The sequence below is a fragment of the Molothrus aeneus genome, chromosome 1 (genome assembly GCF_037042795.1).
Source record: "Molothrus aeneus isolate 106 chromosome 1, BPBGC_Maene_1.0, whole genome shotgun sequence".
Classification (NCBI taxonomy): domain Eukaryota; kingdom Metazoa; phylum Chordata; class Aves; order Passeriformes; family Icteridae; genus Molothrus; species Molothrus aeneus.
In genome coordinates this window covers 8,962,125-9,106,303 of record NC_089646.1, presented here as the reverse complement: position 1 = coordinate 9,106,303, position 144,179 = coordinate 8,962,125, and the positions used below count along the sequence as shown (strand labels likewise).

Here is a 144,179-nt window from a genome sequence, read left to right as displayed (position 1 = left end):
TCAAATGGGGTGGAAGCAAAATCAACACCCCTGGAGGTGGAGACAAGCAAGCAGTGGAGGATTAGTGTCTGCAGGTACCTGCAAATCACACATCAGTCCTTGGGAACTAAGAGTTCCTGGTGCACTCACAGTCATTTCACTTGAGGATTTGCCTTTAATGGCACAAGGCAGTTCTGGCATTGCTGTGTGTTATTTGTATTCCCCTGCAACAGCCTGGCAGAGTCCTTTTTGACAGTGGCACTCTGGCTGGTGTGTGCAGGCAGGAAAATGCAGTGAGAGCTTCTCTGCAGGAGGACAGAGCTTTCCAGCAAGGTCAGCATTTCAACCAGTGCCCCCATCTCCAGAGCCTGGAGGAAGGAGACCCTCTTTGGAACACAGTCCATATCAATGTTCCTGCTTCACTTCCAGGAAATACTTGCATCCTTCAAACAGCAGAGAAAAGAAGACAAGTCTGAACGTCCCAGAAACAAATCAATGGCACTACAAGTGCTGCAGCTCTGTTAGAGAAAAACATCATCCTGAGCTTTCATTTCCTGCCTACTGCCAGTGGTTTAGCCCAGGGTGGCTTTCAGTGTTGTTTTTCCATTTTCCCATCCACCCAGCACAATGTCCTGCGATGCTGGTAGGTGCCCAGCATTCCTGCTGTGCATGGGCTGTGCCCAGCTCCTCCCTGCCTGCCTGGAGCCCAGGCTGACACAGCTGGAGCCTTCCTGCCCCACCAAAATGCCCCTGTCCAGCCCCGAGGGTGGCAGGGAATAACACAATTCCAAGTGACAGGAATGCTTCTTCAGGTGCTGCAGCTGCTCACCCAGACCAGCCCAAGGCTGAGCCAATACCTGCTGGTCACCACTGAGATTGAACCAAATTTGCTGGTTAATGGAAGGCCTGGAAAGCCAGTTATGAAACTTAACTAGATAACAAAACAGAGACTTAACTGGACCCCACAAAACCTTGTGAACCTCACATTTGCAAGAGACCATGCCAGGAGGAGACTCTGTGTTTCCCTCCTCGAGCATTTCCCTCGATCATTGCTGTCACTGAGTTCCGCTCCATCTCCCTCTGCTTTGTCAAGACAGCTCTGAGCAGCAGCCACTAATGTCTGGTTTATTCCCAAATCTGACTTTTCTTGCTCAGCACCCTCTGTTCCCCTTTACCATCCAACACCCTTGTGGGATCAGGCCCTGAAGCTACAGAGCCATGAATGCCAGCAGTGACTGTAGCAGGAGTGGAAACAAGAGCTGCACCAGAGCTTGCTGCCAGAAATGTCACTGAAATTACTACTACTCTTCTCTCTTTTAATCTTATCTCTTTTACAGGCTCTCTCATCAGCTTCTCAATGAGCTATAAGCATTGTAATAACATTAATTAGGTGTCCATTAGTATCACAGATATGACTTTTCATGCAGCACTACGGAGATACAGATTTATAAAATGTCAATATTTTCTTTCCCTGCATTATGTTAATCATGCTGTGAGTTGCCACATGAACAGGCCTCATGGAGGCTGGGATATTTATGCTGATTTAACATTTACAAGCCGCCAGTCTGCCTGGGCACTGTGCTCTGCACAAACACATGTGAAAGGCTAATGGGCTGCACTGAAATATGTGCCTGACTTAAGTAATTTTATAAACACTTTAAGCACATTAGGACACTTACACTGCTCTGCAGACACAGGGCCTGGTCCTATTCCCTGTCAAACTGGTGGCAAAATTCCCACTGAATTCCCTGAGACCCAGTTCACTGGGCCTCAGCTAAGCAAATGTGCAGTAAATGTGCAATAAATGTACAGTAAAGGTGCACTAAATGTAGAAAATGCAGACTCACTTCCACAGAGCAGAGAACACCTGGAGTCCAAGATACACAGGGAATGTGCTGGGAGATGGGACCATGCAGGGGCTGGGCTGAGCCTGCCATGTTGAGGAGGTGTTTACACAAGTGCAATGTTTGAGCAGGGTTTATTCCTGCCCAAATTCCTTCCCAGGGTAGGTGCCTGCAGTACCTGTGCTGGGGGAAATCTGCCTCACAAACATTTATGAGTTCTGCCATCCAGTTCCACATTTTGTGTGGAATGCCCTTCTGGCTTAAGGCTGGACTGAGTGGACATGGACAGAGCTCCTCAGCTGGGCTGCAGCGTTGGATGGACAGGTGGATCAGGACACAGCCAAGAATAGTCCCCAAATGTCACGCTGCAAGGAGGTAAGATGATGGGACATATCAAGTCACCTCCCCTAAACATACTGATTACCTTCTTAAACACACACCTAGTTAGAAAAGGTCTTGGGTGACTCCAACATCAGCTTTTCCTTCCTGTCAGCATCAGCTTGCCAACTCCCACTCCAGTCTCCAGCCCCCTCCCCTTATTCCCTGTGACCCCATGAGTTTCCACAGCATCACCTTCCTCATCCTTCACCTCTCCCCTTTGCACACAGAAAATTCAGCAAAGCAGAGGCTGCTGCCCCCACGTTGCCCATGTATCACAATGATATTTTCTGAAAAATCCCTTTGCCAGGATTTTTCTCCAGAGAAACTGAGAAGCTTCAGAAAATAAATATAAACAATAATTATCTGATTACTTGGAATGCAATTTGAAAGTTGCTTACCAACTTGTATCTTTGAATAATTCCGTGTGAGTTATTTTTATTTTATGACCAATCTCAGTCCAGCTGTGTCAGACTCTCTGGTCAGTCATGAGTTTTTATTATTCATTCTTGTCTAACCTTCTGATGTATCCTTTCTCATTCTTTAGTATAGTTTCAGTATATAATTTCATATAGTATAATATAGTAGAATAGAATAGAATAGAATAGAATAGAATAGAATAGAATAGAATAGAATTATAATGTAATATCATATCATATAATATCACAAAATAATAAATCAGCCTTATGAGAACTTGGAGTCAGATTCTCATCTCTCACCTTGTCCTGGGGACCCTCACAACACCACAACACCCATGTTGTCCTTTGGACTGTCCTTGCCGTGTCCCCCTTACAGATATCTGCTGTCCCCCTCTGTGGCAGCTTTCTGAGCCAGGAGGGGTTGTGCAGGTCGGGGTTTGCTCAGCATCAAATGCTGCAGGGATTGATCCACCCCAGGAGCTCCCAGGCCTGATGGAGCCCAGCAGCTGCTCCTGCTGCTGTCAGAGTTTGTGCTGGAGGAGCCTTGTTTGTTTCTTTTCACGAGAGCAGTTTCTGTTGGCATCGGTTGGTCTGAATGTCAGCATCACAGTATCCTCATCCTGCAGCACTTATTTCATGTAGTCCTGACATGATAACTATATCCACTTAATCTTGCATGGAAATTTCTTTTCAGTGTCCATTGGCCTGCACTGATTTATGCAGACACTGCTTTCTTGTGTCACTGTGAACTGTTCTCCATAGATTTTCTGTGTCATTGATTTGCCATCATCTCCACAATCCAATACAATTTTCCTCCACTTGCATTTGATATTCTTATGTTGACACCAAAGACCTGCATCACTAATATTGTATTAACATCATTTTGACATGGGAAGAAACCCTCACTCTAATAACATTTACTGATATTAACTCACCATAATGCAGTTACCAGTAATTTGCTTCCAGAGGATTGAGTCTTTGGACTTGATGTTCACCCATCCTCTTCAAAGTGCTCCTGATGATTGTACCCTGCAATGCACTTTCCTCTCTAAATTAGTATTAATAATGCAATAGCAATAATCTGATCCGATTTTCAAAGACACTGCAAGCATTTAATTCACACAACAACCTAGGCAAGAAATACTCATCCTGTTGCATACAGCAACAAGCTGGAGAGGTTTTTAAGTTTGCTTTGTGAAAAACTAGTAGAGGATTCTTGGAGTAAGGAATAGCCCAAGGGCTTTGTCAGTTGTGTGAGAGACTCACAGCCCTTCAGCTCCTCTACCTGACCCAGACAGGCTCCAGATGGCTGCCCTGACCTGCTGGCCATTCCCCATTCAAAGATTTCATTTTTTGTTACAGTCAGAGATTCTGGCTCAGGCCCTAGCAATCTCTCTCAACAAAATTTAATCAGTGCTGATATGTTCCCATGAAAAGTTTCAGTTTTAATAAATCAGCATTTTCCAAGAGAAAAACATCTGGTTGGAAAACTCCCAGCCCACTCACATCTCTGCTATCAGCTACAGAAAGTCAATATTATTCTCCATCATCAGGACCACCTCTACACTCCAATTTTTAAAGAAAGTTAAACTAAGGTCCTGATAAAGAATATGATTTTTTTAGAGGTGCCCAAATGATGGAAGACCCCAGCAATTTCATAGGACTCCTGTTCCAAAGTCACTTGTAAGCTTTTGAAAATCCCAGTTTAAATCTATCATTTTGAAGTGCAGCTTGATTTTAACAGTCTGGGGTTCAAAGACATGGCAAAAGCTAAACAAAGCTTTTTTGAGACCCACAGAGCAAGATGACACTGTGCACAGAGTGGTGAGAAGAGGAAATTTTGAGCACTCTTCTCTCTCACATGTGGAGAGGGCAGCAAACCTGGACTCTTTGCAGGGGGAGACAGCTCTTTTTTCTTTTTAATAGCCATGTTTGTCACCTGGCCCCAGTTCCACTCATTCACCAATATCATTTGAACTGTCAAAAAAACCAGCCAGAGCAGGGCCCCTGGCAAAAGGAGATGTTGGAGCCATGACCCACAGGTACCTTTTTGAAAACCACACTCCTCTGTGTCTTATCCATTGTCAGAGTCATGGAATCACAGAATCACTCAATGATTTGGGTTGCAAGGGACCTTTAAGATCATCCAATTCCAACACCTCAGCCACTGGCAGGGATTCCACCCCCTAGATCAGGTTGCCCAGGGCCCCATCCACCCCAGACTTGAGGACACCAAGCAGCCCAGTACTAACTCCCAGTAGCAATCCTGAGGTACTCACAGCCCACTGAGAAACTCTGGGGGAAACAAAAGGATTTTCCAAGTTGCCCACAGCCCCTCTTCTACTCACTGAAACAATCTATTCAGTAGAGAGCTTTAGGAGAGCTCAGTATTAAATTGTCATTTTGTCAATAAAATGTCATTCCATCAATAGTATGTCCAGGTGGCCAAATGTTTCTGCATAATTAATTCAACTGATGCATTAAGGAATGTTATACACAATATTAATCAAAAACTACTGTCAATATAAGGACCACATATAAACCCAGCTAAGAAAACTACAAACCTGTTTGAAAGCTGAGCTTTTTTCCCAAGGTGATCCTTCAATCTACAGAGATGGGGATTCTGCCATTGAAAATACCTTTAAGAAAATAGCATGATAGTCCATGGAATTATGTTATTTAATTTCTCAACTGTTTTGTCATCAGAAGGGCATTACTAGGATCTGAACTTAAATTGTACCATCAGATACCCAGGGATCACAGAGACCAGAGCCCTCAAGGAAGTAGCATTTGTGGTTCCTGGGAAACTCTATAATTTTGGCATTTGTGTTTGTCTGGAATAAAAATAAACTGCAAATGTTGTACAACTTTCTGAGAAAACAGAGCTTTGAGAATACTCTGTCAAGCCAAGTAAAATCATTTTCTTGCAGTGTGGATTGAAATGGTTTGCCACGTCAAATTTTTTTGCAAAGTCAGTTCTGCAGTGAAAATGAGGTTATTTAATCCCAGGACCTTCAGGGATTCACTCCTCTGTGAGCAGCTGCTGAGCACAGGGGTGGCTGATTGCAGAGAGCACTGACCACTGCTGACCATCACTGACCACTGCTGACCATTACTGACCATTACTGACCACTACTGACCATTACTGACCACTACTGACCACTGCCAACCATCACTGACCACCACTGACCACCATTGACCATCACTGACCATCACTGACCACCACTGACCACCATTGACCATCACTGACCGTTACTGACCACTGCTGACCATTACTGATCATCACTGACCACCACTGACCACCATTCACCATCACTGACCATCACTGACCACCGCTGACCATTACTGATCATCACTGACCACCACTGACCATCACTGACCACTGCTGACCATTACTGACCATTACTGACCACTACTGACCATTACTGATCATCACTAACCACTACTGAACATCAATGACCACTGCTGATGACTACTGACCATTGCCGACCATCACTGACCATCACTGACCATCACTGACCATTACTGACCACCACTGACCATCGCTGACCACCACTGACCATCGCTGACCATCGCTGACCATCACTGACCACGTCTGACCTCTCCCTCTTTGCCTGGAGCTCCGCAGGCGCTGCCTCTCCCTGCCCAGCCACCCCTGCTGTCCCTCCTCACCTGCCACCACCCTGTCCCTCCATTCCCCCAGCCCCAGCAGCTCTGTCTCTGGTGTCCCCCAGCTCTGTCTCTGGTGTTCCCCAGCCCCAGCACCGCTGTCTCTGGTGTCCCCCAGCTCTGTCTCTGGTGTCCCCCAGCCCCAGCAGCTCTGTCTCTGGTGTCCCCCAGCTCTGTCTCTGGTGTCCCCCAGCTCTGTCTCTGGTGTCCCCCAGCCCCAGCAGCTCTGTCTCTGGTGTCCCCCAGCTCTGTCTCTGGTGTCCCCCAGCCCCAGCAGCTCTGTCTCTGGTGTCCCCCAGCTCTGTCTCTGGTGTCCCCCAGCCCTGAATTCCCTGCCAGCCCCGCAGGTGCGGTACCGCAGCGCTCCGGAGCATCCCGGACCCGGCTCCGCTGTCCCCGCTGTCCCCGCTGTCCCCGCTGTCCCTCAGTCCCACGGGAGGCACAAAACCCAGCGGCAGGGAGGGAAATCCTGCTCAGAGGCGGAGCGGGAGCGAGGGCAGCCCCTGGAGGTGCAGCCGAGCGGGATGCGCCGCTCACGGAGGAGGAGGCACTTTGGGAAGTTTTATGGTTTGGCCAGAGCTGGGTTTGTGGGATCGGTGACCGGGGGTGTGCCCAGTGCCAGGGCTGACCCCGGCCAGCCGCGCTGTAAATCAGGGCTCAGCGCAAACATCCTCACCGGGAGACCTTAACCCGGCTGAAAAAACGAGATTATTTCTTTACCTGGGTCTTTGAAGTGGCTGAGGCATTTTTGTTTAAAAAAAAAAAATGCAGGCAGATATTTCAGATATTCGGGGATTTCAGTCCACTCTGATCAAATGTGTGAAAACGGGAGCAAGTAAAAACAGGTCTTAGAAAGGGTATTTTAGGCATATTTATTTACAGACAAAGTCAGCAGCTCTGCTAAGGTCAATAATAATTCAGACAGGGAAAATACAGCATCGTTCTCACTCCTGAGAGAGTCACCAGTATGAGGCTCAATGAACAATGCAGCAGCATCTACATGAGCTCTGTTGGATTTTATATTGACAATAAATTTGAATATTTTCAGAAAATTTTCAATCATTTTGTTTGCATCAGTCATTCTACCACAAAAATAGCTCCACTGTAATCAGCTGCAGAAGCAAAGCAATTTAATTCTGCTCTTATAATTAAGCATTTTATTCTGAAGTTAATAGTATGAACTTCAAACGATTTTCTTGCCTTCTATAAACAAGATCATGTTCTAGAAAATTTCATCAGAGATGTTTTTAATTTCATTACCTCCTTGTGATTATTTTCTATCCTTAACATGGGAAAATTTATTCTATGTTGTTATCTGTCCCCAGAAAATTTTAGGTGTCACAAGTTGACAGGTTCTGCACAAATAAGCCACTTAAGCAAAGAAACCACTTAGATTTATCTATTTTATTTGTGTCTGATATTCTCAGTGTGTCTGCATTTTAAATGTATTTTAATGTAAAGGTTAATGGAGTTTTAATAAAGGGCAGATGGCTACTCTAATTGCAGAACACACAGCATACTCTCTTAAAAACCTCTTTAGCTGGCTAGACAGATATTAATAATTCTGAATGCCATTAGAAAAGCAGAGGTTTGAATCAAATCATTCTTCAAAATTACATTTATTATTAAACCAAAACTGCAATCATTGCATACATTTTGCAAAGAAAAAATTGTATTATCAATATATTTCCCGTCAAGTAATCCTTTGAATACTCTATTATCTATTAAAATTATTTCTATTAAAACACCAAGTGTTCAACTTGCTATTATATATTGTTTTTCAGCCAGATGTCAACTTTCAGCCTTTTTTTCCTTTAACTCTCTAAACATTTTACTAGTCACTCATTCTGCTCCCCACTCCACTAATTTGATTTTTTTTTTTGCAAGAGCATGATTCCTGGCTCACATACCATTATGCATGCACATCACAATCCCTGGTATGTGTCTTAAAAAAGGGAAGAGAAAAGGAAATAAAAAGCATGAATAAAAAGCATGAATAAAAATCCCCTGCTATTTTGTACTAGGCCCTGTGCCAAGGAGAGCCTCCTACCTCCAGAAAAAACAGTGAAAGCAAACTGGATCTATGAATATCTTCAGAGCAGCCAGTTCACCCTGGGAGAGGAAGGTGGCCAAATGCTATGCAGAAATCAAGAAGCCACAGGTAAAAATACTGTGGGGTTTATCACCAAAATAATTCGATTTTTTTGAGCATTTAGAGGCAGGCATTTCAAAGGGCTGATTAAATCCTCAGGAGCTCTGATGTGAATCTGAAGGCACAGCAGAATGGCCATGTAACACCTAAAATAATTTAAACCGGACAGCAATTTTCTGCTTTGGAAATAATTCCTCTAACCTCTTCCTGCCCCTACTGCAGACCCCTCAGCACAAGCCCATGTACACCATAACCATCCCCATCACCCTCTGAAATTAGCAGTTACATTAACAAGGTTTTGAATTATTGGCTGGGATGCAGTTTGGGGCTCTCCAATGGAAGAGAAGTAAGTTTTATATCATTTTATGAACAGACATTAATCAATGCTAAATCACAATGAGAGTCTTATGGAATCACATATTACAATCTCCTGAATCACAGGAGGAGCTCACTGTGATTGATGTGACTACAGTGGCATTTGGTGCCATCAATAGTGAGAGCAGCTCCCGTTTAGGTTTTCCCATATTAGGTGCTTTTTTGAGCCCACCGTGGATGGGAGGGACCTTTGGAGCCCTGGCCAGAAACAATAGTATTTGCCACATTATTAATCTACCCTGATGATTCATCTTTTATCCTTCCTGGCATTTATGTTGTTCCTGTGACATGCACACTGGATGCCCAAAGAGTCCCAGAGCTGAACAGCCTGAAGGTGAAGAGAGGCTTTTGTGTGTATCCTGGAGAGGTGGCAGGTGTCCCACTCTGCATCCACATGGAGCTCTTATTTCTCCAAATAATTCCTCTAAAATAATTACAAAAGGCTTTTTCTGGTTAGAGAGAGGGTCCCATGGAGGCAGGGCTGGAGATGGAGATGGGAACCACCTAAATATGGAAGCTCAAGGCAGCCTCCAAGATCTATGGACCCTGTCACATTCCCATTTGGAGAGTGCAGTGACACCAGTGACAGCAAAGCACAGCTCTGCCTGCTGCAGGAGGGACTCTGTGCACAGCTTTTCTTTGTCCAAGCTATCATGGAGAGCTCCAGAGTCGCCCCAGACGTGGGTGGGAGGCAACTTCTCCGTGATGGTGTTTAAGCACAGGTCAGTGAAGGACCATGCAGGATGTCCCAGTCGCTGTGTGCAGGTGCCTGACACACTCAGCCCCACTGTGGCCCTCAGGTGCTGGAGGATGGGATGGGATGGACCAGGGAGGAGGCATCAGCTGAGGGTTGTAGCAGTAGGAGCCCCATGGGGACAGGGGAGCAGGAAGCAAAGTGTGTCCTCCACGTTGTCACAGCCCAGCCATGCTCACCTGCCCGTGCAGTGTTCCTGGCAGACCATTCCCTGCACCCATTCCCTGCTCCTGGGGGCTGCTCCCTTGGCCTTGGGTATATTCAGGTGCCCCTATGGGCTCATGGGGTCCCCTCAAGTGTCACAGCATGGGGACAGAGCTAGCCCAGCTCATGGAGAAGGTGAGACTGCAGAGAGCCTGTGACTGCACCAGGGGTAGGATGACCCTGGGAAGGAATTAAACAAGATCACCCATGTTGCCCAGCCTGTGTTTTAGGGCAGCTCTTCAGGGTTTTTCCTACACAGGAGAGGGGAGCAGAGAAGGTGAAAGAGCACCAGCCCCCCTCCAGCTGCTTCTGCCACGGGAGGGACACACATCCCCCTCCATCCCCATCCCCAACCTTGGGCAGTGCTTTGGGGAGGGCCCTGCAGGTCACCCCAGCCAGGAGAGGGCTGGTTATTTAATACCCCATTACACATATTCGATACATATTTCATTCCCTCTGTAGCACCCAGCCCAGGCTCCTGCACGGGACAGCAGCAGGGGAAGGAGTTGTCCCTGCACATCTTTTCAGCTGCCAGAGGAGGGGGGACGGGGGGAGCCCCAAACGCGTTCTGCAGCCCCCGGAACTGCGCTGCAAAACAAAGCAAAACAAAGCAAAACAGAGCAAACCCTCAGCTTTCCCCCCGAACAGCCCGGGTTGCCCGGCGGAAGGAGCAGCGCAAGCGATTTTCAGAGCGCCGCGCTGCGCGCAGCCCCCGCGGCCACGAGCGGAGCGCGGAAGGGGCCGCGGGGCGGCCGCTCCCCGGCGCGGAAAATACGCGCGGTGTTTCCCAGGGATGCACTTAGCCAGATGTTTAAGACGTATGAGAGAAGAGTAGTTAAAACCCACATTATATAGTTCTGCCTAGTCTAAAATTGCACGCGCTGACCCATATATTTTAAACTGTAAACGGACTCCAGTCACTTAAAATATTGCAACGTCGATAGGACTAATTAATTGGAAATAAGAAACGAAAGAATACAATTAAACGAGGAGAGAATCATTTTCTAATTTAATAGCGGGACATTTATAAAGATCACAAGCTAAAAGGCATCGAATGATCCTATCGACGGAGTGTTAAATCAGCGCAGCTGGAGGCGGGGAGCGGCCCCGGCCCCGCTCCCATCGCCGCCCCCGCGCAGAGCCGCGCCCCGGCCCGCGGAAGCCCCGCGCGGTGCCCTCAAATGCGGTGATGTTTTATTAGCCCCCATTTCCTAACAATAATTTATTGCGATAAAACAGACACCCGAGGTCCTCTTAAATTGTCTTTTTATAATGAATAAATTTAAACTGGCTAATTAATATATAAACTAACCCGATTTGTCAGGTTGATTTGTATTTTAGTTAATTGTGAAAGTAATTACCACACGGGCAAATTAACAGCTTTCTGGAAATGACCAAGGCTGGGTTTTTATTTCCTTCCTGGGTGAAGAAAATTCATTTTTCCCAGCTCTTGATGTGATGAATAAAAGTCATAAATCTGGGTGATTGGTGCAGGCAGAGTCTAAATGGCTTCATATTTCATTTTAGGTTTAATAGAAATATTCATGCTCTGTTTTAATGAAATTAAATTGAAGGGGGTGGACTGAGAAGCTGTCGGTCGGACTTAAAGGGGCAGCTCACTCTGGGTGGGCTTTTTGTTGTTTTCCTGTGGATGAACAAAAACTGTCCAGCGTTCGTTATTCCAGACAAACCACGAATGATGGGGGAATTGCGGCGGCAGCGGGAATAAATTTTAAATTTTTGTTTCACATTATCTGAAGAGCAAATCTAAAGCAACCCAGGCAAAACTTTGGAAAATGGCTTGCAGGGAATTAAAAAAAAAAAAAGAAAACAACCAAAAAACATCTAGGAAAAGTATCCCGGCCTCCTAAGGCATGGCCAGCTTTTTGTCCAGATGTGGGGTCTAAGGCGTAGGCAGGGTTTTGCAGACCGGCCCCTCTCTGCAGCTCGGAGATTTTGGAGTGCATGAAATGCCCTTTCCCCGGGAGGGACGGGCGGAGGCGGTCGCTCCCCGAGACCCCAGGAGGGGAAAGGTGCTGGTGGAGACCCAGCCGCCTTCGGGACCTGCCCGGAGCCCTCCCGGCAACCCCAACTTCTTTGCCGGACGAAAGGAACAAGTTTGATAAGGCAGAGGCATTTCCCAAGTGCCTGATGGTGCTGTCCCAGCCCGTTTCCCCCATCAGAACGGCCCGGGGCAGCCCCCGGCCCAGCAGCGGCCCCGGCGCGGGAGCCGCCGGCAGCCGGGGCCGCTCCGTAATGGATCTGATCTGTGACTTGTTGATTTCCCCTGAGCAAATAAGGCTTTGATGCAGTCCCGGCGAGAGTGGTTAGCTGATGAATTGACAAAAACTAATCAGCTTTATTGGGAAACAGGTTAAGGGCAGCAGAGTGTCAATAATTCTCCGCCTGACCCCCTCATCCATTAGGAGAGGCAGCTGATTAGACCGAGAAGACCCTGTGCTTTTTGCACCGAAATTGCTTTCATAAACTCACCATTATTAGCAGTCAATGCAAGCGGCTAATTTAGAGGAGACATCCCGAGGATGTCACATTTATCAGGGAGGTTTATGTATCATTATCTCATTTACAGAATGTCGCAGTGTAATATGTGTTTTTGGCAATAACGCTGGCCCGCGCCTGCGGTTTGTAGCGGATCTGGGGATATCGGGGGAGTTAATTCGGAAAAATGAGAGACACCCCCATCGCAGGGCTCCGCTGTTCCCACCGGGATTTACCCCAGAGCCCCACGCCGCCCCCTGCGTGCACCGCCCCGGCTTTTCAAAAGGCGAGATAGGGATCTGTTTGCCCACGGCCGGGCAGCGGGGGATCTGCTGAAAGGGACCACCCGGAGGTGTCGGGGAGCGCGCTCCTTGCGCTATCTCCGAGATAACCGCGCATTGTTGGCTCCCGGGCAATACACTGGATCAACACAGGTGCGGGAGCCGCGGGGAGTTCAGCAGGCCCGGATGCCCTGCGGCACCTGTGGGGACAAGCACACGGAACGGAACGGTGCGGGGGAAGGAAAAAAAAAGGCTTTAAAAATTGCGAAAGGAAAGGAAAGGAAAGGAAAGGAAAGGAAAGGAAATTTTAAAAAATCGTACTCTTAAAAAAAAAAAGTCTGGAAATCGAAATCCCTCTCCCAGAACTAAATATCCATCAGCCAAAAGATGCCACACCCGGGCCGAAAGAGCGGGGTGTCCAGACGGGGCGGCCGGCCCGAGCCCGCCCCCGGGGCGGTGATGGACCGGGGTCAGGGGACCATGCGACCCCGGTGCTCCTTCCCCACCAGCCGGCCTCGCCTTCTGCCCCATCGCCGCCGGGAGAAGCGCTCACGGCACCGCCCACCCTCCAGCGCCAGCCGCGCATCCCTCCGGCCGCGGGAGCCCCGAGGGCAGCCCTGCGCCCATGGCTCCCCGCTGGCACCGGATGGCTTCTCCTGCAGCTCGGTCCCTCGTCCCCAAAACTGCCCCGAGAAGGGGCCGCACGCTGTACCCAGAGCAGCGTCCCTGCGTGCGGGACAATCCTCAGCCTCCACGGGCCCGCACAGCCTCGGGCATCGGGAACCGGCACCGGCTCTGCCCGGGGCGCCCGCCGGTGACAGCCGCGTCCCCGTGTCCAGCGGGGACATTGGAGGGGGGTGGCCCTCACCCCTGCCGGGGCCGGGACGCAGGGAAGGAGGCGGGTGCGGGTCCACCACCCTCCTCCTCCTCCGGAATCTGTCACAGGGACAAGGTCCGGCCACTCGCTGCTCTGGGACTGCCGTGCGTGGGGCCAAAGTGACGCTCAGTGGGAAACGTGGGGCCGGTGGGGATGCCAGAGGCCACCGTTTCCTGGGGCCTTCTCAGCCCCTCGGCGCCCGGACAAAACCGAGGCGGCTCATTAAATCCATCCTGCGAGTCCGTGTTCCCTTCTCCATCCCAGGGAGCGGGGGGCATTGGGGTCTTGTGCGGCCGCGAGGCTCGGCCCCAGCCCCCGCGGCGTGTGCGGGCTGTGCTCGGTGCGTGTTTGGCTTTCCCGGCGGCAGCGGCTCTTTGGGAGCATCCCCGGGGCCCGTGTGCTGTGTGCGTGCGTGTGGCTCTGCTGTGCCACGCGTGTGCATCTTGCCAGGCCTGTGCACAGGTGTGCCCGTGTGCCTGCTGCAATTGTGTCCGCATGCCTGTCCTGCTTGTGTCTGTGTGTCTGTCGTGCGAGTGTGTCCGGAGGCTCTAGTGAGGTCAAGGTGGGGGGAAAAGTGCAGGGGAAAGGGGAACACGAGGGCACTGAGCAAAGGGTTCGTTGTCTGTATGAATGCACACCCCTCAGATGTGCTCCGGGCCTCCCTCCCAGGAGCAGTGTCAAGGAGACAGGGCCGAAGTTGTCAGATATTTTGTTGGTTGCGTCGGACTCCGTTTCTCTTCTCCATTTTTTTCCCTTTCTCCCTTACTTTTCCCCTTTTCTTCTCTTCTTTTCGTTGCTTTTACTTTTCCCACCTCAGGGGCAGGGGCCGGGAGGGACGGGGCACCCTTGTTGTGGTGGTTGTGTGTTGCCCCTGGGTGCGGGGAGCCGCGATTTGGGCATTTCCCGCAGCAGAGACCGTTCTCCGCGGGGGAGAACTTTTGGAAGGAGAACGCGTTTGTCTTGGCAGCGCTTCGTGCCGTGGCCTGACCTTTCGCTCACACGGCCGGGGCCCCCCGGGGAAGCGGGACCCTGGTAAGGAGAGACCCCTCGCCCCGCTCTTTCCCTTTTCTGTCCGAGGCTGTTTGCCTTAGATAAGCAGGTGTAATAAGGTTGTTGACAGACCCGGGATTTGGTGGCAGGGTGACTCCCTGACCCGCAGGTGTTTATTCTTTCCGACTCGTTAAAAAGCAGCCGGCGGCGCGTTTACGGCAAATATTTACCGGGTGCGGGAACGGTGGAAAACTCTCATTGGACACACGGCGGAGCCAGCGGAGAGCCGCACACTGCCGGGGCTGGGAGGGTTCTCTCCGCGGGGAGCAGCCGGGTTCCCATGGGTGTTCCGGGCTGTCCCCCTCGGCTGTCCCAGGTTAACACCCTCGGCCGTCCCGGGCTGTTCTCCATGGGTATCCCGGGTTATCGCCCCGGGTGTCCCGGACTGTTCCCCACGGGTGTCCCGGGCTGTCGCCCATGGGTATCCCGGGTTATCCCTCTTGGCTGTCCCGGGCTGTTCCCCATGAGTATCCCGGGTTATCCCCTCGGCTGTCCCGGGCTGTGCCCCTCGGGTATCCCGGGTTATCCCTCTCGGCTGTCCCGGGCTGTGCCCCTCGGGTATCCCGGGTTATCCCTCTCGGCTGTCCCGGGCTGTGCCCCTCGGGTATCCCGGGTTGTCCCCTCGGGTATCCCGGGCTGTTCCCTGGTGCCGCCGCACCAGGCGGGGGGGCGGGCGCTCGGCGGTGACGGGTGTGCGGCGCAGCCAATGGCGAGCGAGGCCGCAGCGGCGCGGGACCAATGGGAGCCGCCTGCGGCCCTTGAAGGGGCGCGCCGCGGAGCGCGGCCGCACTGCCGCCCGCCGCCGCCGGGAGACGCGGCCGGCCCGGGGCAGCCGCACGCTCCCAGCCGCCTCCCGCCGGCGCTCCCATGGAAAAATCCAAAAATTTCCGCATCGACGCGCTGCTGGCTGTCGACCCCCCCAAGGCGGCGGCGGGGCAGAGCGCGCCGCTGGCCCTGGTCACCTCGCTGGGCGGCAGCGGTAGTAGCAGCAGCGGGAGCGGCAGCCCTCCGTCCTCGTCCTCCTCTTCCTCGTCCTCTTCATCCTCCTCCGAGCACCCCTCCGGCGGCCCCGCCGACTGCCTGCGCACCGACAGCCCCTCTCCGCCTCGCCTCCTGGCCGCGCACTGCGCCCTGGTCCCCAAGCCCGGCTTCCTGCCCGGGGCGGGCTCGGGCTCGCACCCGCACCACCACGCCTCGGCGGCCGGCATGGCCCTGGGACTGCACCCCGCGGCGCCCGGCGGGCCGGGCATGCCGGCGCAGGCGGCCCTCTACGGGCACCCGGTGTACGGGTACTCGGCGCTGGGCGGGCAGCACCCGGCGCTCTCCTACCCCTACTCGCAGGTGCAGGGAGCGCACCCCTCCCACCCCGCCGCCGACCCCATCAAGCTCAGCGCCGGCACCTTCCAGCTGGACCAGTGGCTGCGGGCCTCCACCGCGGGCATGATCCTGCCCAAGATGCCCGACTTCAACTGTGAGTATCTGCATCCCTCCGCACCGCATCCCTCCGGCCCCTCCATCCCCTGTGCCGCTGCACGGCCCTGCCGGCAGCTGCCTCCTTCCGAGGGGGTAGAAGCCCTCTCCTGCCCCCGCCTAAACACGCTGCACATTTAAACTGGAAGAGACGCTTTTATTTTTTGGCAAAATTTATATTGGAAGAAAGAAATAGCGCTCCGCGATGGGAAACGGGGGTGTGCGGTCACATCGCCATTCCCTGCCCTTGAGGAGCCCCGGTCAGCCTGGGCAGGTTAAATGGGAAGGTGACAAATTGCTCCCTGCCTTTGCAAATGCCCTTTCCCGCCGTTCCCGGAGGGTAGAAGCCGCCGGGGAGGGGGAGGTGGGAGTTGGTCAGGGGCCAGGGCAGGGGCCGGAGTCCTTGTGGTGTCCCTAAAACCCCAATCTCAGTGCAACCCCCCAAAAGCGAGGTGACAAGTCGCATCACTCACTCACAGTTCTTAATTTTATTTCTCCTTTATCAGAAATGGGCGTATAATAATGATGCCAGGCCTCCTAGGCAAAGGGATGTTGGGAGGATCTGGGATCGGCCAAAAACTTGGGGTTCTGCGTTCCCTGGAGACAACGAATAGGAAAGAAGTACAGTCGGAAGGGTTTAGGTCTGGGCCCAGGAAAGGCTGGGAGTGCTGGACGGAACCCGGCAGCCCCGGAGTCCCAGCAAAGCGCCGTGCCGAGCTCTAGGCCTCGCGGCGATGGGGAACTTGCATCTGGTTTAAGCAAAGATCATTTTCGGAGGTGTGAGCTCTCGGTGGGAATGGCCGGTTTAACAATACCGGAGGTGTAGTTCTACGAAAATCATGCCAGGAAAAGAATTGCGATTTTTTTTTCCCCCCCTTCTCCTGCTCGGCACACACATTCGCAGACAAAAAAGTCCATTGTTTTCTCTCGGATTGGGATTGTTTAGACTGGAACATTCAAGAAGAAAAAATAATTAGGAAAGCTGTTAGAGTCCTGCCTCTCAAACAAGGGGCAGAGGGGAATAAATAACCAAGCAAAACGAGTCTCGGAAAATCGCACCGCGGTGAGAAAATCTCCCGGGCGCTGCGGTCGGGAGCGGACACTGTCCTATTCTTTCTGCCGCTTTAGCGAGCTGTCTCCAACCGTGGCCGGGGAGCAGAAGCCGCCCTTTCCCAGATTTTTTATTTTTCTAAACCTAATAAGCCAAAGTATCTAAATAATTTGAGAAATGGGCAGTAGTGCTGCCGGGTCTTATGCCTAGGGGTGTCGGGGCCTTCGAAGAGGCTCAGTTCCCTCTTTCTCCTGGCTGAATTTTTTTAATTGTTTTGGTATTTTTTCCCCCCTCTCTAATAAATCCTTAGTTTTAGTTATTTTTTAATGCAGAAAACACGCCTTTTTTTTTCTTTTTCTTTTTTTTTTTTTTTCCTCTCTCCCGCTCCCGTTTCCAATACAGTTTTCTAGTCCTCGTTGATGATTTACACTCCGAGGGGCAGCCGGTGCAGGGCGCGGAGCGGGCCCCGGTCTCGGTCCCGGTCCCGGCCTGCAATCCCGCTAATTAAACGGATATGGGCGGGCAGGGAGTGCGGCAGGTTTAACTAAAACATTAAATGGAGCAAATTGCCGCTCCCCGGAGAGCCCCGTGCCCCTTCGCCGCGATCCCTGCCTTCGGTTTATTGTCTCGCATTTGTTAGGCTCTTGGGAAATCAAGAGACATATTTTCCTTTATTTAAAAGATTTCATTTAATTCCTTTTTTTTTTGGTCCCTGTGGGCGATCCCCTGACACGGCGGAAGCCGAGAAACCCCGGAGTCAGGGGGGCTGGAGGCGATCCCCGCTGGATGATGGTCCAGCCTTGCTCCAGCCTTTCCTGCTTCCCAGCGCCCTCCCGGGGGATGCTCGGCAGGGCGGCTCCGCGCTCACCTCCGGCTCCCCCTTCTCCTTTCCCAGCCCAGGCGCAGTCCAACCTCCTGGGAAAGTGCCGCCGACCCCGCACGGCCTTCACCAGCCAGCAGCTGCTGGAGCTGGAGCACCAGTTCAAGCTGAACAAGTACCTCTCCCGGCCCAAGCGCTTCGAGGTGGCCACGTCGCTCATGCTGACCGAGACGCAGGTGAGTGTCCCCGGCCCCGTGGGCTGGCCGGGCGGGGCAGCCCCGGCGGGCGGTGGATGAGGGGATGTGCTTGTGTCCCGTCTCCCCCAGGTGAAGATCTGGTTCCAGAACCGGCGCATGAAGTGGAAGCGCAGCAAGAAGGCGAAGGAGCAGGCGGCACAGGAGGCCGAGAAGCCGAAGGGGGGAGGCGGCGAGGACAAGGGGGATGAGGACCTGCTGCTGCCCGCCCCCGAGAAGAGCGCCGGCAGGAGGATGCGGGAGCTGCCCGACAGTGAACCTGAGGATGAGGAAGACGAAGAAGAGGAAGACGAGGCGGCGGCGGCCGGGAGATGCTGCCCGTACCACTCCTCCGACTGTTCCGAGGCGGACGAGGAGGACACGCAGCCCCGGGGCCGGCACGGAGCCCCGGCGCAGCCCCAGTGAGCCCCCCGCGGGTCCAGCTCCTCCAGCCGTCCCGCCGCTCCCGGATGGCACCGGTCCCGCTCCCCCCTTGTTCTGATTTCTCCCTGCTTGGAGAGGGATGGAGAAGAGGATCCTCCGCATGCCGGGCGGGGAAGAGGATTTATCGTGAATACAGTGTTATTATTGACTGAAAACCAGACAAAACTTGAGCTCCCACACCCCCCACCCCTGCCCCCTGGAATCGCGTTCCTTTCGCTGAGTATTGGAAATGTTTTGTTCTTACTATATATCGGGAAATCTGTTTATGTCATGAACGTTAAAACTGCTGGAAATCTCAATACTGTCTTTATTTTTGTATATCATATTTATAAAAAAAAATTGCCTCTACTTATGCATGCTAAATTATTCCCCAGGTCCTCCCACCCGTGCGATGGGGGGGAGAAAATAAACGGCGTTTTTTACTGGAGGTGTCCGAGCGCTGTGTGAGGGGAGGATGCTCCCGGGCCAGGGCATCCCGGTGCTTTGGGGGATGCCGAAGCGCTCGGGAGGGAGCCGGGAACCACTTCATAATCCTAATTTAGCCCGGCGCTACAGCTGTAATGTCTGATATGGAGAGGATAGTCCCGAGAGGAGGGCCTCGGTACCGGAGGGAGCAGCGCTCGGGGTCCCGGGGAGGCGGCAGCGCTCCTGGCCCTGCGATGCTTTTGGGAGCTCGGAGAGTGGCGGAGGCATCCCCTCCCAAGGGAATGGGGCCTAGGAAAGGAGGGAGCAGCGCTGCTTTCCTGGGGCGGCTCCACGCCCAAAGGAGCGAGGCGCTCCCGTGCCCTCCCCGGTCCCGAGGACGGGACCCCCGGCTCCCCGCCCCGCCGGCGCTGGAGCGCGGGGTTTCCGATAACTGCGCCATTTATCTCGCCAATAAATTTGCGGATCAATTAATCCCTGTCACCGAGGCTCTTCCCCAAATCAATTATAGCGAATTTAAATATAATCACTGGCTCGTCCCCACCAGCTCAGGGCCACGTCTGGCAATTCATCGCCGTGAATGAATTACAGGGAGGCTCCGCTCCGCTCCCGCGTAGGGCCGCGCAATGGGGCGGAAGGACGCGGATCCCGCATCCCGCCGCTCGTGGGGCACCGCTCCCCTTCCTAGCCCCAGAGGATGAGAATGAGGAGCTCTGAAACACAGAGCTTTCTCACTCCCGTGCATTTTAAAAACAAAACAATAATAATTAAAATAAAGATATTTTCTACAAAATCGCTTTAACCTGTCCTGTAAGGCCACAGTGTCGCCCCTCTTAACGGCTTCTGTAAAAATCGGCCCAGTGAAACACAGGCCGGCGGATGCATGAGATTTTGGGATGAGATTCAGGAAGGAAAAGTGTTATCCCTGACGGAGCGCTTCAGGTGGCTCGGCTGGAGGTGGCATCCCCACATAACCAGCTCACGGGCCCCGCACACCCCGTGCCCCGGGGCGATACGCCAAAAATCACGATATATCAAAAATGTGAACAGATCCCACGTGTCAAAAGACTTGATCGGGTTAATCTCGATTTGGGCTTTACCGATACCTAACGCCTTGAAACGATCCCGTCGGATCTGATTTAAAGGCTCTGAGGCTCTGATTTAAATTTCTAAACGATTTTCTTTTGGTCGCAGGCTGTGGAGACTTCAAGGCGATAGAAAAACAAAGGCGTTGGTATCTCTGTGGTTTTTCACGCCGCTGGCTGAGGCTGCGTCTTCGTGGGTGAGCGGCCGGGTAGGAGCGCGCAAAAACCGCGTAGGGCCGCGGTGGCTCCTCCGCCCTAATCCCGGCGACACATCAGCAGGATTGACCTCTTGCTTGTACCTTAAAACGTCTGAACCGTATCAGTCTGGATGACACCTTATTAACTCAAAAAAAAAAATTAAATATAATGTATAGTTTTTATAACAACACTACTACTACTACTACTACTACTACTACTACTACTACTACTAATAATAATAATAATTGTGATGATGATGATGATGTTACCTGAGATCACACCCCCACCAAACAACAAAGATCCTCCCTCAGTCATTAATTTCCAATTAAACACCCACTAATTAAGCTGGCAGACGTGCCCCACCGGGCCAGAAATATCCTGTATGCTCAAGAGGTGTGTGTCCAAACTCGCCTCAGCCCCACGGAAACCAGCCTTGCGGGTACAGGCAGCTATTCACGGACCCGGTATCAAAGTCCTACCGGTGTATTGTGTCTGTCTCAATAAAATTAATCTCTTTAAAGCCCAGCGTCTCACAAGAATACCTTCAGTGTTCCAGACTAAAAGGGCAAATATGTTTTTCAGATTCTGTTTTTATGGACGGATTAAAGTTTATTTTCCATAATAGGGCACCTAATAAAACTCATAAAGCTCTGTCAGTCTTACAGCTGGTGGCCTCATTTAACACTTTCACTTCGTAAATCATTTTACAACTTACCAGGTGTTTCCAAAACTGAAAGGAGAGAAGGGGGAGAGAGAGAAAGAGGGGGGAAGAGAAATTAAAGTCACTTAAAATATAGATACGCTCCTTTGGCGCTGGGTGCGTTTGCATTGTCGCTTGGAAGGGCTTCAAAGAAGGTGTCGGTCCCAACGGGGGAGAAAAGCCTTTTAATCAGGATTTCCCACGCTCTTTTGAAGTGCGGAGGCTCGTCCCCACGTGCAGGGCAATCAAAGGCTCGGGGTGATTAGCGGGGCCGGTACCGGGCGCGACACGCTCCGGGCTCCGAGCTCCGAGCAGGGGGCGCCCGGCCCGGGGAGGCTCCGGGCTCCGAGAAGGGGGCGCCCGGCCCGGGGAGGCTCCGAGCTTCGAGCTCCGTGGAGGGGGCGCCCGGCCCGGGGAGGCTCCGAGCTTCGAGCTCCGAGCAGGGGGCGCCCGGCCCGGAGAGGCTCCGCGCCCGCTCCCGGAGCGTCCCGGGCGGGGAGGGCTCTGCCGGGGGGCCCCGCCGGGAGGCACCGAAGGGGCCCCGTTATCAGGCACAAGGCAGCCCAGGCAGCGGCTGGGGCGGAGCGGGGCTCCCGGGCTGAGCCCGCAGCAGGGTCCCCCCGAACAGCTCCGGGGTGTCCCCGCATCCCCCGGCCCCATCCCCGGCACCCGCGCCCTGCCCCAGGAGCCGCCCGCTCCCCGCCCACCTCCCCGACCTTCCCGCAGCCAGCCCGGGGTGCCCCGCTGGTGCTGCTGGGGTTGCGCTGCCTCAAGACCCAGCACAGGCAGGGCTTTAATCTAAACTGCTGTTTGTATTTTCATTATTCTGTCGGTTCCCTCCCCAGACGCAGTAGGTAACAAACCTCTTAAATTTTTCATTGCTGTACTTGAGAAGTGGTAAGTATGAACACGGACCTTTGGTAGACATTTTACTTTTAAAAGCAACGTGGTTTAGGCATGGATGTCATTAACTGGCAATTTCACAAGCATTAAGTGCTAAAACAAAAGAACCAAAACAGGATCCATATGTTCGAGGTAAACCTGCTAAAAGTCTTTCAAATGGGAAGCCATAAATATATAATCTCCCTCAAGCTCTCCGTGAAACTGCTGCGAATTAAATACTCCGCTAGCAGAAAGACTATTGATTATTTCGGGAGTCCAAACTGTTACGTCCATCCGAAGCGAAGACATTAATGTTCGATTTCTCAGTGATTTCTCTGGCTCTCCAGCGGTTCTGTCTCCTCCTCTCACACTCCGTCCCTTGGTGCCTGCGGGGCTGGACACGCTGGGAAGGCTGGCACTGGGTGGCTGCTGCTCCCGTGGATCCTTCCAGCCTGGTTCCTGTCCCAGCTCCGATTCCTCCTCCGGGGAGCCACACCAAGGCTTGCCAGGTGACAACAGAGATGCCCCAGGACAGTGACTCTTATGGTAGATGCCCTTCTTCCTTTCCCAAATTTCCCCTTGAACGCTGTGGGTGCTGAGATTACCACCCCGTGCTTCAGCTGTGAAAGCAGGAACAGAATTTGTTAAAATTCCCGAGCCATGCATCGTTCCTCTGGTGCAGGGAGCTCCTTGGTCGGCTGTTTGAATCCCAGCAACAACACACAGGACAAATAGTGGAAGGGATGAAACTCCCAAGCTCCTTAGTCTCCCTCGGGTGTTGTGTAGTGACAAAATTACAATCTTTTCTGCTCCCCAAAAATGGTCAGGTCTGGTCTGGCCAGAGTTAAATACCAACTGCACAATCCTCTGAGAATTACTCAGCAACTGTGACACAGATTTATTTTTCACCAATACTCATGCAACCAGAATGATAGGAACAGTGGATTGAGGTTGTTCCACGTTAAGAAGAGGTGGTTTTGTCTTTTCTGGGACTTTTTGCTTCATTTTTCTTGCCTTGAGGGTTGTGTACTGTCTCTCCCAAACAGTTCTCTTCAAGGGCAGTAGATCCAGGAGGTATTTACTGTCTTCTCCCTACTCTGAGGACAGAAGAATTTAACTAAGTCCTAGGTGGAAATGGAAGTGCCTGTATGGAAATGGGATCACCTGCAACATGTAGGAAATCAGAGTGGTTTTTCTCTCATCACAAGCTACTATAAAATTTGATTTTCCACTTCCTTTTGGAAAAAACCCTGCATTTTGCTGAATTAGTCTAACTGAGACTGGTCTCTAAAATGAGTAAAGAACAATGATGTTTTCCTCTAGTAAAACTCAGCAGAAGCAGTGGCTTGCAATGAATTTTGTAGCTGAAAGGCTTAGCTCCATTTTACCACCTGCAGGATATTTGCAAGCAGATCACAATTTCCTCTAATTAATCCACTATTTTAAATTATTATTCATTGGACTTCGGTGAATGTTCTTGGCCAATGGCACCCTTTGGCAGGTGGGACTCCTGTCTGAAGAGGCAGTATGGATGCACAATGCAGAAGTTCCTGATTCAGCTCCCTCCTCTCTTCCCGCACAGAGGAGATGGGGACAGAGAATTCCTGTCCCCATCCAGCCCTGCTTGGCTGTGGGTACCATTTCCATAAATAATAATAAAAAAAAAGAGCAGCCAGTGTGGATTTTGATATAAGGCTGGGGCAAGGGAGTGATCTCAATTTAGAACACCTCAAGGGATGGGGCAGATTGTCCATTGCTTGGTATCCCTGGATGGCCTTTCTGGAAAGGACGTGGAAGCCAAGCAGAAGCTGCTGAGCTGCCTCCAGGGCTGATTTCTGCAGTGTAATAGCGGCTGGCAGAGTGCTGGGGCCTGCCTAGACCATCTAATGATTCTTTCTGGACTTCAAAATGATAGATCTATAAAGCATGTATTGCTGTAGCAGCTAGGTGCAATTTTAGAAATGTTAATGAGTAATTACATAAAGGTTGTCCACAGCCATCGATGTTAATCACTGTTCTTTTGCCAGGGGTAATTAAGATGACACTTCAGCAGCATCAGCCAGTGGTTCCTGCTGTCTGTGCTGTCTCTTTCTCCCCTCCCAGCTCCTGCTGCAGCTCTCACCCTCCTTCAGGGATCTCTTCTCTCCCTTCATTCCTGCCTGGCTTTTCTGAAGGGCCTAGTTCACCACAGCCTGAGGATTTTAAAGATGTTTAATAGCATTTCACATGGTATTGTGAGGGTGAGCTGGGGGTGCTGGGAGAAGCAGACCTGGGTGATGTGAGGCAGTGATCTGCTGCCCCTACACTCCTGCTCAGAGCATCAGGGCACTCACTCAATAAATGACTTGCTCAGACAATGTGTGCAAGCTACTTCACCTTTCTTGAGCCTCCACCTCAGGAAATGGCTGGTCTTCACACCTGGTTGTGCTTATTTGTGTGTCTTGGAAACCTCAATAAATGGCAGTGGAGGAGATGGAATAACAGCTATCTAAGTGTGTGGTTTGCTGTAATAAACCCTGTGAATTTTATCCACATTTTCACTCTTCAGGCTGTGCTCAGATTCCACTCAGTGTAACACAGGTTCCAGGTGATGGAAAGCCCACGGTGGAGGTTTGAGCAGAGGTGTGATGGTGGAGGTTTGAGCAGAGGTGTGATGCCCTGTCTGTGCTTCTGAAATGTGCCACTCCTGCAGCAACCCAAAACCTCATGGGTTACTCTGGCTTTGGGGTGGGAGGAAGAAATCTCTTTCTTCAGCTATGGATGGCAAGGTACCTGAACCTCCCACTCCTTTATTCCTCCAGATCTTCATATCTAGGATTGATAATTACATCTACAGGTTAGATTAGAGGGTAGGTTTTGATAGCAGATGAAAAAGGGATAATGTTGAAAAGTCATAGATGTGTTCTTCTGCAAAACCTGTAACTCCTGTGCCTCTGACAGCTCCACATCAGCCCTGGGCAGCCCTGGCTCGTCCCTGGAGGAGGCCACTTCAGGGAAAGTGTCACTCAGCTTCCATGATGGTCCCAAAAACCCGGCCAGGAGTAAAGGTTTGCTTCTCCAGCTCCTAGCAGCCTGAAGGCTCCTTAAACTCACAACCCCAGTGTGAGGCTTCCCAAGAGCCAGCCAGCCCAGAAGCATGGATGGGTCTAGGCTCTCTCACACAGGTTTCAGACCAGAGATAAGAGATTTGAACTGATTGAAAACTCACAGAAGCTTTTGAGTTGGTCTATTGCCTTCTGCTCAAGCTCTGAAGTGCTGGTGAAGAGCTCCCAGGAGCCTCCCTCCACAGCTTTTATCATCACAGGAACCATCCAGCATTCTCAGGTGCTGTCCCTGCCTTTCTGCACTGCTTCCTCATCCCTGACACACAGTACCTGCATAATCCCTGGCATAATAAATATCCCCAAGGGACCTACACAGTTTCAAACCATTTAGGTAGGGAAATTTAGAAAGTAAATACCACTAGCCAATATTTTAAGGGTGATTTGAACTACAGAGTAAGGGGAAAAAATCCATTAAGAATCTAAGGCTTTGGCTGAGGAGGAAAGATAATTTTTTGAAGATGCAAGCCTAGGAAAAGCAATCAAGGTGACTTATTTTTCCTCAAGGTGACACCAAGCATATCTTGGGTTGTTGTCTCTATATTAGAAAAATGTATTGTTCAGTCCTCTGACTGTAACCAATGGCTGCTCTGCAGTGAACTTCAGTGCCTCCAACAATATTCCCTGCTATTCCACACCAGAGCCACGAGGGCTTGTGCACCCAGGAGAGATTTGAGGGTACTCTTATCATCAGAACCGTAAAAGGTCCATAATGGAGTTTTTAATGAAAAATGTGTAATGCTTGGAAATCTTTCACTTATGAAAATGAAACAACCATTTCCCTGTAACTGATAAAAGACTATTAAGGAACAATTCAAAAATGGTCTCTGCTTTAATTTTGCTCTGTACCTCTCATTCTAGTTCCATTACTCAGTCATTTTTAATTCACTTTGAAATGAATTCCACTCAATTCACACAAGGTGAGCTGGTTTTGGTGTGTTAACAGTTTTGTCCTAGGACACAAGTTTTAAGGATTTTTTGGTGCCAGCTGGCTCTTCCTAAGCTTATCCTTGATAGATGCTCATTCATTTCCTTAAAGTGTTATTAGGGAAACCACGTGGTATCCAGTTTGGAATTGTGCATGCATCTAAATTAGGGGAAGGCTACTGTAATTAGCTTTAAAGCAAGGCTGCAGGTCACATCAGAATCTGAGGATGGATAGCACAGCTGTTTCATACAGGCAGCTTTGTTGTCCATGCCTGCAAGCCTCATGCTAAACTGTGCTTTACTGGAGGGTGAAGGAAAGTTCCTCCAGGAGATGAAATCACAAAAAGTGTCATATAGTAAAAGAGTCACAATCCCTGAAATCAATCCAACCCAAAAAGTCTTGGGTAAAACGTTCACTCAGCCTTTTAAAAGTGACCCTTCAGGATCAAATTGTCTCCTGAAAACAAAATTGCTTTATCAACTGCAGGAGAAAAAAAATCAGAAATTGACTCACACACACGGGATGTAGCTGGGCACTAAGCTGCAATTACGAGCAGTGCAACAAAAATTGGAGCATTAGAGTTGCCACTCGCACATTTATTAAGCTGAAATCACTGTCGTGCACCGGCTGCTGCCGCCGGGCTGTGGCTTTTCATGTGCAAAGTTCAGCCGCAGAACAATGGGAATTGAGCGATCCCAGATGTGCTCTGAGCACAGTATTGGGTTGCACACCTTCGACAGCAGCAGGCAGGGCAGCCCCGCTGCGTCTGCACCTTGGGAGCACGACTGACATCAGCCCCTCATCCCCGGCGTGCAGGACAATGGAAAAATGTCAAGTGAAAAAAAGCCCTGCAGATACTTGGCTCGTTCAGGTGTGGTGTTAAAACCCTGCCAAAAGGACTTGTGTGTGATTTATCAGCGTAACACCCCGGCCAAAGCTAAAAACCAGACTTCACTGCCCTGTTAATTTTGATACAGAAAACAGAGAAAGTTTCAAACATTGCTGTCCAGCTTGAAAGAAAACAAAAATCGAAGCTGCCAGAATAGCTGTGAGTGGATCGTGCTGTTTAAAGGGGGAATTGAAATTTTCTGCTACACAGCTAAAAAATCAAACATCCGGCTTTTTGTTAAATGCATCTAAAGCAAATCACACTGGGTTTTCCACTGGTCTGCTGGGAGTAAGGATTAGTGCTGCAATTGTAGCTGCTTGGCTTTCCAGCATATTGTATTTTTACCAATCCAAACCCCTTTTCTTCTCATTAAGCAGCAACTCTCCCAAACCTACTGTATGGAAGAATTTGGGACATTTTAAGTGGCATCTCCATTATTGGAACGATCAGGGACCATTTCTCACAGGGGTTTGACAGGGTCTGCCAGACTAATACTCAACAGGAAGAAACCTCAATGGGCTGCATTTGTGTATGTTATTGAACACTTACTCTGTGCAGACAAAGCAAAATGTGTCCCAGCCAGGTGTAACTTCCCCAGCAGCCTCTGTGGGAAGGCAACTGCCAGCATTTGGTCTTGCTGCTCTTACAGAGACCTTACAGCCCTGCTAGAAGGAGGAGAGACTCTGGCAGGGCCACCTCTGCTGGGACAAGTTTTTTCTCCAGGGTTAGAAGTATGATACCTGCAAAAAACTATTGTGTATAATTTTGTATATACATTGTGTATAATATATGTTTGGACATGGAAGCATACATGTAGAATACCTATAAAATACATTATGCATATATATTTTAATATAAATACATATATAAATAAGTACAAAATCCTCTCTGCTTTCCTTTCCACACGTGCTTTATATCCTTGGAATTTAATGACCACTGAAGAAACAGCTTGCAGATGCTTCTGTACATCAACAGCAGAGTCTGCCAGGCCTGTACAGCTGTGGCAGTCTGGACAGTAGGATCATGGAAAAGGTTGTTAAATATGACAAGATCCAAGACTCAGGAATTCACATACACCTTGGAATTGTCAGATTTCTGTCAGACTCACTGAATCACAGTGAGAGGATGGGACTTGTGCAGAATCATCTACAAAACCCATTGCTGATTTGACTACAGCACTGTTGGCTGGCAGTGTATTTCTGCTGCTTTCCTTGAAAAGGGTTTTGTGTGGTTTTTTTTTTTTAAATGATGTTTATACATAAATCTGCTGAATGCAAAATCCCAGGCAGGCAAGATCTGTTTTCTTCAGAAACAAAACAATGGCTCTGATAACACTAACTTTGAACAAAACATATGAGCTCTTTGGGAGAAATAATAATTCATGCAAGTCTCAGTGTGGGGAAAAAAAAAAAAAGCAATTGTAATTCTTGACTGTAAGGTTTAAACCATCTCCTCTAATTGCACAGCAACACCTGCATTGCACCACCTCAGGCAGCTGCAGCAAGTGAATGCTCACACCCATTAAACACTTGGCAGTGCTGCCACAGCAGCAAAGCTGGTCAGCTCCCATCACCAAGCACAGCCCTCACACCAGGCAGGGACAGGCAGCCTGGCATCTTTGGGCTAAGGAAGATGATCCAGAATTTATCTCCAGCAGAACAGTTGCCTCAATCTGCCTGCTAGAGCAATGTGCTTCCATTTGTGTGTTACTAAACCACCAACATGCTGACATGCTGGGTCTACCTAAACTCCTGCAAAAAGGCAATTAAGTGGCTAAACATAGCAATTTTTACTCAGAGTCCCATGTGTTCCACAGCAGCTATTTTGAGGGGCTTGCACAGATTTTCTCCTGAATCCATACTCCAAATTTAAGGTTTGGCATGGCTTTTTGTAAGGGGAGATGTTTACACACACCTCCTAAAGTTGTAAATTTTGTTAACACCAGAAAAGCATCAATTCTGCTGCTTCCCAAACTTTGTTAATTGGTATGAATTCTAGAAAACATTGTAATTGATTTTATCACAATGAATTTGTAAGTTTTGTACACTTAAAAGCTGCCAGTGGTATGAAACAGGCTGAAAAAAACAGGCCAAAAAAAAGCATCTTGCTTTGTTATATTGGTAAAAAACCTCTTCTGTTGTTACTTTGCTAGTGTAACCCAGGATTTTGAAAGCAGGTAGGTCTCTCTGCTCCCAGGACATCTTTTTCTCTAACACTTGCCCTATCCTCTCAGAGGAAAGGTGAGAATAAACCAAACAGTTCCCAGGCTGCTGGGGGCAGCACTTCTGCACCTGGAAACAGTACACCTGAATAAGCAGAATATACTACATTTAACAACTTGATTAAAAAATAAATTTTGCCAACAGGGAAAGATCAGTTGGTATCACAGGCAAATTGGGAGGCACCAAAAGTAAATGGCCCAATGGACATCAGAGACAAGTTCGGCTACAGAAACAGGGCTGACAACTCCAACACAGGTAGATCACAGAAGCACATTCCAGACAAGAAAATACTTCCCTTCTCCACCCAATTTAAGGTCATTCCCTTCCTAGCAGGCCAGCCAGAGTAAAGCTAACACAAACACCAATGCATTTAGAAAAATGGCAGTTTAATGTGTAGTGGTAAGGTGACAAAAGAAACAAACCATTTATAGAGTGTTACAGAAAGAAATGTCCCTATTTTTTTTAAGCATCCAAATGAAAAATGTGAGCAAACTCTTAAAGGGAGGTATTATCTTCTTAAGACTCATATTGATGATACTGTTTATGTCTAGAAAAATCTGATTAACACAAGTGATTTGGCAACTCCAATTCTAAAGCTGTGAAAAACAGGCTAAAAAAGCCATAAAGTTATGCTGTGATCTCTAAACCCAATATAATTGGGCAAAGACAGATCTTCAAGTTGCTTTGCTACAGCTTTGAATCCAACTGAAGATCTTTTCCTGAACCACAGTCAGGGAATCAATTCACAGAATTAGAAAATAACTTCCAACACTTTAGGAAAAAAGTCGATTTCTTCCCCAACAGACTCACCAGTGCTTGTGCCATCTAGTGGCCCCATTCTTCAGGTGAGTACCAGGGCTCCTTATCAAAAGCCTTTAGTTAGGCTGCTTCTTCTATTACTTTAAATGAAAGGCTAGAATATGCAATGCAGAACACCACTGCTGACAAAGTATCACAGAAGAGAAATTCACCCTCTCCAGATACCAGCCACCAATACGAAGCACTTGTCCCAAAAAGGGACATGACAAAACTACATTTTCTCTTTCTTCAAAAAGGTCTTGTATCCCCTTCAATGAAACCTCTAACAAGCACATAGAGTGAAGCAACTGTTTACACATAGAAAATTGATCCTTTAGAGTAAAACAGCTCTCCTCATTCTCAATTATTTAGGTCTGAAAGACCCCAGCTTGGTTTTTCTGTATGTTTTATTAGAAAAAATATAACTATAGCTTTAATTTGGGTTCTTTTGCCTCTAAAGCCTTGGTTGCTAGTTCCACTCTCTTTTTTAACAAGCTAGCTTCTTCAGCACTCTTTTGGGCTTGGGCATGTTTCAGTAAGAAGTGGGTGAGGAAGAGTTTCAAGCCTTCCCGCAGCATTTGCAGTTTGGGGTTGTCAGATATCCTGTAAAGATACAGATCAAAAACATCATTTAGTCTTCTCCCATTTCAGAAGTTTATCATCTTCTTCAAATAGAGCTGCGGAAAAAAATCCAACCTAGTAAAGAAGTTTTATTGAAGAAGCTTTCAAATTACCAAGTCTACCTTGGTTTGGCAAGCAGCCTAAACACTAGACATACAACTGGCCTCAACAATAAAATGGAATATTGCAGCCCAAGGCTTGCTTTATGTAAACAATTACATTACAGCAAAGAACAAGGTAAACTCCATGTTCAAGCTTCCTTGTGTTGCTGCACGACAGCTGAAACATCACCACCTGATTTTTTCAAACTTTATGTGATATTGCAAATCTTATCCACTCAAGTCCTAAGCATCCCTAAGGATGGAAATTTCCCAGCCTCTCCAGGCTACCCTGTCTCATATCAGAAATCAGATTTTTCAGAGAACACTGATAACAAACCCATTAAAAATACCCCAAACATTTGCCTCTTTAGTATCACCTTCTTTTTCCTTTTTAAGATACATCCTAGCAATGACAGCTGGCAGTGAATCCCACTGCACACAGGTGGTACAGCAATAAGGGAAACAGGGAATTACAGAGCTCTGCTCATGAAAATCCAATGACCAAGATGATACATTGAATATCTGGAAGCCTTATTTTGCATGACACAGTTGCATCTCTATCAGAGCCTGTACCAACACACACATATGACACACTGGCCCCACTCAGCCAGGAAGAGCTCACATTTTAAGGGATGGAGGACAGATGTCCTGTGGAAGAGCCACAGTGCAATTCCAGACAAAATAGGCAAACTTCTTATCTTCTTAATTACTACTCAACAAGGTTTCTCTGGAAATGCCAGTGATCACTTACCTCATAAAAATGTCAGTAATTTCTTCCTCATCTGCTTTGGTTAACAGTGTGCTTAATACCTGTCGCAAGAAACGGACTTTGGGTTTGTCCAGTTCACTGAATTCAATGACCTGGCAGACAGAGAGGGACAATTAGATTAACTAAAGTATTTCAAACAGCTGGTCTTCTCTCCTAAATGAAGAACTTTAAGCACACCAACTGGCCTCTGCATATACTGAGCCTTGAGTTTAGCACAGAATAATTACCTGAGAAGGCTGCCTCCAAAAGCAAATCAATAATGAAAGAAAAGAACCTTCTAAGGAATAGAAGGCTCCTGGTACCAGAATACCAGATGTCCTTTCTCAATTAGATAAATACTTTGTAAGTACCTGGCACAATCCATTTAATTGCCTGTTTAATACATTCCAGTTACTCTTCTAATGGAATTCTGTGGACTACCCATTCTGAAATCCAAGAAATCTACTCAGCACTTTCTTGTCTAATAAAAACAACATCAGCTAAAAACCATAGCACAAAAACCACTGGCAAAGCCTGCTAATGAAGGGGCCTCAGCTCCAACTCTGGATATGCTAAAGGAAATAATCTCACAACTGCTCTAAATAAAGAAATGTAGACTTTCTCTATGCCTGGGTCACCAGAGGTTCCCTTCCCCGAATGACAGCATTACCATAATCAATTGGAACAATTTGGTAATTTTAAAACAAGTTTGTCCTAGCATAATCAGCTAAAGTACCAGATAAGTAACAGAGAAAATATGCCTTCCATAGAACTAGCAAATGCAAGGGAAAACACAGAAGGATTTGAAAAGAAAACATACCAACCTTGAGAACTGAAAGTGGCAGTGATTTTGATCTTATTAAGTGAGCCAGCAGTGAAACCAAGTTGGAGATGGCAGCAGCTGACAGATTTTCTAAGTCTCTGATTTTGTCCCAAATACTAAACTGAAATGTCACCTAGGGGTCAAAGGTAAAAAAAATAATCCTACAAATCAAGTGGCTGTTTAATTGAGTAACAACATAACAAACCTTTTGACCTTGTATTCTTTATAAGCCCTTCTTTAATTAACAGAAATGCTTGATCAGACTCTTCCAATTATTTTAAAATGCATAAAACAGAAGAAATAAAACATTCAGCATTTCATTTCCTATTCAGATCTGACCATGAGTATGCCTTACTGAATGCTTAGCCATACCAGCAGAATTTTTCCTTGGGATCAAGATCCTAACAGGCATGCACCCATTCTCAGCTATTCAGTAAATCTCTTCCTAACCACAGTCATGACACAAAACCAATGAAGCAACAGATTTGTCTTTACCTGAAATCGTCTTTCATGTCCACAAAACTTGTTAGCCAAAAATGCATAGAAGGGGTTGAATGTCTTCTCCTGTAAGCAGCAGTAAAGGATGACATGAACTATTTCTCTCTCCTGCTGATCTTTCAGTCCAAGCCTAAAATTTAGCAAGAAATTGAGAATCATTTTGTAAGGAAAAACTTGTTGACACAAAGTAAGAGCTACAGTCAACATCTGAGAGTAATACTTTAAAACCTTTCCAAACATCACATTAAATTTTACTTGTTACAAAGTACCTATCAAGTCTTTAAAACTCCTAATGGACTCCAACTTGTTGGCTAAACAAGTATCCTGGTATGGCTCTGTGGAAATGCTGAAGCATTATGGGTGTTAAAGGAGGAGATGCAAAAGTAAGACCTCAAGAAACAGAAGTGGAATGATAAAAGTATTATCATTGCCCAGGGAAGGAAAGGTATCCCACTCCATGTTTGCAGCACTCCACGAACAGAAGAGAGGTTCCAGCAGTAGCACTGCACCCACAGGTACCACTACAAGGGTTAAACTGTGAAAGAAAGGCTAAAGAGTGAAACAAGAACTGTAGGGTCCCATTGTGATCATCTCATGCTTGTACTTATGGTCATGGGATGAAAACCAGCCTTTGGATCAGTGCAAGCCTATTTGGAGAAACATTTCCAGGGCCCTTGACTTCTGTGGTACTTAGTAGGGATAAGAAAATATTCTTAGATTTCTTAGATGTTTTTCTTTGGTGATATGAATATTTTAATCTCTGGGTATCACTCAGGATACATTAATTACAAAGCACCTTAAAAAAAAAAAGCCTGGAGAAAAGAATATCTATCTATCTGTACCTATCTTATCTTGGCTTCTTCAGCATGAAGGCCAAGGACTGAGCAGCCTTCCCACTCCAACAGCTGACCAGTATAAAAGAGGGCTGAGACACTCTGGCATGGAATGGTGACTAACTCACAATGCACCTGGTCTGTGATTTAACTTCCTTAATGCTGCCAAATGCTTGGCAGCATTAAAACCAATTCAAATGAAAAATGCATCGTACTAGAATCTGAAAAATATCAAACAAAATTCTTCTCATTGCTTCAAGTTCAAGTTTCACAGGGCCTTTTTACAACTCAAGAGTACTTGCTAACCAAGTTTGACTCCACTGGAAGTTGCCTCAGTGTCTGTAGGGTAGTTGGTCATTACTTGATGCCAATATCCCTCCTTTGTACACACCTCCACATATCTGCATTGCTTGTGACCACAGATACCTCAGATTAACAGAGAAAACACTGCTGCTGAGCCCAAACTCCCTAGAGTTTAAATTTTACAGTAGGAAAATCTGGGATGATTTCTAGGCTAATGAGCAGTAAAAATTGAGAAGTCTGCTCTTCCAAAAGGGGTCAGTACTGGGAGTGCTGTGTCTGTGTCATAACCTACCTGCTCTCCCATCAGCCAACTTCCATCTGATTTCAGAGCAACAAAAGGGTTTTTTTGTAAATATACAGGTTTTCAGCCATCAGATTTGTATTTAATAGATGACTTGGGAAGTTACACTGCAATCACTAGTTTGGCACACTCTCCTTTTACTTGTTCCTCATCACTCCTATCATGACTTGCTTATTTATGTTGCCAGAGCTGTAACCAAGTGACAACACTTGGATATTCAATCTTCTTCCTACCTTCACTTCTTCACAGAGCTAGAACTCCTAAACATCTAAAATTTAAGAGTCTGGACTGTCTTTCACTGCTGAGCTTCACCATAAACCTGAGTAGATTTCATAAGCCTGATATTCTTTGATAAAGAATGTGAAACCACCTCAATGATTCAATTATTCTTGAGTTACATGGACTTGTGTATCTTGATCCTGCTGTAAATGGGATAACTGCCTTTGAAGCAGTTTGTCACCAGCAGAAGCCTGCCTCCAAGTAGGTTAGTTATCATCAGCTGAAGCCCAAGACTGTCATTGTCTTCAGATCAAAAATAGCAACACTTGAATCCCCTTTTAAGTCAGTTCAAATTATATTAGCAGATACACTCAATTTGGTAGTATTTAGCAAGAAATGGAGAATAATTTTGTAAGGAAAAACTTGCTGACACAAAGTTATCTTGAATTACACATCTCACTCCAATAGGATAGCTAAGCCTTTCATGAGTGGCTCAGTATTTTCTGAGATGTGAAGTTTCTCAAATTCTTTATTCTTCTACAAAATAACTTCAAAAATTGCCTCTCCATCAAACTTAAGCAGCATTCATTCTCTCTCCTGAGTGAAACTGTGGTTTGTGAAGAAGGTATGGCCTTTCAGCTGATGAACAGCATCCAGTCTCACTCTCTCCTCTTTGTCACCAGTGATGTTCCCAGCCCTCTTCACTGACACCTCTGCAATCACTGAGCCACTTCAGGGAGCTGTTCTGGCTCCAAACTAATACTTTCATCTGCAGAAAGGAGGAAAGGGACTAGAAAAACTATAGCCTGAATTTCAAGTAGTTTAAATTGTCCTTTAACCACACCTCAACTCTGCCACAGAACTAGCAGCAGATGAATCAACAAGAGCAGTTAAAATATTTATTTTTATGCTCTTCCTCATGAGACATCAAACATACAAATACAAATTCCCATACACTCTGGAACACATGTTCACACTGAAGCTAATTCCTTCACTGACAATTATGTGTACTTTCCATTATACTCTGCCAGATGAGGGCAGATTTAAGAATTCCTCTCTTTGAGTTTGCTGTATAAACATCAGCACCAACACACACCAGGCAGCCTGCAGAGAGATTTTCTGCCAAGCCTGTATGTATTCAGATTTGTGTACTAGCCTAAATAGCAGAGATGAGAGTCAAGTCCAATTTGCAAATTGAGCTGCCAGGTCTTGGCAAGTGCTGCAGCAGCAGCTAATTTCTTTTAATTGAACAGGCCATATTAAGATATTGGAATGACTCCATCACAGTCTCAAGTCCAAGCTGTGTTTTGCAAAAGTGGCATTTAATCAAATATTAGTTGACTTTATTACAAAGTCTGTTTTGGTTTGGTAAGCAAATTCAATAATTGCATGCCATCCTGGTAAGACAATACCCTTGAGTTACAAGGCTGAGACAGAAAAGTTCAGACCTGATCTCTCCCCTCCCAGTTCCTACAGACTTACAAATAATATTCTGACAAACACAAGGAATAGCTTAGCTTGAGCTCTTCCCTGATCACATCTTCTTCTGAAGAGCTGCTTGTCAAGGGGTAAGGGAACTGGTTTTCATGTGAAGCAAACCCAAAGCTAATAAATTCTGCAAGAGGGTAGTGAAAGTGATAGAACACTATCAGGTCAGGCAAGCATGGGCAGAGATGGCTTAACAAGGTGGCAAGAAGTCAAAGAAGTGGCAGTAGCACAGAAATTACAGCAATCCAGCAAAAAACCCAAAATATGATCTGCAAGGGCTTCTGGTCTGCCTCTGTGAGGAAACAAGCCTGCAGCAGCCTTCCATCCACTCTGCTGGGATACACAGCTCCAATGCAAAAAGACACAGGCTCCTCACATCAGAAGATGCTGCAAATCACAGTTACAGCCAGGAGCAACAACAACAGTGGATATTCCATTCCTCTGACTGCCAGTCAGTTCTGCCTGCCCCCATAAATCCTGACACCAGGGCTCTGGTTCCTTCTCCTGCCCTTTTACCCTATGTGGATACCTAGCTATGCACTTCTTTTAATTGCATTATCATCTGAATGCTCTTAAGCCCAGACCAGAAATGCTGCATTTACAACCTGTTCTTAGTTCTGAGCTGATTTCTGTACTTACCTCAGAAGTTTTTCAAAGGCATCCATGAAGTCTTCACTCGTCATCAAGACACAAAAAATACTTCTCCTGATATCAGTGTTCATTCTCAGCTTACGAGCAAGCTCCATTATTTTTGAACTCACCTGAAAATAAAGTTATATGCTATTTTATTTCTGTTTGCCTTAAAAAAGCTATTTCTGTACAGCCTTAAATAACACCACCAGTGAAGCTCTCCAGTAAATCATGAATCACCAGTCCAAAGGTCCCGAGCTTTTGTCCAGAGGCACAGATATCATCAGAAGCTTTTTCAACTATGGAAATACATTTTAATCTACTTTAATTGTGCCAATTAATTTTAAGACATGCTTCTTTAACATAAGTAATTCACCATGACCATCTCATCACATTACTTTTGGAATCAGCTTGGATATATGCCACAGATAGACACCACAACCTGTCAGAATTCCTACTAGCAAATCCACTGCTGAATCAAGTGAATCAAGTCTTTTCTTTCACCTCAGCAATTCCACAGGATAAGAAAAAACAAGCTATACCATATTTGTAGTAACAGCTCTTATGAAGCACATGAGTACAATGTTTTAAAAAAAACAGAGAGTAGAATTTACAGTCCAAAAGCTTGATCTTACAAGAGCATGTGAAGGTTTTTTGGTGGGCTCTGAAATGAACTTCCTGACAAATCTTCAAGAGATCACAAACACTTAGACTTTTAATTTGGATTTACCTTTCCTATGTGCAGCTTTTGCTGAGCCTGGCTTTTGGTATCACTGATCATTGGTGCTCCACTCCAGGATGAGCCCACGATCCACCAGCGACCGACCTGGTCAGCGCTGAGGAGAGACTCCAGGGACACGCGGAGCTGGGTGTCTTTACCTGAACCACTGCTGTGAACCTTGAATAACAAAACAAAATAAAAACCAACACAGGAGCTTTTATTTGAAACATTTTTTCTCTCTTCTTACAGACCACAACAAATACTTTGATTACTTAAAATTGTTTTTAAACAAAAACTTTAAACATATAAATTCATATCTTCATAAAGGTCTTCCCATGGTTCCTCCCTAACCTTTGTTTCAATCAGCAACCTGAACAGAATTTACAGGTTTCCCATATGATATATTTTATTAAATGCATAAAGTTACATAAATCTACATGTAGAAGCTCTTGGGTTTTTTATTTGAAAAAAGATATACTAATCTAAAAAGTAGAAATCTTTCAATCACAAAGTTTGATTAGAATTAAGAGGATGCTGACATTGCAGCATCCTACAATCTGGTCACAATTTCCCTTTTGAACATTTGTGACTACATAAAATGACACAACAAACTGCCTTATGTGTTGTACAGCTCTAATGGCAAAAATTTTAAACTCTGAACAAAATAAGAATTTTCAACAACAGAGTCTAGAAGTGCATCAGAAGGACTGTAAAAATTTAAGAGAGGAAATCCTACAGAACTAGGTTACCTAGCTTGTTTTTGCCTGGCCTCTTAACCTGATATGCACATCCTCCACTGATAAATTACTTTCATCCCTTTTATACTGGGTTGTTCTAAACAAAGTGCCCATTCTGTCAAAAAAAACTCCAAAAAACACACCAACAAAAAATCCCCAAGAAAGCTGAAATCCAATACAAATAATTACTCTTGCATTAAGAATAACAAGGCTACACCAGCCAAGCAAGTTCTCACCAGAGCTCTCTGCAATTTGCGGAGTCTTTCAACTGGCTCAGGATCGTAGCCAGGGATCTTCCTCATGTCATTGTTCCTAAGTGCCAGCATGGTCTCCAGCATGAACCGAACCTGTGGGGAAAAGAATTGGTTCTGTCAATTCTAAGCTGTGGGTTTATTAAATAAAGTACAAGAGTGTACTTTGAAATTACTATTCTGGGAGAATAAGCAGCTCAGCTGCCAATATACACCAAAATTTAAATAGAACATGTTTGCTTTTATCCCTGTTACAGTAATTTGTGTACAAGCTTCATCTGCTAAACACCTATTTTTTGAAGTGTATAAAGTATCATGAAACAGAAAAACTGTCCATTGCATAAGAGACAAACCAGTCCTGTCCCATCCATCATGAGCATTTTGGAACCTGTGTCCTAAGAACTAATGCAGAAAGACAAACAAGAAGAATGTCAGGCTAATGGTAATTTAGAATCAGAATAGAATGTAGCAGAAAACGTTTCTGTAAATTAAACTATGTATCCAAGTACTTATTACAGGCTGCTGAGAATATGAAATCTTTAGAACAAACACATACCCTTGTTTGATCCTGGAATTTCTTCTCTGCTGTGCTTGCTTTCCTCTGGGCTTCAGTGATCAGTTCTTTCAAAGCCAATGCATCATCTTTTCTTAAGGAAAAGCCCACATTTTTCAGAAGAAACAAAATCAGCTCAATCTCTTTTTCAGTGAAAGTGCTAACAAGCTTTTTCAGAATATCAAAGATCAGCAGGCAATGAACCACATGGAAGTTATACAGATGAGCAATCAAGGCAAGCAGATTTTCACATTCCTTCCCTTCAGCATCACTTTTACAGAGTTCATCAAATTTCTTCACCACAGCTTCCAAAAAGTGAGCACCGACCTGGCAACAATTCCATTAAGGGGAAAAAAAAAGATCCAGCAGTTAACTCTAAGTAGATTTTACAGACATCTGTAAAACTCATTTTTGGGTCACTGCCACTATTAATTTTAAAGAAATACTGTTGCTCCTTTCAACCAATAGGGATATTCTACATTTACATACACAAATATTTAAGTGGTGAGACATTTTTGTAGAAGTCTATGTTATTTACACCTCACATTTGACATCCAGTTGCCTTTTAAAGCCTGTGCAAGAAAAACAAATATTATGAACCTACTGTACACATACACCAGTGTCGCAGACATCTTTCATGAAAAATCCTTTCTTAGGATTTTTCCTTGTGACAAGCTGCAGTTCAGCAACCAAAGTAAACAATGGTTATCTGCTGCTGTGGAATGCAACAGGTGATTGGTCTCCTGTGGGTGTTTGGATTTCTTGACCACTCATGGCAGAGCTGGCTCTTGCTCTGTCTGAGACACAGATCTTTGTTATTCATTCTTTTCTATTCTTAGCTTAGCTAGCTGCTGAAGAAACTTTTCCTTTCGATTGCTTTTTAGTATAGTCTTAATGTAACATATATCATAAAATAATAAATCAAGCCTTCTGATCATGGACTCAACATTCTCGTCTCTTCTTCATCCTGAAAACCCTTGTGACCACAGTCACACACCAGCATTTATTTACATAATATTCATGGACACATATTAGCATCTTTCCAGCTGTCAGATTAGCATGCTGTTACTGCTAGCCATTCATCCAGGAAAAGCTGCATGTCAAAAAGCAAACACATTCCTGAGTGTGGCATTCCAGAACAAACTCCTTAAGAGAAGGATAAAAACTAATATTGTGAAAAAAACCCCAAAATACCAAGTTTTCACAGTTGCTGAGCATAAGGTGCAGCTGCTTTTGAAGTGGGGATAATTTTTAGATGTTTGTCCGTGGTACAGCTGGGAAAAGAAATTTTGGAATATATTTATTTCTGAAGAGAGAACTGATGCTAAAGGCTGGGATTAGAAAGCCTACAGGCTCTAAAACACAGGGAGGTAATGAATACATTGCTACTAAGTAAGACCTTCACCCATTATTGTTGTGCTAAAATCTGCTGATCTTAAGAAAACCAGGAGTCCCAGCAGCAGTACTGACCTGCATTACAAGCCCTGACCCAGCTGGGGTGTTAACTATGCAATGGCTGCACAAATTTATAAACACAGGGCAACTTCTGCATTGCTCAACCTAATCTTCAGTGCAGCTGTACTGTCACACTTTCATGTAATGCATATTGTACATTTATTTTACAGAAACATTGTATTTTCAGTCAGAACTGCCTTTCAAGCAGCAAAGAGGGACAAAATAAAAGTTTAATGCCAAGGCTACATAGAGAAAGTTGCTTTAATTGCATCCATCTGATATTTAATATGGTATCAAAGCCAGCATTCAGGCCACAGTATGACAAATTAAAAAATTTGCATTAATATACCTTTTGCATTGAGATGTGGGGGGAAGAAAAAAGAGTACTCTAATAGGAATACCCTGCTGAAACAACTTTTTTTCCTGACAGACATCTCACTAAAATTAGCTAAAATATTCTCTTTGACATCAGGAGCTTCAGCATCACCTTGGGCAAGAGGGATTTTACCTCATTCATCAGGTTTAAAAACACAAAACAAAATCCCCTCCAAAAATTGCCACGCTTTTTGAAGTTTTTAATATTCCATGTTATAACTACTTAATTCCACTGATGATTTGCATGATTTGCTTAGGAAAGAAGTTTATCCACCATTGTAAAAGAATTCCTGCATTTGCAACACTTATCTGGATATACACAGCTCAAAAACAATACCCTCATGTATCCATGAGAACAGAAACAGATCAGTGTAACTAAAGGGAAGAGAAACTGAAGGTTAGAAACTTTGAAAGTTAGAAACTTTTCTACTGGTTGCAGAAAGATTGTGATGAAAAAAATGATGGGTTTATAACTGACTAGTGGTAACTCATGGAGGAGATAAAATCAGATAAAGCAATGGACTAAGACCCTTTCCTTGTGGAAGCCTTGCAAATAAACCACAAAATACTGATGAAACTCAAATAAAGATGCTTGTCAGTGCCACACAGTCAAAAATTACAAGGCAATTTAAACAAAATGTCAAGGAGAACACTCTACAATATGCATTACTACACAAAATTTGTCCCCAGCAGAAGAATTACCTCAATTCCTACATTATGATGAAGGATGCTGACCAGAAGGACGTGCTCCATCAGGAGTCTTGCAGGCATGGCAACTGCAGTAACACAGGCACTCATGAGAATGTCTGTCAGAGTGTCATTCATGTCCTTTCTGCTGTTGGCCATGTAGAGCTCTTCCATCTGTCCACTGATGGAGGACAAATTTGGTTCACTCAGCCTGTGGAGAAACAAAATCCAATGTTCACTCTTTCTGCTCCTTACATGATTCCACAATTTTGAGTTCACCCAACAAACAGCTATTCTTTTTACAGAAACTGGTTTGACTTCAGAAGAAAAGATTGAAGATTGGTAAGATGAGTGGAAGGAAATGTTTGTATTTTTCTGTGTTTACTAAACTAAAAAAGTATAGTACATTTAATTCTAGTGTAGTTTAAAAAAATACATGTAAAAACGTGTTAGCAACAGTATTTACAAACCACTGTCAATCTGCTGACTGTCACACTGAACAGATTTATTACAAAAAGAGACTGGTTTTAGCAGTTTTAACTGTGGCACATCAGGTCTTTGAAGAAATTAAGTATGAAAATAATTAATACTTTAATGTATATGGTATATCAAATTTCAAATGACTGAACAAATTCTAGTCTATGTTTTACAGGTAACAGATGATAACTGCCAATATATTTCTGATTTAAAAAAACTCTAAAACTGAAATTAATGTTAATTACTTTTTCTATTCTGCAGTACTTTAACCTAGGAAGGGTTGCTCCTCTTCAGATGTAGTGTTAGAGAAATTTAATTTATTAAAATAAACCCAAAACAAACTAAAACCTGTTTTCTTCTGAGTTTTTTTAAATAAGCATACTCCAACTGACACTTAGTGAATTACAGCTAGCACTTGCAGGGAACTGCTGTGTGGAATCCAGCCCAATCTTAAATTTATTTTCTAGATGTTTCAACATCTATAATGACTAACTTTGAAGAATTTATACCAATAAAGATAATTATTCTTAACAATAGCAGACATGATTGCCAACTTAAAATCAGTTTGTGAAGAGAAAAGTCACATCCCTGCCACCAGGGCTTGAATGATGAGCATTGTCACATTGATCCAGAAAGATTAATGACTTTCCTCATTACACTACCTATTAATGAGGCCATTCACCATTTTCTTCAGTCTTCCCAATTCTTCTCTTTTCTTGTCATCAAGTGTCTCCTGTGCTTTCCTTATTTGAGGAGGAACATACTTTGTAGCACCGTGATTATCACTCTTAGGGGGAAAACAAAACAAGGTATCAATGAGACCACTATCTTAAACACTTGAACACAAATATACATTTCTATTTAAGATTAAAGTGCCAAACTTTTAGTTAAGGATATATCTTACCATCTAATAATCAACACCAAAGGAACAACATGAAGAAAAGAAGCAGGTGAAAAATAACCCTTTATGACAAACTTGACAACAGCAAAGCCCCTTTTCTCTAAATTTCTTTAAGTTATGGTCATTAAAACCTGGCATCTTAAATCTTGGTTTTACTCAAGTTTTATTTAGGCCCATGAAAGCTAAATGCCCTGTGTGACCTCCTCTCCTCCACCCATTCAACAAGACCTAATACTGGCAGAACCTCTAAGATCGTTCAGAAAGTAACATTTCAGTGTGTAACCACCGCTGATTTCAACACAAGGTCTCTCTGCAGAAGGCCTTGATCATATTCCTACACTCTAATGCCAGGGCAGCTCCTTTTATTTGCAGATTTCTCACACAGCTCCCACATCCCTTGTGCTGTAGGGTATTATCTGCCACCAGCCTGACTCAGTGTGGAAACCCAGGGCACTGGGAATATTTCTCTGTCTGCTCTGGGGTGCCCTGACCCCCAGGGAAGCACTGACTTTGACCCTCACTCATGGAGAAAGTTTCCCGGACTTCAAGATAGACCGGAATCCACAAAAGTGTGAAATAGATTATAGGGAGTAGAGTAGGTGCATCACTTGGTGAGAAATTGAGGTTTTGGGATTTTTAGTATGTTGTGGATGGAAGCAAGATGGAGGGCACAGGGTGTTGTCCTGGGTTTCTTCTCCATGCTGCTTCTTCCTTCTTTTTCTTGGGTTTGGGTGGCATTTTGTAATTGGGCAGAAAAGTCCCCATTGCAGCTCTGTGGGATCAGTTATTGGGTTAAAAGGGAAAATAATCCAGGTGTCAGTTCTGAATTGGATAGTTTAGTCTTAAAAGACCTTGGAACAAGAGGTTGTTAGCCATTTTGTGCCTTCTAATGAAAAGCTGCCCAACTCACAGTAATAAGACTGCTTTACTGATAAGAAATAATAAACACTTGAGTCTGAACATGAACTACTGTCTCAAGTGCTTCAATCCAGACCCAGAGAAACCCACGACTGGTACCCCGGCAACTGGGACCCCCACAACTCGGGAACTCTCCCTCCACGTCTAACAAGTGTCTCCAGGACCTGGCAGACCCCTCGAGTCAACAGTGTCGCTGGATCCGACTGTTTAGAACCAGGACAACGCTCCACGTGGCCCGAGCGGACAGCGAACACCTGGGCTTAACAGCGGCGATGCAACCCTGCTCTCTGTTCAGGTTGCAGGATGTGCTTTGGGAAGCAGGTCTGTGCTCTCTGAGGCGAACATCCTACCTCTGCCTCCTCCTCCTCCTCCTCCTCCTCGCTCGAGGGCTCGCTGGCCTCTGGGACCCCGCCGTCCTCGGGAGATGAGCTCTCGCTCTCGCAATGTCCTTCCACATCATCCGCCTCGGAGGGCTCTGAGGCGTCCTCACCATCCTCCTCGCCCTCACCATCTTCCTCGTCGACGCCATCCTCCTCGTCCTCACCATCCTCCTCCTTCCCCGGCGGGCGCTGCCGCGGCCCGGGCTCGGTGTCCTGCTGCTCGGTCTCGTCGTCGCTGCTCTCGCAGAGCTGGCTGAGCCCGGCCCGTGTGCCCAGCGCCCCCAGCACGTATCCCAGCCCGTCCCGCAGGAAGCTCTGCGGCAGCCGCTCGTTCGCGGGCCCCTCCTGCTTCTTGCGACGCTTCCCGAGCCCCAGCTGCCGCTCCAGCCGCCGGATCTCCTTCTCCTCCTCCTCGTTGGCTTCCAGCAGGGCCCGTTTTCGTGCCGAGGTGGCTGCGGCGGCGGAGGGGGCCTCAAGGGCTGTCGGTGCCGGTGCCGACACCGGCCTGGGCCGCTGCTTCCCAGCGGCGGGCGAAGCCAGGGCTCCGGGACGGGCGGCAGGAGCCGGCTTGGCCGGAGTGGGCTTGGCCGAAGCGGGCTTGGCCGGGGCCGGCTTGACTGGAGCGGGCTTGGCTGCGGGGGACTTGGCCGGGGCGGTGGGAGCCTCCACCAGCTCCCCGCGTTGGAGTCGGCGGCGGCGGCTCCGCTTTAGTCTGCGCTTCTCCTTCCTGGCTTCCCGGCGGCTCCTGCGGTTGTACTTCTCCGAATCTTTGAGCAGAGCCAGCGGCGGCTGGCCGCCGGCCGCCTGCACGTAGTCCTGCACCGCCTGCCGCAGCCGGTCCAGTTTCCCGCCGCGGCGGGCGCGGGCGGCCGCCCCCCGCTTCATCCTTCCCGCAGCCACACCGCGCCTGGGCGCCGCCATCTTGGAGAGGGGCCGGGCTGCCGCTTCCGGCGCGCGGCCGCCATGCCGGGCACAGCGCCCCCTGCTGGGCGCGGGCGGCCGCGGCTCTGAGGGGACGGGACCCTGGAGTGCCGCTTCAGAGGCGCTCGGTCGGTAGGGATCCCCTCGTTTGTGTGTATGTATTTAAGAATCACAGAATCACAGAATAAATTAGGTCGGAAAAGACCAGTGAGATCATCGAGTCCAACCTATGACCGAACATCATCACGGCAACTAGACCGTGGCATTAAGTATAGTGCTTAAGAACCTCCAGACACCGGGACTCCACCACGTCCCTGGGCAGTCCATTCCAGTCACCCTTTCTGTGAAGAAATTTCTCCTAATATCCAACCTAAACATCCTCTGGTGCAGTTTGAGGCTGTGTCCCCTCGTCCTATCACATGTTACCTGGGAGAAGGTCCCGACCCCCACCTGGCTACAGCCTCCTTTCAGGTGGTGTAGAGAGTGGTAAGGTCGCTCCTAAACCTCCTTTTCTCCAGGCTAAACAACCCCAGCTCCTTTCAGCCACTGCTTGTAGGATTTATGTTACAGACCCTTCACCAGCTTTGTTGCCCGTTTATAGACATGCTCCAGAAAGAAAGTGCAAGGCTTGTCCCTCTTATACCAGGGACTGGAGCAATTTGTCCATCACAGCCCTGGCTGTGATCACAAGGCTCCTGTCACTATAGGACACAAAACAACACAAGTGCACACACCACTGCTCTCAAGGTGAAGAAAAAGGAAGTTTATTTCCTGACTCCAACATTTATAGTTTTCCACAAGTGACAGTGGATTGGAGGGTGAAAGTGCCACCTCTCCAATGACTGGACAAACCAACAGTCCATCAAATTTCTCCTCCTCCATAAAAGAATGCAAAACAATAAGTTATTTACAGAAAGTGTGTGAGAAAGTTTGCTACAAGAATGTAAACATCAGAAGGCTTAGAAAATCTTAAAAAATCAGGGTGACAGGCTCCCATGGGGCACGAGGCTCTCGCTGATGCCTCTTGAGGAGCTGAGGGACACCAGCCCCTGGCCACCCCTCCACCTGCCAAGACCCACATTTTAAGCCCCTTCCAGCACTGCCAAGCTCAGGTGTATCTTCCTGAGTGTGCCAGAGCCAATATCCATGTCCATGGTCTTCCGTAGAGGAACTTGGGGTGCTGATGGATGACAAGCTGTTCTTGAGTCACCAGTGTTTCCTTATGGCCAAGAAAGCCATGGGATCCTCAAGTGCATTTGGAAGGGCATTGTCAGGAGGTCAGGGAGGTGATGCTGCCTCTCTGCTCCTCTCTTGTGAGGCACATCTGGAATGCTGTATGCAGTTCTGGTCTCCTCAGGACAAGAGACATGGAGCTCCTGGAGCAAGTCCAGTGGAGGGTACAAAGAGGGTTAAGGGACTGGAGCATCTCTCTTATGAGAAAAGGCTGAGGGAGCAGGGTCAGTTCAGCCTCTAAAAGAGATGACTGAGAGGGGACCTCATTAATGTATATAAATGTCTATGGGAGGGTGCCAAGAGGATGGACCAGGCTCTTCACAGTGGTACCAAGAAATAGCACAAGAGGCAATGGGCAGGAACTGATGCACATAAGTTCCACCTAAACATGATGAAGAACTGTTGTGTGGGTGACCATGCACTGGAACAGATGGCCCAGAGAGGATGTGGAGTCTCCCTTACTGCAGGAATTCCAGAAGCATCTGGATGCATTCCTGTGCCGTGTGCTCTGGGATGACCCTGCTTGAGCAGGGACATCGGCCCAGATGACCCATTGACCCTTCCAGCCTGACCCATTCTGGCATTCTGTGACTGGTGCCAACTTCTCTTGGGGCATTTCCACCCTCACCAGTGTTCAGGACAAGGTGATGCCACTGCTGGGGCCCGTGCCGCTGCAACAGGCATGCATCCTCCTGGCTCTGCACAGCTGGTGACAGCTTGTCTGTCATCCATGTGATCAGAGGAAATTAAATGTCCCATGGCAGTTTGCTGCTGTCAGCAGGAAAACCAACTGGTCAAGCTTATTTTTAGTCTGTGCTGTGCTCCAGGCTTATGGAGCCTGCTGCATGTGTGCCAGTCATGTCTGGCAGATGATTGGAGTTTCCCAAAACACAGATTTTTTTCCCAATTTTCATTGAAAACTGGGCAGAGGAAAGAATTTCTTGGCTGTACAAAGAGCCTCAAGATGAGCCTAGACATTAGCAAACATGAGAAAAACACAAATGAAAGCCAGCACACATGAGCCAGTTTCAGAAAAAGAGTTGGTCTTGAGCCTGCTGTGGGGGCCAAATCCAGAGGAAGTCAGGTTTCATTTTGTTTGTAGTGGTACTCCTGACCTCTTTTGGACAATGAACTACTGCACAGGACTTACATTTTGCCTTACAATTTAATATGGCTTTATTACTCAGAAGATTATTTTTGTCTTTCTATGCATGTTTCCATATTCTCTGATTACATCATATGTCCTAGGTGACCCATGCCTCAGAAATTCAGCTTTCTCAAGGCTGATGCATAATGAATCTTTCATCCTCACTGACAAAATATGTTGCATTGATTTGTCAAGGCATTCCTTTTGCTACATTTTGAACTATATATTATGTTGTAATTTATTGCCAGGCCACTCTTTATTCATGCACAGACAGCTCACATGCATTTTGCATCCTATTTTATAGATTTATTGATAACAGTAATCCAGCAGCATGCCAGAATGCAAGATAAATACAGCTGAATATAATTTGGGAAAATATTAGGTGCTTTTAGAACCCTAAGATTTGCATCTTCCTTGTGTCTAATAATGTAATTTGTTACTCAGGGAAAGAGAGCTTTCCAATAATGGGAAATTTCATGTATCTTCAAAGAGAGAAAATGCCATTATTTGCCTTCTTCAATAATTCATGTCACAAAGCAAAATGTGAAGAGCATGTATTTTGCTAAACCCCATAATCCCAAATTTGGCTTAAAATAGGCATGTTACTTTTGCATTATGTATGAATAGAATTATTATTACCTGTTTTCGAAGTAAAAATACTTTCAAAGAACTAAAACAGTATTTCAGACAAAGTATAAATATCATAGTAAAAAAAATATAATATTTAAAGAAATAGCAATCTGCTTAATAGACTAAGCCAGCATTCAAATCTAGTGATGCCTTATCAAAAGAAATACATTACAACAAATATTTCAGATCCTATCTGAGAATATTGTGGTTTATTATTTTACATTTACCAATTTGGCTTTGAGTAACTGGTAAATACAGTCTTCTTAAGGTCTAAAATGTGAATAAATTAGAAACTCCTGCCAAGGACTCTTCCAACATTCCTGTGTTGTCTAAATACCAGAAAAGGCAGGAAATCCAGTTTCCATTTCACAAATTTCACTTTTAGATCTCTGCATCATGTGAGCATCACTTAGCAAACACTGGAGTTTGGAGCTGAGGGAACATTTTGTAATTGTTCTTTGTTTTGACAGTGATCCCACATCAGAGAACAAGCCACGAGGGCAGGCTTCACATTTGCAATGAAATTGAGCATAATGGCATGATTCACTGGAAATGAAAGTTCATATGGAATTGTTGCTTCCTGCTGAGATAATCTTTGTTAGCAGGTTTCCTTTCCTATCGCTTCTTATTAATGGATTATTATTTCCCAGCCCTCAGCAGAATGAGCAGAATACAGTTCCTTTAGCTGCCTGTCTGCTATTGTCTCCTGATCCCCTCCCACATGCCATGAAAATGTGCCTTAGTGACTACATAATGCACATAGGTAGATTCTGGCTCTTTTGTAATTTGCAGCTATTGAGAATATTTATCACCACAGGAAATATCAAAGCAGCACCAGAAAGACTTTTAGACTGAGCTCATAAGGGTGGCTCTTTGTTCTCATCAATGGAGAAAACAACCTGATTAAGGTAAGAACATGGCTTTAAATACAAAGCCTTTTTTGACTCTACAGAATAAAAACTTCTGGCCAGAATGAATTTATTCTGAGGAGAGAGAGCCTCTGAAGAGTGCAAGTGACTCTGCCATGAGTGTCCACCACAGCATCCATCTACAGCCTCTCCCCATGCCATACTGTCACCACTGGGATCAGCAGAACTGAAATTTGGCCTGTGGAAGGACACTTTTCATCTGGAAAGCATTCTGCAGAGTCTCAAGGCAGTACAAAGTTGCTGGTTGTTCACATGTGTTTCAGTCCTATCTATTGCAGAAGGTACTGGTAGGTGAAGAAAGTGGTTTCTGTAGTGTTTTAAAGATACATCCCTGTCACTCAGAATCAGAAACAACCAATCTTTTTTTTGGTTGTTGGTTTGTTGGGGGTTTGTTTGTTTGTTTGTTTGTTTGTTGGGTTTTTGAGTTTTTTTTTTTTTTTTTGGTTTATTATTTTTTTCACAGGGTGTATATGCTAAGTAATTCCTGCAGTCTTGATCTGTAGACAGCTTAGCCAGGCATGCTGAAGACTGACTACACAAAGTCTAGAAAAATATCTGTTCTGGCACTTTCTCCCACATTTCCATCATCTTTGTACCCGACCCTGGGCTGGTCATTTATCTTCCCTCTGCTGCCTTTGTGCAAAATGAACTTCCTTCCATCATTGTGAGACTAAAGCCACACAAGTGGATCCTTGTGGATCTCCAGGTTTGTTGGCTGAGGAAGTTCCACCCACAGCACCTCCCCTTGAGGTGTAATTCCTGCCTCTTCTCTGCAGGGGCTGCCCCAACAGATTTGCTGACTGAAAGATTTGCTGAGTTTTTAATGTAATTTCTCTCTTTTAGTCCCTGAAATCAATGTCACTTGAGTCAGTGCTCGCTGGTGATACTCTTTAGAAGAGATCTGCCATTTGTTTGAGCTCATTTAGGCTGTTTGATTGAGACAAATTAGAAAGTAACCATGAGTATTTCACATGAGGATGTCTGGAGCTTTCCCCCTCCCCTCCAAAAAAGCAGAGGATGAAAGTGGAAACCTCAGCTGGCAAAACTCAAGTAGGGAGAAAATACATATTCACTGATTTTAATCATTAATATATTTTAGTTAATTGGAAGGAAGGAGTGGGTACTAAAGGTTATTATTTAGATAAATGATCCAAAAGACAAGCATAAAAAAGACAGATATGCTGAGTGAAAGCAGAAACCCATTTCCCCAATCCATTAGCATTTTTAGTTTTAAACTATAAGGAGATTATCTAATATGTTGCTCAAGGATGACTGAAAAAATGCAATCAGATTACTTTCTTGCTATTGAAAGGAAGAGGTAAATTTCAACTAAAACGAGCTTATAAATTAGTGTTTTGTGCCCATCAGAGTTTAAAAATAAACAATTGTAAATCAGACTAGCACCATTGATCAAAGTCCCACATTATGGCACTTTGCATTTCTCACACAAAATTTATATAATCAAAGCTTCTATGCCAAGAATTGTCTCTGTGGGAGACTTAGTGCTAAACACCAACCTTATCTAATGAACACTTGTATTGTCATTTAGAAGGCAGTTTTCATCAAAAACCTGTACATGCATACCAAGGGATCCTTTTCCCTCTGTTCTTTCTCCTTTGTTGTTAATTACTTAGCTTTAACATCCCAGTTGGAATTCTGTTCCCTGAAGATCAGTCTTTATTAGCTATTTCTTTAGTTCTGACAAGGCAACTTCAGAAAAAGAACACTTAGAGTGACACTCCAGAAAAAATACCTGGGAAAGCTTGAATTCAACAAACGAATTCCCTAAACTTAACAGGTACTGTCACTTTGTTAAAGTCACCTTTTACCTGTTTGTTTGTTTGTTTATTTACTTATAAGAGTGACAAGAGTATGTGCTGTGCCACTGACACAGCAGCAGTGGCAGCAGTAGCAGTGTGCAGTGCTACTGCTCATCCCCTGTCTCTGGTACATGGTGTAAGGTGATCATTTCCACACAATCTGCAGCAGCTTTTTCAGCTCAGTGATGTGCTCCTAGCTATTAACAAAAGTCTTACTGCATTTTTCCTGAGGCTTTGCTAAACATGCAAAATATCATGTGTGTCTGAGCCAAATACAACAAAGCATTTGGAGGTCTCTCCAGGGTGTACTGAAACAATGATATCAATTTATACATTTTGGCTGCCATTCTATATTTTAATCCCAGTTGTTATCAAGCATGATGTTATTATGTATAATACAGTATTGATTTAAGGTACAGCTCCTGATCAGGAGTTCTACTTACATGACCATAAGCAGAGCGTAGCAGTGGACTGTGCCTGCCACATCTCTAGTTACAGACCCTTCTCTCAAAGTACTTTGAAATAGCCACACTGATCTAAGCCTGACAGACAACAGAGATCTTCTCCCTCAGTTTAGACAGACACCTACAGCTGAGCCAGTCTCCTTGCTCTCTGTTTATAGTCAAACAGAGAGAAATAATGACTTTTGGAGAAAAAAACCTCATCTGATTCATCTTAGGCTTCTGCATCAGGACAAGAGGATCAGTGCCTTGGACTCCCTTAGCCCAGGGTGAAAAGGCTGCCTTCCATGACTGGCTTAGCTGCAGGCAATGGCCTTGCAGATACCTCATGAGGTGACTCATGCAAAGGTCAGGGCAGCAAAACAAAACCGTACTCGCAGGACCTTAGGTAACCTCGTGTTTACACAGTTTGTGTCTGGCAGTATGTAAAACTAGATACCACCCTGATCTACTCCTTCACTTGATGACTTCCCTTTTAAGTGATTGCCATCTTTCAAACCTGCAGTTTTGCAGCTACTTTAGGTCAACCTCAATCTGCCACGAATTTGTCCAGGTAATGCTTTTCCCCATGTTAACACCAGGAGTCACAGCATAATGCACCAAATTCAAGATTTGATCAGAATGAAATGAAAAAGTTTTTAAATTGGACTGGCTTAATTTTGTTATTCAGCTACACAGAGAGGTAGCTAGTTGTGGGAAAGGCAAGAGAGCTTCTTCCAGTAGCAGCACAGAGCAAGATCCCTCATAATCAGTTATGAAACTACACTACTAGCAGATTACAGAAATTACTGTGTCAGAGTTATTTCCCATGCTGCTTTAAGGGAGAATTCATTATTCAACAGCTACAGCTGGCCCTTCTGTTGGCCAGTCTGAAACAGGTTTTGAAACAGAGGTAAAAACAGGAACAATTACAAAACCCTTTTTTGTGTAATTACATTGTCATGAAAGGGTTTGTCTTCTTTGCTTTTCTTAATAATTTTCTAAAAAGCAAAGGACACTAACAAGTAAGTTAATGTTAAGAATGAAGCCTACACAACAGTATGTGTGTGCCTAGGGAGATGGCTGAGTCTGTGCAGCTTGAATTTTTGTTTCCTCAGTGGAAATTCCCTCCTTGTTTACTGGTGGCAAAGGTAAGAAATCTATTTTAGGACAACCCACATTTGTCTAGATGCACTTTCAGAATGGCAGTGTTAAACTTACTGCATCCTATTCCTCTAAGTAATCATGGGGGGAAACACACTTAAATTAAGGCACATGTTAGTATAATTTAGAATTTTATGATTACAGAAATCAACTGAAGAGACAGTTTTATTCTTCATCTTATAATTGCAGTTGTAAATTCTTAACTGCAGGTGTGATATTTTCATTAAGTGTTTAAATAAATCCTCACAATGTGGGGCCCTCATCCCTGATGTGGGACTCCTGCAGCCCCATAATGAAGAGGAAACAACAAAAGCAAGAATAAATAACTGTGCTCCTGCTTTTAAGACATGTCAAGGCGTTGGTTTGAATTCTGAGCTCTTTAATTAGTCCTGAATCCTGCACTTGAGTGGTTCCAGTTCTAAGATCTGTTATCTGTGTGGTGACATTTCTGCCTGGTTTTGAGCTCTGCAGATGAAAGAGGAAGCTTGAAAGGAAGAGAAGCATATTAGCAATTTGGCCATATATATTCTTTTTCTTTTCCTAGAAGAGGAGATAGTTAATGCATATTAATGCATGGCACTAGTAGTGATGACGATATCTGTCTAGGGATGAGCTGCCCATATGCAGGACTTGTTTTCTTCTCTGGCATTTACAGAAGGAGACAACACCAGTTATGTGATCTTAATGTTCCTTTTCTTGGTAAATTGATCATGGCTTCTTTCTGTTTCAATTTGGGTATTGAAAGAAACTTGATCTACACACGACCAAAGACCAGATGTAACTGAGTCTCAGTCCTGATGTAGTAACATCCTCTTTGTAACCTTGGGCAGGTCACTTATCTTTGAATTTTACAGCTTCATATTTTGTTATGCAAATTAATGATAAAGATGTTGTGGTGTTAACCTGAGCTGCATTAGTGGTGGGAGAACTGTTCAGATGTTCTTCATATAGGATGGTGAAGAGGAAGTTGTGCTAGGCAAGAAGTGCTATGAGAGATACATCTGAGTAGCAGAACTCAGATACTGAACCCAAAGGTGAGAAAGCACCGGGAGTTGAGGTTCAATATGACATTGACTATTTTTTAACTCACAGGATCAAGCAGTTGACCTGTTTTGTTAAAGACTGGAATTTTGTATTTTCCATACCTTTCACATGCCTAATTTCAATTGCTTTTTCCCATCAGCAGGAAAGGTCATTCTCATTAGAAGACAAATAAGGCAAATTGGATGGATTCAATTTGCATGTTTGAATATGCGAATGAACACACTTCCCATTTTTCTTCCCAAGGACTGACCTCTCAGACAAACAGAATTTATTCTACTCTTAGCTGAAAGTGAACTTCCATACAATAAAGATGGCTGGGAGTCACAGGGCATCTGACATATTTTAGCTAATTATGATTCCAGATATTTGATGGCAGACAGAAAACCTGTGGCTGGATTTCACAAGAATGAAAAATTAGAAGTCAGCCTAGATTCCAGTTTTTGTGTAGAAACAGAGGTGATTAAGTGAAATTATTAGACTTGTTCAAGGCCAACATCAAAAATAGTTTTAGAGACTCGTGTATAAGATTGATGTTATCAGCAGCCTCTTGATGCAGACTGGGAACACAGCCATGGAACAATCCCAACCTCCAGCAATAAGGAAGCAGATTCAAGGTCACTTGCAAGCTGAGATGCTTTAAATAGCACATCTTAATGCTTGCTTACATTCTGCACTGACCAGGGGTCCTTGCAGTACCAAGGATTGTCCTTTTATTAGGTAATCACTATGAGTGATTATCAGATGAGAAAAACCTTGCCATCATTATCTGTGATGGACAATACACCATTATTCTGCAATAGAATTTCAAAGTATCACCACACTTTATTCTTTAGTAACTAGATTGAATAAGGGTGTGATCCAGTATTACTCTCCAGTTCCTTCAAAAATAATTACGCACTAAAAATTGTAATACATCAAAAATTTAATTACACTAAAAGTGCTTACTAATGTTTTGTTATTACTCTGTTTAATCTTGGCATCTGCATGCCATCCATTAATTTATTTCAGTAAAAACTATAGGTCACATTGTGGAATTATTATTATATTTCTATATAGTCAAAACTCCCATTTTTTTCCAGAGCATAGTTTAAGTGAAGACATTGATTTGAGCTACATGACTTTGTGCATGCAGTGATGCATCTAACAGGGGAAGATTACAAAGATAATGCTTTAGTTTGTGTATATTTCAGATTTATCTATAATATTTTTTTCAGTTTATAATACTTTAGCTTGTTAGTTCTTGTATTATATTAGGCAGCCATTTAAATATTTTGCCCATTTTAAAATAAAGAATTTATTTGGGGCACAAACTCCAATGCTCCTCTTAAGGAAATAAAATACATACTGCAGAATAAAATCATAAGGTGAAGAGGCACTGCATAACAAAATGATATGCTAAAGAGGCCCTGCATAAGACAATGATAAGCTAAAGAGGTCCTCCAACAGTAATTAACCTATATTTTTCTTTTGTATACATACTCATACAAACTCACATGAAAGAATAATATGAGCTTCTGCTTCATTGTAAAGGCAAAAATACCATTTTCAGAAAAGTCACTAGACCATGATTTTGTAAAGACACCAAAAAGCTCATACCCATACCTTTTTTGATGTTAACTCAGCATAAAAATTATATAATTTGGCTCTTGTAAAGAAATTCTCTAGAGGACTCTACCCAACGATCTCTTCTGTACAAGCTTATTTTAGTGCTATAGCAGAGTAACTATATTTTGGAGAATTTTAAATAAAAATAAGCACACACACCACACATAGAGACATAAACACACAGACCCACACTATGTGTAAGTATGCATACAATATATAAATTCATTCAATTATGTGAAAATGTACACTTTAAAACCCACTGCATGAGTGAATCTTTGAAAAAACTCTTAAAAATACAATAAACTTGTCCTGCTGGCATTCTGCATACGTATTTCTTATTCCATAGCCCAGGGCAGGAAGAACTGTCTGAAAATTGTTGGTCTGTAGTTATATCTGGGCTCATAAATCCTTTATGAGGATTGTGATTACAGAGCAAAAGAACAATATAGTTTCTCACATTTTCTATTACTCTCAGTACTACAAATGGCATTGGCCAAACAGAAAAACATGTACACTGAATCTCACAAGCATTTCTACAACAGTGATGGCTGGAGTAGCTCTCTGTGCTCAGTTTATGTCACTCCTTCTGCTGTGTGAATGCAGAATGAACTGGCTCAGAGAATTCATTCTGATTACATTTTTTATTTTTGCTCAGTTATTTTCCCCAGGTCTGATCAGCCACGTATGGCTGTGCCAGTGCTGCTGAGGGGTAGTGGGAATAAACTGAACAGGAACAGAGCTGGACAGGATCAGCACTACAGCCCAACAAGTACTTGCTTGAGTACTTTTACAAAGTGCTCAAATGAAATCCTCACTTGGGTTTTTCAGAGGCTCTGTGGAGATTATTAGTCTGCAGTAATATAAAAATCAATGAGATGTAGGGAACTTGGAGTTGTACAGTGTCTGCTGCAGGATTCATTCACAAGTGCCAAATTATGTGAAAATTTTAGAACTTGAATAGACAAAATAGTTTTTGATTCAGAATTTCTAGAAGGTGCTCTAAGCCACAGAGAAGGAATCTGAGACTTCCTGCAGAGCTGTTGACAGGAAAGCTAATGTTCCCTCAAGCCTGGCTAGACCCAAGGTCCATTGAGAAAATACGAAGGCTGCATCTGCAGATCCTGCTGTGTGGTGATGGTGTTAAATATGGCAGTCATGTGGGGTTGCAAGACAGAGGAAGGCAAGGAGCAGGGCTGGAATTTCATCTCACCAGGGTGCTGCTGATGTTTTACTGTGGCCTGTGGGGTGAACCTGGAAGGATGATGAGCTCACTGGGGTGCTATCTCTGTCACTACAACAAAAAATCCAAATGTATGAAATAGCCCATAGTTTTATTTAGGACAAAAGCAATGCTCAATAATTAATTCCCTAACAGGTTTGCTAGCAGCCTGAATGCATTCCAGACTATCACTTAGAGTCCAGTTGTTTTCTTATTTTGTTGATGATTTTCAGGTGTTAATACACAATGAGACAGCAAATGGGTCTGAAAGTATACTCTAATTATGCTAATTTTGGGGCATGTGTCTATAAATGGACCAAAGGGTACTGCAGGCCAGGATTTAAAGGTGGGGATGATGTCAGGCTGGCATATGCCCAGGGTACTGGCACTTGGATAACCCCAGTGAAGACAGGACAGAGTGTGGGGTAGGGAGATGGGCTGTCAGGCTACAGAAACAGGCATGACTGCATAAATAGCAAAGCTATCATATGCTATGCAGCACTAATGGTACTGCAATGAAAACTACTTCCTCTGCAATGCTTCACCAGTGACTACAAACTGCAGAGTTATTTCCTATGGTTTGTTGGTTTTAATATTCAGGATGATGTGACACTTTTGTATTCAGGTTTTTCCATGTGCCTTATAGTGACTTCTAATGTAGTCTTTTAATTTATGTTGAGCTATTGGCAAATTAAAAATCATGCAAAAAATATTGTTTCTGTACAAGCAAGTAAGTTTTGAGGCATCAATACACATGATGTAAAACAGCATGGATACATCCTATGAAAGTTTGTTGACTTTGTACTACTTCTGCAATTTAAGTAAGGTAATTACAGTGTAAGATGAAGTATGTGGGCAGTAGTCTTTAGACAAAGCTTGGATTCAGAGATTTTGTAGGACAGCCACATGCTTTTCTGTATGTTGTGTAGATTGACCTTTCCTCTTGCCCAGGCCAAGGGCTACAACTCAATAAAATCAGAAAAAAATCAAGGGGCACAGAGTGGTAGTGACTTCCAAAGAGGTGCCTTATGGAATGGAATGAGGCTGTGTCAGGGGAAGTTCAGACTGGACTTCAGTTAGGAAAAGGTTCTGCACTGACAGGGTGGTTGGTCATTGGAACAGGCTTCCTGAAGTGGTCATGGCACTAAGCTTGTCAGAGTTCAGGGAATATCTGGACATTGCTCTTAGTCTCATAGTTTAGTTCCAGGTGGTCCTGCAAGGAGCAGGGAGTTGACAATCCTTATGGGTGCCTTTCAACTCAAAAGATTCTGCGATTCTGGGTGACACACCACATGTAAAATGTGGTCAAATATCACATAAGGGCCTTGTAGCACAGGCAGAGATGGAGTATCAGCATGCAGCATCTCTGCAGTTGCAATCACTGGCAGGATGGGTATCATTTGAGTTCAATGTATGGTGTACAGGACCTAAAATTAGAAAGATGAAAATATTTCAAAGAGTTGGATGAATCACAACCTATTTCTTGTTCTGTCCTCCTACTGTCAAGTGAAATGAAATCTCTGGAGTCCTCCATTCAAATACTTAGATATACCCAAGTGACTAGAGATGGATTTTGCTTTTATATGAGGGCCAGAGGACTATCTATCATCCCAGGGACTGAGGAGCCTGCCATTTTTTTTTCTTACTTGCAGGTGTAATTACTGTAATGTAATATCTACTTGAGAAAGGAAATTAAACTCTCAAGAACAAATTAGCTAATTTCACATTAATGGCATGATTTTTGTTAAAAGGCCTGCTACAGCTGAGTCCAGTTTCTGAAAATAAGTATTGTCCTATGTTATAAAATAACTTGCTCTCTTGATGTCAGCATTTTCTGATAGACCACTGTGGAATGGATGGGTGCCATGTCTTCTGGGGATCAATTACTGGACACTGGAGCTCTATGAGGAGTGTAGTTTTTGATGGGATAACTGCATAAAATTCTCCTAGTCAGGACACCATACCTGACAGACCTTTTTGGTTTTCCAGCCTTTGGTGGCTTTTACAATGGCAATGATCTTATACAGCAATGAGCAACTGGCAGATGCTGTAAAAGTGCATTTTATATATGACTGTTGCAGGAAGGAATACCTGCTGAAATTTATTTGCTGTGTCCTTGAACAACATTGAATTCTCCAGATTAGGTGGTGCCTGTGGAGCAAACCTATTCATTTTGCTAATGAGACAGAGGAGGAAGATAAAGATTTAAAAAATGCCTGGCATCATATTTTATTAGTCACCCAATATAATTATTGACAGGGATCGAGGATGTTAAGTTCCAGAAAAGGACTACTTATTATCTTAACACTCCTGAGATGCATTAAACATATTTGAATTTAATTAGAAAGGAGTATCCATGATTTAAGGATAAATCTTGCACCTATTAATTTAAGAAATTAAGATGATTAATTTCCTTTAAAATTTCTAGCATTTTGGATAAAAGTCCTTCATAAAAGGTGCATGGCTTACTTTCAAAGGCTAAATTTATACGATGTGATTTTTGTCACCCAGACTGAAAAACGGTTGTAGTTAATACTGGATAGATTTTTGAAATGCCTTCCATGTGGTATTTAACAGTACAAGCATCTTAGTCATGATGAGTCAGATGCTGAATTTAGAGGAAAAAAAATTAACTAATACCAAATGTTTTTTTTATTATTGTTTAGGGACTTCACAGTGCAACCTCTCTTCTCCAAAAATGGCAAAATTCCATTTCTCAAAACTATGTTACTAACAAAAAATTACCTTGAGGATAGTTCAGAGTAAGCACAGATGGCCCAGCAGATTAATGATTTAATTTTTTTTTAAAGGACGATGATTACAGCCATGTTAAGTAGTCAGGAACTGATCATACGGGTGGATATTTGCAATTTCGTCATTTATAATACAGCTAATGCATGATCACATCTTTTAGAATCAATTGCAGATTGGCAGACTCAGATATCTAATGCAAGCTGTTGACTGGCCCACAAATCAAAGGGGAATACTCTGAAAGGACAGAGAAATGCTGTACGTAACAAGGTGAGTGATCAGCAAAGCTGGTGCCGAAAGCCCAGGGCAGAGTCTGCAGCTCTGTGTAGATGGAATGTGGTGCCATGTACACAACAAACCAAAGGGCAGCAGGGCCTGGGGTCATCTAAAATGGGACCACGTGGGCAGTTCAAGAGTGGAAATTAAATTGAAAAGAAAGCACAGAGTGAAGAGAGCATCTCCTCTGGAAGAACAGAAGAATTGTTTGTGACACTTGGGTTTCAGAGCACATTTGGTGCTGCAATTCAGCCAGTGGTAAAACAGCATTAAAGCTTCTAATGATTATTTTCTAACACAAATAATATTGACTTCACTCTCAGATAATTCTTTTAATCCCCTTATGGTGTTGCCATGGAACCGACCCATGATCTTGGCAAACTCCTATTACATATGGGCAAATATAACACTTGCAACCAGTAAAATAATTATTTTATGTACTTAGTACATCAGGAACTTTCCAAAGATGAGGAAAAAAAGTAAGAAAAACTTTAAAAAGCCCACAGAGACAGTAATGACTTTTTTTGAGGATGTATTTATTCTGGTTGACAAATCACTAATGCTACTGGCAGATAACACAAAAATGCTGACAAATACTGGAAATAGGAGTGGAAAATTACAAAGATGAGATAATCATACAGAGTAATTGGAAATATTTGGGAAGCAGAAAACAAAAGAGGCTTGAATTCAGTCAAAAGCCCATGAATGCACCAGGAACAAGGGGCTGAGGTCCTTTCTACAGAACCAGGGCTGTATCTGCAGGGCAGTGATTCAGAATAGAAATTACAGATTGCTGCTGGTTGGTATGAGTGAAGTTCAGAGGTAACCACTATTTTCTATGTAAAGGGAATGATTGTTACAGCATTTGGATTAAAACGTCCCTAAAATTGGCTTTATTCTCTGTAAGGAAGTAAGTGGACATGGCAATCAAAACAACAAGGCAGCCTTTTACCTACAGCCAGGCCTCTGACAGCAGGAAGACAGGAGTAGATACAAGTGTCTTCAAATGCACATTCCATTTACTTCTGGGAAGCAATCATGGTATTCACCTCTGAATCTGTGTGCTGTTTTCCTCTGTAATGATTAAATGGTCTGTAACAAAAGCATAAAATAAGGTGATTTTACATCTCTTCATAGAATTGCTGAAACTGAGCCTAGAATACTGCCTTCAGTTCTCATGTCTGCATTTTAATAAGAAGGTTAAAAGTTTGGAGACAATTCAGGGATGAAAGGAAAAAAAAGATTTCATGGTTAAGAAAAATCTTCAAAGGATAAATTTACTTAGAGTAAATCTTTTTAACTGACTGAAAAGGAGATTTTGAGGAGAATTGTGATTAGCAGGAATTAAATATTGAGCACACCATAAGGAGAAGTAATGAATTTTCACTCTTTTCATCCATCTGCTCCAGCTGAATGCCTTTCAGAGGCTGATTGAGTCTAACACTAATTTCTGAGCTAAAACCAGACATAGACTGGTGAAAGGGACACTTATTTTTTCTTAAAGTTGATTTAATTCTTTGGTTCTTCTGTAACAACATTGACCCAGACAGCAGTTCCAGAATTTCACCAAGAAACACCTATTTGAAGAATCAGCCCAAACAGCCATGGGCACACAGCATGGGACACGTGACCCTGGCCTTGTTCATTTCTACACAGCAGGGGAACTGTGACTTGCAGATGCAGCTGCATATCCTTAAATATTACCTTTCATTTTATTCCTAATCGAGTTGAAGCTGCAATGTGGGGTGAGTTTTGCTTTGTTTTGATTTGAGGACATGAAAAACCCATTAAGGGTGAATGGAGGCAAAATGAGCTTTCAGTCCCTTCATGCTGCCTAGATATGGAAGAGAAACTGTTCTAGCTTCATGATGTGACTTATGCTTCCTTTACCTGCCAGCACTGAACTCCTGCAGAGTTTATACCTCTGACCATAATAAACTCTGCAGGTTTTCTGACTCTAGGCTCCTATCAGTGAAGGAAACTTAAGGATTCAAAGGGGATTTATTAATTTCTAAATCCAGTTCCTTGTTATTGAAAGCAATCTCACTTAATTTTTACCAGTGGACCAAGCTTTAAGTTAGAAATAGTGCAGATTTTTACTAAAATGTTAATTTTAAATGCTTGTTCAAAATGACAAGAATTTGATTGTGCTTTTTTCTTCTTTTTTGGGGGGGGAGTATATATTCATCAATACATTTATGACTATATATATATAAAATCCAGCACATAGCTATGTGAGTCTATACTAAACTAGTTTATATCCTCTTTTTTCATGCCGACATTGTAATTTTTAATTTAAATTTCTTTCCCTTGGCTGTTTCAAAAAGTTAAATATATTGTGCTATAATACAGCACTTTAGCTGGGGAGTTATTGTTACTGGGCACTCAATGAAAATATGGGCTGGAAGTATTTGGAACCAAAAAAAGGCCTTCTTTTCGTTGTAAAAAAAAAGCAAAGAAGTAAAAAGTATAAGTTATGAATAGAAATGAAATGTCAGTCAGCAACATTTTAAGCTGAATTCAGATCCAAGACTGATTGAGTTAGATTTCTAAAGTTGTAATGCAATTCATGCTATGCTTTATCTTACCACATATGACACTGAAAAAATCACCTAATAAATAAAATGTGGATAATTAGGTTTCTTTTATACCATGATGAAGATATTTTAACTTTTGAATCTTTCTTTTTGTCTTCCATAATTGGCTTTTTAGTATAAAGTGCTGGATCTAAACCATGCATGTGTGTACCCAAAGTTCTTCTAAAAGTCAGAGGTCATTCTTGGAACCATATTAAAGTGGGCTTTGGGCTTCAATCCGACCAATTCTTTGGTAATATCTTGAATATAAGTATGTAAGTAGTTATGCTAACTGGAAGAATAACTTCCTATTTTCTGTTTAGTCCAAGCTTCATTTGGCTGAAGGATGATTTGAAAAGAAGGTATCACCTACTCAAATGCTGTGAGATAAATTTAGATTTAAAGGCATGCTGCAAATTTTGCATTTACAGTTAAAGAATGCTTTAAATTCCCTTGGCAAATTCTGAGGGAACCTTCCTAGAGAAATAGTTCCAACTTTAGAAACTTCCATCTTTGACAATTTTAATGAATTTTATTAGCTTGAATATCCCAACATTTTTTTTCTGGAAAATCTCAGAGGTAACCCTGTGCACATAAAGCCCTCCTTGGGCATTCAGGGTTCCAGTTATTTACTGGGTCATCCTGGAGCTGAAAAATGGCGTTAGAACTATGCTGAAAAGCAATAAACTGAGCAAAATCTCATAAATCTTCTCAACTTTTATGCTGAAGGATTAGGGATCACCAAATGAAGGTTTAAAAGGAGTCTGAGTTTTATTACTGCTTTTGTGTGTATCTGTACATTACCAGTGTGAGAAAGTTTTCTATTTACACCTAAATCATGTATAGCTTACACCAGATCCCTTAGGGTTACCAAGGAGGTCCTAAGAATGGCTGAGGACAATCTCTCCAGCACTGTCTCCTTTTGTCTGGGATATGGATGAGAAACACCTAGAGATCTTTTAACCTCTCTCTGGTGTAAAGTACCACAGACTTGCTTTGGTACTTTTACATCTAGTATGCTTCAAATCACTACTTTTGTACTCCCATCAGATCAATACTTGCATCAGTTTGCAAGAGCTGCCCACTTTAGACTGAATTTCCTGTGGTATAAATAGATTTTGCTGTGGTGGCTATTCTGATCTTCCTTTGTGATGTAGATACCTCAGAACTGAGCAGTAACTTCTGCCCAAGAAAGGATCGAAGCTATTTCCACCGCTCCCCTGCCTTTTCAGTAAATATAAATGTGTATGTTGTTTCTGATGATTCATCTGCTCAACTGGAAGAAAGAACTTGACAGTCCACAGTATGAGACCAATTATGTACTATATCTCCTCCTTAGGTTTACTTCAAATTCAGTAAATTAAAAAGAACACATATTGTCCATGTGGGAGTGGAAGCTTCAGGTCTTCTAAATCTCAATTTCTATAAGCTACAAAAACACAGATAATTTTCCTTACAATCTTCCAGTGTTTGATATGTCTGCAGATAAAGTTAGAAATGCTTGAATTGCTGATTCTTGACAGTGGGTGAGTCATTTCCCAGGTAGCTCAGGAACTAACCCTCACCTCAGGCTTGGACTGCTGGCTTGAATCTCTGGTTGCTCCTGTTCTTCCTCTTTGATTGGGCCATCTGGTCTCCCAAGTTCTTAGAGCGGCTTTGCTCTCGTGTCAGCATTTCTCTCTCCATCACAAATCCATTGAATCCATCCTGTTACTAACAGCCTGGCTCCAATACCATTGCCATTTATTGTGTGGGTTTTTATATAAGATGATGAAAGTTGGGATCCTGTCTGTTCTATTCCAATACTTCTATAGGCAGCTCTAAGAGAATTTGATTTCCTTGGGGTCAGGTTTGTACATGCCAGACAGTTGTCTGTTCTTGCCAGCTGTGTTTGTTATAATAAAAGAGATTTTGTTTGTCTGTAACCTTGCCCTTGTTCAGTCTGGACTAACTCCTGAGCAGAGAACAGCCCTAGCCTAATTCTAGTCAAAATTAGAACTAGGCTTCAACTAAAAGCCTAATTCTTTGTCAAATTCATCTTGGAAACTAGGGATGTTTTCATCACTTTCAGTATGTGAAGAATAAAAGGAGATTGAAGATAAATGGGAATAGACAAAGAAAAAAAACCCAGACAAGTAATAATACCAGACAGAATCAAGTGCTGTGCAGAAAACAGCTGTAAAGTAGGACAGCTTTTCCCAAGAAGCAGCTCAGAGACTGTGCTCCCTGCTCCTTCAACTCTGTTTTTAATGGTATCCTGTTCCTACAGCCTCAGTGAACACCTAAAGTCTCCCTCCTTGAGCAATGGGCTTCAAGAGGAGAGAGCACAGGAACATTTCTGGCCTGTCACATCCCTGGTATGATTGTGCCTGCAAATACCTTGTCTGTGACTTCACAAGTATCAAAAGAACGAGGGTGGGACTGTGGCCATACTGAAGCTGCAGGACCTTCTGCATCCATTCAGCACTACAAGGAAAACATCAGTCAAAGATTAATTTTTCTAACTCCAATATTTCATAAATATCGTCTGCTTTTAACCAAGAAAATGGGCCAGAGACAGGGGAATTAATATAATTGGAATTATAATTGGCATTGACAACATGTATAATGTATCAAGAGTTGTAAATGAGCAAAAAATGATGATCCTTGTTTTTGAAACTTCTTTAGACTAATGATACATACTTGGATTGAAATAAAAGTTCGATTTGCTAAACCACAATCTATAATTTATAGTGTGTCCTAGATTAATAGTCTTGTCTGTATATTTAGACAATTGATCTACTTGCAAACTCAGACGAAAAGAAGATTGCCCGTGCATGTAGAGGGAACAGGGAATAATGAGATTACACATTGGAATGGGCTGCCCAGGGAGCTGGGGGAGTCACCGTTCCTGGGAGTGTTTAAGGACAGACGCCGTGGTCTTTAGTGCTACGGTCTAGTTGACACGGTGGTGTTGGGACATAGCCCGGACTCGATGGTCTCGGGCTCTTTCCTGCTTGAACAATTCCGTGATTTTGCGTCCCCGTCCCGCCCGTGGAACCAGCCCCGCCCCCAGCCCCGCCCCTTTCGCGTCCCGGCCCATCACGGCCCCGCCCCACCGCTCCTTTTAGCCCCGCCCCTGGGCGTGACTTCACACGCCTTTCATTTAATCCTAAGCCACGCCCCCCGATCTGACCCCGCCCTCCCCTTGCCCGGCCCCGCCGGGGTCGCTGCGCGGTGACGCAGCAGGAGGAGCTGAGGCGGCGCTTCCCTCCCTTCCTCCTCCTCCTCCTCCTCCTCCGCGCCCGCCGGACGGGGACAGAGCGGCGGAGCCGGGGCTCCTCAGCCGCTGCCGGGGCCCGGGGGAGCAGCCGGGCTGCCTCCGGCCATGGTGGCCCGCTCGTCGCCGGCGGGGCAGGAGCAGGCGCGGCGGCGGCGGCCGCCATTGCTCGCGGGGGCCGCGGTACTATGAAGGATGGAAGCGGACGAGGTGACGATCCGGGAGCAGAACTTCCACAGCCAAGTGCGGGAGTACACGGTAGGTGCCGCCGCGGACCGTCCCTGAGCTGTCACTGCTCTCTGCCCCAGCCGTGTCCCCGGGCGCGGGCGGGCTGTCCCGCTCTCCCCCGCTGTCCTTGCCTGCCCCTCGCCCAGTGTCCGGCGGGACTCGGGGGCCTGTCTCGGGTGGGCAGAGCGGTGAATGCACCTTCGCTGAGCTGCCCTGGGAGCTGGAGGATCCCAGCGCTCACCCCCTGGAGGGTTCTCCTCTCCGTGTGCCCTCAGCGAAAGATGGAGATGCGGTGTATGAGGCAGGGCACCGTGTGTTCCATAGAAGGGCTCTCGGAACAGGTACCGGTGCCGCAACCTCCCGAGCAGTGCTCAGCTTCGCTAAGGGGTGACTTCGAGCGGACATCATTCATGTGCACAAAGATCTAAAGGTGAGGCGCCCAGAGGATGGACCAGGCTCTGCTCGGTGGTGCCAGCCACCAGGAGATGAGGCAATGGGCAGAAACTGATGCACAGGAAGCTCCACCTGAACACGAGGAGGAACTTCTTTACCGGGCAGGTGACCGTGCAATGGAACTGATTGCCCAGAGGAGCTGTGGAGTCTCCCTTCCTGGAGGTTTTCAAGAACACATTCTCTGGATGCAATCCTGTGCCCTGTGCTTTGGGATGACTCTGGTTGATCAGGGAGGTTGGGTCATATGACCCACTGTGGTCCCTTCCAACTGTGACCCATTCTGGGATTCTGTGAACGCCTCAGTCCTCAGGTGCAGCCTTGTTCCCATCAGGTGTGCATGGGATTTCATGGTATCGCTTGTCAGCCTGGGATTCTCCTGCCTTGCTGGGCTGTTTGCAGTGCTGAGTGTAACTTTGGTGCACTCCCAGTGGAGCACATGGCAGTCAGTGCCTGTGCTGTCCCATCTCAGCCCTCCACAGGCAGGTTCAGCACTACACCCTGCGTGCAGACAGAGCAGTTCCAGTTTCCTCTCTGACGGCCTCGTAATTGTTCTCAGGACTATTCAATCTGATAGAGGTGTTTTGATGGGGCTCATGTCTCTCCTGCTTCAATTCCAGGAAGGAAACACAGGCTGTGCAAGGGAGGTGTGCAGCACAGAGTCCTGTGAATGTGCTGTCCTGGCTCAGCAAGGGAATCATGTTTTCTTTGCCATCCCTGTTGTCTGGGGGGAAAAAACAGATTTCTTGAATTAAAATAAAATGTCACAATTTAGCTTTAAGTGTTTTTCAGCCTTGTTGGGAGACTCTAAAAATACCATGGTTAACTGGTTTTAACTATGGCTAGGTCACTTGATAGCAGACTTGCTTGGAATGTATTGATTACTCTTCTGTAGTATACAAATCCATGTAAAGATGTTTCTTGTAAAGTATTCTATTTCTAGGACCTTTTTTTTGAAGAGTGCAAAACAAGCCTGTATGAGGACAACAGCTACTTTATGGGATTTTTTGGAATTCTCTTCTTTGGGCATGGACGTAGTGTATGTCCTAGAAGTCCTGACTAGTGGAGTGGCACTAAAAATAAAATACTTCATTGTAAAGAAGGCTCTAAGTATTATCTTAATCACCTTTGTGGTATGAAAACATGAATGTATGTACAAATCTTCTTTCTTTTCCCTCATGTCTGTTTTTCCATTTGTATTCCATTGTGTGCTAATTATCTCCTACTTATTTTCACCAGAGTCTTGTTCTGATAAATTGGATGCTACATATTGTGGTTTCATTCAGTGGGAAACAGATTTTTGAGTCTGAAGGAATGGCTGTGTGCAGCCTCTCTGGGTATCTTTACAAATAGTGAAGTCTATTAAATTCTGAAAGAACTAGTTCATCTGTACTGCGAGTACTCCTCCAAAGTTAGAGGGACTTTTTCAGCCCCTCCAGAGCAATTGGTAAACCTTCCTCCAGCTGTAGTCATGTGAGAAATCACACAGGACATCTGTAACTCATATTGTAGAGGTGTTGTTTTGTTTGGACAGTGGACTCAGAATATTCTTGCTCTTGAAACTTCACTTTGATGTTAATATTGATCACAGGCCAGCTTGTTTATTGTTTAATCAGTAGGAATAATAATACCAATGTTGCCTTCTAAATCATACCTTGGTGTAGTTGTGACCTTTAATTAATGTTGGAACACCACAGGGTTTTATGAGTGCATGGAGTGCTGCCACCCCCACCTGAGTGTGCAGCCTCCTGTGGTTCCCACGTGCCTGCAGGAGAATATTGCAGATATGGGTGCATTTGGGGTTGGTCTGAGCATGCTGGAGCACACAGAGGATGTTGCTTACATGTGCAATTATGTTAACATCCTCTCCTTACCAGTCCTGCCCTTGCTGCTCATGAAGTTATATGGTGAATAGAATTTCTTAAAATATGCAAATACATGGTTGTTGTGTGGGCAGTGGGTGTAATCATCAGCCCCTCAGCTGGAGCAGGGAACATGTTCCACTCTGACACATGAATTAAACCTTGATTCCAGCTGCAGGTGGGCTGGGGGCAGCAGAGCAGTTCAAAGAAACATTTGATATTAAAAGATGTAGTGGTTCTAAACTGGGATAGGGTAGGTTTAGATTAGATAGTAGGAAGAAATTCTCTGATGGGAGGATGGTGAGGCACTGCCACAGGCTGTCCAGATAAGTTGTGGGTGCCCCATTCCCTGGCAGTGTTCCAGGCCAGTTTGAATGGGGCTTTGAGCTACCTGCTCTAGGGGAAGGTGTCCCTGCCCATGGCTGGGGTTAGAAACAGATGTTATTTAAGGTCCCTTCTGACTCAAACCATTCCATTCCAGTTGTGGAATATTACAGCAGAGGAGACCTCTCTATGCCTGTTAGAAGCAAGAGAAATTTATGTTGTCTGTTAGAAGTACCTTTGAAGAGCTAGTTGTGTGGCACAGCCTTTACTGGAAGCTAAAATGATACACTCATGAGAGAACAGAAATCAAAGTAAGCTGATGTACTTGAAAAGAAAATCCTTTTCACTTGTCTCTTACAAATTTTCTTTGAATACATACAGAATTTCTATATTGTGCTCTCTGATGGAATCAGAGTCCTAAGGGCACACTGAGTTTAGCTGCAGTGTAATGCTTTATTTCTGTTTCGTGTATTCTCTGAACTGGCAAGCTACAAAGTTTTCCATAAAGTTGTGTAACATAAAAAAAATTCAAGACTTGTTATGCTTTTGGTGGTGGTGCCTGTCTCTTTCTGCAGGTGCCAAGTTCTGCTAATTCCACATTCAAAAACCAAATACTTCTGACATATGTTTATAGATTGAACAAGGATAGTAAAGGATTATTTTTTAAAAAATACATCCTTTGTCTGCTTTTGAAGTGACTCAGTGGTTTAATGCTTAATTTAACTCGGGCCTGTTTGCTCTTGACCTCATTTGGAGTGTCTCTATGGCACCTGTTTTTCAAGAGGGTGCCTGTTTGCAACAAAATCATCTGCTTTGGATTTTGTTGCTTCATGAGGATGATCTGTGCTACTAGAAGGTGGTTAACTCCCCAGTCAGGCGTGGCTCTTCAAACGTGAATCTGCTCTAGAGAGGATCTTTTGTTTTGAACAGTTGTTGTTGAAAACACCGACACTCACACATGGTCTGAGCCTGAACTTTAAAATTCAGATGCAGTGAGGTAAATGTGGACACTGTGAACTGGTGACCCAATGTAAGAGATGGCACAGCCAGGAGTTTTCTTCGAGTCATTAAGATCCTTGACTTCAACAAAGCCAGAGCCATCCTCAGTTCTGGCTAGAGGGAGCATCTTTCTGAAGAACAGCTTTAGTTGATGGCAAAGTACAGAAAAGGGTTTGTGTTCTGCACTTGGTCAGTATTTGTATGAAAGAGTTGAAAAGGCCAGACAATATTCTGTTAGTTTAACCTTCTTGGTCCTTTAGATTCATTTATAATTGCTGAGATCTTGCACATCCATGGAAAATATTTGAACTTCTAGGGAACTGCTTTTCCCTTGGGTCCTGTTATTATGCCTGTTTATAAAGTGTTCCATGTTCAGCTGGTATTGTTGTGAACTGTTTATTTCAAATGGAAATAGAGCAAGTGCAATGCTTGAACCTCTCTGTGGTCCCCTGGGTTTACTTTTTAGAATATTAACTTCCTTTTTTTCCAGTTTGAGTCTTCTATTCTGCAGTATTAGCTTGTATTTTTAAAAATAAAAGCTATTTTTTTTGTTCTTTTTCAGCTTAAAAAATGTAGGATTTTGAGTGAAAATAATACACATACACCTGGTGATGAAGGTTCTTTGGCAAAATAAATACAGTGTGCTTGCATTTGTAGTGTGGGGAAAACTGTGGAAGAACAAAACAGAACCATTAGGTTCTATTATTAGCACCATAGAACTATTAGTTAGGAACAAACATAGTATATTTGGAAATAAATTTATTATATTAAATATGTAATGAAAAAAAAATCAGTCCTGGTAGAATAAGTTCAAATACAAAAGTGCTATTATAACTTTTATTTTTCCATGTGAGTTCAGGCAGATACTGAAACTGGTGTAATATGGAGTTTTATGTTAAGTGTGATATGCTTCCATTTGAAGGACTAAATGTTTTCAGGGGTGCAGGCTTCAGATGCTAAATATTCTGAGAGACTTGGTTTCTTTCTTTTTTCTCTTAGTTCAGTGTGGCTGCTGCTGGCATGTGTCCTCTGTAAGGCTGTAAAATGAGGGAGCTGGTTTGAGCACTTCTGTTGGTAGTGGGCTCTTGTCTGTGACCAGTTGTGCATCCTTCACAAACTGAGATTTTTCAGTCCCTTTTTTCTGCTAGCAGTGATGATATTCTGATTAGAAGTGGGGGTGATTTGTAAGAATAAACTTATTAAATACTGAAATGTTTTTGTTTGAATGCTTCTGCAAGTTTATCTTTTGTTAAAAAAATACTTTCAATTTTTTTTTCACCTGTACACTGAAAACTTGAGGACTACTTTATATCTTAAAGGGCTTCTTGTATTTCAGAAAATAACTTTGTTTAGATTTCTCAGTATTGCTTCTTTTTTCCCCCCCTTAAATATTTTGGGAAAGATTTGTGACTAAATAAAGAAGTATTTGTAGCAGTGATGTGAGACATAAAGCTGAAAGATTGGTGCACATTTAACATAATTAAATATATAAAATATTGGCATAATTCTGTCATTTTAAAAGTTTACCTTTACTTGTAAACAAGGGTGCTGTACTGAACTTTAAGAAGTGATGAATCATCTTCTGGCTGTTGGTCCTGGGGATCAGCACTGTGGATCCATCTGGAATCAATAGGCATCTCAAAATACTTGGCATGGACGAGTGCAGAGAGATACTTATTCCCAAAACAGAAACAGATTTGGAGAGTTCCACTATTTCTGTTTACACAAAACAGGCATGAAAGGCTGAAGTGTAAAAATTTGCAAATAGTTCCTTTTGAGTTACTGGTGTGTTTCTCTGGAGGAGCAGTTGACCAAAAGGGCAACAAACTTCATGGGGGGTACAGGCATATGTTTAAGAAAATTTTATATTAAGGTGTAACTAGACTCGAGAAAATCTAATGAAAAGAGGAAGAACTGAGAGCAAACAAAACCAGCTTTTCATAATGTGACCTAAACCAAGCATATCTGTCTTGGGTTTTGAGTGGCTGGGTATGGAGTAGAGGGACTGGGTAAGATGTGAGGGCTGTAACAACAGCTCAGTCTTTGCTGTGAGGAGGTTGCTGAGTGTTCCTGAGTTTATTAGCACAAGACCCTCTGGAAATAGGTGTTTTCAGAGAGGTTAAACACAGTTGAGGGATGGCTGAGCAGGTGACCAGATTAGCAGAGGAGATGGTGGTAAAGTCAGAGTGGAGGGAGAATCTGAAGCACCTTGCCAGTGACATTATGATAAATTCAGGGCTCAGTTCTGTAGACATAGATGGAATATTGGGTTGAGGAGCACTAAAGAAAACATTCCAGTCAGTATAGATTTACTGGTTGTATTTGAAGATTATACAAGTGGTTTTTTTCTTTCTTTTCTTTCTTCTAAACTGAAGTGCTTTCTCCTTTCCTGTCTTTCAGCCTTTCCTATTTAATTTGGTATTTATCCTAATTTAGGAGGGCAGTGATAACTTTTGTTGAGAAAGTCTTAACTTCTGCATCACTCTCTACACCCACACTCTCCCCTTTCCCTTGAAAACCACTGACTCTTTCATGTGTGCTGTCAAATGACTTGGGGCCCTGCCTTCTTAAGAACAATCTTGCTCAAGAATTTAAACAACTTCTAACACAGGAAGAGGAGAGACTTTGAAAGTCATGACTGGAATTTGTTATTATGCCTCCAGTGACAAACAGCTTGGTTGTTGTGTCACTCTGGAGGGTGACAGCCAGGTAGAGGTGACCTGGAAGGAGCTGCTGCTCTAACCCCCTGATTAGGTGTGACAGGTGAGATTGCTTCATGCTTTCAGCAGCTTTGACCTGTGCTCTTTGGGACTCTCAGAAAGATGTTTCAAAACTCATGTTGCTGTTTTATCAGCTGGGTGTTGAATATTCATGTTTAAAAGTGTTGCTCCCCATACAGAGGTTTCTAGTTTTTTGGTTAGCTGGATATGTTAAAAGTTGTTTCTAACTACCATCAACATGATTTCAAGAGAGAGCCCTGGGCTTTGTACTGTTCTAATATTTGAACACTTGAATAACTTTTTAGAATTTTGATTAACTGGAAAATACAGAACTATGTTTCAGTTTCTCCATTTCCAAATCGTGTGTGCCCTGCAGCAGGTAGTGTGTACTGTACTGATGGCATTGAGGTTTGCACATGGCTGGGTTAATCTATAGAGGATAGAAGCAGTGTATTGTGTATTATTTTTTCTCCCTTTACCTTCTTGTGTGGTTTCCAGCATAGGCTTCACAATTGTCATCAGAACATGGTGCTTCAGTTCTACTGTTGATTTTAAGTGCCTGTTTAGGCCTTGATTATCCAATTTTTCCATTATCTAACTGTAATTTCTCTTTTTAATGTGTTTATGGGAAAAATTGGTGCTGATGAGTTTTAGTTGAATTTGACAATAGGAACATGTCTCAAATATTTGCTGAGTTTCAGACTGTGGTAACTTGTGTCCAGTAGAGAGTCTGCATAATTGGTGAGAATTAGGAAAACACACAGCTACTGCTGTTGAAGTATGTTTGTGTTTTGGGAGTTGGGGGGGCACTTGAAAATGCTCCAGGATATATGTGTGAGAGGACAAGGAAGAGTATTTTTATGTGGTATGATGAGAAACTTTATTAGTGCTGTCTTCTAAGATCTTCTGCATCTTGCTCTGAAAAGAATATTATCAAAGAAGCTGTCTTAAATAAATTGTTTACCAAGGAAGCTTTAGGGGTTATTTTTTCAGAAATGAGTTTTTAATGGTATGACTCTGGAGTTTTAATATAACTGATTATTACAGCCTGACTTTCCAGTGTTGAATAATGCCTCATTCAGGGGCAGAATGTTAGAATGATCTAGGTGGGTGCTATTGTGTCAATTCTAGAGAGTGTTTTTAAATCTTGCACTTGTGCTGAAAAACATTTTTGACTGAAGGGCTGTAGAAGCTGGTTTTTATCTTCAGCAGAATTTCTAGTACACAGAAATATATTTATAATATATTTTTATATATTTGTAATTTATATTTATAGTTGTAATATATTTATATATATTTATAAAATATAATATATTTTTGCGTATTTCTTTATTTCTATTGGATTTGGAGTGTTTATTTTGGATGAAGTCTAGGCACCTGCCTCTGAACCATTTATAATTTCTTCATGACTTAGGAATCAAAACAAGTGGGTCAACCTCTTGCAAATGTTTTAAGCCAGGGAGGAGTCCTGAGAAGAGGCCATACATGGAGGGGAATCATAGGTATGGAGGGCAGTGTTAATGAGCAAAATTGATCTGTGGTCATAGACAATCATAGAGCATATTTGATATTTTCTCATAAGATTACATTTAGTGTGTCATGCCAAGTGTATAAGGCTGGCTGGTTTAGAGCAAACTTAATCTAACCACAGCAGAGTTAATGTCTCATTTGAGAAAAATGAGATTTCCAGAGCAGATGATACAATGAATGCCAAGGTCAAACTGAGACCATAGACAAAGATTTCAGTTTTCTTTAGTGTGCTTTGTTGGTTTGTTACTTACTGCTGACACATCCAAAACAGGTGGAATGCCTTGTTTGCTTTTTAGATGTCAGTGGGATAACTGAGTTATTAGAAATAGACCAAGCAGAGCTGCTTGTCTCCACCTGTATTTTCTTGCTGTTTATTCCTGCCATCTTTTCTATGAGTAAATAAAAGCAGTTGCCAAGTAGGACAGTAGGAGGAAGCTTTTTAGTTGCCTTGTGGTATTGTAATGCACATTAAAATACTTCAACAGCATTAAGAGATGGATGTATAATGGTATGTTTGTTGTTCTCTATTACAGAAATTAAAACCTAGAAGGGCAACACTATTATTTTATTTAGATAGTAATCACAGGCAAAGTACTGTTTCATTTTCAACACTTAAACATGTAAATAGACATATTCTACATAGTGATATTACCCAGAGTGATCTCTGCTTTCTCTTTTCTCTGTGCTGTTTTTTCTGCTTAGACAAAAAGCCACATTCTGTAAAGTAGCAGCTAGAAGTGGAGATGTTGTCTGTGGCCTTGTTTTGTGTATCATTTGCATAGAAATGCTTGTGGATGTACTAGCAGTGACTTTATTTTAATACTGACACAGCCACTTCATTTTAAAGTTATTTCCTTTCTTCCCTTACATTTTGGAACTACTTTTTGGAGCTTCTTGATCTTTCATTTCATACATGGCATAGTAAAATGTTGTTTGCTGCTTGTCCCTTGCTCCTCCAGATTTTCCCCGTTCTACATGCTAGTATGCAATCAAGTTGGAGGAAGCAATCCCTTATTTGCTTTGATGCTTTTCAAGTGGAAATGAACCTGTGTTGAATCTGTGTTTCGTGCTTGGAAGTGTTGTTAGGTTAAAGAACATTACTAAGTGTGGGACATCTCTCTGTGAAGGAGTTCTGTGGTGGTTCCTTGCTGCTAAAAGTTGTTCTGCAGGATGTCTGGCTCTTTCACAGTGGGAGGACATCCCTGACACAGCCCTACAGGGGCCTGTGCTTACACTTAATAACAGTTTCATAAATGACCTGGAGAAGGGTATAAATTATGAAGTGACTAAGTTTGTAATAATACTTGTTGAGTCAGGAAAGTGGAAAACAAGGCTGAGTGGACTCCAGGCTCCTGCTCAGGGGAGGGTCTGCTATGGTATCAGACTACTTGGGGCTTAAAATCCTCCAGGAATGGAACTTTGTAGCCTTGCTGGGCAGCTGGTTCCACTGCTTGGCTCTCCCCATGGAAGGAATTTCTTCTTAACTCAGTCTCATCACCACGGTCAAGAGCTCAGCTCTGTGTTTGTACTGACCTCCTCCTAGGTACTGGCAAGCTGCTGCCAGGTCCTCCTGAAGCCTTCTTGTCCTCAGGCTGAACATGCTGAGATCCTTCAGCCTGTCTGCACCAGGCCAGTGTTCCAGCCTCCACTGATCATTGGTGACCATCCTTTCTGTAATTGCCAACTCCTGTACTGGGGGCTCAAAACTAACAGGGTGAATGCTGCTTGGAGAGAGACAATTACTTTGCTTCAAGTAATACAGCCAGGGATGCTCTTTAAGGTGTGTGCTGCCAGGGCACTCTGACTGAGAAGTGATGAACAATTACTGGACAAGGCACCTATATGCTTTTATTTTAGTGTAAAATACAGCTCCCTCACAACAGTTGGGAATAATTCAATGCTCTATAATGGATATTATATATCCATTTTATATAATGGAATCTTGTACATAGAAATGCAGCTTTTAATGTGCACACACACAAATTGCAGTTTTAAAAGATGGTTGAATGGTGTTTGTAAGAGCGGGAAAAAAAGAACCTTAGGCATTTTGAGCACATTCTTTCTTAGCATGAAAGTGTAGCTCTTAGACTTGCAACAGAAGAAGATGCTTTCCCAATCTGAGGTGTGAATTTCAGTGCCAGAGTTTTAAAGATCATCCACACGGACAAATTAATGTCAGCTGATCTTCAGTAATTGCCACTGGGATAGCTACAACGTGATTTGACCTGGTTCAGACTGTTACTGCTCGTGAAACCTTCAGTGCTGGCCCCTTAGAGGCACATGGTGTGCAGTTAATTCTCACAGGGGCTGGGAGATGTGTGGTACAGATCCAAAGTATGGTGTGGATCATACTTGGATGCCTTTGGATGAGAGATCCAAGGGTCTGACACTGTGCAAGAGTCTTGTGTCTCTACACAAGAGACACAAGAATGTAGTGCAGTGTGTCTCCAGAAGCAGCCTCTCCTGGCATGCCTGGTGTGTAATCTAAGCAGGAGCAGAAGGCACTTCCTTTCCTGAATAAAGATTAAGGGCTTCAGGGGAAGACAGGTTTCTTTTTGCTTGTCCTACCAGAAGTTGTGTTTAGTCTGTGGGAAGAGATGTAAATGAATTATTTGCTTGAGGTTTGAAGATTTCTTAACCTGCCATCTGTTAGAAAGGAGCCCTGGGATGTGGCACAGAGTCCATGTGTCTTGTTTGCAATTACTGAGTGCTGTGGAGGGGACATGCACACAAAGACATTACAAATTATTAAGAATTGCTTTGGATGACTGTTTGGCTATAACCATAGACAAGTCTTGGGCTCCTCATAATTTCCTTTATATTTTGATCCACCTGGTCAAACATGGACAGTGTATCTCTCCCCTGTAAGGTCAGAATGTACCCTAGTTGTGTTTAAAGTGGCTTCCCAGTCTAATTATGGCAATAGATCCACAACTACTTTGTCTCTCAAATGTGGAATGAATTTAAGGAAATAAACTTTAAGATTGAAAGGACATCTTGTCAAGTGAGGGATGTCAGAAATCCTTCACAGTTGGGTACATTCTCTGCACAGTGTCTTGACTGTCTGCCCAAGTAAAACCTGGAAAAGCTTCATTTGAGCTCCAGTGAAAAACTTGCAGAGATCTTGGGGATCTGGGGAATACAGTTAATCCTAGATTTGCTGTATGTGCAGCATCCTTTTGTCAGCTGTTATTGTAGAGATGGGTGATGGCATTAATCACTGTTTTTTGGTTGGAAACAACTTGCAATGTAATTTGGATTTAACACTGAATTCCAATGTTGCCTCCAATACTGACACACACAATAGTTTCTGAAGGAAAGATGGAATTAACAGAATAAAGGCTCTTTTAAATTTTTCTTTTTACTGAAGGTATCAATGTAGTTTTGTGTATGGTGTTCTTTTGTGACTAGTGCCCTCCTTCAGTATGACTACCTGTGCTTTTTAGTAGGAGATTAGAAATGGAATTGATAGATGATTGTATGCAGTGTGACATTAAGGTGTGGTTTTAAAAAAAAAGAAAAGACATGGTGATGAACTTGAAGTCTAAAACCGAGTTTCTACTGAAACTTGAGAGCTACTCTGCTGTAAGCAGCTGGGGAGGACAGAGCTGATGGATGCATTGGCAGGAGGTTAGTGCTGAGTTACCAGTGTGGCTCTCAGGCTGATGCCTTAAGCAGCTGGAACAGAGGCCAGACAGAGTTAAGGGGAATAAAGAGGATATTTACTGAAGAGCCTTCAAAGGCCACACCCTGGCAGTACCAGAGCCACAGCTGTGGCTCTGCCTGCATGGCTCCAAGGGGGAAGCAAAAGAGGGCTTGGTGACAAGATCTCACATTTTAATAAGTTTTGGTCCATTTGCATATTGGACTAATTGTCCAGTTAGAGCCCCAGCCTGTGAAGTCCCATCCTTCTTGTTTTTCTCTCCTCAGTCCACATTGTTTATACTCTTGGCCTTGAGATCCAGATTGCCTGTCCTTGGGTCCCCAGCTGGAGAAGGAATTGTTGTGTCTGCCTGCTCTGTGAGGAGAGCTTACCATCCCCTAATATGAAACCCAGACCTGAATCTTGCCATCTCCTAATATGAAACCCAGACCCCCACCTTACTGTCCCCTAATATGAAACCCAGACCCACACACCAAAGCAGCCCAAAATTAGAAAAAAATAAAAAACTAAAAAGCTAAAACCTGAGGTATCGATGTGAGTGTGGAGAAGCGTTTTCAGTGCAGCAAGAAGGACTTAGTGCTGTTACCTGCAGCTGTAAAATCTTGCCTGGAGTGCTGCATACAAGCCCAGCCACTCATCATTGAGAAACATGAACTGAAACTACAGCAAATACAAACAAGGCTGGATGGTTTCTTTTCCTAATATAAAAATATCCTGAAACAAACAGCAGTATGAGGAATAGGAGCCCAGGATTGCAGTGCTGACAGGACAGTGGAGCCTATTCTTCAGCTATCATAGGCAACACATTCCTTTTCCCCAGCTTAACTGAGTTCTACTCTAAAAATAGTTGGGATGCTGACTTGAGCTGTTTCCTTTAGAAAGCTATTCAGAATGCATGGTTAGAAACAGTTCAGGATCAGAGGTTTCACTGAGTGTAAATTGAGACTGCAGTAATGTTTCTGAGTTTGCTGTTTAACTTGTTTTGGTCAGTATGAAGGACTTTTGATCTGAGTTCTTTTTTAAGATCATAAAGCTTTAACTCAATAGAATTTATTTATTTTCTTGCCAACAATTTTAAAATTTTGTGATTTTCAATAGTAAACGGAATCAAACATTTACAAAGTTGTTCTCGAATCTGACAGAAGTAAAGGGAGAATTACACCAGAATTACCAGACTGTAGAGTTACCCCTTATTGCTTGAGTAGAGTAGAGGGTTGCAGAGTAGCTGTTATCTAAAGCCAGAAATCCAGCATTCGACAGTTTGTGTTACTGGACAGCTTTTGTCTGCTCTGCCCTCAAAATAACCTCAGTTATCTCAGTGGTGCCTTGTAAGTACAGACCCACATTTTCATTGGAACCTTGCTATCACACATAGAATAAAGGTCAGCTGCTCTATTTGAAGATGTAAACAAGACCACAGTAATTTTTATTCTTGTTTTAAATAAAACTAACAAAAATGAACTTAACTTTTTAACTATTTTTTTTACACAGGTTACACCGTGTTATTTGCATCTGACAGATTTTTAAAGAATTCACTTACCCTGTATATGTGATACCTGATTTTCAAAAGTGGGTGCCTAAAATTAGATGTCTCTAGCTGTAGCCTTGGTCTAGTTTTCAGAGGAACTGGAAGCTTAGAGAAGGATTCTCTTTCAGCACTGGCAATGCATTTTCCAATACTGACAGGACAAGCTGTGTCAGAGGACCCTGAAAAACCAAGGCTGTTCTCAGCTTGTTTTCTTCTTCCTGTTTCAAAAATACACCAACTTTTTCTATTAAATCTTAATAACATTCTTTAGAATGACTTATTTAAAGAACTGGATTCTCTATCAAAACCATTTCTCCTTAAAAAAAGTTGGAGTGGTAAGCTCTATTTAGATTAAAGACTGGATTTCAGAGATCTAGTTATGAAATCTCATTTTCAGTGCCTGTATTTTGGGTGTTGCTGCTGTGTTTCCTGCACAGAGAATGAGCTGGGTTGCCACTTCCAGACTTACAGCACTGTTGTCCCAGGGAGGAACCTGGAAGTCACCCAAATGCCATACTCATATACTTGGCTGTACTTGGTTTTTTAAAATCTGAAATGTCTGACTTCCCCAGAAAAACAACCCTTTCATTTTATATTTATCAGTATTTCTTACAAAGTCTGTCTTTCATGAACAATACATCATTCTCCACTGTGATTTGCTGGTTTGGATGCAGTATTGTTACTTAGATGCAGATTTATCAGGGTTATGATCACTACCTTCACTTTCACTTTTCCCTTTCTCTTAGGGTAGCCTTTCTGCTCTTGATTTTTTTAAGGCAGTGAGTCTTAAAGGCAACAAATCTACAGATGATAGCTTAAAGGAATAGGTCAGCTATTGTCCAGTGGAGTACATTTCCAAAACAGAATGGCATGCTTGCTTCTTGTTGCATTTCTGACTGACTCATGTGTTTATTAGGCATAGGCATCCAGGATTAAGGCAGCAATGTTGAGCCACTGATGCTTCATTCAGGAGCAAATAAAATGCGTGGGGTTTGTTTTTGTTTTTGTTTTTGTGTTTTGTTTTGGTTTTTTTTTTTTTAACCTGTAAAGGCTTGGAGGGCTAAAACTTTCCTGCTGTTCAATTCCTTTCCTATAGTATTTCCAGCATTTTTTTCAGGTGTTTTGGTCTTATCTTACTGTATGGTTATTGTAGTGCTAAATCTTATAAACAGCTTGGTCCAAGGCACTGTGGGCTGAAGGTGTATCTGACCTAAATAAACCACCAACCTTTGAGAAGGGAAGTTGTGCCCTTGGCTTCTGACTGTGAAGGAAACCTCATGTTTGATGAGCTCATGCTTGGACATGCACTGTAGGCACGAGTCTCTGTGTGTGTTGTCACCTGGAATTTGTTTGATTCAAGACAGGATGCAAATAGTAAACATGTTTGTTTCTTTCCACATGTGCTGACAGCATAGCCCAAAATAGATCCTCAGGAGCCCATTATATAAAATACAACTACCCTTAGGGTACTTCTGAAGGGGATACAAAGCCTGATAACTTTTACAAATCAAGTGGATTCAAGCTTCAAAAATCAGCTCATCCCTCTCCACTCACTCTCCCTCAAACAAAAAAATCACACTGTGAATAAGTCTTTTCTCTTAATTTTAGAGTAAAACTTGCTGACCATATAATTGATGCAATACCTGTTACTCTAATCAAGCTATTTTAATGGGTTTAACTTTCTGTTAATAAGATATTAATAAGATACAACAGTTTTGAAATTTACATAAAATATGCTGATGTTGATTGAATTCAATTGTTTAAACTAGATTTACTGCTTATTATAATCCAGGCACTTCTTCATGACCTAATAAATGCAATTTTTTTTTCCAGATCTGTTTTCTCCTGTTTGCTGTTCTCTACATAGTCTCCTACTTTATAATCACAAGATACAAAAGGAAAGCAGGTAAGCATAGAATTTTTAATATGTCAAAAAATTTTTGTTTTTCAAATAAATAGATGATTCTATTCCTGTCCATCTCCACAAGGAAAGTGGAAGAAACAGAATTGTTTGTTAGGTCCTGGTCTATGGCAGCCTGGATCGACCTGGTTGTGTATGGCAGCCTATGTGTTAATTGTTTTGAGATGGAAGAAAGGGGTTCATGTCAAAGTAGATGCTTCTGCATCCCCTGTCTTGAGATCCTGTTGTTCTCCTTTCACATCAGCTTTTCCAGGATAAGTATCTTCAGCTGTGTTTTAGCAGCAAAATCAGGTTCTGAGCTTTTGCTAGGAAAGTGAAAGGTTGCCAGTCCTACAGAAGGGAAGTAGCATTATTTCTTCAAAAAGTCCTGCTCTGATCAGGTACAGTTATTATTTCAGTTGTGTTAACCTGTTTATGACTTCACCACTGAAGTTTAGAAAATACCTTGAGATAATATTCTATTTTTTGCCTTTGGGAGCACTGTCTAGTTTCCATTCTAAAACTAGTCTGTAGGAAGCTCTGTCATTCTCTTTGATATTTTTTCTAAAGACAGTATAAAAATCAGTATAAAATCACAGAATCTTTGATTTATGACAGCTTATCTGGGACCTTGGTGCTTGATAATAGTCAGGCTTTAGAAACATTGTTGTGTATGGTGATCTTGGTGCTCTGAACTTTATTGGAAACTGTTTATTGAGTGGCCTGTGTTGTGACAGAGCTGCTGTCATGTATGGATTTGTGTTTTAAAAAGTAAACTTCTCATGGAATTTAATTCCTTGGAAAAAAGGTACATCTCTATGAACATAGGAAGTGAGACAGATACTATCTTCTGATCCTGGTATGTATTTTGGACATTAAAAAGCTGCTACCATTTGGAGATGGAAAGAACAGGAAGGGGAAGCTGGTTTGGCAAACCCTGTTGGATGCAAAGACACTTTTATTATCTTTTGTTGGCAGTTATCTCCTCAGCTGGGAAGAGGAACAGCTCTGCAGCTGCCCTGACTTGATGAAAGCTTTGTGAGCATGTACTTAGGCACACTTTGTAGCCTGCTATGGTCTTCCTGATGAGAAATGTTTGAAGAGTTAACTCAGCTGCAACTCTTTCAGGACAAATTGTTCACTGCTTTTCCAAGAAGCTTTTTAGCCAAAATGATTCATAAGAGACCTTTACGTAGTCTTTCAAAACACCATGAGGTATCCATCAAAAAACCAACACCTCCAGGTTCTTTCACAGAAGAATTTCAAAATAGCATGAGGTTATTGGCTATGTGTTTATTTCAGCTGTGTGCATGACTCTTAAGAACTTAAATTTATTTTTAAATTTAAGAATAAAGTCAAATTGTTCTATCTCCTAAGGAAAATGGGAAGAACTTTAGAATGCTGAATGTAAAATTATTTCAAATTCAGAAATTTTTATTTCAAAATGTCTGCATTATTTCAAATTAAGAAATGCTTGCATTTGTGTACTGATGTGCTTAGAGAAGGGTGTAAAGAATAAATGATGTATTAGTGATTCATCTGAGTTAAATGTTGACATTGTTTGAAAAAGATTGTTTTAGTGAAGTATTAAGTGAGGAGTAAGTGAATAAAAATGGTCTAAAATGTGAAGTATCAGAAGGAAGTCATGATATCTTAAATCTAAAACAAATAACAAGAATATGATCACCTCTCCTTCCTCCCCATCCCCAAATCCCCAGGAGCTGGGAAGAGGGGTAAGAAAAGGGAAGCAACTGAGTAGTCATCACTATTGTTCTGGGTGTGCTTTCTTGTTTTTAAAGGACACTTATACTGCAAATGATTTCTAGCAGTGTGCTAGCTTAGTATGGACATTTAGACTTCCCTGCAGCTTGCCTGCTCTCTGTGGTTCCAGAGAGCCCAAAGGGGCAGTTTCTAGCAGAAGCTGTGGCTGTAGGAGTCTGAAAGCATGTTTGCCATAGAGCCCTCTGGAAGAGGTCTCCAAGAGATTTTGATCTGCATATTTAAGTTAAGTGAAATAGCTTTGTTACATTGATTGAGAAGAGTTTGACTCGTGAAAAAACAGGGTGAGAGTATTCATTTTCGGAAGGAACCTTCTTAAAATATTGATGCTCATGAATTGTATCAGTACATCTGAATTTTAATTGTAAATTAAAATCATTCCTATCTATATACATTTTAGCCTGAAGAAAGACAAGTGAGTGTTGAATATAACCTGATGTCATTTAATTTTCAGATGAGCAAGAGGATGAAGATGCCATCGTTAACAGAATATCGTATGTACAGCTCTTCTTGGCAGAACTGCTTTTCCTGAATGTGTTGTTATGATAGGAATCTTCTGTGCTTCCCAATAAATAAGAATCTATTTGAAATATTTAAATGTTTCTTAAATAGATTGCTAGAGGGTCAGGGAAAAAGATTTGGCCTAGTGGCACCTTGAGTTATGAAAAGTGTTGTGTAAGTTTGGTCTAGGCCTTTTTTCACCTGTAGTTCTGCTGGTAGGTATGAAGTTGGCCAGAACATTGCATGAGGACCTGGTGCAAGAGATGGAATTGGGTGCCAGACCTGCATTTAGGTCTCCAATTGTAGGTGTTTGGATGGGAGGTGTTGTAAGTGGCCACAGCAGTCAATGGAAGGGAGGCCGTGGCTCCTGTGAAGCAAGTTAGCTCTCTCTGAAGAAGATACCTTTGATCAGTGTAAAAAAGCTGCAGAAAGGTCACAAGGGGAAGACCAGCACTTGCCAGACCTACTGGTCTGCCAGCAGCTCTCTCCTTATCCTCTTGCTGTGTGAAGTTAGATATGAATATCTCCTATTTGAGAATGCCTCAGGATGTGCAGAGCTGCTGTGGCTGTTGCTGCCCTCTCAGTTGGCTGAACTGTGTGAATTGGCTCCTGCTGTGTTCCAGTGTTCTTGGCTTCCCTGGTGCTGCTGGCATCCCCTTGGAAGGAGAGCTTGGAGAAAAGTGTTGTTGTAAATAGAAGATGTTCTTTTTTCTTTCAGCATAAGCTTCTTTAAATGTGCATGTTATTTTCCTAAAAACAATAACCCTCAAACACCTGTAAATAGATTTTTCTTCATGTGGCATAATTGTCAGGACTTGAGGTGTGGAGGGATGGGAAAACAAAGGCAAAGGGGCTGGAGCACTTTGCTGTAGTTTGTTAGGTTTCCCAGTTCTGGCTTAGAATACTTAAACATTCTTAAATAAAAGAAAAAATCTCAGAAGCCAACAACAACAACAACAAAAGAATATTTTTAAAGTTAAAATTACTTACTCATACTTTCTAAGTACTGTATGAATGAAAAATGGATTTGTAGACTATTAAAGAAAAGTAAGCTTACTGATGCTACTGTTGTAGGAGTGTTCTATTTATTTTGTCATGCAATTTTGTGTTGAGAATTATTTCTAGTTTTATTATAGCACTATTATAGCACTATCTAGTTTTATTATTGCACTATTTCTGTAAGAAAGTTTTGTTGATTTTATTTTTTTTAAGGACACAGTTCTTTTTAATGCCACAAGATGGCATTTGGTGTAAGTTGTATTTGAGATCTGAAAAGAATAAGCTTAAATATTTGCAACATTTCTGACAATTTCTGTATATTGACTTTGCATCTATGAGATGAGAACTTGAGTAACTCCTTTGTGAAAAAAACCCAACTTATTTTTTTTAGTTTGGTGTTCAAATATTTCTGTATAATTTTACTCGCTCTTTAGTTGTTAGAATGTTGCTCTGCTTTTAAAAATTTCCTAAGAATGTAAAAACTGAATATTTTTTTATTGTGCATATGTCTATGTGGGAAATTAAAACTGACAGAAGAGACTTGTGAAAAGATATTTAATGAACTCCAGTAGTTTAACCTTTGTATTACAGTGGAATTGAATGTATGCATGTGCCAAGAGAGTAATCACAGTAGTTGGTAAAAACAAATTACTTATATTGGGTTCTGTAAACTATTTTCAATCTGCTTTTTTAAAGTCAAATGTTTTTGAGATCCCAGTTTCTCCTGCCCATTTACAATATAAGAATGTATTGCCTTTAGACACTGATTGCCATGTAGTTTAATTACTTTTTTCCCTGCTGTTCAGAGCTTGCTGGTGGTAACAGTGGTACATTTCTTTAAATTTCAGGCTGTTCTTGAGCACCTTCACTCTAGCAGTTTCAGCTGGTGCAGTCCTGCTTCTACCTTTCTCAATAATCAGCAATGAGATCCTGCTTTCTTTTCCACAAAACTACTATATTCAGTGGTTAAATGGCTCACTAATTCATGGTTAGTACTCAGCATAATTTAATTAAAATGAATATCTTCATTATATGTGCACAGATATGTTCTTATTTTCAAACTGATAACTAATTTTCATTTAATATGCTATTTGTTAATGTGCTGTTGGCTAGTTGGTTTTGTTGCTGTGTGATATATCACAAAAGTCTGTCTTAACTGTTCTGTTCTTTTTTTAAAGAATTATACAGGCTTGATGGAATTAAACCAAATTCACTGCTTTGAATATTAATGTAAATAAGAGCTACTAGAAGCTAACTTGAAACATGCTGTTCACACCTCTTCTTTATGTTAATGCAAGATTCAGATGCCTTTCTCTTTATGGTGATACCAATAAATTTATTCTCTAAATAAAAACATGTTTTAAGACACTTGCTAGCTGTAGGCAGCTCAGACTAGATAGTTAAATTCAGCTGTTGGTGATTCATGTGCAAACAAAGAAAATTGTGGAATATAAGTATTGTGATAAATATATGAAATGAAATAACTGGTGAAAACAGGACATTCTTTTCTAGGTTTGTCTGCAGAAAGTGTGTTCACTCTATGAAACTATTTAAATTGGTACAAATAATTTACAGGTTAACTATGGAGTTCTCTTCAGTTGTGTGAAGAGAGAGCAATTTGACTTTGGAGGATTTTTCTCTGAAAAGTGCATGCTTTTTGCTTAATGTCTAATAATATTCCCACAAAGCAAATTAATGAATTTCCAGATCCCTGACTTGCAAGCATCTTTTCTTTTTTAGTTTGGATTTTTGTTTTGTTTGGTTTTTTTGTGAAGTGAGAGGTCAGAAGTGATTGTAGGACATAATGGAATAATTCTTCACAGCAGGGATGGTTGAACAGTGAAAAAGGCACTGGAAGATCCTGTAAGTTTTCCAAAACTCAGGTGGCCAAAGCCCTGAGCAGCCTGATGGCACCTGCAGTTTGGCTCTTTAAGGGCAGGTCAGGCTAGGTGGCTTCACAGGCTCTTTGTAGTTGAGTTATTTTATGATGTGTTTTGTGACATGTCAGGGAGAATTGCTAATTTGGTATGTCTCCTACATGGGAGGAAAAGCTAAATATAGATTTTTTTACATGGATTTAGCTGCTCAGACATCTATATTCTTTATTCCCAAACATGAGAAAAAAACTATTGGAAGGTAATTCTTCCTTCTGTGTCTGAATCATCTTTGGGAAAAGGGCAATAAAATCCATCAGAGACTGAAAACTATATAGTAACCATTTCAAAAAATTTTAATGTCACTTGTTTCTTCAGAAAATCTGGGTTAGTAAGAAATCTGGAATAGTTGCTGTTAAATAGGAAAGCCTTTGAATTTGCCAGTGACCATCTTTTAATGTGATGTTTGAAAATACCTCTTTATGGACACACAGTACAATTTCTATTTGGTCGAATAGAAATTCTGCCCAATGGAAATTCTGCCCCTCGTTAGCAGTGGCTAGCAGGGAGGGGAGTTGAGGGTTTCCAGGTGTGCGTGGCGAGGCCTGGAAGGTGCCATGGCGGTCCCTGAGCTTTGCGCTGGCCCGGGGCCGTTCCCCGGGCTCGGGCTCCCCCTCGTGGCCCTCGCCGGGATCGCCGCGCTCGGGACTCCCGCGCCCCGCCCGGTGGGTGAGAAACGCGCGCGGCTCTGAGATCCCAGCACCGGTACCCGAGCTCAGGAACGCTCCCAGCCCCGTCATGCTCTGCCTACACAGCCTTCACCTATGGCTTGTGTACCGCCTTGAAAATGTTGTCAGATCGGAGCGCTTGTGTTGCTTTAAAACATTTTATTTTTCTAGATTAATGATTTACAGCTATCATCTGATGTACTTGAAGCTGACACTGAGAGTTAAAATCCTGTAGATTGTTACATTACTTCTATCAAATAAACCAGCAGAAAATACATGCCTGAAACTTTTGAAGCTAGGTAGAAAGGCCAAACCTGGATCCAGTATAAACACACTTAGCTAATTAATACATGCTGAACTAATCCAGGACTAGTTCTGACAGCAGTGTTCCCTTGTGCTGCTTTTGGGTACAGCCACCAGGTGGGGGTAAAACGTAATGAAACTGCCATGAATAAGAAAAATGGGAAATTGCTTAGGGTCTAATCTGTTTGCCAAAGACTAAGAAATTTTTAATTTTTACGTTTTATGAACTTGTTTTATGGGAGACTGTCTTAGGTCACTACAAATGCAAATGAAAAAAATTCAAGTTGATTGCTTAAAGCTTTTCTATATGTTGATGTCAAGTGTCTTATGACATTTTATGATGCAGTCAGTATAGTAGAAAATAATTATTTTTCTGTGTCTATTTTAATTTGATTGCTGAACTATCAAATTCAATAAGAAATAGAGAACATCCTTACTTTGAGGAAAGTACATGTGTCTGTGAGCAGCAGAACAGCACTGCTCTTGTCTTGCCTAACTTTATGTGCATATTTTAGCTCTGTAGTTTAATATTCTATAAATGTGTTTCCTGTATGCTACTAATGTGTAAATTTCTGGATTTTAACTTTTTAAAAATCACACTGGGTGTGCACCAGTCTCCCCTCCCTTCAAATGCTCAATGTCCTCTGCAGCTCCTAAGCACTGTTTTCTGTTGTAAGATACTCATGTAATGGAGCTGCTGAAATTAGGACAGGTATTCAGCTTTGCATTAGGTAACTGAATGCACTCTGTCTTCAGTGAGAGAAAACTGCTGAAATAAGACTCCTACCCCCATCAAGTTGTATTTCTACTCTTCCTCTGGTGTCTTTTTTAGGGGGGAAAGAAAAAAAAAGTGCAGGCTGCTGGAGTTAATGTCCCCTTGTAAGGGCTGTTAATGACATTCCTGCTGATGTTGCCATGCCTGAATGTTTCTCGAATGGTAACAGGAGCTTCCTGGCAAAGCAAATTGAAAAGGAAAAATCCCCCTCTTTGTTAACTGGAGTTTAGCCACCTTTAGGCACTCTGTTTTCTTTAGCAAATGAGTGTTATATTTCACGCATCTTTTGGAATTTTCTTCTTTTGTTTTCTGTAGCCTGTTTGGCTGAGTTTGGTTGCTGGTGTCCTGCTGCTGCCAATTGCTGAAGTTCACTTGGCTCCCTGTTTCCCTCCACCTTCTATTTTTCCTTCAAATTTGAATGCTGTCCTTTAAGAAAAAAGGAGATGTATGGTAGAACCATTTTTTGAGAGGGTATAGGCAAAAATCATTGCTAAGTTTTTTACACTTGGATGTAATTCAGAAACTTCTCTTGATAATGAATACCCTGGACATCCAGTAAATGCCTTTTTTCTTCCCTATCTTTTACAAAATGAACAGTTTCAAAGAGGAAAAGGAACAAGCCTGTACATGGGAAGAAGTAAACAAACAAGGCTGTTAGTTGGAATTTTTTTATCATGGGGGAATATTATTTTTTGAGTGATATTCAAGTTATACAATACAGTTCTGCAGAATTATGGAAGTGTGTGTGGTTTGGGGAAGGAAACCTGTTTTTCTCTACAGACTTTTTTTTTTTTAGGATGCAGAACATGTGACAGTAGTTAGACCTGTTAGCTGCTAAATTGCAGATAAACTTCTGCTTTTATAAAGAAGAAACACTGCATCCTGCACAACTTCTGATAGAATGATTAATGATGGATTCATGTTTAGGCACCAGAAACTGGCTGTTCAGAAAGTTTTCAGCTTAGAAAATCTTAATAGAGCAGATAGCCTAACAGAGATTAGTTATCACTTCAGCTTGTTTTCTAAACCCTTTCTCTTCCTGCAGATGTCACATGTGTCTTACAGATGTCCTTGTTGTAGTCAGTTGTTGATTTTCACATAGATCACAGAATGGTTGAGGTTGGGAAGACCTCTGAAAATAACCTGCTCCAGGCAGGGTCAGTCAGAGAAGCTGCTCAAGGCCCTCCACTTTTAGGTTTGAATATGTTGAAGGATGGAGAATTGAAAACCTGTGGGCGATCTGTTGCTATGCTTAAGTACAGTGGCAGTGGAAAATGTTTGGGATTTTTAGTTTGTTTGGTTTGGCTTTTTTTTTTCCCTTTTATGAGTAAGTAGATTTGCCAGTTTTTCAATTCATGCTCATTGCCTCTCCTCAGATCAGTGGGATACCACTGTGAAGGTCCAACTCTGCTTTCCTTTCTTCCTCCCTCAGATATTTATATACATGGATAAAATCTCCCTAAATCCTCTCTTCTCTGGTCCCTGTCCATTTGTCCCACTTGTTGAGGTTCATCAGAGCTGCAGGACACTGCTCCCCATTTTGTCTCTGGAGGAGGTTTGCTGGGGATGTGCCATCACCCTGGTGAAGGTGTTTGACCCACCAGCAGCCCCCTAGGGTGTCCATTCCACTCTGCCACAACCCTGGGAGCCCAGAAGCTCAGCCACTGTTCAGTCCACCTCAGAGTCCACTTACCATGCCCATACCTCATTAATTAAGCTATGAGGGAGTTCATGGGAGAGGACGTTGAAAGCCTTATCAAATTGAGATAAAAGTATTTGCTGCTCTTCTTTTGCCTACTGACCAGTCATCCCATAGTGGAAGGCTGCTGTTACCATGATGTCTTCTTCTGATTTGGAGGTGATGATGGCATTTGTGTACTGCTCATGCTGAGATCCATGGTTTACTTGGGAAATATGGCAGAAAAGGAGTCTACAGAGGTGGATTTTGTGAGGTTCACTGAGAGTAGTAAAATACTTTGGTCCTGAGTACTTCTGCAGTGGTTCTCTAAAGAACTTTCAGTGAGATTGTGGAAGTGGTACACCTGAGCTTGCAGCCTGTCTACCAAGGTTTCAGACATTGTTATGGAAAGGTAAGTTGTATCCAGGTTTTGTTTGAAGATCATTATGCAGAGAAATGGATATTTTTCAGCAGTGACCTGTAAATAACTATATCCATAACCCCTGGCACTTGTACATATATTACATTGTTATATGTGAGGGAGGAAAGTGTAATATATTTGTGAAACTTAAAATGTAAACTTCTTGTTTGTTGCAGGTTTGTGGAATCTTGCCTCTCTTTTTTCAAATCTATGTTTATTTGTGTTGATGCCCTTTGCATTTTTCTTCCTGGAATCAGAAGGATTTGCTGGCTTAAAAAAGGTAGGAAAACACTATTAAATACAGAGTAATTGCAGTGTACATTTCATTTTCGGCCCCAAATTACAGACTGGGGAGGACTTGGTGCTGGCATGTGTGTGCTTATGTGAAGGTCATACACAGCTGCACACTCTGGCACAGGCCAGGTACACAGGGGGAAAAAGACTCCTTAAAAGCCATGTGTACTGAAATAAAGAAAATTACTTCTTTTCTTTTTTAAATTAAATGATTCAATCAAGGTTTTATTTTTTGGAAGATGATTCTGTTGGGATGTTAAGAGGAGAGAAAGTTCAAGAAATGCGCTAGAAATAAAATAATAAGGAAAAGAAGGACAGGTTTCTTGCTAATGGGAAGTGTGATTAAATAACAGATGACCCTGAGAATGCAAGCTTGATTTGTGAATTTTAAAGGTTACAGACATCCCAAAAAAGGTTCAAATATGGTCAATATTAAAAGTAATATGTTAAAAATGTCTTAAAATATTCAACTCAGTTGAATATATTCAGGTTGAGAGGGCTGAGTATTTAGTGAAGCAGGGAACTTGGCAAAGCAATTTTTGAACAATAAGATGATAATGATTGTAATAATACATGAACTAAAGAAATACAGTGAAAAATTACTATAATGGGAGGCACATCAAAATTAATTCCAAATCATAAATATCGAATAGATTAAACTGGAATGACTGTCTGGGGACCAGTTGTAGCACTTTTCCATTAATCTTTATCATCCACATGATTACACTTTTGTTTTTAATGATACTACACTTGAGGGAATTCTGCTCCCTTTGGATGACAATTGTCACAAAGCCAAGGGTCTTGAAGCATGGCATGTAATGTAAAGCCTCAAGGGGCTAATTGTGTTTGGAAGGAAAACATCACTCCTGGTTGCATTGACAGGAACTGGCATGAAGGCAGTGAAGTTACCATTTTGGTTCTTGGTGGGATTAGGGAAAACTCAACTGAAGTGCTGCCATCAAGTTGGAGTTTTTGGGCTCACTTGAGAAAAAACAGAGGACAGCAAAACAAATGTAAAACAACTTAGGAACTACTGTGTGAAGGAATATTTTAATTCAGAGAGAATATTGTGGAGAAACAGTGACTCTGTTCCACAGCAGAAGGTACTGGTGGATTACAGCCATGCAGCTGTGTTAGAAAACACCTGCAGAGCCTGGCCCAGGTGGTGTGTAAATGTTGTCTGGTGTCACCTGGGCTGAGCTGATGCTGCTGCAGCATTGCTGTGCATTGACCAAATTGCAGAAGTAGCCAGGTCACTTCAGTTATGAGTTTGGGTGACCAAACTAATGCATTCAGCTTCCAGGGAGTTGGGTGATGGGCTCCTGTGTTTAACTCATCCATCTTGGCTGGAAAACACTTTCTGTTCTTCTTCATTCACTTCAGGTATTTACAGGGCTGAGAGGTTTTAGCAACTCTGTCTTTCCAGTTTTCATGTGGAGGCCACTCCATTTTCCTTTTGACACTTAAGTATCTGGCCACAGCTAATATTAATCTTTTCTTCTTAAAAATATATTAACTGATTCCAGTGGGGTCTGTGTTTCCTGCCATCCAACAAAACCAAGGGTTCTCTCCATTAGCATACTGGGTAAGGTCTTGTGTATCCCAGCTACATGAAACTGGCACTTTACATGGAACTTTTAATAGTTACTGTGTTACTTTCTTATGGTAGTGGCTATCAATAAACCCCATTCAAGATCAATCAGCTCACCATTGCACATTTATGCTTGAGAGCATTTGTGAGATAAGATGGGTTGGATAGAACCATAATCTTCTGCAGATGCCAGGGCAAAGATGATTTTTGGTTCTTTGAAGTTTGCTTCTTCATGGGGGTAGATGAGATCAGATTTTAGAATCAAAACCCACCTGTTGGAGGGGAGGAAATTCCATTTTGATTTTTTTTTTTTTTTTACTTTGAGTTCTGGATGTTTTTGGAGCATCCCAGAAGCCAAGTTTGATTCCTGGTACAAATACTCCTGGCCTTTATGCAATGTCTGTTCTATCTCACTGCTCTGTTTAAAATTATTCAAAATAGATGGAATTGTTTTGCCAGTTTGGAGTGAGCCTTGAAGCTGCTGGTCAGGATTCAGGCATTGTTGGATGTTGCAATATGAACAGACCTTGTCTTTGGTTGCTTTTCTTGGAAAGTAAGTGGCAGATGGCACTTCTGGACTAAGATGATAGTTAAAATTAAATCTGCTGTTCTTTTCAGATGCTGATGTAGATAAAGGATTCTCCTTGTAATAATTGCTAGATATGTTTTAAAGAATTATGTCACATATTTGGGTGATTAGAATCTGGGAAAATTCATGATTAATCAAACTCATGAATACATGTAAGGTTTTCAGTTCTAGCATCTGCAAAGGAAGGGTATTTCCCATCAAGTTTTACTTCCAGTAGATTTTTGTCATGTTTGTTACCTCTTTTCCAAGAAGATTTTGAGACTGTGATTACTTTGTAGAATTTTGGTATTTGAACAAATTTTGTGTATATTTTAAAAAAGTCTCATTTTGTCATTCATCACATCAAAGTAATGGGCCAGAGAGATAAAACATTGTTCAAATGCTATTACTGTTCACTGGAAAAATCAGATTTTTGTGATCTCAGTTTAAAAGAACATTTCGTACATTTGGCAAAACTTTCAGCATTTAAGAGAAGAATGATCTACTGTAAATGTGAAGACATTCAGTAAAGAGGTTTGGCATGGATATTTAATCTTTCAGCTGGGACTTGGGAAAGCTGTTGGTTCTAGATACCCAACTCAGATGAAAGTTTGGATAAAAAGTCTGTTCCAGTGGAAGCTTTTACGCAGGTCCTTTTGCCATTGAATTTCCTTCATCATAATGATTAAATAGGTCACTTGGGATATAGGTGCGTGCACTGAAGATGTCTGTTTGAAGGTCTTAATATGTCAATTACTTGTTGGACTTCCATAAGAGTTTTGAAAGTGCATAATTAAGAGGTTCATTCCTGAAATTGAAATGATTTTTTCATTTTTTAATGGTTGTCTTTGTTCAGATTAAATAGCAACAGTAATTTTAGTCATTATCATGTGTGGGTCTGACTCCTGAAGGTTTTAGCCATCTGTTCGTTTATCACAGACTGTGCTATAAAAGTTGATTTTGTGTATTGACTGTAATGTGATTTTTTTTTTTTTGCAAGCTCTGATATTTCAGATAGCTCATAAATTACTGTTGTGAGCTTTGTATAACTTTTCATTCCATGTTCCTGAGTGGTAGCATTGCTCTCTTAACTGTTCTCAATCAGAATGGGCTTGATTAACCATCTTCCAATTGCCCATGGCCATTTTCCCTGGCTGTGGGTGTACTTACTAAATGGCACATGGTCCCTTTTAGAGGCTCACTTGGCTTCCCCAGGGCAACAGTTTGAAACAACCAAGGGCTTGCATATTGTGCAGAAGAGAGAAATTGGGAAATGAAATAAATGATGGCCATGGATGGCTGCAGTGCTGCACTGGAGTTCCGACTGATTCTCTGCTAGTTGTTAATGAAATCCACTGTGTGAACTCAGAAAGGGCATTTTGGGCCTGAGGGGGCTGACCATGCCCTTCTAAAGAGCTTAAATGCTGCTCTTTGCTCATGTTCATTTCCATTGACTGGATTGAACAATTCTGGTGCCAGGATAATAATAATAATAATAATAATAATAATAATAATAATAATAATAATAGTAATCCAGCCAATACTGGAGCTGTATAATATACATATGTATAGATGTGTATGTCTCTGTATCTGCCACGTGTGAATGCATGCACACACATTTTTGTGTGCACATTGTGGATTGGATTTTTCAAGGCTTTGAATCATAATACATTGCAACTTAGCCAGTGCTGTTAACTGAGCTGTTGGTGTACCTGATATCACTGTAATCTCTTGCATCAGTATTAAAAACTGTTTTACATCTTTCTCTGTTATTGTCTTCTTTTGTAGAGACTGTGCATAAAGTTATGTTTCTTGTTTAGATAATCTTTTAGTTCTTTGTCGCTGATGTGCTCAGATTGTAGTTATGAAACAAAGTTGTCAACAGTGTTTCTTAATGTCAGAATTAACCTCATTCTTTATCATTCCCTCCAAAAAAGAAAAATTGTACTATTTGCAGTTGAGTAGGTCGCAGTGCTGATGTTTCCATGTGTGGTAACAGACTACACAGAAAGTTACATGTGTGCTGCTGTGTGAAGGAGGCAAACATTTTTGAGGAGATAATTGCCATACCTTTTCTTGACCTTTAAAATATGACCTTTCTCTTGATGTAACTTCAGTGGAAATTTGTATTTATTTGAAGTTGACAAAGAGAAGGATGTTTTGGAGTAATTTCCTTTTAAGAAAATACAAATAGTGCAATTTACTACTGTGAGAATCTGGAAAAACTAGGTATTGCATAATCACAAGTGTAGAGTTTTAAAAAGGCTTTATGAAGTATTTTACCTTAATACTGATCTTTGAACTTGTAGTCATAGCATAAAGTTTAACATGAGCGACAGCAACATCCTGACCAATTATCCAAATTATCCAGACATCCCAAAATGTTCAGAACACAACACACAGAGTCTGTGGATTAAGAGGTTAACTCCTGGAACATCAAAAGAAGTGCATGATAATAAAAACAAATAGTACAAAAATTTGAGGTAACTTCCTTGCTTAATTAATTAGGTAGACCAGGTGGAAGCGAAGAGGCCAGAGCTGGTGCTCAGAATGTCTATAAAGCTGAGCAACATGACAGCACAATGGAGGAGGAACAAAGATTTTTTTAATATACTTCTATCCTGTGTCACAGTTTGAAATTGTCCTGGTTTATGTCCCTTTTGGCAAACTTACATAAAAGTGACCCTGTACTGTATTTTATGACCAGATGACTTTTTTCCCAGTGGCTAATTTGTATCAGACCCCCATCTTAAAGAGACACAGAAATGAGTAGGAAGTCCAAGCCGGTTTGTCTCAATGAGCTTTCATTGCATGCTTTCATTATTTTTGCTCGTTTTTGCCACTGATCATCCATAAATTGTTGGAAATGAGTGATTAAGGAAGTGCTGCTTAGTGTTAGTGGCACATGCACATTCTTGGTATGTTTTTTGTGGGTGAGAGGAAATCGTGTACTGCACAAACAAAAAGGAAAACTCCTGCTGGGAACCTTTCAAGGAAATTTAACTTGCGTAATGTTTTGATCTTGGTGTTTATTACAGAAAATAAGAGTAATATTTCACCAGCTATTGTTATGTGTCAGCTTGCCTCTCCATCTGCTTGCCTTTTCCTTGATGGCTCTTCCCAAATTCTCAGTTTATTTTAATAAAAACACCACTTAAAAATGTAGCAGTTTGTTGATATGCTGAAGGCAGGTGAGCTGGACCCGTGCTCAGAACATTTATTGTGTTGTGCTTGCTACTGTATAAAGATTTGGCTGTTGTGGCTGCAAAGCCCTGCCTGTGTCAGCAGCTGCAGCTTAACCCATGCAAGTAAAACACGGGGGTACAGGTTCCTCACAAAATAGTGAAATGCAGGGGTTTCTGCTTTTAAAGGCAGATTTCTTCCCTTCATCTCTTTTAAAAATATGTTTTGTAAGTAAAATGACTTATTTGGGGAGAGGGTGAAAGTTGAGGCTTTGCAAAAATATTATTATTAACAATTTTCAAACTGCTTTTTTTGCTGTACTCTGTTGTTACCTTGCTGAACAACCATAGTGTGTATGTCTTCCATCTCCCCAATATTTTATTTGATCCACTTTATTAATAGCAATTACTTTTCCTAGTCATTGCACTATGAAATAGGGCTGAACTGAGCTTAAGTTTCTGATGTATTTTGTTGCAGTGCATTGTAAGTGCAAATTCCAAGTAACTAAACACAGTAATAAATACAGTGAAAAGTGAACATGCTGCTTTTTTGTTTCTTGGTGGGTATGCAAATTCTAATTTCTTTTTTTTTCCTTATAGAAAATCTGTACTCCCAGCTTTGCTGTTTGTACCAGTAGAACTTTGGTACAACTATGGGTGTAGACTACTGTAAAAGACATTTTACAGTGTGTGATGACAAGGAAGTATGTTCAAAGTTAGTTTTGAAGTATTTACATTTAGAAACTTTTTCACTTATCTTAAGCAATTTCCATGGAAAGAAATTGTTCTTGTATTGCAAAACACTAGAAAATAAGTAGCTTGGAAGTTCTTTCCAATATGAAATTATCTCTAATTAAGATTAGTTTTTAAAATTTGCCTTGATTTTTCTGTAAAATGCATTTGGAGAGTTCAAGAATCTTGAACATTGTTTGCAAACAGCACTTGATTGTGCTTTATGCTTACTTCTACCCTTGACTGCAATACCCGCAGGCCACTGTGTGTATAGCTCTGTGTGTATAGTGTATATATATATAAGTAGTCTTGAGGTGCCCTGATGACAGTGGATGTTTATTTGGCATTTAAGCTCATATTTATTTGTCTATAAAATCATTTAGCATGACTGAGACTTTAGTGCTCTGATCTCTATGAAATGTTTACTAGTATGCAACTGAATTATTGTACATTATATTACAAACCATTTACTCATTCCAGTAGTAATGCCAGGGACAAAAGTTGTTTAATCAGTCACATCAAAGGCAGCTGCTTGCATTCGTATTTTTGATATAAGTTAACACGTTAAGTTCAGATATGAAGTCCAGTTTTTAAACTGGAGCCCTTTAAATGACACGACCTAAAATTTATTAGAGTTTGTTGTTGTTTGGAAGCAGATCCTGATGATTCTGGAATTTTGATTTGGCAAGAAGCTTGATCATAGTTTTCCTTCTTCTAATTAAAAGTATACTTAGCTGACAACTGTACAAGCCCATAACATAATCTGTAGGATGTAAGGTGTAGAGTTAAGGACTGTATTTAACTGTAAATCTTGTATTAAGGATGGTGCCTACCCTGAACCTTTGTGTGGTTGCTGCTTCCACCAAAGTCTCAGAAACAGATTGTGCATGGCTAAATGTAGAATCTGTTTGTAATTTGTCATGTAGAGGGTAACCCCATGTAATACTAACAATGAGAAGAGCTTATAGAGCAGCTGGGGAGGGAAGGTGAGAAGGTTTAGTATAACTTGTTAGCATGTAGCATTGACAAGTGTTACACTAAACTCTGAAAACATCTTAAAATTGCAGCTTTACACTACCAAATCCTTCACTTACACTTCTGCAGAGGAAAAAAAAAATTCTTACCTCACAGGTATATATACATTAGCAAATTAGAGTTTGGTGAGTGTTTGGCCTGCTTTGGTGAATTTGTGACTGGAATCTGTAACTCTACTGTAGATTAGTGTGAAAATGAAAATACCTTTGTGAAAGTGATGTCTGCAGTGATGTCTGCTGTCCTTTCACTATGGCTGTAAGAGCATGAAAATTACTACAGGTAAGTCAAAAGAGGTTGGGAATCATGGTTGTGTTATTTTTTTGTATTTCAAAATCTTGACTTCAAAACACAATTTTTTTTTTTTTTGTCCTAAATGTTTGTATTTAGACATTTAGTATCAAAGGCTTTGCAGGACAGGTAAATAACATCCATGTATTTGTCAGCTTAAGGCCATACCATGTTTCACTGAGAGTGAGATAAAAAGAAATTCAAGAATCAATGGCCAAGAGAGAGAAACTTGCTAGGTGAGGAATAATGGATTAATGTGAATTTGGTTTTGTACATATGAAAAATATTTTATCAGGTTTTCATTAGAATTTTTCCTTAAGTCAGTTGGAGACATTATAGGCAAAAATCTGCCTTTTTTTAATATTAGCATAGGAGATTGGTGGTTTGGTGAATATAAGTAACAGTTCTGTATCTGGGGACAGCTGAGGGGGAAATAAGGGAATGTTGGTTGTTGCACACATTGGATCAAGATGTGATGAGATGTGATTTGTGCTCAGTTTCATTGAAGTAGTTAAATGTCAGTTGGTTGCTTCCATAAATTAGATGGTACTTTGTTTAAAGAGGCCTCAGTGGAAGGTACAAAAAAGTGGGCTACCAGGAGATAAACTGATGGTAAAGTTTATTTGGTACAGCTTTTCTGCACTGGCTGCCTCACTGCCGCTTTGTTATCTTCAGCAGGGCTTCAGCCTTTCTACAATTGTGAATGGAGCTGAGATTATAATTACTTTTTGTGACCAATTCTGTAATGTAGATAGAAAATCAAAATGTGTCAGGTTAGTTTGTGTTCTGGCAGTGTTTTAATGTATTTGAGCTATGGAGATTGATAGTTGAGCTGATGATGTATTTTTACCCCAGTATCAAGATGAACCTAGTGTTAGTAATATTGGGGTAAAAATACTGCACAAAGAAAAGGGTGTTATTTTGAAAAATGGTTTTCTGACTGATTTCTCTAGCATGCTGTGAGAAACTGCATTAGGTGACACATTGTGAGTAGGGAGAGGCATCTGTAAAACAACTCAGTTTTGGAAGCTAGCACTGGAGCATTAGTTGTTCCACCTCACCCCAGGCAGGAATGGGCTGCATTGCTGAACTTTTGTGCTTTCCCCACGCCTACATTGCCCTGAACTTGCACGTTTGTGCTGTATGTAGCAAGTTTGTGCTTTGTAGAATTTCCACAGTTTCTGCTAACAGCCTCAACACGTAACTGGAAGCCTGCAAATGGAATAAGAGGAGAATATTTTCCTCTGCTGCTCTCTTAGTGGATAAATTGAGGGGTTTTTTTGCAGATTTTATTTGGTTTTAGGATAGCTTACAGAGTTCTGAACGAGCAAAAATGTTAAAACATGTTTAAACATGTTAAATACTTCTACTACTTGTCAAGTGTTCAAATGGTACAGCTACCAATGCTAAGCTTGAATCTCTTATTTTATCACTGATGTAAACTGAAGCACTGGCTTCTAAAATGTTCTTCCTAAGACACTTATTTTTAGGCAGAAATAAGTAGCTTTTAAATTTTGTTTGGATGGAGCATTCTTAATACCCTCTATAGACCTTTCTTTTTGTGGTAGATGATAGCTGTGTATCTAAAAATCCAGAGATGTATTTTTTCAATTTTTTTAAATTTTATTTTACTTGTCAGTTTATAATAGAATTCATGTAACAATTTAATTAAAAACTGACATGTTTCATGGAAAATTTGCCATCCTTTGGGAAGGAATTATTCACACATGCAAGATCTCTGAAATAGCTGTGATTCAGACCCCTGGCAAAGAATTTGGCATATCTGAGTTTGACATATCTGAGAGGCACACTGCCTTCAAGAGGCAATGTGAGCATCTTCCCATCTCACTGTGTTTGGATTTATTTCCGTAAATGGTCAGAAACATTAAATTGATTTGCTGTTAGTTTTAGTTGGAGGATATAATTTGTTTTATAAAAGTGGCTGGTTTATGCATGAGGACTGTCTTATTAAGATTTGAATATTTAAATATTTCCACATTAGTCAGGGTCTTCATTTGAGTCTCCATTGACATCAAGTAGTGACTGTACAAGCAAAACTTTGTCTCTATTTTAAGTCTATTTATGCACTTTTGCTGCTTTATAATAAAATTTAAATTCTTTACAGATTTACTATAATTTTAATTCACAGAAGAAAATTTCCAGGGAATTTTATATTCATAGTTGAAAGGTTTAATATAATTGTCTTAATCACTGAAAGTCAATAAATGTTTTTCTAATGGGTTTTCATTTATTAAATGAAACTTTACTAGGCAGACACCACTTTTCATTCCTTCTCTGAAAGCAGTAGGTTTTTGATACTGATAAGCATGTGATATTTAGACCTGTAGTCTGTATTACTTATTCAGTATTACTAAAATTACTTCACATTGTGGATTGCTCTGTATTAGGAATTGCTTATTCTGCACTGACAAGGAAGGAGCCTTACACATCTGTAGTGAAAATCTGTGAGGCAGACAACAATTTTATTTACAAAGGAAGGGAGGAGGGAGAACCAAAGACTTTCTCCCATCCCTGTCTTTCGGTTTTTTTGTACCTTTTTCAAGAGTTTCCCAGCTTATTAACAGGAACTTCAGCATTCTGGTGCTTTGGCCAGTTCCTAGAAGTTCCTTTCTTCTTGGGCTTATTCACCCTCTCAGGGCATTAGTAATAGACATGACTTCAGGGGATTTACTTTTGTTTTCTTTATTTATTTTAGAACATTAAAAGTGACCTTTGTACTTGTACATGTCATTTGCTTTTCGTAACTGTCTTCAGGGTTTCATTCTGCCAAAACACAATCACAAATTCCAAGTCTTAATGTTACTTATCTTAGTGCTCTGCCAAGCTACAAAGAAGTTGGAAAGCATCTATTTATCTTCCTATCAGGCCAGTCTAGCAGGAAAGATTCTTTCTGATCCAAAAGTAAATGATTAGAGGGAGACTCACAGTGTCAGAAATCCCACAGCTCCCATGTTGTTGTTGCAGGTGGCATTGGAAACTCTGGGAAACTTGGTAGGTGGAGAGAGTGGATCATCTCAGAGCTAATTAGTGAGAGCTGGGCTAATGAATGGAACAACAGAGCAAACTTGTGGGAGAAAGGGGTAACACTGAGACAGTGACCATTTTACTGTGATTATCCTTTAATTTTCATTTCCCTTCTCCCCAGAAGGTTGGGGTTGGATGTTCACAGGTCTGCATCCGTCCCTTTTAGGGCAAGCTGCAGCAGGGTAGTCATGTGCATCTGACAGCTGTAGGTTGTGATTATTTTATTTCAGTTAGTGTCTGCTTGCATTTTGGCTGCTCTTCTGTTTAGCTTTTCCTCATTTTAAGTAATTGATATGTATTCTGTATTCTAGTATGTATTCTGATACAAAATTTGTAAGGAATAATACTTCAAATGTACCATTTCTTTGTTAAATTTACAGGAGTGATGCCTAATGTGGAAGAGCCAGTTCTTTGCTTGAATGATTTCAATCCATGTATTTGAAACAGTGCCTTAACTGCTAGGCAATAAATTAATCCTACCTTATCATTCTCACTGGAGTCCATCTTGCATTGGATAATTAAATAGGGAAAAAAGTGAGGAAGAACTGTTTTTTATTCTGGTCCCAAGGACTCAGATCTGCAAGGAGTCCTTGGTTCTTAGGTTATTTCACTGAGTTATTAGTGTGCAGTGGTGTCAACAGGAACATTTGATGGGTATGGACCCCAAACTATGCTGTAACATTGTGGTTTGGATGTTCCTCTGAGACACTAGAGAAGGGAGCATAAGTTTCTTTGGCAGAGGAGTCACTGCAGGGAGTGTACTGGATCCTGAATAGGTGGCCTCCTCCCCAGGCTATTAAGTAAAGATATCTTTTTCTTGAGCTCTACTTGAGGGATTTTTGGTCCTTCACTTCCAACTTGGCAGGCATAACTCTAATGCTTATTGTTACATGTCTTTAGCTAGTACCCAAAGAAATAATTTTGGGTTTTTTTTCCCAACAAAACTTTAATTTTTCTGGATTTTGTTACTTATCCAGTGTGGCTGTTAAGTTTGATAAAGTTCAGTATTTTGGCTGCTTACTCTTGCTCCATTGACAGCTTGGTAACAACTGTGAAACTATTTGAGAAAGGATACTAACAGAAAAATCAGCTGAAAGTTGCTTGGAATGTTTTATGACTGATTTTTTTCGTGTTTGTATTGTGTAGAAAATAAATATAAGCTTTAAAATATACTTGTGATGAAAAATGCTCATTTTAATCTTAAAGTCCCTGTAGGCTGTGAAGATTCTGTGAGGGAGGAGGTGGTGTGGGGGAAGACACAGTCAGTGGTAGTTACAGTCTGAAGTATTTGATTCTTATATGGGCAAGGAAATGTTGGTTTTCTTTTACCCCTACTTACTTGAATCTGATGCCTGGAATATCTTAGTTCTTGATTAAAATTTCTTAGCTTTCTTCATGAAGGTTCTGAGTCATTGCCATCTACATTTTTAAAATTAACTGAGTTTTCCTAAAACTACAGCATCTGTTTTTGACTTAGTAATTTGTGTAGTCTCAGGAGGTAGTCACCCCTTGACTAAATATCAGTGTGCTAAATGTAGGATGTGTTTAATGTTGCCTGATGCAAAGTTGTTCTCCTTTACTTGTTAAAAACTTGTTTGTGGACTGCCTTGAATAGGTCACAGCAAGGATTGCTCCAAGTCTGGTGTCAAACCATAGAAAAGGGTGAAATGCTTGACACTCATCTCTTCACTAATGCTAACAAATTGAGAAAGAGGGGGTGTCACATGCTAAAAATGTAATTGGAGTTAATATATAACATCCCCAACCTCATACCCAGTGTAATCCTCCCTTTTTGTAGTGCCTCCACTTCTCCTGCAGATGTTATCATGTGTGTTTGTTGCCATCAGCCCCTCACTGAACAAATCTTGAGGTTACTAAGGCTCCTTTCTGTCACGTGAGAACAATGGGCGTCGTGTGTACTTTAAATGTGCCATGATTGCAGAAATGTTTCCCAGGCTTTCCCCATGGGTCAGGGCATGGTGTAAAAAGTGATGTTTACCTACCTTGCAAGAGGTCAAGATGTCCAAGCAGAACTGTGTTCACATATTCAGCACCATAGAAACTTAGTTAGCACTCTCTGGTTTTGTGTGTAACACGTAATTTTTATTTCATTGATGATAGGGTGGTTTTTTTTTTTCCCTGCAGTTTGCAACTTGGTTAAAATGTGGAATTAATAAAAGCCATTCCATGTCCTGCATTAGCAATGTAGATCCAAGAATGTCAATTGTACAGGAACTAATAATATGTTCATCAAAATCTCTATCGTCAGGTAATAGGTAATGTTCCAACAAAGAAATGCTTTTTCTTAAAATAAGGATAGGACTCTAGTTCTTTCACTTTACCAGGAATTTTGCCTCTTGCAAAAAGAGATGATAAAATAGTGAAAGGTTTTCTGATCATTCATCAGCTTTAAAACAACAGAACTTTTGGTAAATGCCTGGATGTATATGTTAAAATCCATATAGCATTGGACAGCATTAAAAACTATGCTTAAATTTCTGAAAAATAATGATTGTGTTTCTCCTCACAACTGACAGAGCAAAAAATCAGCAACAAATGGCTTGATTGCTTTCATTTATTTAATAATTCTTTCCTAGAAAATAACAACTTATGATTTTCTAGCCCAGATTGTGCCACATTACCTTCCACAGTGTCTCTCCTGGAATATGGTGCATGTCTTAGCACTACTAGAATGGCAGTTGTCAGAGATTTCCTTTTAAACTTTCCAGAGCTTTCATGTGGCTCTCAATGGAGAGAGGAGCAGGCAGGAGGTTTCTTGCACTGTCCTTGTGAGTCAGGAGAGATCCCTGTGCCCTGCTGGTTGTGTGAGAGGCCTGAACCTGGTGGACAACCAGTGTGCAGAGCAAGGTCTTCACTTGTTACTGGTGCCAGATTAATGGCAAAGCATCTTGTGTTGTTACATTTGTATAATTCAAATTATTCCAGAATTTTAAATGGGGAAAAAAACCCCAAACACTTTGTCTCCATTATCAAGAAATTTTCCTTTTCCTTATTGAAAAACTGTAAGGACCTATCACCACACATGTTATCTTCTGAAGTAAAACCAGTCTCTAGGTGTTATGTGTTGGCACATATATCAGGAAAAGGATTAATGTGTTATAAGTGGCATAATAGTCATCCTTCAACACAAATGTACTGCAGGGAGAGGTGGTTTGCTTGGTAATTATGCTGAGTTGCTTGTATGACATCTGTTATTCCTTCAGGACTGTTGTTGCCATTTGTACTTCATTGGGTTATTCAGATGAAGAATTACCTTTTTTGGCCATATGCTGTTTTTTAATATCTTTTGGCTATTTGTCATCTGGAATGATTTGTCTGTGTTAATCATAATGGAAAAGAAACATGGTAAGATTTTGATGGTACAGAGTAGCAATTAAAAATTTGTCAGGACACTTCTAAAATAATTAAAACCTTTCCTGCTAAAATTAGGCTTTCCTGGAAACATGAACCCTTAGGCCTGGTGCTCCAGGCAGCATAAGTAGCTCAGGATTAAGCTATAAAAACTTCTGATCGTCTTGACAATTGAATTTTAAAGAATTAGAAGTCTGAGAGTCAGGTATCTCTAAGGCTGTACAAACCACAAGATCCTTAGAATGTGTTTGTAGGACAGCTTTTATTTGTAGGCAGGCCTTGAGAGCTTCAAATGCTCTTTTTTTTTCCACTCCCCCATTAGTGCAGAGAGAAGATGACAGATATTACAGAGCTCCTGGCAAGTTGCAGTCTGCTGGGATTGATATGTTAAATATCTTTCCTTTAATAAAATACTTCACTTGGTTAAGTGCTCATGTTAAAGAACTGGGTGGATTTTGAAAATATGCTGTGAGTGAAAGTGTAGGTGAGCTGTGTGGACTCATAAGCTGTGAAACTTTGAAGTTTAAAAAAAGAAGTTGGGGGGTTGGAGGGTATAATCTATCAGTTTTTTCCCCCAATTTTCTTGATAAATAGCTAAATTACAGTTTCTATTGGATTATAGTAATTTGCTTCCAAAAGTTTTTGTTTATCATATTTTTTGTCATCTTCCACAAGAGACTCCTTTAATGTGTCAGTCAGCCTGTAAGGTGTCAGACTTCTGCTTAGGGACAGCAGGGAACCACACAGGGCATTGACTTGCAGGAGTGGCTTTTGCTTTATGGATAATCTGAAACTCAGCTGGAAGAATTTGTAAGGTGTTGGGTGTATTTTGTTTTCCTGTTCAGCTGTTACCAGAGATGTTGTTACAGGCTTGTAGTGCAATGACAGTTGATGCTTTATTCTAGATACCTTCATGGAAAAAGGCATTATAGTGGAGAGCTACTAAAACCAAAATCACTGTTGAGAAGGAGAAGTACTGCCTTCCTTCAAACTGGCAGGTGTTCATCGTTCCTAAACTCTGATCCTGAGTCTGTTTGGGAATGTGTCCCTCTCCTTTACTGACATGCAGAGAAGTTGATGTATGAACTGAAGACCAAAGATCAGACTCTTTCCAGCACTTCCACCTTTCTTTTTAGCATGCATTAGTTTTATCATTTTGTTCTGTGTGGTCCAGGTCATCTCTTTCTCCCTCTTGGAGCACACAGCCTTCCCTCTTCTCTGCATGTCCCTGGAGAGTATGAATAACCCCAGTGTGTACAAAAGTGAGGCTACTTTCTGAGCCCCTTCTCTCTGTTCATGTTACTCTTCATTTTTTTCTTTTTTCCTCTGATATCTTCAGGGAATGTTTGAAGACCAACCATGCTTTATATTACTTCATCTGTTTCCATTCATGGAAATGTGTCCTGGTTACAGATTCAAATTTTCTGATTTTAGAGTAGTGAGTAGTCTTTCTAATAGTAGGCTTTGTTTAGACAAGATTTTTTAAAAAGGAATGTATTTTTCCAGGTTTTCTTACTTCCCTTATTTCTTCCCTTCTTACTTCCCTTATTTCTTTCCCACCCTTTCCCCCTCATGCACAGAAATGTAACCTGAAGTCATAGCAGTATTCTTAGTGTACAGCAGGGGGTGTATGAAAGCCCACAACCTTAAGATGCATTTCCATTGCCCACTTAATTTTATAATGTTGAGCTTAATTATATTTTGTGTATTTTGTGACTCCTATTTTTTTTTAACTCCTCTAACTTAATCAGGATCCCAGCGTTATTTGGTCAATGAAAAATAAATGTCAAATGAAAATTCGACTGCCTTAAAGTAGAAGTACTCCAGGGGGCAGCTTGTCTTACTGAAAATGAAGCCAGAGGTTGTCCAGAGAGATTTTGGAGTCTCCAAGCTTGGAGGAACTCAAAAGATTCCTGGGCAAACTCAAAAGATTCCTGCTTGAGCTGGGGGTAGACCAGGTGACCTCTGAAGGTCCTTGCCAACCTCAATCATTCTGTGATTCTCCAGAGGTTTTCTCCATGTGCACAGGGGGAAAATTCTGTACCTTTCCTTCCTTTCAAATAGCAGCTATTTGGCAAGTACTCTAATGTATGTAGTATGAACTAATGTGCCTGGAACATTAATGTTTTCAGAGGGCACAGTCTTATGGGTGCCTAATTGAGATTAAGTATTTACCTATGTGCTTTAAGTGTCTTAATTTCTTTTTTATCCTGGACCATTACCAAGTATTCATTAGTGTCTCTGGCAGAATATTTCTATCACTTCACCAAAGTTCTTTAAAGTATTATGATTTCACTGTATTTAAATGAGTGTGAATCCTAGTCTGTGTGTGCTGTGCAATATAAAAATTCTTCTGCCCTGAGCAGAATGGAGAGAGTTGTCAGTGGTAATTTTCCTGTTCTGCCGAGAACTGGTAGAGGAGAGGAGCTGGTGTGCTACAAGAGATCAGTGCTCATGGTTAGGATGCCTGGGGTCCTCGTTCATGGTTGGATGCGGAGATTATGTAGGGAGCATCATTTTTAGGGTAAATTTCATATAAAGATTACCCTTAAGTAACCCCCTAGTTAAGCAGCGAGGGAAGATGTGATAAAAATAGAAAAAATAATAAAACAAATTTTCTGCTTTTAACTATCAAGTAGTCTTTGCAATGAAATATCCCCAAGGTGGGGTGAACCTGTATGAAAAACAGGATTTGCTCGTGGAGGTGTCTACCGGCAAACAAAGAAAGAAAGAAGTAAAATTGTTATTTAAATATCAGTCTGATGGTTCCTTAATGGCATGGATGCATGAAGAAAGCATCCCAAACACTCTATCACTCAAAATTAGTTAATACTTAGTGATACCAGTAAAAAGTAAATCTGATTTTTTGGTGTTATTTGGTGTTATTTTTTGGTTATTTGGTATATTATATATAATATATATATGTGTATATATATAAAATATTATATATATTAGCGAATGTAGCATCAGCTGTCGGAGCGCTGTTCCCTTTTTCAGCGGTGAGCCCTGCGTGTGCCCGGCGGGGCCGGGAGCCGCGCGGGAGCCGCGCGGGAGCCGCGCGGGAGCCGCGCGGGAGCCGCGCGGGAGCCGCGCGGGAGCCGCGCGGGAGCCGCGCGGGAGCCGCGCGGGAGCGGCAGTTCCGCAGCCGAGCGCTGGAGGGCTCCGCAGACTGACGGCTGCCCAGCGATTTCAGGGGAATTGCTGCATTGTACCTGCGCGGGGTTTAATGCTTGCCGGGCCATTTGGCTATTTGCCATAATTGGCTTTCCATTCCCTTGATTGGAATCATAGATAAAAATTTGCTAATCCACTTTCTTTGCTGAAAGTATTAGAAAAGTAATCCATCTTTTAAAAATGCTCGAACAAAATCATATGGTATAAAGAATACTTTATGGAATAATGAGATTAATGAGAACTGTAAGGCATATGCAATTTAAAACGTTTTTCTATGGGTTTAAGGGGAAAAATGCAATCTGGGCACTATAAAGCCATAAGTACTTCCTTTTTTATGCACTACCTTTTAAATGTGCATTACATGTTATGCTTTTGTCTGTGATAAAATGTGAGTATGTATTTAGGAAGAAGGATCTGCTATTTACTTGCAATTTTAAAAAGGTTTGAAAATACCTGATTCAAACTTCTTGGCTGTGTTTTTTTTTCCTCCCTCTCCCCTCTTCTGCCCATAGGGCATCAGAGCACGGATTTTGGAAACCCTTGTAATGCTCATTCTTCTTGCACTGCTTATCCTTGGAATCGTATGGGTGGCTTCAGCACTCATAGACAATGATGCTGCCAGTATGGAGTCTTTATATGGTATGGAATGCAAAAACCTTCACCCCAGATTGATTGTAAATACAGAAACACAGGTTTCCAGTTAAATGTATTTCTAGTATGTGCTAAGTGAGTATTGCACAGGTTGTGAAGGAGGTGTCTTAATTCAGTCAGCACCATTTTGATGTTAAATTCTGTGACATAAGTAGCCTCTTGGTAATTAGCTAAACCTGTGCTCAATGTTTTTTTTACAGACCTCTGGGAATTCTACCTCCCATATTTATATTCCTGTATATCACTGATGGGATGCTTGTTACTTCTGTGTAAGTGTTTTCCTCATTATTCCAAAAGATGAATGGTGTTATGGTGGGGGATTTTTTTGTGTATTGTGTTCAATTTTTTTTAATGGTTAAATGAAACTTTTTAATTGTGAAAGTTGAGTGGGATTTTCTTTTTCTGATTAAATTTAAATATAGGTGTGAATTTGTTAGGTTTGAGTTCTGAAGTTTAAATAAATGGTACCTTAGATTTTCAATTTTTGAGAAACTTTCCAACTCACCCAATTTTGACTAATAACTTGTTAAAGCAGGTAGTTGAAAAATAGGGACTCTATTCTGCAAAGAAAAGCACAATTTTTAAATGAAATGTCTGCAGGAGGCCGGTAGTATGGTGAGAAAATTATTTTGGAACATTTTGTCCTATATTCAGTAAACTACCGTTCTTCCTTTCGTAACTGAAAATGTTGCTGTATAGGCGGGAGTTGGAAGACAGTGCAGCCAGCTTTCATAATCACTCAGCTGGGCTCTGGCCAGTCTGCAGGTCAGTTACACAATTGCATCTGAAACAAATGCAGTAAAAACCCAACTTTACACTGACTGCTCCTAGCCAGAGTTCAGTCATCCATGTTCAGGAGAATAAGAAACATGATGGAAGGCTCCAGATCCCACCTAGAATCTCAGCCCCCTCCTTGAATAATTTCTAGAAAGTTCCTGAGAGGAACAGAAGATCTCCCTTTCTAGATTCCTATGGCTTCATCTCTTCTCCAAGCTTGACAGATTCAAAGCTTACATGGGGCTGTCACTGTGGAGAAAGGGTGGGGAATCATAATTTGTGATATCCTTTAAACAGATCTATTAAAGAGACCTCAGTGAGTCTCCTTAGATTCTCTGTATGTGCAGGTTCTCAAATGCCCTTTGGAGGAAGGTGGGAGGATTAAACAATGGGATTCTCAACATTTTGTGCAGGCTGTTCCAGAGTGGCGTTCACAGAGGTGCTGAACACTTTAATTGGAAGTTGGTTTACAAAACTTCAAATCTGCTCTGCAGTTTGCTTCAGCACAGCTGAAAACTCAGCCTGCTGAGTTCTGGGGCTGTTGTAAACCAGTTCACTGAAATTATTGTGACTAAATGCCAGGTTTTGGAAATGTGTAACTTAAGCAAACCACTGAGGTGAAGGCCCTCCAAGCTGTTAGATCTGTGTAGCTGAAAGGGCAGTTTACAGCACTGGGGCAGCTGCTGGGGTAGAGCTTTAGATCTTCAGCTGTTTTAATTGCTGAAGCAGTTTTTGAGTAAAGCCTATTGCAGTGGTGATTTGGAGCACCATGTCATTTGTCTTTTCTCCTTTTCCTGCAGGATTCTTCTGCAGTAAAGGCAGACAAGCTTAAGTTAGATTTTTCAATACTCTTGTATTTTTCTGTAATACACAGTAGCTACAGTGAAACACTAGTTAATAAAAATAAATTCAATTCCCACAATAACATCTTGTCTACTTTTTTTGGCAACAATGTTTTATTATAATGGAAACTATAGATGTATGTACATGCTCATCCATATTGTTATAAATTCTTTCCTCTCTGATGTATTTCAGTATTTGAAGGCAGTTTTCCCTAAACTGTTATAATTTTTTATTATCATGATTAAGCCTTTCTCCCAAGAAGCAGACATGCATCATTCCTGAAAACCATCACAGGCTAGGATCAGAAAGGGCCTGTTGTTATTTCACAGAAAATAGTCTAAAGTCTGGTAGCTGAGCCTACTCTCAATGGAAGTTGAGGGATCACTTTCAGGAGACCAAAGCATCTTCAGGTTCTCTTGGCCTTGCAGCTACACCTGTGCTAAAAGGTGAAATGTGCCTGAGATGTTCTCCAGTGCTGTGGCCAACCAGTGTCACTCCATTCAGGATATTGCAGTTGGCAGATGTCTGATATTGCAGTTGGGAGATGTCTGTGCAGCTTTGGCTCATGAAAAAGGTTCCTGGGTTGCCTGAACTTTAGATGAGCATTGAGAATCATTTGGGCAAGTGTTAACTGGCCCAGGGCAAATCATGCCAGGAGTAGTTCTAACAACTCACTGGTGTAGGCAATCCAGTCTTAAAGCCCAGGAATGCATTGTGGCACTGCTGAATTTACTGGTGAAGACATAGCCTCTGGTGCCACATGCTTTGAATAAATAATTAATTAGTTGAGCAAGTTTAAGATCTCCAATTATATGGAGTTCCTTGTTGACAAAAAGTCACAGTTAAGCTCTTGGAGGGGAGAGATGCTTGTCTTGATCAAAATTCATGTGCGTGCAATGTGCTTGAAAGTGCAATGTTGGAGCTTTAAGCTCTTGCAGTTCTTTTCTAAAACAAAAAATGGTGATATGTGGAATAGCACACTTAGCATCCAAATAAAAACACCTGGTTTTTGACTTACAACTGATGTTTTGCACACTCTTCCTTCCCTTGCAGTGTGCACACCAGTGGGGCTCTCGAGGATGTTTACAGTAATGGGTCAGTTGCTGGTGAAACCGACGGTAAGTGCTCCCCAAGTCTGCCCTCCTGTGCTCCCCAAATCTGTCCTCCTGTGCTCCCCAAGTCTGCCCTCCTGTGCTACCTGTGAGAAGGTGGAATGGTATTTGGGGACTTTCATCTAGAATACTTCTACAGAACTCTTCAGTTCATCAGTTTCTAGAACCACTATTTATGTACTCATCTCACATTTTTCATATAGCCCAAAAGCCTGGTTTTCCCAAAGCTTTTCTTATAATAATAGAGACTTTCTCTGATTTTTCAATTTCTGTCAATGCTAGTAATATTATTTATTTACCAGTATTTCCTGCTGTGTTTTACCAGTGCCTGAAAAGGGTGGGCATATTCTGAGTTCAGTAGCAAAGAACACAACAGCAAACAAAGTCTGGATAACAAGAAGGGTACCTGGGGTACACAGAGATGTGTGAAATGTGGGTAGTTGTCATCTTTAAGAGCTTGTTACACACAGATCCTCTTTGGTTCGTGGTCTGAATGCTGTGAGGGAAGGGAGAAGTTTGTACCACATACAAGTGCTCTAGTGACTTGAGTGTCACATGTCCTAGTTAGTAGTTACAAAAATTTGGGTGCACTTGGATCTTGTTTTCCTTTTCATTAGTCGGTTCAACCCTGGAAATACAAAGAAAATACCTACTATTTTTATCTTTAGTCTCAAAGCACCTGGTAGCTGAGATAGACTGACTTCATTTATTTGGTTTTTAGCTTCCAATAGCAATTTATATTTTCATGAAATACTGGCTCATGTGAAAAGTTGCTTTTTAATACAATTTTTCAAAATCTTTAGTTATTTTTGTTTAAATTGGGTGTGGTTTGATATGGTTTGAATGTAGGTCAGACATACTGTTCTGTCTCTTTAGATTGTAACTGAACATAAAAGCCCTAACTCAAAATCAAAACTTTAACTTTGCTTACAGTAAAGATACAATTCTGTAACAGAATGGAATAATCTTCTGTGAAGTTCTTATTTGTGTCACTATTGTAAAGTTGTAGACTGTATATTTAAAGTACAGGTTACAGGAGCAAAGTGAATCTGATTATGTGAATGCAGTCAGGAAAACAAGTGCCTCTGATACTCAGTTCATGTTTCTGTTTGCAAATACAGATCCTGGAAGACCTAGATGAGCAGATGTATATCATCACTTTAGAGGAAGAAGCAATTCAGAGGAAGCTTAATGGTATGTATGCTATACCTGTAATGGCACTGCTTCAGATACAGTATTTAGAGTAGAGTGGTTCTGGTCAGGAATCTTGCTGTTGATCAGCCTCTTCTCTCAAAACAGAACATTTCAACATCTTAGCCTGTTACAAGTGTTACAGGGGTACATTTCCTCACCAGGTTTTCCAAGATTGGTTCTTGTGTATGTGTGGTTTGCTTTGGTTTTGTTTTTGAATTGTTCATCAGCTCTCTAATGTGGGAATTGCTCTGAGCCTGAGAGAGCAACTGAGTCGTTGTCCAGACCCACCACCCTTAGTGCAAAATAGCTTGGATTGGAAAATGAGTCTATTTCAGCCTTGTTTGAAGGACAATGAACTTACAAGTTGATTGCTAGCAAGCTTAGCAAGAGGCTTGACTTCCTGCAATATGAGTTTTTGTTTTTAATTTGGAGGATTTTTTGTGTTTTGGTTGATTGTTATTTAAAATCTTAGGTAGTAATCCATTAAAAATCAGAGCACTCCATTATATTCTAGGAGTTATTTGGTGAATTCAATAAATAAAAATATTCTGTTAATTAGTAATGAAAATTAATAATTACAAGAATGATTTTAGACTTACTGTATTTAGTCTTAAAATTTTGCATTTCTTGATAAGGCGTTTTTGTTATGGATTGTTTAAAAACATGAAGTATGAAGTAAAGTATGAAGTTTTGACTTAGAATGGAAAGGAGTGTTGCAACAGGCAGGCACCACTTGTGGAAAATTTACTGGTTCTATATACCTGGAAATCATGTTGTACAAATATTCTGACTTGCTTTTAACTGCATGGATAAGCCATCCATCCATAATTTATGCAGTTACTGCAGTTTTGAGAACCAAGGAATTTTCATGTAAGACAGCACAACAATGTATGTGTCATGATGACTTATTTTAGCCTTAATTTTTAAAATTTCCTGTTTTCTCTCTCCTGCTTTTCAGTCTTCTGTCATATATCTTAAGCTTTCCTGCTCTGAGGTCTCATTAAGTCTCCTTCCAAAGTTGCTTGGTCAGGGGAAGTACATGGAAGATCATGGTGATCATCTTTATTCCAGGGCTTAAAATTTGTGGAGGAGTAGTGACTTCTTTGTGCTGAAATCAGTCATAACTTCAGTTTAAAAGTAACATTCACCTTTTCAGGTGTTTATAGTGACACACCATGTGTGCATTTACACACAGGCACACAAAAAGGTGCAGGCAGTGAGTGTCTTTGAAGCTGTGATGGGTGATGATAATCATTCTGTGTGTTTGATGTTAGCTGGGAACTGTAAAATATTTGTTACTGAATATTTTATGTTGTCATGGTGATTCTACTTGTGTACAACACAGAGGAATGACCCAGTAGTTATTCAGGAATCTATTGGAAGTAGTGTTCAGATGGGGAATGGGATTATTTAGGTGATGCTTGGCTGCTCTTTTTCTTGCAGAAGTCTCTCAAGAGTTGCTTATATTGCAGATTGATATGGCTTATGGAGTGGACCTAGGCTGTTTGTAGGTGCCTACTAGCTGGGTATGGATTTAGGATGTGTGCCAAGAGACTGGATTTGCTTTCAGCACATGCCTTGGTATTCAGTGAGAAGTGGAACTGCAGCCCACCCATATTCCATGGAGCACTCACCAGCCTGCTCTTGAGCACTGAAAGACATGGGGCTTAAGTGAGACAGGAGAGGAACTGGATTCCCTCTGTTTCCAGTGCTGAGGGAATGGCATGGACACCCCCAAAAGGAATGCTTGAAAATCCCTAGGCTGGTGTACAGAGAAAATTAATGGATTTAAGACGAAAAGTAAATGAAAATTTAAACTTGAATATAGCATGTAGGTGGGACAAGATGTTATATGTGCAGGAAGATACTTTGCAGGATTTTTGTACTAGTTACTTTAGCAAATTTAAGCACAGTTCTCATTATGGTGAGCAGGGAAACCTTCATCTTCTCTTCCAGAAGTCTAATACATACAAATTATGCCAGAAGCATTGACATCATTATTGCCAGAATTATGAAGGGTCATGTTTACCACGTTTATTGCATTTTAAAAAGTGTGCATAAGTGGCAGTGGTGCTAATTGCATCAGTAAAAGGTGTCTGTGATGGCAGAGGCCATAATCTGTGTTTTAGCACATAGATTGTCACTGTTGCTGTATCACAGTGGATATATTCAGCTACACACTTCCTCTGCCATGGCTGTTGCAACTCTTCCACCATGTTGGTGGTGGAATCCATGGTGCTTAAGTAACCTTGCTGGGCAGGTTTCCAGTAAAGTGCTCTGAAATTAAATACTTTATTTATATGTATAACTAAAGAGTTGAATTTTGATTAAAATGAAGAGGACCAGAGCAGAGGCTTAAGTGATACTTGATGATTGTAAAGCTTTTCATATTTGAAAATAAATCTATCTGTGAAACTGTAGATCTTCTTTGTGGGAACTAATTTTCTTCCTCCTCAGGTGTCTGCAGTGTCTAACTGAAAATCGGAGGAGGAGGGAGGGGAAAGTTTGATTGTGTTATCTACCCTAGTATTTTTATCTATTGAAGAGATACTGGGCTTTGGGAAAATGTTTGTTTCCAGTGTATTATATTTCAGTACCCACATCACTCCTACAGTTGAAAAATAAAGCTGGGACTTTTTTATATTAAAAGAAAAAAGTTGCCTTCAGCTATTAGTTTTCCTGAATCCAAAGAGACGGGTGGGGTAGGATCAAAAATACTTACTTGATCAAAGTTATTGGCTCTGAAGGTATCCTTACCTATGTAAGAAAGATGAAAGGTGTTGTTTTTATTGCACACTAGTAACAGTGTAATTTTGAACTAATTGGTGGTGAACTGCCAATCACCTTGGGGGAATGCAAATAGATACTCTTACAATTTCCTTTGAGGTACTGAAATCTTATGTCGGGGCTGGAAGAAAAACAGAATAATACCGTTAAATTGACCTTAAATGAGCTGCTTTGTGGCTTTCTTGGAGAATCCCTTCTAACTTTTCATTGCTAGTCCAAACAAGTCTCGTCTACCAATTTGATTTATTGGCTAGACAGCGCTGACATTGAACTTTGTGCGTGTTTGAAATAAAGCTAATGTTAGAGAGCTTTTAAGAATTTAGCTGCATCCTTTCCAAATACTCTTTTGACTGATCTGAAACCTTGCCTCTCTCATAAAATATCCTTTTGTATAGCAACCTGTTGTTTGCAACTGTTTTTTAAGGAGGAACTACAACAGCACTTAGATATGATTCAGAATTTCTACTGACCTGTGTCTTAGGGACCTTCTGTGATGATGCTGATTTATTGGATGGACTCCCATGAAATCAGTGCTCTGGATTTTTATGTTGAGGGGAGAAAAAAACATAGATATGTATTGAACTGAGCTTTTTCTCAGAGACTCCTAAATCAGTTACAGAAAAGAAGAAAACATCGGATGCTGACTTGAGTTTTCCTTCTTGTCCAGCCGCTTCCATGAAAGTTATTTTCCCACTGAGCTCTATTACTATTCTTTTTCCCACCTAATGGTAATTAGTCATTCCATAAAACAGATGTTTTAGACTTTTTTGGGGGGGAGTGCATCATCACAAAAGCTTATTTTTATAGTGATAATTAGCTCGGGTTTTTTAAAGACTTTTTCTGAAAACCTGTGTTTTATGATTAATTTTTTAAAAAACACTGAGAAGTGGAACTGACATTTGTATTTTAGGCACTTCAACTGATAAGATGTTGTAATGGAACAGAGTCTGTAGGTCTTACTGAATAGTCCTGAGATTAGAGATATTCATATATATGAAGCCCTGTAAATATTATCCCATACTCATTATTTCACTGATATTCAAGATAAATGTTTAGAGAAAGCACAGGAGTTACTTGTTAGATGCAAAAATGTCTGTGAAAGAAACATTCAGTTAATTCAATTAAACATTTAAAATTTTATACAGTTGGATGTTTCATTGATGATTTGACTGAATTGAACAAATCAGTATTTCATAGTCTGCAGTAAGAAGAGTCACCTTTTTTCTTGTATTGAGGTTGCTGGATGGATGGGGAGACAACAGAAAATAAGGAAATAATGAGACTGGAATACAAAGTAGTGTTGCTGTGCCAGCAGCCTGAGTGCTGTTTAGATTTTGTAGGCAAGTGATCAAGATATCAGAGAAAAGCCTGGATAAGAATATTAATCTCATATAAATTTATTAGACACTGTTTAAAAAAAGTCCATGGAGCATGGTGCTCTTGCAGGTTAGCCCATGGCCAGAGGTGGGGCTGAGGGTAGGGAATGGCCAGCAGGTGAAGGGTGTGAATGTAAATCAGCAAAACAACAACAGAGAGGACTTTGGGTTTAAGACCTTAAACTGTCACTGCCATGGTGTGTTATTGCAGAGTGAAATTGGCCTGGTATAGACAGGGAAAGTATGAGCCCTTAACTTATTTTCAGGTGAGATTGCCCCACTTTCATCCCTTTTACTTCTGAACAAAGGTGAGTGGAGAGTGTTTCTAACTTATCCCAGGCAGAATATTTCCAGGTTGTGATTGCAGAGAGTGAAAGCTAAAGCAGAAATAATGGCATGGGAACTGAAACAGCAGATCCTAGTCAGCATTGCAGAGCTGTGTCAGTGCTTGAACACTGTGCAGGGTTTGTAGAGGAACTGGCATCAAGGAGGGAAACCCCATTGTGCTTGTACTGGAAAAGAGGAGTGGTTGGAAGAGAATGGAAGATTGAAGAGGAAAAGGATGGAAAGAGAAAATGGGCTGGGTTTCCCCAAGGCTGCATAAGGATAAGAAGAAAAGTTGATGAGCAACTTTTAGGCAGAAAATTAGTAGGAGGAAAGGGATTAATATTATGGCTGTCAGGGCTAAGCTGATGTACAGGAGAAAGTATGAGGAGTTGCACAACAGTGACACATGTATGTTGTGAGCTGGAAAGCATGGAGGGACAGAGCAGGCAAGCTGGTATGAGCAGAAGATCCATCAGCAAGCAGGTGTTAGCAGTGTGGAAACTTACTGAGGAGTGTGGAGCTTACTGAGGAAAGGAAGGGGGGAGGGAGGGGCAGAAGCTGAATCTGGAGCACTGGCCACCTTAAAGGCAAAGCTCCACTTCTGCTAAATTGTAATGATCCTGAAGGGCATCTGGGGATTCTTTTAATCTTCATACCAGAATCATATAGGGATTTAAGAATGAGGCATTTGAGACATCCTGTCTGTCACACTATGGCTGGTTATTGGACTTGTGTGAAAGTTCAGCATCAGCAAACAGGCTAGGATCACAGGAGATGATGCTGAAACCTCTGTGCTGAAATCTTCTGGGTAGACTCTGCTGTTTTTGAAAAGTATTTGAAGAGTCTCAAAGAAACATCTGCAGTTTAAAGTCACAAGTGCTTAATGTGATGCTTCCTGAATCCAAGTTGTCACTGTGTGCCTTGCAGTTACATCCAAAAGAAAATCCCATCTTTTGTTTTAAAAGGTGTATCTTCCACAGTGGAATACCAGACGGTAGAGCTGGAACGTGAGCTTGAAAAAGTGAGAAGCAAGAAAACAAATCTTGGTAATGAACTTTCTAGAGTTTCATGTAGATTATAGTTTACTAAATGACCTTGAGGTGCTGTGTTTAGTTTGGAGCAGTTGCTTGATTGATTCCAGTTTGTCCTTAACTAAATTTGTGCATTTGCAAATATTTTACATGAAATCATTGCATCCTTCCAACAAAAAAAATTAAGTAAGGAGTCTGATTTGGATCTTACTTTTAATGTTACTTTAGAGAAATTGTAACGCTTCTTTGCATGGAGCTTTTCATGTATAATATGCTTATGAGTATTTGGGCTAATCGATGACATTACTTTCCTTTTTGTGTTTGAATTATTTCTGTAAAATTCAAACAGTGTTTTCTTTTCTTTTCTTGCACATGCTAATGATGTCCACTGAAGTTAGTTCTGTCTTTCCTGCCTTACAAGAGGAAAATACTATTTAAATATCTGAAATTCTGTTCTGTCACTTTAGGTCATGCTAAAATATACATGTAAATAGTGTATTTGTAAGTTCAGCAGATTTTAAACTTTGTGGAACTGCTGTGTGCTAGGGGAACAAAAAGGTTAAGGGGAAACATGCCTCTTGGAAAAATCTGCTCGTCTCTGTCTCCCCAGCCTTTCTCTAGAGAGGTTTCATATTTGTGCCATTGCTTTGTGGAGCTGTACAGGGTGGATGTTCTTATGAACTGGTTGATGTTTGTTCCAGATCAGGATACTGTTGTTACTTATATTAATAGTCAGCTTATGGGTAGCTGAATGATTCTTACTTGTTTTATTCTAAAGTGATCTATGGTATTAAGCTTATGTTTTTTCACTTCTGAACAGAACGGAGGAAAAAAGCTTCTGCTTGGGAAAGGAATTTAGTTTATCCAGCTGTCATGATATTGCTCCTGACTGAGACAGTAAGAATTTTCTTTTATTTTTTTTCCCCAGCAAAAAGTATAAAGAGTTCTTTGGTTATTTGAGGGAATAGTTTTAAATTTTTTGAGTGAAGATTGTTTAAGCAACCATCTTGATACTCTTTTCTTGACCATTTAACAAAAACTTGACATTATGGAGTCTAGTGAGGATAAATGTGAAGACTTTAAAAATGTGGAATACTTTTCAATAACAAGACTATTTCCTCTTTTTTATAGTCCTTTTCAGTTCTTTTAGTCGCTCTCAACATTCTTTACCTGTTGGTTGATGAGACTGCAATGCCAAAGGGATCAGGGGTAAAGTAATCTTCTCCTAAAATTTCTATAATTTTAGTAAAGATTTGGAGGCCTTGCAGAAGTGCAAGTGAGAGCTTTGCTTTAATAACATGGAAACGAATGAGTCTTGACCTTGACTTTGTTTCTAGGTTTCATTCCTGTGCCCACACAAACATTTATTACATGTCATGTTGCAGTGAGTTCTTAGTAAAATAGTGCAGAAGCTTCATGTAGATACAGTGATGCACTACAACCGATCAGTAATCTGGAGTTTGCAGTTCTGTCTTTGCAATACATTTCACTGCAGTTTGAAAGCTTTGAAAGCTGCTGGTGCCATTGCATGAGGTGGGGGGACTTGGAGAGTGGGACATCAGAACCCCACTGAAACACTGAATTGAGAAAAGGCTGTATTGCATATAAGATGTTACATGTTGTGTTCTTGGTAGAAGTTAACTTTATGAACTGTTGCATGTATTTTACTTAATTATGCAAAGTATTTTTTTCCTTGTAGGGACCTGGAATAGGAAATGCCTCCTTATCCACCTTTGGCTTTGTGGGAGCAGCACTTGAAATCATTTTGATTTTGTATCCTTTCTGAAAGAATTCTGTCTGTTAACAAGTATTCTGTCTAGTTTTCTGGGACACTGATAATACACTAAGACACTAGCCTGGAAGGAAGAAAGATAGGTCAGTCCTTCTCAAACACTTGTTTTTGTTTCTTTTTTCTTTAGTTCTTAAGACTTTTAGGAGACTGCTGAGAACTTGAGTGAAACTTGCATTCCTTGGAGGTTCCTTTTTTCCTTGATTCTCACAGCTATCTTATGGTATCTTCTGTCGTCGGCTTCTACAGTCTTCGTTTTTTTGAGAATTTTACTCCCAGGAAGGATGACACAACTATGACAAAGGTAAGGTACAATCTGGGATGGGCATGGCCCCCTCCTGTCTTTCTTGCCACCCAAGACAAACTGACTCTCTTAGTAATTGTCCTGAATGGCTCATTTGCAGTGATCAGTATTTGTTTGTAAGCTGCGTAAACACAAACTGGAAGATTGTCAAAATGCTGAATGAGTGGGAAAAAGGATGTGCTCTGTTTAGTTTGGATGGCATCCATTCACTTGTAAAAAGCCAGGAATGGCAGAGCTTGTTAACTGGCTATAGAAAAGCAAGTGAAAGAACTTCCTTCAAAGGGAACTTATTGCTAATGAGTAACTTTGATTGTGTTAACTGTACTTCAGGGAGCTTGTTTGAGATCTGAACAACGTGGTTGCTAGAAGTAATACAGACAAAGTAATTCAAATTTGAATAATGAAACTAAGACTGAGGACAGCTATTCAGCAACATTTTGCAATCTGAAGCTAATTTGACTTTCTACAATTTAGCACAGGCTTTAGCATAACCAGTGCTGTTACCTAATTGGGAGGAACGTGCCTAGGTTTTTGGCAAAATATTCCCCCAGCTGACATGGGGAAGTGATCAGTAACCAAGGAACAGATGTTGAATTTAATTATTTTTTCAATATGTTTCATTGTTTTTTTATTTAAGTAATGGATTAAGATACTTTTACTACAAATTGTTCAAAGTGAGAAAGTGGGTATACACACAGAATGATTAGAGGAATAAGTAGTAGAGAGTTGGAATGTTCTTAATATTTCCTATTGATTGTTTACAGTACACCAGGAATAGTGTGGAAATAAATAGTAAATGTACAAATGTCTACCTACTTTCAAGTTTACTTTTTTTTTCCTTTTGGCTTCTGATAGAACTAGACCTGAAGAAAATGATCCTTTCTGAAAGAAAGTTTCAATTACTCTTTTTTAAAGGCTTTACAAGAACAAAAAGAAATCTAACAGCTGTGATTTTTTTGGGTATTATTTAAAGTAGACAACAGGCATTGAATTGAAAGGAAGCTCTTTGTTGTAATTTTTTAAATAGTGCTAATCCTGCAAGCAGTTACATCCAAGGCTTAAGCTGATGTATCAGTCATCCATTCTAAGCCCATGGAATTGTTCTTTTATAAAACATTCACAGGAAGTAAGTAAACAGTTGATGCTTTGCAACATGGTTGTTTTGAATAATTTTGGATCTGAGCATACATAACACTTTGATTAAAAGCACATGAATACATATTTGATTTTTTTTCTTGGATCATCTTTGTCTTGTGTAACACCATGTGGAGAGGAGTGACAGAACTCAGCAACACTAACAATATATTACAGTAAATTGCTTTAGGTTCAATTTGAAGAATGTGCTTTTTAAGAATTATTCTTTTTCATCTTGACTGCTGTTTTTCTTTGTGTTCCCTTCAGCAATCTCATTTATCATTTAAATGCTGTTTGTCACTTTCAAACAGATAATTGGAAACTGTGTCTCAATCTTGGTGCTGAGCTCTGCTTTGCCAGTGATGTCAAGGACACTGGGTAAGTGAAATGGAAGTAACATCATAATAAAGGATGTTTAATTGAAAAAAATACAAGAAAAAAGAAGAGCCTGTAGCTGTATTTTCCATACTATGTAACTTGCCATCACTTTCAGATGAAAGATCATGTATCTGTGGCCTTCATTTCTACATGAACTGTTGAACATGCATCTTTGTACAGGAACTGCAGAACATACTTTCTAAAAAGAAAAAGATGCTAAGCAATTTTAGAGAATATATTATTTTAAAAAGGTCAGATTTGAAACTTCTTAAAACAGGAGATTGTGAGATGAAAAGATAGGAAAACTGATTGTCCAGAGCAGTCTGAAGTAGTTTCACATTCGCTTTGAAATTAGGGCTTAGTTCCTGTCAAGAAATACATTTGGGATTTGGTGTCTGAAATTTGAGGTAACACTGAGTGCAAATGACTTTTAATGAAGAGTTAATGATTCTTCATTTATTTTTTTAATCAGTAGTGATACCAGGCTACTTTCATTTTCCCTACAATAACATGCTTGTATTTTTTGTTAACTTAATTTTTCAAATTTAACAATTTGGAGTCTTCCATAGCAGAATTGAAGAACTCCTGATTTTAGTGCTAAGGATTGGGAGTAGCATTTGAAGTAGTCAATCTGTTTTAACCAGTTAGAAAAATGTGTTGTATCTTCACTTTAATTAGGTAATCTTCAGCTTGAATTCTTGAAGCTAAATTGCAAGGCTATTACACGTTTTTAAGTAATGCAGAATCCTTGTAACTAATGTGAATTTCATTGGGAACATTAAATAGAACAAAACAAAAATCTTCACCTCAGGCTGTACAAGTCTTAAGTACAAGCTTAGAAGTTTGAGCTCAGGCCCACAGACCAGCAGTGTGTGCTCAGCAGTTCTCTAGCTGCTCTTCCTTTCATACTCTTGAATCAAGAGTAGTTCATGGTTTTCCAGTATTATACTGGATATTCTCATGCTATGTGTTTCTACAGAGGGGACATTTTAATAAATTATAGATCATTTTTATAGCAAATGAAAAACCTTCTGCAGTGCATTTTGGAGAATTGAATCTTAAAATAAGCATTCTAGAACTTGAAAAAATCTGTAGTAAAACTCCACAAAAATGCAAAAGGGAAATTCAAGTACTTAAAGCAGCGCAGTTTTAAAATATAACCAGTATAATAAAGGTCTAAGAAGTGAGATGGTTCTAGGATGTGGAGCCAGATGTTACATAGAAAAATCACTGTTTTAGAATAGAATTGTAACATAAGTTTGTGTCCACTAAGTTACTGCATTCAAGACTTGTTTAAAAGAAAATAAAATTAATTGTTAATGATCCATGAGATTACCAGCTGATAATAACCAGATTCTGTGGGAGTAAGTGTACATGCTGGGTCCATTGTTGTCTCATAGGAAACAGATTAATGGTAAAACTCACTTAAAAACCAGACTAACAAGTGAAATTCCTGAATAGTTTGCCATAGAGATAAATAAAAGAAGAAAAAAGATGGAACAATTAACACACAGCTAACAAATGCACAGTCACAGCTGTCCAAACAGGATTAATAGAGTGTATTAGAGTACAGTGAGTCATGTGGTGCTTTTGCAGAAATATCAATGTGTGTTGCACTACATGCCACCTCCCTGTGGCACTGAATAGATGAAAAGAAATAAATATGTTAAGCAGATTCATAGTCTTTTCACTTTATTAAAAAAGCGAGATTCTAGGCTATACAGAAAAGACTAGACTTTATCCTTATGGGAAAGGTGAAAAAGCAAAAGTTATCTAATGCATGCACTGACCTTTTTCAACTTTTCAAAATGGAAATGGTTTCTTCTTACATGTTTCATAGCATTCTAATTAGATATGTAGGTGGTAGATATGTCTAATCTGTCATTCTTCTAGAACTCCAGGAAAGTTTTAAACTAAAATAAGTTAAATCATATTTCCCCAGAACTTTTCAGCCTTTTAGTTGCCCTTCAGAAATGTTTCCTGCCAACACCATATTGCTAGTCACAGAGAAACAAATTAGGAATAAAGCACTTAAAGTCAAGAATACAAAAAACAAAGATTTCCAGAGAAAATTGAACTTTCGAGTATATGCAAGTTTTCCTAGAATTCCACACTTGACTATTATCTACAAGTAAATGGGGATTTAAAATTTATTTGTGTGTGCTGTCTAAAACCTACCTTTTTTTTTTGTTTAATAGTTTATTTGGTAAAATTTCATCAGCTTTTGTGTGTATATATTTGTGCCACTAGATATGCAAGTTTTTGTTCAATTACTGAAGAGTTATTAAAAGTCTTGGGGTTTTTTTCTCTGTGGGCTGAGTAGATACTGCTTCTTTAAGAAAGACCTCAAAACCTTTTTAACCTTTTTCTCCCATGAGTTTACAGACTGTTACTGTGTCACTTTTCTGATGAGCAGTGACTTTTTCTGTTTGTAAGAAGAAATTCAATGTAATTGAATGTAATTTATGGGCAATAATTTTCCCACCTACTCTAACAGAAGTGTCAGGGTTCATTTCTGTTTGTCCTGGTAACACTGCCTCTGGACCTCTATGTGTCAAGGAATATTTTTCCTTTTCCAGAAAACTCCAGTGCTCTGCCTGTTTTGTTCCTTTTCCTTTAAAGTTTTGGGAGCCTGTATATTCAAACCTGACTTTCTTAATTTTCATGTGGCTTCACAATCTGGCTAAAACACTGCTGCTTTGGAAATGCTAAGGGCACTGTTTGCCTTCAAGTAGGAAAGCAGCTCTGTGTTTATTGTCCTTCATCTCTTTACCAGTTAATTCAGTTGGTTTTTTCTTTCTGTGCTAAGACCTTCTGTGCTTTTTTAGTATATCTCCCTGCCCTGCCTCTTCTGCTGTTTTGACCAGTGATTGTTTTGTTTCATCCTTTGAAACAACTCCTTTTCATTTCAGTATTTTTTCATTAGGTACCAAATTCAATTTCCATGTTTTAATTTAAATGACAGGTGCTGAGTATAAGAAGTGTGTATCTTTTAACATTGTGATAACTGGCTTGCAAGTCTTGGGTATGCAGATACAGTGAGATTTTTAAGTGTCAGGTTTACCCTTGGAAGAAGTGCAGCTGACCCTTAATTTTGTCTCTTTGTTTATTATTACTTTTGAAGTCAGTTTTTAAAAGCCCCAAAACACTTTCAAAATAAGATGATAGAAAATCAGGAGCTTTCAGGAGTTTCAGAGCCAAGGCTACTTTGTGATTGCTTCATTTGCTGCTGCCATTTTAGTTCTGGGACAGGGTCAGCTTCCTGCTTTTGCACTGTTGAGAGGGCACACTTCCCTCTGACATCATGTGTGCCAAAGCTTTTTGGGAATACAACAGCTTTTGGATCCTAGACAGTGATCATGTGGCTGTCATCTCAGTGTTCTGCTCTGTGTTCAGTGCAGTATTCCGTGACACCTGACAAAGGAACAGCCTGTGCTTCTTCCTCTTCTGCCTTCTGCCATGGGCCCTACACCTTGTAGATGTTTCCATGTTTCAGAAAAATGTTGTTCATTTAATTAGTGATTGACAGGCCTTTGATCAGCACAAAGCCCAAGTGTCAGGGTTGGAGGTGCCCTGTGAGGGAGACCTGTCAGCACCATCTTTCAGCCTCTTTTTCCTTCTGTGCAAATGCTCCATGGCTGTAGTGGTGGGTGGATCCAGGAGAAAAACTGCAGTTGGAAAGATGTCTTTAAACTTTGGTTTCAAAAGCAGTTCTCTGGAAGAACACTTCAGAGGCTTAGTGGTTACCATAAGATGTTGTGGCTCTCATAGAAAGGCTGTTTGCTACCTGTATTTTTTTTAAAAAAAGCTCAAGGTGCATTTCAGTCTTTTCTGGAATCATTAAGGGTTTTGTCAAAACTGAGGTTTCAAGCAATTTTCATACTAAAGTTGATTTTTTTCCTAATTACATCTACTAATATCATAAAAAGAGTTCTTACCTAGAATGGAGAATTAATTTCAAATCCCATTATTCAAGCATTTTATTATGAAATTTAAAAAACCATTTTGATAAAGGTGTCTTACAGTTTTATAGTGACCAACAAGCATTGTCTTGTGTGTTTAACCATGTGGCTTCTGGTGTGCTATCTATAAGAATTTTGCATCCAAATGTAAATATAATAGAAGGAAATTTTTGTGTTTCCTAAAAAAATGTTATGATTATTTTGATCTAAATCTTGTATGCAATTTAACAGGAATCACCAGATTTGATCTCCTTGGAGACTTTGGAAGGTTCAACTGGCTAGGGAACTTCTACATTGTGTTATCATACAACTTGCTCTTTGCTATCATGACAACGTTGTGTCTGGTCAGAAAGTTCACGTCTGCTGTGCGAGAAGAGCTCCTGAAGGCATTAGGTAAGCACAGCCCTGAAAATTCACTCTGTGCTTCACCATCCCTCTCTCCACCACTGACACCATGATGTGCTACTGGTAAAGTTCTGTCACAGCTCACAGAATACTTTTTTCTGGAAATTTCTCTAAGGTAAAGTGTGAGGATGAATAACATGTTGTTTTTTGAAGAGTCCAGAGCTAAGGTACAGTGTTGATTTCAATGATATGCCTGTGGTACTGATTGGTCTCCAGCTGGATTTTCAGTCTTGGGAGAGCACAGAAGCATTCTCATTGCTATGAACAATTATTCCACATTAAAACTTCAGCTTGTGTATGGGTTGTCTTTCTTTTTTGACTAAAGCAACTTATTAGTTCCCTAAAAATAGTTAGCAGAGATCTCAAATTTGTTGTCATACTCTTTTTTGAACATCTATTCAGAAAATCATTGTACACAATGTACAGAACCTTAGTAACTGGCTGAGTAAAACCTGTACCTGATATAATCAAAAATTTGATCAAGTTTTGCATTGATATTTGTTGACCATAGATGAAAGGATTGAAACACATTTGATACTAAGAAGATAAAATTATTTTTTTATTCTATTTTTTTATTCTATTGTTGTTGCCTCATTTTATCTTTACTAATTAACAAAGCTCCTCTCTCTTTAGATCCCTAGAGTAGTATTTCCTTAAATTGAGAGGATTAATGGTGAAACTTTAGTGTTTCTTTGTAGCTGAGGATTCAGTTTACATCATCTAGAAGTTACTCTTGTTAGTTTTCACTGCTTTGAGTTGTGGTGCTGAAACAAAATCCAAGCACTTCCCAGAATCCTGGTGAAAGATTAATTTAAATTTTTTGTAAAATAATTAGAAATAAAGTGTTTAATAAAAAATTGCAGATGGTGAAGGCAGATTAAGAAACATAAAAATGCAGGCATAGTAGGGTAATGATCATTGGATTTGACACAAGTAGGGAGTCACAAACCCTGAAATGTGCAGGTTCCTGGCACAAACTGGGTTTGTTTTCAGTGCTGTACATCACAAGCTGCGTCTGTTAAAAACTGTCCCATGGAATTCAAAGAATGAGAACCAAAATTGGCTTATGACCAAAAATTTTACATATTAGGACTACAGATAAGGCAATATTTAGGAGAATGATTTTTTAGTGGTGCAGTCAATTTTGGAATTCCAATTCCAACAATGCAAGAAGTTTAATTGTGCACATCATGGCACTTCAGTGTAGTCTACACAAAATGAAGAAGAAACTCTTCCCAGGTTTGATACTTAGCTTTAGAGGCTTGATAGGAGACTTCAGAGAGAAACTGTACCAAGCAAGGAAGGACTGACATCATGCCTCTTTTGAATACAATATGGCTAAATTTGCCATCTTTCCTCATCTCCCTCCCCCTCAAAAAGAGTAATTTAGGTGCTTGCCTGGGGCAGGATGAGAGACTACAATTAGCACTCACAATAGAGAATTGTTCAGTAAGAACAAAGGCTGGAAACAGTGATAAATCTGTAATAGTGTAGTATTAAAAATGTAATTAGACATATAAATAGTTTAGAAACATGATCTGGTCATCACCAGTGACATTAAGATCAGCAGTGAGTGATTTACAAAAAGATGTTATAGTTTAAAATAAAGAATAATTATCAAATTAATAAAATTAATATTTTTAGGTAATTATTTAGGTATTTTTAGGTGACAGGGTAAATTATTGCAAGTCTGTCTTGGTCCTTAACATCTGAGTCTGTGATTTAAGCAATGGAAAGTTAGGGTTCTCTGTCTTCCATGCTTGTCCACTGTAATGGATTTTCTCACTTAAACAACACTGAGGGAATTTCCCAGAAGCAGTTCTTGCAGGAGGTAGAACATCAGTTCTGGTCTTCAGCAAATGTGAAGTCTGCAATCATGAAGTAGGATTTGGGTTGTCTGTGTTCTTTTGAATGCCTGTGTGCATAAAACAAGGGGGAGTCTTAAGTTTTTCCTTATTCTGTAATGTTTTGCAGGATTAGATAAACTTCACCTATCAAACAACCCAAGAGACTCGGAGACAAAGCCTTCTGCAAATGGCCATCAGAAAACACTGTGATAACAATCACCTGCAATCAGCAGAGCTGAAAACATCAACCTCATGGCATTCCTGTCATCTCATCAGCATTTTTATATTGCTTTTAGTTGTTAGTTCGGGTCGAGCCTTGTCTCATTTGGATGCTTCTGAGGAAGTTAGGTGTGTCAGATTCTTCTCTTTCCAGTGAACTTTTGGTCTGCTTGTTTATTTCCCAGGAAGTTAATGCAGGAGGTGCCTTGAAGACTGGAAGCTGAAGAGAAAAATGCATTCCTTTTTATTTGTTGACAGTCTCACATCTTTATTTTTAGACTTGCTACCATTTGAATGCACAGTACCTCCTGTGTTATACAAACACAGCTATAAAGAATAACTTTGGGACTTGATTAAAAAAAAAAGAAAAAGAAGAAAACATACACTTGAAGGCCCATATGACCCTTACTGGAAATGTACAGTAGCTGGAGTAGGTACCCATGACAGGAGATAAACAGCTCTACTGAGAGTGAGTTAAAAAGGACAGGAGAGATCCCAGTGCTGGATGCAGTAGGCTGTGTCATGGTGCCTTCTCAGCAGGCCAGTGTTTTCAGCTCTCTGTCCTTAGCTCCTAATGCCAGCTTGCTTTACTGGTGGTCAAACAATGTCTTACAGAAGTCCAAGATGAAGATTAACTTCAGTGTTAAATCTGAGCCTAGTATGCTTTGTAAAAAGCTGTGTAGACCCTTTGTCACAGCTCTCAGTTCTGTGAGCTGTTGTGCCCTGGAGCTCCCTTCCCCTACCCAAGACGCCCTGTGAAATTTTTGATGAACTACTGTGTGTAAGCAGTACCTGGAATCAATGCAAGGAGTGCAGGCCTAGGAGGCTGCAGTTGCAGTTTTCTACAATCTTTAATTTGAAGTAAATTTCTCTGAATTTATACTTCAGTTACCAGGATTTCTGTTCAGTGGCATAACTCAGTTATCTGTCACTAGCCTGTTTTTTAATGTACACATGTTCATGTATATAGGCCTATATGTGTAGATATCATAAATTAAATTCTAAGGTTATACAGATGACTGTAGGTGGTTTGGTAAGTAAAATGTGTGCAGTCTTGGTAGTTTGAGTTTCTGAAGTGTTTAACTGCTCAGAGGCCTTAGATTCAAGATGGCATCAGTGGGTGATAATGTCCTTTCTTGTAGCATTTCCTTGCAGCCTTAGGAATCCTTTAAGCAGTTTATAGTAAAGAAAAATACCAAGTAAGTATTCAAAATCTGGTTGCACTTTTGTCCTGCTCAGCCACAAGTAATCTCCAAACAGACTGGAATGGGGACACCTTCAGTGAGTGCCCCTTCATGTAGGGAGCCAGAAAATTTTCCTGCTCATTTCCTATTTCTGTGAAACAAGTCTGCCTGTCTGTAGTTTGAGGTCTTATATTAGTTGGTGACAACTTGGTTTCCAGTGTGGTTCCAAAATAAGGTAAACCTTGTGTCAGAAACTCTTTGGCTGTTCTCTTGAGATGACTGCTCTGGGCTGTAGACCTTATTCCTGTGTGTGTGAATGTCTGCTTGGGTTTTTTTTTTCCCCCTAAAGTGCTTCAAAAATCATGCTCCAGTACACAGGATTTATCTTTTTTTCAGCTGCCTTTTCTGACTTGAACTGGGGCATAATGTAAATATTTCTGTAGTAAATATGATGCTAGATAATTACTTTTTTTGGTGTGTGTGTGATCAGTATAAATTCAAGGTTTATTGAACTGACTGTTGATGTGTTGTATCAAGTCTTGGAAGAAAAAGTAAAATTACTTGATTTCACTAAGATTTACAAGCATCTTTTCTCTTGTTTAGTGCTGACACTTTAGTGAGAAATCTTTATCTGAGTCAAAGTTCTGCAACCAATAACAGAGAGCTATAATTAAAAGTTGTTCTAAAATTAGTTTATATTTAAAATATTGGGAGATATATTATTAGGGGCATCAGTCAGGTATTCTCAGAGCTTATAGCCTTATGTATTGGCATCATAGTTAAAACCCAGTGAAATATGTCCACTTTTCCATGCAAGTCATTGTATGACCAAAATTGTCCTCATGTCTGAATGAAGTGGTGAACTGTGGTGTGTGAGGCCAGTTAGCTTTTAGATAATAGATGATTCTGTTACAATGCTAAGACAGTTTATACACTCTGAAGAAAATAATATTAGGAATAAACCTAGGAGTATGAACCAGCATAGGTCTTGCTCTTCGTGCCTTTGGAGAGATGTTTGTCATGGCATCAGTGACCCAAGAACACAGAAAAAGGTGGATTATAATGTGTGTGTGTGTGGCTTCTGCAAGTGAGTTGGGCAATTACTTCAACTGAGCAGGGACAGTTCCTGCTGAGAAGCACCCAAGCTTCAGGCAAGACTTTAAAGCTCTTTTTCAAAACAAATGTTAGGGCCTTGGCTGTCCCCACCCCTTCTGCTGGATTCTGCAGGCAGATGTGTGGGTTAAGGCTGCCTTAGGGAAAACTTTACACTGGACTCTGTGGGATGGTTGAGGTGCTGTGTGGTTTCCAAGATGGGTGATAATTCACAACTACCTTGTGCAACTATGACAGTGTTGTGTTTTAAAATCAACTGCTGATATGGTGACACTGTCTACATTAAAATTTGCCTTTGGCCTTGAAAATGACGTGCTTATGCAAGGCTTTGTCACTGCATGCAAGATACAGGTCACTGTATACTTCTCACAGAATCATATGGTCACTTAAGTACAACCAACTGGTAATTCATTACTGGATATTGACAATACATTCCTAGTATTTGACTCATGTAGAGTCAGGTGGTCTATACCTTCAAGGTATATACAGCTGATCTTAGTAACATTAACATCTGCCTCTCTTCTTATGAGGCAAAAAGCACATCAATGCTTCCATCTTCAACTAGATACCACACAAGACCAAAAAATAGGTGTAAACTGAGTGTTTTAAGTTAGCTGTTTTTTGGCTTTTTTTCTGTGTTGGTAGCACAATATTAAATGCAATTGCAGAACTGTAATATTTGTGGGATTTCTAAGCATAAAGCACACATGCTTATCACTTTAAGCTAAAAAATAGTAGTATTGGTTACTGTACAAGTAACAGTTTTGCATTTATAGGGAGCTTTATTTACTGTCTGTAATGTGCTGTTTATCTTTGGCCCTGTACCTCTGATCCCTTTGACCCTGTTGGCTGTTTTAATGTCATAGAAATTAAAAGATTTGACAAATGGTTTTCCTTGTCCAGTAGTACCACCTGGAGCACCAGCGGAGGGAGGGCTGGGCTGCCCACGCAGGCAGGAGCTCCTGCAGCAGGTGCTTGGCAGGAGGGACATGGGAGCAGATCCTGGGGACATGTCCTCCCCTGTGTCACCAGGAGTGTCACATCTCCCCTGTGTCACCAGGAGTGTCACATCTCCCCTGTGTCACCAGGAGTGATGGGTGCCAGTGTCCATCCCACCCTGTCTCTGCCACTCATCCCTGAGGCTGTGCAGCAGCTGATGCTACCTGAGGTGCTCACATGTGCCCAGTGCTGTGTAGTAAAGACATGATGGCCCTTTTCTTTAAGAATTTACAGTGTAAATTAGAAAGGAATAAGGTAGAAACAGAAAGCAGTTGGCCTCTTCCTGCATGTGGCTTTCCTTGAGTTCTTGTAGCATGCTTTAGGTTATTCCCCATCTCTTCTTCCTCTCCCAGGAGTGGGATGGTGGTGTATGTACAGCAACTGAGCCTTACCCTTAGTGGACTGGCATCTAAATTTTTGAAATAACAAATACAGGAAAACAGCTAAATCCTGTTTAATGTATTCTCTGATCTTGAAAATAGCATTTTTTTAAAACCACAGTGAAATAATCTAAGCAGAGGCAGGACATTAAGGCCACATAAATAACCTCTTCAAAAAGAAATGTGCTTAGTTTTGTTTTAAAAAGTGTTGATGTGAACTGTGAAGCTTTAATTGCTTTAATGAAATAAGATTCCCTACCTCCTAGTATTAGGATTTTTGCTGTTGTTTTAGTGCTGAGTTGAGACAATATTGCCTACACTGACTTCCCTCCCCAACCTATGAACACTGAATTTGCTATTGGTAATAAGATGGCAAGTTATTTCAGTCACATTGTCAGATTTGAACTTTACAAAAATGCTCCTTTTGAATTTATCCCATTCAGCAAGAGCAAACTAAGGCCATAGCCACCAGCCACACAGTGATACAATATCTACCCCCTTTTCTACCTTGCCCCCTTGAGCTAGACAAAATATGAAATAGCAGAAGAATCCACATAGATTTGATTTATGCACTGTAAGAAAACATACCAGAAGGCAACTTTAATGGAAGGCTTTTAAAATATTTCACAATTTGAGTATCTAGAACTCTTCTTTCAAAGAGAAAGAAATGTGTCTCATTAGTATACAAATGTCAATTGTATGTTCTCTAAATAAGCCAGTAATTCACTGAGACTGAAAAAAAATTCATCACTTCTTAAAATCTCTTGTGATTCACAGTGAAACAGTATCTTGGGCTTTTATAGAAGCCTGTGAACTTCTGAAGGTATCTCTGTCTTGGCAACAGAAACCCCTTAGGATGCTTGCTGGTTTTGTATTAACTACCATATTTTATCAGTAGCTTTTTAGTTTCATTTATTGCTCATGATTTTTTAAAATATACATAGCATTAAATGTTTTAACAAATACAGAAGGTGACTCCAAACAGTCAAAGAGGTAGTGTGAGTAATGTTCTGTAAATGCTGATATTCTTGACATACTGAATTCCAAGCTATTTAGCAACTCTATCTGTATGAAGGCCTTACCTCAAATAGAAATTAGGAAATCCTAATTTTTGAAGGCTTTTAGGTATCTGAATGTTGATATGTACCTACTTGAGCACTTTGGAATGCTGCTTCTAGATGTTTGTTGATCACTAACCCCAAGCACTGTTGTTGCTTTTCTCCCTACCCCCATTACATTAAGTTTTATAGTCAGCATCACTGGATGAAGCTCCTTTCCTGAACAGGGCTTTATTTTGCATTCCTCCTCTATTCCCTGCTTCCACAGATACCAGCTATTGAAGTATTGGGGAACCTGCTTTGATTTTCATCTATTTCTTTTCCCACATAGCCTGTAGAGAGATATTCCCTAGTTAGAACTGTTTCCCTACAAAAATGTTCACATTTATGAATTTGTTTTTTACCACTAGATTCCATTGAAGCAATCTTGTCACTAGAGGGTCCTCTAACAAATTACCAAGAGCTCAAGTCGGTTTGAATCATGAGTTGAGAGGGTTTAGTCATGGCATATATTTGGCTTTTAGCTTTCAGGGTTGTGAGGGTGCAGCCCCACTTCTCAGTGAGGGGAACCAGCTGGTTTGGCCCCTGGGAGCCCCTGGGGTGGTGTCACTGCAGGGTGGCTCCTGCTGTGCTCCTGCTCCGCAGCTCATCTGCCGTGGGGTGTGCAGGGACACGTCCTGCAGTGCGAGGTGGCCGCACCTCGTGTCCGCTCTCAGCAGGGGCAGGCTGCGAGAGGTGCTGAGGTCAGGCTCTTCACTTTTCTCTGGATTTTTGTATTTCATGTGTATGAGCATGTTTTGGGCCTTCTCTCCCCACGTGAGTTGATCATTCAGAGAAGTGGCATGGTGGTGATACCTGTGCAGTGGATTCAGTGAGTGTGTTTAAATGTTTAAGAAGAAAATTGGCTGGTGCATGATTTCCTGTTTCCCCCTAACCATGAGTTTTTTCCAGTCTGGACCAAATTTAAGAGTCATAAAATCTCTCTGAGTACTTTCTCCTCCTTGGCTTTATATAACAAAAAATTTCAGTCCCTTTTGCTTTCTTAAAGGTAGCTTTCAAAGTATTTTTGCCTTATTTGGTGTGATTTCTGTTACTTTAAGGAGAATTGGATAGAAAAAGAAAATACATTTAGGTCATGGGATTTGAAATATTGGTGTGTGTGTATGAAACACATGTACACAAAATATTTCCTTTCCTGTGGGGTTTGGGCCCAACCCCACATTACCTTAATAGAGATCATGGGTTGCTCTTGTCTCTTCTAAATTTTGTATTTAAAATTCCCAGTGAGGAGACTGAGGATGTTCTTAGGGTGCTGCTGGCACCCTGATCCCTGTCAGATGGAATTGGCTTCACGTGAGCTTAGGTAGCACGATCATAAAACCACAATTCTGAGCTGGCCTGGCCATTGCTGTTGGTGCTGCTGGCTGGGCTGTGATGATGGCATCAGGAGCCTTCACTGTGCACGTTCAGGGTTTCACTGCAGTGTTCCTGGTTCATGTCACAGTTTACAAGAACAATTCTAAATTACGCACAATCTCTGAACTGCGTGAGGCTGGGAGGTGCTGAATGGAACTGGTGGTCCCCTCTTGGTCTGATTTGTGCTTCAGGTTTTGTAAACATTTTGTAAAATGTGAATTTTCTTTCACATGGATGTATCTGACCAAGGTATAACACAGCTGAAAAATTGTGCTTTGAGTGTTACTTTAATCCCAATAGTTTTTGGTGTAGATACTTTCTCCCCATCAAACCCTCCTGGTTCATTTTAGGTCATCCAGAATTATGGTTTATAATGTTCTCTGTTGTGGGTATTTTGTTGTGTTACAAAAAAAAATCTGCTGCCTTAGCTAGGCTGATATTTTTGTTTCGTTTTGTGAAAAGCAGTGGTAATATGTTTTTTTCCTTTGTTTGAAATGTTACACTGAATGTTTTGTAGGAAAATTTTTTTTACTGTGTTTTCAATAAAGGTAAAGTGTGATTTATAGCAGAGTTTTATCCCTTTTTTATTATAAGCAATGAAAAAATAATCTGTGTCATTCTAAGTTATCCTGTCTGTAATTGGTATGAATAGTTGTGTTCCTCTCTCTTCTTCCTTTTCCCAATTTAACCTGCTTTTGAAATTCTCAAACGGTTGCATTTCTAAAATAGCTGAGGTAGGGAATGTGATGGAGATTCCTCTACATTCAGAGGCATCACAGCCCTGTGTTTTAAGACAGGTGTGCAATTAATTGGAACTCTCTGCTTTAGGCCAGTGGGGATTGTTTATAGCAAAGTATGCTCATTATGTAATTTGTAAGTAATTTGCAATTCCTTAATAGTTTGACTGAAGGGCAATTTTTACATGTTAAACCCCTGACCACCATGCTTCCTAAACTGTCTGTAACTTAAACAGCTTCAGACTTTAAATTCCATTTCACAGGAGAGTTTAGGCTGTTTTTAAAGTTCAAGGATCACGTGTCCTGAAGGGACCTGGAGATGTTTGATCCATCCAGCTGCACAGGATCAAACATAGCTGCATTATTCCTGGTATTTAACCAGCCTGGCAGGGGCTATCTCTGATGGGATTGCTGGGCTGTCTCTAGGCAGTATATTCCAGTGTTTAATTGTCCAAGATTTCATAAATGTCAAATGTGAAGGGCCCTTACCGTGCTTTAAGCTTTAATTTTGTTCTCAAATGTCCACAGTAAAACAAGTCTTTCTGCTTGCACTGCTTTTTCCACACCTGAAAGGTTACATTTCCCTTTATTTTCCACCTGAAAGGTTACATTTCCCTTTATTTTCTATATGAGAAGTGACCTCAAATTCTCTCAACAGTTTTATGGAGGCCTCTTATCATCCTTTTTGCTGTCTGTGGCGATGCTTATGTATTTTTGGAAACAGAGCTCAAGTGGACACAGAAACCTCCAAGCTTGAGCTCTGGCACTACATCATGTCTTTAGTGCTTTTTTCTTTGTATTTTTTTGGGCTTGGTTGGTTTGGTTTTTTGACAGTCAGTGGGAGAAAAGGCATCTCAGGTGTTGTCCTCAGTATAGATTTTTATGCCTTTTTACTGCCTTGAGTATGTTTCTGCATATTGCATATTGGACTGGGCAATCTCATCTTCATATCTGAAGATGCTCCCCCAGGGGTTCAACAAAATAAATACCTACAATGATTGCTTTTCTTGAATTTAATCATCCTGAGTGCAATCCCAGCTCACTGTGGCCACTTCCTCCTAAGGTACCCCTGTGTCTGAAAGCTCTGCAGGGATTCACACAAGTCTGTGTGTCTCTGTCCATAAATGTGTGCAGTTTTAAGGGACATTTTGATGTCTGTATCATGACCAGGCAATGTGAGCTTTTCTCTCCATGCATTTCCTGTGACAGAAAACCTGCTAGGAAAAGAAGGAGCCATTTTTTCAGGGAATGTGGGTTGGGAAGTGGGAGGTGAGGTGGCAGAAGGACTGAGCTCAAGGTCAGACAGCCTCATGGCACCTGAACACTTTGCTATTGTTTCATTTCACTTTTTTTTTTCTTTTGGTAGCTTTTCCAGCACACCTGCTCCCTTCCAGCTGTGAAAGTGACCCTCCATAGCATATATCAGAGTATTTAAAATGAACTTTTCTAGACCCAAAGAAATTGAGAGCCCAAATCTCACAAAAATCCCTCAAAAATGATGTGAAAATCTCACTAAGAATTTATAAAAACTTTGACTTTCCTAAATTTTCTGCTAACATGATCTCATATTCTTTTTATTCTATGGTCTGATTCACTGCTGAGAGCTGTTATGACTTACTGTGTTCCCAAAAGATCCCTAACAGAACAGGATATTGAAAGGATGTATCCATTTGTCAGTAGAAATAGGATTAGTTTCCTTGTTAGTAAATGCTGATTTAGCAATGTAACATAAAAGTTCCCTGAGAGCCTTTGTGTTGTGGATGTATTTAAATCCCAGAGTGATGGGAAAAGCAGCAGCCTCTCCTGTACTCTCTGAGAGAATTCTGTGTAGCAAAGAGCAGGTGGGGAACCTGGTGCTTCCCCTCAGGACTGCTCAGTGTCCAGAAAAAAACATCCCAGTCTCTCGTTCACACTGACCTTCAGTGGTATGTGTAAAACAAAAAACAAACTAACAACGGTCCCACCACAGGCCTCCTCCAATATTTACACTTTGTGGTCTCCAAACAGTCCTGACTGGTGACACCATGTGCTCTCTGAATGACTCATGAAATGTTGCTTATATCTTTAATATTTTAATGTGACTATGTATTTAATTAATAACAACTCTGGTAAGTTGTACCTGACTGTTGTTTGCTGGGTTCTAGAACTGAATCTCTGCATTGCAATTTTAACTGCTCTTACTGATTTCATATTAAAATCTGCCTTCAGAAAGAGCAAGGTAAGATTACACCCAACTCTTACGTAATTTGGGGTATCTGTTCACCATCAAGTAAAGGTTGATCACTTTAAAACACTTCTGGCCCTGAGTTATGCTTGGTCTTCATTTATAGTGGTATCAGACTTGACCAGACCTGACCTGGTGGTGTAAGCAAGTGAGCATCTTTGAGCTGGAACTGTAAAAAACAAAAGAGGAAAACTCATTTCCTGCATGAGACAGGGATCTGTGAAGTTCCTCTGCTGCTAAGATACTATCTTTGAGCTACTCTTGGATTTTCTGTAGTATGATCTGACCAGATTCAAATCCATCATAAAGAAGTGTAACTAAAATTTAACCCAGAATTTTTGTTAACTGGTAAATCAGCATGAACTATCAATGTAAATGGAAAGGAAATCAGCATTTTAAATAATTTGTTATTGTCATGTTCTAGGATGTAAAAATGAAATTTCAATGCACAATACCAAATAGCTTTTTTTAATCCTAGAATAACTGAAACAGAGTAACTGAATTTATTTCTGAAAACACCATATCCTGTCCATTTTATGTCTGAGACTTCCTAAAGCTTGGACAGAGTGGCAGAGAGTGACTGTGCAATCCCCCATCGGTATGCAGAGCTGCATCAGTCATCTGTACAGCAGCCCAGGACTATGATAAAATGAAACCATGAAACAAAGCACTGAGGTGAACTTTGTCCATGGGGAAGCCTTTCTAAGTGATCCAATGTCAGCAAATTGCTTACTAATGTGTTGACTTATGGCAACCCTCAAAAGTAAAATGAAAAGGCTGGAATTTACAGCATATCAATGAATCAGTTGATAAGCTTTTACTGGTTTAATATCCTCCTAGTTTTGCTGCTTGGAGCCCACTTCAGGTTAGCAACAGAATGTTTACCATCTCTGTGTGATAAAGGAAGTCAAATGACTAAACAAATTCCAGGACCATTATACTGTTTGGTGAGATTTAAATTAAAATCGTTGGGAGAAATCATGTGGAGGGTGGAGGAAGAAACTAAAGTCAACTGCATCATTTCCCAATGACTTACCTCGCTTCCTAAACAATGGCAGGATTTTTAGCAGAGCTGGAGATAATGTAATGCATTAGAAAAGATTTAATTGCACCAATAAAAGGCTATACCACAGTTAAATGACATACAGAGTGACATTTATAGGGAGGATCAAAGAAATTCACTACCTAACATGCTGAAGCAACACACTGCTCTCTGTGTATAGGAGTGCTAAAAAGTAGCCTACTTTGGTTTCAGTGACCTTTCTTATCTCCTTTGATCTAGATTATTAAAAATTTTAATGCCAGGTGCAATAAGGGCTACTGTAGCACCCTGAAACAAACAATATGTGTCCTTCCTAGTACTAATATTTCAGACCTTCTTTTTTATTTTGTGATATTTATTTAAGCATATGAAACTTGACATTTAACCTTTGTGATCCTTCCAAAGGCAGCAGGGTTATTAAAATTTTTTTCTTTTTTTTTTTCTTTTTTTTTTTTTTTTGCTATTGTGATGCCATTTGATTATGTTAATACTTGGGGAGTGACATTTTAAAAGCACAGTTCAATTTTGAGAACCAAATGTTATTTTAGAAGAGCTTTTTAGTGCCTGGAAATGGATAGCTCCTTGTGAAAACTTTCTTTAATGTTTTAATTAAAGAAAGTATAAGAGTGAACAGCAGGAAAACTCATCTACAGTTCCCACTTGAAAGCCACTAAGAAAAATAAGTGCAGGTCCTTTAACCATGACTTGCACTGAATTTATTCAAACCTAATCATTATGAGAAGACTTTATAAATTTATTCTTAATAGAAGTTGGAAAAGCAGTCCCCACTTTGTTCCCTGTTGGATGAAGATCTTCCTGTGGCTTTTGAAATGTGGGCAGCCAGGTGCCAAAGGCAGGGACCCTAAAGGTAGCCCAGGGCAGGTGGCTTGGAGGGCTGCTGCTGTAGCCATCTGAATTTCAGTGAGAGAATTGTGACCAATGCCATTCAGCTGCAGCTTTCAGCACATTTAGGAGCCTTCTGCAACCTCCTGTTGCTGAGACCTTGCTTCATGGCTTTGCATAGTGTCTTGGGCCCATGGGAAACTGGCAACCTTCCTGGGAAAGATGCCTATATGTGCTTCCCCAGACCTTCAAACAGCAGGAAAATCCAAGTGTTGGCTGTTCCAGTCATGCTTCTTGAGGACAGTCGCAATCCACTGACAGGTTAATTTATTCCAAACTTAAGGGCTTGAGCACTTTTGAGTGGAACATCAGCGTTCTACAGTCACCTTCATATTCTTTTCTCTTTTCTGGGGAAGGATTTTGCATTGGCTCTGAAGAGGATGGAATGAACAGACTGACAGAACAACTGGGTGGCTCCAGTGCTGCCTGGTCAGTGTCAATGAGAAGGAATGAGTGAAAAGGGAGGGAGGGAACTCATGATATTCAGGGGTTCTGGTTTAAGGAAGCTGAATTGCCCCAAGGAAAAAGACCAAGGAAGCAAATACAGCAAAACATTTTTTCAAATAGTTGCTTTCTTAATTTTCTATCCTTAGGAGGCACTGCTTCCCTTAAGTCTTTAGACTCTGTTATAACAATATATCCCCTCCAGGAAGCTTAAATTCTCTAAGACACAATTCTGCTCAAGAAGAGGAAACTCGAATTTTTATAATTTAGTTATTTATATGAAACAATGATTTATTACTTTTTTTTTGAACTTTAACTTTTCTAGTGCATGAATTCTGTCTAGTTTCTTACTAAAAGAAGAAATTGTAATTTCTTCAAACAGTGTAATGCATTTGGAACATTATTAAGAAATAAATATTGTCTGGTGACACACCTGTAGCAGAAGTAAGGCTTACCTAATTAATTCAATTTAACCAAGCATGCCCCATCGTGTATTACTCTGGTCTGATCCTGCTCTTTTCTATACATAGAACAACTTTTTACCTGTAAATTTTTCAAAGGCTTTCAGGCATCACTGAAAAAATAATTATAATTACAATTACTTACAATATATTTCATCTTGTTGGTACAGATGAAACAGACTAGATTACAGAATGTAAAAACAGTTAATTAATCAATCTATGAACACTCTACAACATGCATGTTCTTAAAATTGAAGTGTTAAGAGAATTTTGTAAGTCTCTATGTATTCACATGAAATTTCATGGATTAAATTATTCCAGGTTAGTATACTCCTGTATAGTTGAGTTACAAACTATTTTCCCATATGCTTTTAAAAAAAGGTTATAAAAAGAATTAAGTGCTTCATCATAAAATAGCTTTAAATTATATTTCTTACCATAAAAATCTGGAATCAAAATTACTTTTCAAGATGATTACATTTAATTCATTAAGATATTCACTTAGGTAGTTTAATTAAAAGACTCATGTATTATGTGCTTGAATAGTTATATAAAAATGTACTCCCTTAATGGACTACATGGGAACATGAATGCAGCACCTGTTTTTTCAAAGGAAAGAAAACAACCCCAGAACCAAACCTGACTTTAAAGCATTCTAACAGCTGAAAAGGAAAAAAATGCTGACAAGAAAAATTCTGAAAGGTCATCAGTTTGCTTCTGTGATTACTGCACTCTTTTGAGTGAAAACAAAATTAGTTTGTGAAATTGTGAATTTTGTGTTAACAGCACATGGGGTGGCAGAAAGCAAGAAATGGCAACTGCTACTGGCTGGAGAAAAAAATTATAAACCAAACATTTAAAATGAAATCTGAATAATTTTCCTCCCCTTTCCCAACAGAATAATTACATTTCAAGAAGTGATGCACATCAAATGCAGCGTTTCTCACATACAATAAGACAAAAGAGAAAGAAAGTTGACAGGCCACAAGAAAACTTCACCTTTATCTGACCAACATTCCCACCAAGTGCTGATGATCTCTGTCCTGACAAAAGATAGAGTTGGACAAGAGAAGCAGTTGGCTCTTAGAGGAAGGGGAACCTGGGGAAGGAGTGAAGCCCAGAAGAAGCAGTGAGCACTGGAGCTGGCAAGAACAGGAGCAGCAATGGCCAGCAGGCAGCTGGAGGGAGAGCTCTCAGAGCTTTCACATGCCGTGGCTTTTCCCTTGAGGGAGGAAAGCTAAGGAAACACCGAGGACAAAAAGAATGCCAGAGGCATTTGCCTTTTTGTGCCAAATGTAAAGTAACCTTTTAAATGAGTGCTGTCTTTTGCTCCCTCTTGTGAAGGTTCAGACTTTCAGGGTAGCCAGAAATTGGCAGGTCTTTCCAGACCTCTCCCACCTGTCTGTGGACAGTTGTTCACCTCCAGCTAATGTTGGTGTAAAAAGAAGCAACAGGCCTGTATCTAAGGATATTCAAAGACTTTGATTCACAACACACACTTGGCTGTGAAAAGTCCTCTAAAAAATTGAAAAGGGAATAGGCAGAAAAACTACCCTAAGGTGCACTGTGGAAAGAAACTTTTAAGCAATTGGGATAATTCTTCTAATTACCATTATCACTTCTCTGAAGCAGCTCTTTGTTCCATCAGTCACTTGTCTCTTTTGCCTAATATTTTCAAGGTAATAGATTAGAGAATGTAATAAAGCAGGATGTATTTATGCCCATGCTACACATGGGCATTGAGCAAGCCATCAAGGTAAAATGCAGGCATTTCATCAAATAACCTGAGGAAGTGACTGTCTGGCATTGGGTGTACACCTGCTTTGTTTCCCAAATAGAAGTAACTGTTGTACTCATCTGAAATTATCAAAGCTTTTGAGAAGGTGAAAATATCTTGAATTGTACAAACAGTAAATGTTTCCCTGGTGAATGAGGGCCAGAGCCATATCTAACAGGAGTTTATTTGAAGCAGAAAATAGCCTATACCTGCTTTGCAAGAGCAGATAAAAAGGCTTCTCTGTTGTCATAACATAACATCAGAAGTGCACAAATACCTCCTCTACCATGTCATCTTCAAAATAATATCAGAGTTGGCCACTGAGTTGGTCCACCTATTAAAAGCTAAATGGTGTCTAAAAGTAGAATCTTTCCTTCATTTCTTCCTCCAGCTGATGACTTTCAGCAGTACCTCAAGAAAATAAAATAAGTACATACAATTGTGAGTCCACACAATTATTCAGTTATATTTGTACCCTGGGTTGAATAGCAGATTCCTTCCTCAGTATTGGACAGCACTGTATGGATTTTCCATGCTGTGTGGATCTCTTTACCTATTTTTCAGCAGGAAATGATAAGGAAGAGTGCTCAACTACTGACTTCTGAGCAACAATGACAACAAATTACTGAATAAACCTCATTGGCCTTTACAGACAATGGATTTTCTTCACATGAAATTCATTAATACCTCATTTGCTTAGAAATACTTTTTACAGATACTTCATATAAATCTATCATCAGACAAAGCACCATCAGGCAACACATTTCTTACTGTTAAGTAAGAATTCTGGCAAGGGCAGGGAGAGATAGGATAAGGGGGAAATGGCTTCAGACTCTAAGAGGGTCGGTTTGGATTAGATATTGGGAAGAAATTCTTCCCTGGGAGGGCGGTGAGGCCCTGGCACAGGTTGTCCAGAGAAGCTGTGGCTGCTCCATCCCTGGAAGTGTTCAAGGCCAGGTTGGACAGGGCTCTGGGCAACCTGGGGTAGTGGAAAGTGTCCCTGTCCATTTCAGGGAGTTGGAACTGGATGATCTTTAAGGTCCCTTCCAAACTAAACCATTAATGGATTAGCTATTCATTAATTACCAGAACCTCTTTTACATACAGGATTTATACAAGATTTTTTAATGTACATTTTTATTTGCTGAGTAATTTGAATTTATTTTGATACTTTTCAGAGCCTTTAAAATGAGATTAACTAAAGAATATAACAACACAATTTCAAATAATCAGTATAAATAAAATCTCAAAATGGTGAAATTTTCCTCAGCATCGCATTTATGAATTCTTAAAAATAAAAATTAATCAAGTAGTCTAATAAAGAATTGTGGCTGCTGCTGCAAAATTCTGGAGTTTAATGAGGCTGTGACATAAGAAAGAGAAATAAAGAGCATGAAGAGATAAAGAGGTGGTCACAGGAGGCCAGTGATACTGTCACTGTTACTGCTGAACTTGTCCATCTCCAGTAATGAATGTGAGGTGCCTGCTGCATGTAGATGTGAAATCTCTGCTTTCTTAAAGAAGGAATCAGTGAAATTCCTTACAAGTGAAATACTTACAGCATTCCTGCCTGCCCTACAAGTGCCAGATAAAGTCCAGTGTCAGTACCTCAGCAATAAAACCCATGTGCTAGGACAATATAGAAATTTATCATCTTTGAAGACCAGAATCTGGAGAAATGTCCAAGGTTTGTGCAACAACACTGTAACTTGAGTCCATGGTGAGGCCTTACTGGTGTTTGACAAAACAAGAAAGAAAGACTGACATACAATAATTGCAATAATTACAATGCAAGCTGATGACACCTAGATGAGAGTTCCAGTCCTAGATGGGAAGGAAAGGGTAAACTCCTTCATTCATACCAGAATCTGTGCACAAATCTGACAGTACTGTGCAGCACATATTTGTTCTGTGTAAGCTTTCAAAACCCCCATCAGGCAGCTTGTGCATCCAAACCCATTTCTCATGAAGAAAAAAGGATCCTAGCAAGTCATGGGGTTTTGGTGATCCCCTTGCTCAAGCATCTCATTATTCTAGGGCAGGATTTGTTAATTTTTGAGGCTAAAATTCTCCTTCTGAGCTCATCCATCTACAGATGTATATCGTTAATCATCTGAAATTTGCACAAACTGCCTTTGATCTTTTAAAAGATCTTTTGAGAGGTACTAAAGAATCTATCAGGAATACTGCCTTCCCTTTAGTTGAACTATCTGCCTAACCCACTTCCTTGTGAGGTCATGACATCCTTCAAACATAAATCAATTTGGATCTGTGTTTTAGAGCAACAGCTTTGAGGTTTCAGCTGGGTCAGTTTACGCTTTTGGAACAATGTGGGGAGAGATTACCCTGCATGTGGTTTGGTTCACCTAGACCCCACTTTTGTTATTCTATTTTGGTAGCCCAGTCTATGAAGTGATGGCCTCTGTGATGAGAAAATCTTGGTACAGGGGGAGTGAACAAGAAAGCAAAGCAGTGACAGCATGGAAAGACACCATCACAACCTAAAAAATGTCTGATCTTGATTTCTTTCCAAGCACTGTGGTCAGAGACTGTTTTAAGGAAGAAAATGAGATGGCTTTGTGGAAAGCCTTCTGTATACCTCCAGGGTAAGGTAAAATTCTTATTTAAAGCCTTCACAAATGGATTATTTAAACTGCCAAAGAAGAAGAGATTGGCAGCAAAGCTGAACTTCTAAATAATACAAGCCAGATGGGACACTTGTGAGAGACAGGTTCTACAGGTGTTTAGAGGAAAAACTTTTGTGCGGCAGAGTTTCTGAGGGAAATCTGGTGGCAGGACACACAAGGAGGGACATGTGGTCAAAGCAAAAGGCTCTGTGGAGATATTCTCAAAGCAGCACTTTGAAAAAATACAAGCAATGAAAACCTACATTTATTACAGCTCAAAACATCCAAGAATTTTCATCCTTATGCATCAAGTTTAAAAGCCCAACCCATTTACTGACACACCCATTTATAACCAAGTTATTTATCCTAAAATAAACCTTATTGAAGCGTTTACATACATTAACCTTTAAATTATTAATGCTGGATTTTAGGAATCAAACCCCTATTGAAAAAAAATGAATGACACAGACCGGTGAAACTTTGTTTTATTACCCATAAACTCAAGAAGAAAATGTTCCAATAAATTACATTTTCAAAGTTGTTTTGCAGTTTTAATGTTTAAACCACACAATCTTTATTAAGGAAGAGAAAGTTTGACAGATGTATTTTGAAATAATATGAGAATATTGGTGAAAATACTACAAAGTAAAACCCAGGAACAATTGAAATTTCAAAAAGTATTTCAGCACAGTCTTTTGAATCCCTTTCACCAATATTTGTGTGGGAAAATTCAGTCAGTGCTGTGATTTAAAGAGAAAATACTTAGTCTTTCCAATAACAGCAGAAAACATGCTCACACCTGGGCTGCATTTTTTCACCTCAGCCTTTAGCTTCCATAATCACTCATTATTGATGTTCATTTTAACCCCAATACCTCTTTTCTGTTTTTCCCCCTGCTATCCTCTCTTCAGAATGAACCAAAAAAAAACCAACCCTGCCCTCTTTAGAGCTATAACCATGTAAATATAGTGCTAATTACCTCATCTAATAACCTTTGTCCTGTCACTGGTTACACTCTCTTGTTGTGCACTACTCTGAATCTTCTGGTTCCAAAGGCAGATGTGCTTGGATGGAGCATCCCTGGTTGAATGGGTTCCCTCTGGAGCTGGGACTACTGTGACAGTTCCTATGGCAAAGCCAACCTGATCTTCAGGGAGGCCAAAGGGTGTTTGCATGAAAAAGAATAAATAAAACAGCTATTAACAATGATGAAAGTTTATTATACTCAAACCTGCAAATTTTGGAGTCAGACGGTTCTTTAAGTAGTGCCCAATTGAGGCAACAGAAAGGATGGACATAAGAAGATGTTCATGGCAAAAATAGTGTTGAAATCTTTAGAAAAGGGAAATACAGAGAGGCAAGAAGCACATTTGAT

At 41.3% G+C, this 144,179-nt stretch overlaps 3 protein-coding genes across 3 annotated transcripts; 2 read left to right on the top strand and 1 right to left on the bottom strand.

Moving 5' to 3' along the window:
- The first annotated feature begins 15,333 nt into the window (after nucleotides 1-15,333).
- On the top strand, nucleotides 15,334-18,481 carry MNX1 (motor neuron and pancreas homeobox 1). Its single transcript, XM_066558147.1, has 3 exons — nucleotides 15,334-15,952; nucleotides 17,898-18,058; nucleotides 18,149-18,481. The coding sequence occupies exons 1-3, from the start codon at nucleotides 15,349-15,351 to the stop codon at nucleotides 18,479-18,481; spliced, it is 1,098 nt and encodes a 365-aa protein (XP_066414244.1). The 5' UTR covers nucleotides 15,334-15,348.
- Nucleotides 18,482-29,292: 10,811 nt separating this feature from the next.
- NOM1 (nucleolar protein with MIF4G domain 1) lies at nucleotides 29,293-44,710 on the bottom strand. The gene is given in 12 exon segments (XM_066558030.1): nucleotides 29,293-30,328; nucleotides 31,199-31,308; nucleotides 32,020-32,151; nucleotides 32,514-32,646; nucleotides 36,300-36,421; nucleotides 37,021-37,188; nucleotides 37,985-38,095; nucleotides 38,556-38,879; nucleotides 41,085-41,280; nucleotides 42,209-42,333; nucleotides 43,716-44,683; nucleotides 44,686-44,710. Coding segments are annotated over 12 exon segments (2,592 nt in total). The 3' UTR covers nucleotides 29,293-30,150.
- Nucleotides 44,711-64,809: 20,099 nt separating this feature from the next.
- On the top strand, nucleotides 64,810-133,154 carry LMBR1 (limb development membrane protein 1). The gene is made up of 17 exons (XM_066551114.1): nucleotides 64,810-65,017; nucleotides 79,898-79,970; nucleotides 82,198-82,237; nucleotides 84,092-84,231; nucleotides 89,199-89,302; nucleotides 106,816-106,942; nucleotides 107,155-107,223; nucleotides 109,628-109,692; nucleotides 110,808-110,880; nucleotides 116,336-116,416; nucleotides 117,222-117,298; nucleotides 117,533-117,610; nucleotides 118,101-118,174; nucleotides 118,404-118,494; nucleotides 119,940-120,006; nucleotides 124,200-124,361; nucleotides 126,348-133,154. The coding sequence occupies exons 1-17, from the start codon at nucleotides 64,955-64,957 to the stop codon at nucleotides 126,428-126,430; spliced, it is 1,467 nt and encodes a 488-aa protein (XP_066407211.1). The 5' UTR covers nucleotides 64,810-64,954; the 3' UTR covers nucleotides 126,431-133,154.
- The last annotated feature ends 11,025 nt before the right edge of the window (nucleotides 133,155-144,179 follow it).

Bases quoted from the DNA above. Each gene is read 5' to 3' on its own strand.
- MNX1 (XM_066558147.1), top strand. From the start codon at position 15,349: ATGGAAAAATCCAAAAATTTCCGCATCGACGCGCTGCTGGCTGTCGAC. The intron at 15,953-17,897 runs GTGAGTATCTGC...CTCCTTTCCCAG, and splicing joins CAAGATGCCCGACTTCAACT to CCCAGGCGCAGTCCAACCTC. The intron at 18,059-18,148 runs GTGAGTGTCCCC...CGTCTCCCCCAG, and splicing joins TCATGCTGACCGAGACGCAG to GTGAAGATCTGGTTCCAGAA.
- LMBR1 (XM_066551114.1), top strand. From the start codon at position 64,955: ATGGAAGCGGACGAGGTGACGATCCGGGAGCAGAACTTCCACAGCCAA. The intron at 82,238-84,091 runs GTATGTACAGCT...TTTAAATTTCAG, and splicing joins GCCATCGTTAACAGAATATC to GCTGTTCTTGAGCACCTTCA. The intron at 106,943-107,154 runs GTATGGAATGCA...TTTTTTTTACAG, and splicing joins CAGTATGGAGTCTTTATATG to ACCTCTGGGAATTCTACCTC.